The following is a 121,245-nucleotide window of genomic DNA, read 5'->3' on the forward strand; positions in this document are numbered from 1 at the left end:
AAGGTGACAAATATGGGTCTATTTTCATTCTTCTACATACAGACAGCCAGTTAGATTAGTACCATTTATTGAAGATGCTTTCATTTTTCCATTTTATACTTTTGGCATCTTTGTCAATGATCAAGTGTCTGTAAGTCTGTGGTTATATTTCTCGGTCTTCAATTCTATTCCATTGATCATTGTGTCTGTCTCTGTATGCTGGTATCTTCTTAATCACCACTAATTTCTTAGCTCCAGCTAACCAGCATCAATTGTCCCAGTAATCTCCTCCTCCTTTTGACTATAAAGCCAGAGGCACATGGCCAAAGCTGCTGAGTTCTGCTGCTTGAAGGAGCTGGAACATGGTCCCTTTGTTCTTTTACATTATCACCAGCTTCATTTTTTCCAACTCCTTTACTGCCTAAACTTGGCTGTCCTGGATCCTGCTCTGTAAAATGACCTTGAACTCAGAGATTTAATGTTTGTCTCCTGGGATTAAAGATGTGTACCACCATGTCTAGATTTAAGCTTTTCTTCACCTAGAATTTGCTTTGTGTCAGGCTGGCCTTGAACTCAGAGATCTGCTTGGATTTATCTCCTGGGATTAAGGTGTGCACCACCATTCCTGGATCTAAATTTAGCTGGGTAGGATCTTTCCCCAAGGTCACCATTCCCTTAATACAATTTAATATCCTTGAACAGAGGATTCAGCTCCATTTCACTTCCTGGTACCCCTTTGTCTTAGCCAGGGTTTCTATTCCTGCACAAACATCATGACCAAGAAGCAAGTTGGGGAGGAAAGGGTTTATTCAGCTTACATTTTCCACATTGCTGTTCATCACCAAAGGAGGTCAGGACTGGAACTCAAGCAGGTCAGGAGGCAGGAGCTGATGCAGAGGCTATGGAGGGATGTTACTTACTGGCTTGCTTCCCCTGGCTTGCTCAGCCTGCTCTCTTATAGAACCCAAGACTACCAGCCCAGGGATGGTCCCACCCACAAGGGGACCTGCCCCTTGATCACTAATTGAGAAAATGCCCCACAGTGGATCTCATGGAGGCACTTCCCCAACTGAAGCTCCTTTCTCTGTGATAACTCCAGCTTGTGTCAAGTTGACACACAAAACCAGCCAGTACACCCTTTAATATTCAAACTATATATTTTATATTTTTCCTTTCTAAGCTTGCTATGCTTATTCAAAGTGCTCTTCATGAGGTATAACCAGAGAAAGTCTATGATGGGTGTTTCACTTCATCAGTGAAATTTTCTGAGTCTCTTCACTTTAGCCTCAGGCAGACTCTTCAGACAAGGGCAAAAAGCAGCCATGTTCTTCACCAAAATGCTACAAAAACAGTATCTGGGCCATATACTGAAGTTCTTCTCCACTGAAACCTTTTGGGCCATGTCTGCACAGTTCAACTCATTCACAGCAACAAAGTCTTCCATATTCCTACTAGGATGGCTCATTAAACCTCATTAAAGCATTCTACTGCTTTCCAAATCCAAAGTCCCAAAATCCACATTCTTCTAAACAAAAGCATGGTCAGGCCTATCACAGCAGTACCCCACTTCTGATACCAACTTCTGTCTTAGTTAGGGTTTACTGCTGTGGACAGACATCACAACCAAGGCAACTCTCATAAGGACAACATATAATTGGGGCCTGGAAGCCAGTGAGCTTCCCTTTGCAAAGAAGAATGGAAATGTAGTGTCTTAAAATGTATTATTGTTTGCATTTCTTTTTTGTTGTTTGTTTATTTGTTTGTTTTTCAAGACAGGGTTTCTCTGTATATCCTGGAACTCACTAACTCAGAAATCCACCTGCCTCTGCCTCCCGAGTGCTGGGATTAAAGGTGTGGGCCACCACGGCCCGCTGCATTTCTTTTAAAATTCAAATTGAGGGCTGTGGATATAGCTCAGTTGATAGTGATTACCCAGTAATCACAAAGCTCTGGACTCAGTTCCCAGAGCCGCACAAATCCAACATGGTATACACACACCTGTAATCCCATCCCTTCAGAGGTACAGGCAGGAGGATCTAGAGTCTAAGGTTATTGTCAGATATGTAATGAATTTGAGGCCAATCTAAGCTACATGACACCTGTGATGATTTGTATATTCTTGGACCAGGGAGTGGCACCATTTGGAGGTGTGGCCTTGTTGGAATAGTTGTGACCTTGTTGGAGTAGATGTGTCACTGTGGGTGTGGGCATAAGATCCTCACCCTAAACCGGGCGTGGTGGCGCACGCCTTTAATCCCAGCACTCAGGAGGCAGAGGCAGGCGAATTTCTGAGTTCGAGGCCAGCCTGGTCTACAAAGTGAGTTCCAGGACAGCCAGGGCTATACAGAGAAACCCTGTCTCGAAAAACCAAAAAAAAAAAAAAAAAAAGATCCTCACCCTAGTTGCCTTGAAGTCAGTCTTCCCCTAGCAGCCTTTGGATGAAGATGTAGAACTCTCAGCTCTGCCATGCCTGCCTGGATTCTGCCATGCTCCCACCTTGAGGGTAATGGACTGAACCTCTGAACCTGTAAGCCAGCCCCAATTAAATATTGTTTTTTATAAGACTTGCAGTGGTCATGGTGTCTGTTCACAGCAGTAAAACTCTAACTAAGACAACACCCCATAAAATTGACTCTAAGGAATGGGGCAACCTCCCACTCCACACCAACCCCACACAATTTGCTGAGTCAGCAGATCTCATTGAGTTTCAGACACAAGGTTGATACAACTGTCTAAACTGTAGAGACAGGAAATGTGGTTATGTTCCCAGCACTGCATAAACTGAATGTGCTAGTAGTGTACACCTGTAATCCCAGCAGACAGGACATGGGGGCCCGAGGATCAGAAGTTCAAAGTCATTGTTGGCTACATAATAGAGTTCAAGGACAATTTGAGCTCAGCCTGGGCTAAGTAAGACTTCACTGTAGGCTGGGAGATAAGATGCACATTTAATAAGAAACATCTCCACAGCTCTCTTTCTTCTCTCCCTCACTTTTTCTTTTAATGACAAGGTGTTTTTGAATCCAGGCTGGCTCTGAATTTGCCATCCTCCTGCCTCTGTCTCCTGAGATCCTGATTGCAGTGTTTTCTCTTGTTGGTTCATACACAGTGGCATAGCTTTCAAATGAGGGCATCTTGGAGCCACTGGACTGTGTGGTGCAAGCATGGGCAGCTACAGGGCATCCTGTGTTACTTACATTCCTCATTGTTGAGACAAAATTCCTGGCAAAAGCAATCAGTGGAAGGAATAAAGACAAAAGAGAAGAGGAAAGAAGGAAGAAAGGGAAGGAGGGAGAGAAGAAGGGGAGATGGGAGGAAGGGAAGGTGGAAGAAAGGAAGGAAGGAAGCAAGGAAGGAAGGAAGAAAGGAAGGAAGAAGGAAAATGGAAGAAGCAAGGAAGAGATGGAGGGAAAGAGGGAGGCCCACAGTTTGAGGTCACACAGTCCACCATAATGGGGAAGGCATGGTGGCAGGAACTTGAGATCTCTCATGGACATTGTGTTCATCAGGAAATCAGAAAGCAGAGATTGGCAAATGCTGGTGCTCAGCTCATTTTCACCAAGGCACTGACTGGCCCATGGAACAGCACCACCCACAGCTAGGGAACACCTTTCCACTTCAGCTAAACCAACCTAGAAACTCCCTCACACATGTGCCAGTGATTTGTGTCCTAGGTGATTCTAGATCCTGTCAAGTTCAGCAGCAATATTTACCATCATATCAGGTACTCACTATAATACTTCTGAACAATATGTGTGAGAACTGGACCCTGACCCTGTAGACATATGATGCTGGGAGCTAGAGCCCTGGGTGGGTAAGGGTATTTTGTTCTTATGGGATCCAAAGTCACAGTAGACAGGGAAGAGGCTATTCAATGGGCCAAGATTAATTTTCCAAAACTCACAAAGAACAGAGGAGAACTGTGGTTCCCTGGAAGACCAAGGGTCCTCAGCTTACCTGTGACTCAAAACATACGAGAGATGTCTGGAGAGATGGCTCACCATTAAGAACTCTTGCTGCTCTTGCAGTGGACTTGAGTTCAATTCCCAGCACCCACATAAGGTAGCTCACAAACAACATAACTCAAGCTCCAGGGGATCTGATGTCCTCGTCTGGCCTCTGCACTTACATGCTATAACCATACAGGCACACACGTACACATAATTGAAAATAAGACTGTCAGTGAGAAGTGCCTTGTCTTGGTCCTTGAACCCCATTGCCAACATCTTCCAGCTTCTTTCTAGTTTCTCTTTTCATCTGGGAGCAACAGACAGGGCCTAGCTTCTCTAGGCAGACTTCAGCAGCCCAGGTATGGCTGCACTGCCCTCAAGCCTTACAGGACTGAACAAGCTGTTAAGCCTGAGCTTGTGATCTCTCACCCATGATGTGGGACAGTGATACTCCACCCCCCAGGTGTGTGAGCACACACAAGGGAAGCTCATGCCTTCCCTCCTGCCTCCTGTGACCTGCGGAGGGAGTTACTACAGTCTCCTCAGACATCCCTCCCACTGTTCCCTGCCCCTGAGGAAGAGATGCTACATGTGGTCTGTCTCAGAGGTTGGCACTTGCAACTAGGGACATTTGCAAAAGGAGGGGTAGAACTGATAACAGGCTTCTTGTTTGGCCCTGGCAGGAAAGCACTGTGCCAAAGTGCAAGTGGCCAACTCCACCCAGAACTATTTGTTCAAGGGGGGCATGGCTGCCCTGTAAGGATGAGGGACTCTGGGGCTGCTGATGCTGGTATAGTACCAATCTAGTATGCACGAAACCCATATAAACCTAGTGGTGGCAGCTGTGTGATCCAGTGGCAGGTAGAAGCAGGAGGGTCAAAAGTTCTAGATGATCCTCGGCTACTTAAGCCCAGGTTACATGAGACCCTGTTTCCAAAAGCAATTATCTCTTATTTGATTAGTATGTGAGTCATTAACAGGTTATGGCACAGATTTTTGTTTTGATTTTTTTTTTTTTTTGGTCAGACTGGGGATGGACTCGGGGCCTTGTGCATTCTAAACTCATACTATACAATTGAACTATAGCCTTGCCTATTCACACAAGTCTTGGAAACTAGTGTGTACGTCACACTCCTAGAATGTCTCAGTTCAGATGAGTAATATTTCAGGTGGTCAGTGGCCCTTTGTGCAGAGGGTACTACGGGATGCAGTTTTGACCATTGATTTCTAAAACTTGATGCAGGGATACCTTTCTTGGTCATTTAAACTGTTTTTCTTTTCTCTTTCTTTCTTTCTTTCTTTCTTTCTTTCTTTCTTTCTTTCTTTCTTTCTTTCTTTCTTCCTTTCTTTCTCTCTCTCTCTCTCTCTCTCTCTCTCTCTCTCTCTCTCTTTCTTTCTTTCTTTTTTTTCTAGGTAATGTCTCTTGTGTTTCAGGATAGCCTCAAACTCTCTGAGGATGTCCTTGAACTTTTGATGCTCCCGCCTTCATCTCCAGAGTACTGTGATGATAGCCATGCCTCACTGTGGCTCGTTTTACAGAGTTCTTGAAGGCTTTGTGTAAGCTCAGCAAGGACCCTACCAACTGTGCTTGGTCCCTTACACTTATTTATGGTTTGTTTTTTATTACATTTTATTATGTGTTGTGAGTTTGTGTATATATGTGCGGGTGCACTATTGACATGATGTGTATGTGCCAGTCAGAGGATACATTGCATGAGTCAGTTTCCTCTTTCTACCATGTGGGTCCCACAGATAGAACCATCTTGCCTGCCTGCCCTTACTTTGGGTTTCTGTTCCTTGCAACAGAAATTAATTGTAGTCAGCTCATGAGGAGCTACCCAGCTGCTACAACTGCTAAAGTAACTGGACAAGGGATTAGAGGTACACAGCCAAGAGGAGTCCCTGGCGAAGCTTGCTCTGCTTCACACATGCATCTTTACAAAGATCTACGACAGTTCCAAAAGGCTCCATCAACTTGGCTGTAAGTGATGCTCTTTTTGAGTTCAGAGAGCATGGCAGGTGCTAACATGCCCAGCTGATGTGTCTGGTCCTGGATAGGGCACTTGGTGCTCTGCTGCTATCTGGTTTCTGGAGTCCCCCAAGGCATCCACTGAGAGGCATTATAGCTTAACTGGACCCCTGCCCATTGCTTCCTCTACTCCCCTACAGCTGCTGGCCCCTGAGTTCATGATAATTCCCTAAAAATGCTTACACATTCTATCTCCAGCCAAATCCCAGCTCCTCTCTCCAGGCCACTATGACCTCCTGTTTGCCCATTCAAATCATATTCTCAAGAGTGCAGGCTTCAGCCGGGCGTGGTGGCGCACGCCTTTAATCCCAGCACTCGGGAGGCAGAGGCAGGCGGATTTCTGAGTTCGAGGCCAGCCTGGTCTACAAAGTGAGTGCCAGGACAGCCAGGGCTACACAGAGAAACCCTGTCTCGAAAAACCAAAAAAAAAAAAAAAAAAAAAAAAAAAAAAAAAAAAGAGTGCAGGCTTCAAAGTCATGGGGACCTCCAAGAAAAACTGGGAGTCCCTCATGGAACTGATAAAATGGGGGGCTCCTAGGGACTCCGCAGGAATGGGAGGCTTATTTTTGTTCTTGAGGGACCCTCAGGTTGATTCTCGGGGCAGACATACAGGTTGATCAAGTTTTTTGTTTTTTTGTTTTTTTCCCAGTACTAAGTGAAGAAAAGAACTCTGGGACTGTGGTTATCAAAAGACAGGGACCTGGGTGTATAGGCTAGACCCAAGTCACACCTGTGGTGACCACCTCCTGAACCCAAGGCTCTTAGGTGGGAGAATGTGTCAAGAAGATTCCAGCTGCCAGGCACTTGGGAGGCAGAGGCAAGTGGATTTCTGAGTTCGAGGCCAGCCTGGTCTACAGAGTGAGTTCCAGGGAAACCCTGTCTTGAAATCTCCCTCCCCAACCCTCCACCCCACCCCACGCTCCACCCCCCAAAAAAAGAAAAAAAACAGAAGGAGAAGGAGGAGCAGGAGGTGGTTCCAGCCATTGGGCGCACAGCTGATGAGATGGCTCAGTAGGTCAGAGTACATGTCTCCAAGGCTGACGATCCCTGCTAGATCCCTGGGACTCACTTGCTAGAGGGAGCGAATTGAGTCCAATTGAGACAAGTTGTTCTCTGAAAGCTATGCCCCCTGCTGCAAATAAAATTGTTTTTAAAAGTCGATATTCCCGTCTATGCAAATCATATACATTTACAAAATAGAGACCAAAAAGAGGTGGTTCATCTGCATATCTGTCCTCTCTATTCTAGACTAATTGTTTTTCCAAAGACTGAGAAGTCAAAAGCTCAAATTCATCCTTATTCTCCCAGCAGGAATCAAAAGGCTGCCCTTGCCCTCCGGAGAGAGAAGTTTTGTGGTCACCTGCCACACACTTGGACAAAAGAATCCACATTCCTCTTCCCCCAAAGCTAGTAACAACCCAGAAAGTAAATCTTTTTATTCCTAGTTTCAGGTTCTTAGGGCCAGGATCCTCGGCTTGGAAGGAGTTTCCACTGAAGTTTGTCTTTGCTGGAACCCTGAGGGCTGGGATACCAGAAAGCAGTTCCTCTCCAACAGATTTATTTTAGGGCTTGGATAAAGAGGGAGTCTTCTTGGTACCCTATGAATCTGGCTGATTCTTGTCTAGCATTATGTCTGTGATAAGCCCACTTGGAAGGGAAGGGGTGAGGACCAATACAGACACTTGGTACAAATACCCTGGGGTCAATTAACCCCCACACAGGTTACAGCTGACAGCTCAGCAGTGAAGGCAGAGCCCTTGGAACGTGCTTGGGTTTGTGGATTCCCTTTCTCCAAGCCTTAGCACTTGATGTGTGCCTGAGGGCATTCCTACATTCACCTCTGCTAGGCTTTAGCTTCGCTGCCACCCACACCCTGGAGAGTTTCAAATTCAGTCCCGGGTCTCACCACCACACATACATGGTTCCCATAATAGTGACACTCCTTCTGTCATCTTCTGCTTGTCCACTGGCCTGGCTAGAATGATCGGAGCCTCTGGAAGGGCTGGCTTCTTGGCATTATCCTAGGGTGCTCTCCTTTTGAAAGCATGTCCCCGTTCTGGTCCCTGATGGAGAACTTAGTGCTCAGGATGTTGGTTACAGAATTCTTTAGTATCGGTGTCTGGGAGAGCTGGGAAGGGAGGAGGTGATCACTTTCCAGTTTCTCCCATGGGAGCTCTAGGACTAAAATGGCCTTTGCATCGTCACACATCCACAGAGTTGGGTGTGATAGCTACAGGAATGTTGCCCAACCCCTGAGACATGTGATCTCCAGGAGCATCCAGAGCCAGAGCAGCAGAGGTGGTCCCTGGAGAGGCAGACAGGGAGTACCCCAAGGGTTTCTCACAGAGCAGCAGCCTGTGGCTGGAGACAGTGCAGAGACAGCAAAGGAAGGGGGACTTGGGTGCCTATGCTTGCAGGCCCAGGAAGTCTCTACAGACTCATTCAATTAAGCAGAACATATGCCTAACGGAGGTCCTGAGACATCACCCTGTGGGTTCACCTCTAGGAACTGTGTACCTTTCTGCCTGCCCATCTACCCATGGCCTACTACTGTTCACACTCAGGCAGACTCGCCTTTCCAAAAGCCAATTATAAAGAACATCCAAAATCTTTTTTTTTTTTTTTTTTTTTTTTTGGTTTTTCGAGACAGGGTTTCTCTGTGTAGCCCTGGCTGTCCTGGCACTCACTTTGTAGACCAGGCTGGCCTCGAACTCAGAAATCCGCCTGCCTCTGCCTCCCGAGTGCTGGGATTAAAGGCGTGCGCCACCATGCCCGGCTACATCCAAAATCTTAAAGGAGCAGAAAGGTGGCAGGCACAGCAGCACAGGTCCTTGCTGAGTTGCATACCCAGACTCCCATTGTAGAAGAAAAAGAAATGACTCTTGCAAGTTGTTTACACTCCACACACACCAAGGCACGTGTCCCCAACACACACACACACACACACACACACAGACTTAAAAACAACCCTATTAAAGGAAGTGGAAAGAGAATCTTGCCTCCCGTTGCCTCCCATGTTTCTGACACCTGGACACTTCATCCCATCTCCTAAACTCTTCTGTACGTCACACAAGCCTAGTTTGTCAAAGAAGGACTGTCACAAACCTGTCCGAAACTTTCTTTTCTGATGCTTCCTAGGCTCATCCGGACTCAGACTAAGGACTGATTCTGGGCTCTGAGTAAGAGGCCCAGGCATCTCTTTTAAGTTTATGTTATTTTTATTATTTTATTTTATATACGGTGCAGCGGAAGATGACCTTGAATTTCAGATCTTCCTGCCTCTACCAGTGCTGGGATTAGAGACCTGTTCTACCACACCTGGGCTTAGAGCTTTGTGTAAGCTAGGTGACTTCATGTATGATATGCTCGGTGAGCTAGTCATGGAGTTAAAGACAAGTAAAAGCAACAGATAAAAAAGAAAAAAGGCTATAAGGTTCAGAGTGAGGAAAAACAAAAACGTTAAGGGGAGTGTTTAGGTGCTCCTGACCACAATCCCGCCCTGAGCAACTGCCTTGGGCTCAGCGTGGAAGCTCAGAGGCCAGTAAGCCACTGTGTCCCCAGGGTCAGTGGCTAAGCAAGTGCCAGCTCCCAGAAAGGCACAGCTCAGGCAGGTGCGGCTCAGCGCCGCCCTCCCGCCATGCTAGCCGTAGGGGTGGCCCTGCATTAACCACGCCCCCCGCGCCACGCCCACCTGACGGCCTATAAAGGGCGCCGGCCGCAGCCCACTCGGGTTCGAGTGAGTGCTGCTTAAAGGTGGACGGCGGCCAGGGTCGCCGCGTCCAGCTCGGTGCCACGCCCCGGCCGGTGCTGCGGAAGCCTCAGCCATGCTGTTCTGGCACACGCAGCCCGAACACTACAACCAGCACAACTCTGGCAGCTACTTGCGGTAAGAGGTGGCAACACCTGCCTACGATCGGAGTCCGAGCGCTGACTGACCTCAGGCCTCCAGGGAAGGGCCCTCCGGGAGGCCCCTAGGGAATGATCGGGGAAAGCGGCGCACTGATGCCCGCGGGGTGCTTCTCCGAGGTTTCCCTGCCACTCCCCAGTCGGGTTTCGTCGCCTTCCCTCTCCCTTCCTCACTCCAGTAGGAGAAATAAACTTGCCTCATCCATCAGGAGCTGGAGTGTCCCGGGAAGCCAGGCCCCGCCCGCTCTTTGCTCTTCTCCGCCCTTGGGCCCACAGGTGGATAGCGGGAGCAGGTCTGCGCTGCAGCCCTGAGGGCTCGGGCTTCAGGGGGTGTCTGCCCTTGCTGGGGGTCAACATGGTATGGCCCCTAGGCCGGGGCTTAACCGAAATCTCCTCTTCTGTGAGGATTTCGCTAGCGTACTTTAAGGGAAGAGGGTCCCGCGGGATTTCGCAAAGTTCTCTGAACTCCCTCTTTTAGGAAATAGAACTTCCTCACCTCCCCACTTTGCTTTGGTGACTCCGGGATTCTTTGATTTTATCCCCCTCGCTATGGTGCAGCTGGCTGCAGGGCTAATAGGCAGGCATTTCTTTTTCTGAACTCGCCAGAACCAGCTTCAACCTGTCTTTATTTCCATCCTAGTCACAGTTTATTATATGTGCCATACTTAACCCAAAGTGTGTTTGATGTGGGCTCAAGAAGGCATCCCAGGGGCTGTCAGCCCTAACTACAGACCCTTAAGTGCTTCTTTGGATCCCCCAAGTCTCCTCTTTTGGATTTTTTTTGTTATTTGTACTTCCTGGCTTCTGATTCATGTATGTTCAGAACTCCTCTAGGAAGGCATGACCCTTCTTAGAAAGCTGAGGATTGGCCAGGTTTCATTGGTGCATCTTCAGGTTGTTTTTTGGTTTTGTTTCTCTTAAAAAATAACTCCAAACGATTGAAAATGGCAATCAAACTAGGGACATGAGACTGCAGATCCCGGTGGTGGTGTTGAGGTAATGCAAAGCCCACAGATAAAATTGCTATAGAATAAATATATGCTAACTGTATAACACTCTATAGGGTTACCTGTGGTTTCTTTTGGATTGTTGTGAGTAGCCATTAGGTATTTAATCTCATCCTATCTTAAAAATGAAGTTGAAGGTGACCTTGAGCAGAAGTATTTGAAATCTAGTTGCATAAAACATCCTTGTTTGAGGCGTGGTATGGTTTATGTATCTGTGCCTGAGATGGAAGTTTGTGAGCCAACCCAGATACTTTTAAGATTTTGACTTAGCATGAAAGGAGGAAGGCAAACATTGAGGTTGAGAGCCTGAGAGCCACTACAAATCAGCACTGTTTCTTTGGGTGCTTTGAGGAAGCAATGGGTAAAGACCGTCCATACTCCCCACTGGAAGCTGGTGTTGTTTTTGTTTTTTACCTTCAAGTGGTTTGACTTCCTTGCACCCTGTGTTCTGTGTTAGTGTAAGAATATTTTTCTTTGCTTTCCTTGTTTTTCTTTTTCAGAATTTTAAATTTTAATTTTATATTATTTATTTATTTATTTATTTATTTTTTGTAGTGCTGGGATGAACCTTGGGCCTTATGCTTGTTCTTCCATTTTGATAACTTCTGGCCCTCCTTTTTTTTATTATTATCAGTTTTTGTTCTGCTAGAAATTCTACAAGCCATCTGATTTCAATGAATAGTGGGTGGCCTTTAAGCCCTCCCTCTCCTTTCTGTTTGATGTTCTGGTGACTTTTATTCCTTGGCAAATAAGAACACCAGGCCAGAAACAAGTTACTGTTGAATGATGGCTCTTAACTCTCTCTCTCTCTCTCTAATTTAAAAGTAACTGTGCCTGGGTTATTAACTTACATGGTCTGGGCAAACATGAAATTATGCAATTCTCAGGGCAGCAGGATGGTACTTCTTTCTGTGTTCCTTAATAACTGCCCAGGCTGGAAAGGGGAAAGATTTGCTTCTGGTGGAGGTGAAACTGGCCAGCCCTGATAGTACTACTCTGGGCAACAGACAGGAATAGCAGGAAAAAAACAAAAAACCAAAAAACCCCACACACAGGGAATGTCTCCCAGGTGTGCCCAAAGGCAAGCTTTCTGAGAACCTGGTAGGTACTGTTGGGGTGTGTGCTGGGTTATATTTCATGGACACTCATTTATGATGCTGTACAGGGAACACATCGTACTGGTGACGTACTGGTGCAGTGAAGCGGGGTCAGCTGATCTGATTCATGGCAATGGGAGGAGGGTCATCAAGATCGGGTGGGGCATCTTTTGGTAGTTGTTTCTGTGGCAACATAGTTTAGAATCTTTAAGGAAGTCTCACCTGCCTGTAGGTCATTCTGCTCCTCAGGGATTTTATTGTTCCTTGCAAGGACACCCATCTGAAGTCACAGCAATTCAGCAGGTGGGACAGCTCCGTGAGTCTGGGCGTTCAAAGCTAGCCTGGGCAATGTACTGATTGAAGAAGTTTAAAAACAAGTTCCTCTGTCACAGGGTGATTGGAGGCTGAGGTGTACGTGTATGTATGTATGTATGTATGATGTGTGTGTGAGCAGTGTGTGTGTGTGTGTGTGTGTGTGTGTGTGTGTGTTTCCCAGACAGGGTCTCACTATGTAGCTCTAGCTGTCCTGGGACTCACTCAGCTTGGCCTGGAACTCACAGAGATCCACCTGCTCATAAAGACTAGTCTTTAATAATGTTCCTCAGCGCTGGGCGTGGTGGCGCACGTCTTTAATCCCAGCACTCAGGAGGCAGAGGCAGGCGGATTTCTGAGTTCGAGGCCAGCCTGGTTTACAAAGTGAGTTCCAGGACAGCCAGGGCTATTACAGAGAAACCCTGTCTCGAAAAACCAAAAATAAATAAATAAATAAATAAATAAATAATGTTCCTCAGTTAGCACGCACTGTGTTTTGAGGTTGGAGCTCCTACTGGTCTAGAACTTGATAAAGCAGATTAATTGCCTAGCCAGTGAGCCTTGGTGGGGGGGGGGGTGTCATCCTGTCACATCTCCCCAGCACTGGGAGATGTGTAGTTAGCACACACTAACCACACTCAGCTTTTGCAGGCCGTGCTCTCTGGGATTGAAACTAGGTCCTCACTGTAAAGCAAGTGCTTTACAGGCTGTCTCCCCAGTCCAGGGCTAATGTTTTGGTGTAGGGAGCATTATTTAGAGGTGAGGGAAACAGCTTTTTGAATACTTTAAGATTTGCCACTTGGGTAAGAAAACTGAAATCAAGGTTTTCTATCTTCATAGTATTTTGGAGAGTTCATCATGAGCTTTAAAAGGGGGAGCTATGGGCCTGCAGTATGGCTCAGCATGTAAAAGGTGCTTGCTGTGAAGCCTAAAGACCCTAATCCAATCCTAGGAATCCACATGGTAGCAGGAGAGAACCAGCTTCCAAAAGTTGTCCCTTGATATTGATGTGTGTGCACATGCCGAGTGTGCACTTGTTCATATGCACATGTGCCTGGGCACACAAATAACTAAATAAATACATACATGTTAAAAATCCCTGTTTTGGAAGCCGGGCGTGGTGGCACACACCTTTAATCCCAGCACTTGGGAGGCAGAGGCAGGCGGATTTCTGAGTTCGAGGCCAGCCTGGTCTACAGAGTGAGTTCCAGGACAGCCAAGACTACACAGAGAAACCCTGTCTCGAAAAACCAAAAAAAAAAAAAAAAAAAAAAAAAATCCCTGTTTTGGAAGAGATGAAGGTGTGCATCCATCTGGGTGAGGAAGCTAACAGCTCTTCAGTTGTGAGTTTACAGTTATGGAGTACTGCCAACTGTTGATACATAGAAGGGTTGATTCAAGAATAAAAGTAGAGGCTGGGTAGGTATGTAAAGGTGCCAAATTTGATGACCTAGGTTCAGCCTCTGGCACCCACATACCAGGGCAGAACTGAATTTTGCAAGTTGTTCTGTGACCTCTACATATACGCACACCCACTCGCCCACTAGATAGATAGATAGATAGATAGATAGATAGATAGATAGATAGATAGATAGATAATGTAAGAAAGGAATAACATAGTTCAGATGTTTGTCCTGGAAGATGTTTTGTGTGAGTGCTTACGGACAGAAATGAGGTGCCCATGGCTAGGGATATAGCTCAGTGGTAATGCACTTGTCTGGCATGGACACAGTTCTGGTTCAGTCCCTGAGCACTGTATCCTTCCCCCAGAAAGAAAGGAGGGAACAAAAGGAAAGGAAGAAAGAATAATGTCACTTAGGTTTGGGGAGGTAGGAGACAACTTTACACTTCCACATTTCCAGGCCTTGGGTGAACAGATCTCATGAGAGCCAGTGGATGAAGCTAGGATCATACAGTAATGGTGGTGTCTGGGATTTGGGCCATGTGGATGAGGAGCTAGGCCAGCCAGCAAGTCGTGCTGGACTCTAAAGTTGTCTTTGCTGCCATGGCCTGCATCTATTCTGCCCAATATTGTTCTATGTTCCTGACCACTGATTCCTGTGTTTTGCAGTGATGTGCTGGCTCTGCCCATCTTCAAGCAGGAAGAGCCACAGCTATCTCCTGAGAATGGGGCCCGCTTGCCGCCCCTACAGTATGTGTTGTGTGCTGCCACCTCTCCAGCGGTGAAGCTACATGAAGAGACCTTAACATACCTCAATCAAGGTAGAGGCCTCCATAGAGTTGTAACCTGGGTGTGGGGGACAAGTGGGATAGTTAGCAGATGATGTGCAAGACCCTGTTGGGCCTCTTTACCTGTAACTTGGGACTAGGAGTTGGCCGCAGGGTCAGATTCTGTGGCTTAGCTTGTGTGGCTTCCCAGGACCTACATGACTTCACTGGGTAAATGGAAATATTGAAAACTGAACCAGGAGTGGTGATGTGAGCCTGGATTCCTACTTCATACACTAAGGCAGCCTGGACTACAGAATAAGACTCGAGAAGGGGGAAGAGAAGAAGGGAGGAAAAGCCAGGGGTGGGTCACCTCGGAACAGTCCTCATGTGCCTCCGGAACTCAGTGGTCCTCAGGTTGTTGCTGTTACTGTTTGGTGCTTTTGGGACCTGGTCTGCTGTCCTTTATGGAGTAACAGCTGGTCCACATCCTCCCTAGCTCAGAGTCGGCTTCCACCTGCTGGAGAGCAGCTGCCCTTGGTGGCTCTAGCACAGTGACCTGCCATTATTCTCGGGGCCTCGGGGATTTCTTGTGTAAAAGGAGAAAGTCTGATTTTTGGGGGGTGTTTAAAGAGGTGAAGGTAAGTGACCTGCATGGCATGATGACAGTTGCGCAACCATCAGTCCTTCCAGTCTTTGTTGTGTTTTGAGTTGGAGTCTTGCTATGTAGCCCAGGTTAGCATGGAACTCAAGATCCTTCTGCTTCAACTTCCTAAGTGCTGAGACTCTGTCTTGTACTCTGTCTAGCTTTTAATACTTCGTTTAAAGTCTTTTTATTATGTTTATGTATGTATGTATATATGGATGTACACGTGTGATTACATTATGTATACGTATAAGTGTATGTGTGTGTGATTACACTTATATATATAGTGTGTGTGTGTGTTTGTACATGTGCACTTGAAGTCAGAGGAACTTGTTCTCTTTCTTTCACTATGTAGAATTCAGGTCACTGACTTGGTTGGCAGCAGGTGTCTCTGCCCAGCCAACCATCTCACCACCCCATGTTCCCCTTTTTGAATGTTTCATTTGTCAGACACCCCAGCAGTACCCTGGTGGATAGAGCTTTGTTGGTGTCTGTCCTGATGATGGGACCGTAGTTAGCACTGTCTCCTGGATTGCCTCATAATCCAGTTAGCACACTGGTTGCTCTGCTAGGGGTTGGAATCTGGGAAGGGCAGCCCAGCCCTTGTAACCTCCGTTATGTATAATTGCCTCTTGGATTTGACCTTGCCCATGTCCAGAACTCATGACAAATGGAAGTGGCTGGTCTACCTCTGTGTTGAATCCGTCCTTGCTAGCCTGTCCCTAAGGAAGGCACTGCTTACCTCTGTGGGCTGCACACTTACTACTCCTGTAGTAGCTTGGTGGCCATTGATGGCAGCAGATGACAAGCCAACTGGAAGCAGTCCCTTGTGTTTGCACAGTGGCTTCTTCTTGTGCTTTCTTACTTGTTGAAGTCTCTCTCCTTGCCGGTCCCCTCATCATTCCATCACTCTTCCCCAGCCCCTTCCTGATTCTTGCTTAATATCGAGAGGGGAGAAATGAGACCACTGAACTGATGTGGGTCTTGTTTGGGGCCATGTTCCACGTGAGCGCTGTGAGGTGTTGTTGCTGAACAGGGACACTGTGTCTGTCCCCTTCCCCATCTTAAGGCTTTCTTTGGTTGTGTTCGCCATGCCCCTCCGCTGTTATTTAGCCAGTGTTAGAAGGTGTTTACTGGCATATGAGGTCTTACTAACACGTTTAAAAGAACATCCTCTTCTCCATCATAAATGTTAAAAGAGAGAAAAGGGCCCACTCTGGGGTTCCATCCATCTGCTTGTGTTAACTTAGTATATTCCCTTTGGATATTTATGGATTTATTATTTTACAATAGAAATCGAACCCTTGCTCAGAGAAGCCTTGCAAAATAGGCTAGTGGTCTATCACAGAACTACACTCCCTCCATCCCTAGATACTTTTGGTTATGCATTCTTGTTTTTTGATATTTTGAGACAAAGTATCTCTGATTCCAGGGATCTTGTGGACACCCCAGATTGTTTCTTAGGAGGTTTTGCAAATGGCTGACTAGTCTTGACTGACTAGTAAAGTGATAGATGTTTATTACAGAAGATATAGATTGCTTTGACATTGTTTAGAAGGCTGGGAATAGGTCAGTTTTCAGAGTACGTATGTAGCATGCAGAAGCCCTGGGTGATTTGATTGATAGTACCTTATAAACCAAGGGTGGTGGGACACACTTGTAATCCCAGCTCTCTGAGAGGCAGGAGGGTTAAGAGTTCAAGGTTATCCTCAGCTACATAGAGAGTGAGGAGCCTGAGATGCTTGAGTCCCCTGTCTTTGGGGAGGGAAGGAGGGAGGGAGAGAGGGAGGGAGGGAGGGAGGAAGGAAGGAAGGAAGGAAGGAAGGAAGGAAGGAAGGAAGGAAGGAAGGAAGGAAGAGAGTCTTTTAAGCTGGATGGTGCACATCTTTAATCCCAGCACTTGGGAGGTAGACACAGGCAGATCTCTATGAGTTTGAGGCTAACCTTGTCTATAGAGTGAGTTCCAGGACAGCCAGGGTTATACAGAGAAATCCTGTCTCAAAAAACTGAAGGGCTGTGAAGAAAGAAAGAAAGAGAGAGAGAGAGAGAGAGAGAGAGAGAGAGAGAGAGAGAGAGAGAAAGGAAAGAAAGGAAAGAAAGAAAGAAAGAAAGAAAGAAAGAGAAAGAAAGAAAGAAAGAAAGAAAGAAAGAAAGAAAGAAAGAAAGAAAGAAAGAAAAAGAAAGAAAGCAAGCTAGCTAGCTATCAGGATTATTATGTGTTATTTAGCCATTCACCTTTAATCCCAGCACTCAGGAAACAGAGACAGGGGTATTTCTATGAGTTTGAGATTGGGTCTACATTGTGAATTCTACATTGTGACAGCCATAGTTACATAAAAACCCTGTCTTTAAAAAAGTTACTACTTACATTCAATGCTTTCCTCTCTGTGGTAACTACTGTGTGACTGTAGCCAGTCAATATGCTAAATATATTAATTGTTGCTAATTTGCATGTTTCTGCCAATTTTTAAAAAAAAATCCAATTGAAACTCAAGAAAGCTTAAAACAAGCTGGGTGTGGTGGTGCACACCTCTAATCCCAGCACTCGGGAGGCAGAGGCAGGCAGATTTCTGAGTTCCAAGCCAGCCTGGTCTACAAAGTGAGTTCCAGGACAGCCAGGGCTACACAGAGAAACCCTGTCTCGAAAAAACAAAAACAAAAAACAAACAAACATACAAAAAACAAAAAAAAGAAAGAAAGCTTAAAATAGAAGAGCAAAAGGCAGAAAATTAAAAGAAAAATCAAATTTAAATTCCCTCTAATATCACGTGTGTGTGTGTGTGTGTGTGTGTGTGTGTGTGTGTGTGTGTGTAATTTCATTCATTTAGTGTTGTGGTAACTCTTGCTGTGACACACATGCAAAGGTCAGAGGATCACATGGGTCCTGGCAGTGGGAGTTGTCAGGCTTGGCAGCAAGTGCCTTTACCAGTAGTCATCTTGCCAGCCTAGCCACTGACTGTCTACATATGCATGTTTTAAAATTGGGATCATATAGTACCATACCATAAACTCTGTTACTCCAGTGTTTTATATTGTGGGCAGTCATTTTTTGTTAGAAATTACACATTAAAGGTCAACGAGATGACTCAACAGGGAAGCCTGATAACCTGCCTTCAATTCCTAGGATCCACCTGGTGAAAGGAGAGAACTGATTTCCAAAAGCTGACCTCTGACCTCTGCATATGTGCCATGGCTTGGGCATGTGCACACACATACAAAGAAATGTAATTTTAAAAAAATTAAACTTGGAGGACTAGGAATATAATAATAATAGCTCAGTGTCTGTCTAGAAATTAAACCCTGACAAGCATTCTTCCATGTAGCGCTTGATTGTTTTTTAGTTATATACCTAACATAGAACTACAGTGTTGAAATGTTACATATTATCTTCTTGGCAGAGTGTCTCATGCCAACCAGCCCTGTGCATCTCAGGGTCTCTCTTAAAGTCAGGTGTTCTCAGTTTTCACGATTAGCAAAACATGAGACTTGATTTATTTTTTTATAATAATAAAAATCTTTGGTGTAGTATCTTAGACACTATCCTATTGCTGGGAAGAGACACCATTACCAAAACAACTCTTATGAAAGAATGCATTTAGTTGTGGACGGCCTACAGTTTCAGAGGTCTGGTGGAAAGCATGGTAGTGATGGCGCTGGAGAAGCAGTTGAGAGCTACATCCTGATCTGCAGGCAGAGAGGTAAAGAGGCAGTATGCTTGGCTTTTGAAACCCAAAGCTCACCCCAGTGATGCACTTCCTCTAACAAGGCCTTGCATGCCTTCTAATCCTTCTAATTCTTTCAGATGGTGACTAAGCATTCAAATGTGTGAACTATGGGGGTCATTTTTATTCAAACCATCACATGTACGCATACACATATAGATACATGTCAGATGACAACACTGGGTGTCTGACTTCACCATCGTCCTTGCTTGAGATGGAGTCTTAGTTATTTGTCATAAGCTTGTAGGATTCTCCTGTCTCTATTTACCATTGCACCATAGGAGAATTGTTATAGATGCTACTGATGGCTAGCTAGCTTTATGTGGGTTATGACGATCCAAACCCAGGTCCTTCTGCTTGCATTACTCACTGAGACATCTTCTCAACGCTGGAATTTGCTTTTTTGAAAAGATTTTTTTTTTAAAAAAAAAATCACTTTTAACCACTTTTAATCTACTTTTTTATGATGTGTGGAGTCAGGTTGTAAGAGCAAGTACAGTACCCATGGAGGTCGGATGCATCTGGTATCCAGGAGGTGATGGTGTCGTTGGTGGCTGAGAGCTGCCTGACATGCGTGGGTGCTGGGAACTGAATGTGGGGCCTCTGCAAGAGTGTGTGTGTTCTTTACCTCTAAGCTGCTTTGTCTTCAGTCCTCAAAACTTGATTTGTTTTTTCTTTTTGTTTTTTTTAAGGTGTGGTCCCAAGCTTTATGGAGCCTAGTGTGGCCTCAAACTTGTGAACCTCCTGTGTCAGCCTTCCAGAGTGCAGGATTATAGGTGACCATTAACTTGGTTAAACCGTCTGTGCTCCATAATGATGACTAACGTGATGAAATACCAAAAATGTCGCTTGGTCTTTTAGAATGTCTTTGTAATTTTATTACTATGTCTGCTGTATATTTCTCTTTGAGATATTTGTCCCACCCACTGGAAGCGACATGATTTATGAACCATCTAGTGGCCATATATTGTACTATCTTTCCTCTGTCACACATTTTAGCTATATTTCATGGTATTTATATATTCATGGCGTATAGCATGTAAAGTCTGAGAGCCCTGAGCATGCTAGCCATACATGCTACCACTGGGCCTACACTCTCAGACCCATGATTACATTTTATTATTACATTTATTTATTTGTGTGAATGTGTACAAGCAATGCATATGTAAGAGATTGGAGGAGAACTTGGGAGAGTTCTGTCCTTCAACTCTATGGGTTCTGGGATCCCAGGGTCAGGTCAGCTCGTCAGGCTACGTCTTCCCTGCCTGTGCCTTTGTTTTTCCTTTTGACCTTGCACTTTAAGCATTATGTTGGGTGCCTTATGGCATGTGAGCAGTAATTACTTGGAAAATGTTATATCTTTTTTCCTTCACCTTTATTAATGATACTCTACCAGGTGTCTTCTCAGCCTACCTCTACCCAACCACTAACCAGGATCTACCTTTATTAACTTTTGAGATCAGATAATATTGGGTGCCTTCAGGGTGGTATGGCTGCAGAATTAATATCCTTCAAGTCATATTATAGATTTTGATCTAATTTTTGCATCTGTGATCTCAGCACTGAGCCAAGGCAGAAGGATTATGAGTTGGAGGCTAGCCTGGGCTATATATTAAGATCACAGTTTTAAAAATTAACAACATCCCATTCAAGACCCTTTTAACTTTTTTTTTTTTTTTTTTTTGGTTTTTCGAGACAGGGTTTCTCTTTATAGCTCTGGCTGTCCTGGAGCTCACTTTGTAGACCAGGCTGGCCTCGAACTCAGAAATCCGCCTGCCTCTGCCTCCCGAGTGCTGGGATTAAAGGCGTGCGCCACCATGCCCGGCTCCCTTTTAACTTATTGAAAGATTTTTATCTTAAGTTATTTATATTTATTATGTTGATCCTTATCTATAAATCAAATTCTCTTACTGAACCCCTGGACCACCATTTCCTGGGCAGTGTCCAAAGAGTGTCTCAGCAGCAGGAAGACTCAGGTAAAAAGTGTCACAGGTATGTCATGCCACACAGGGCTGTCCTGGTCACCAAACCTGGTGGCTGGTTTTAGAAGTGGGAAAAATGGTTTGAAAAGCCAATATATCTTCTGAGAAAAGTCTTCTAAAGAAAACAGCTGTAGCCGGGCGTGGTGGCGCACGCCTTTAATCCCAGCACTCGGGAGGCAGAGGCAGGCGGATTTCTGAGTTCGAGGCCAGCCTGGTCTACATTGTGAGTTCCAGGACAGCCAGGTTTATCCAGAGAAACCCTGTCTCAAAAAGAAAAAAAAAAAAGAAAACAGCTGTAGACCAGAATGAAGGCTTGCAAGTTCCCCGCTGGGGTCAAAGGTCCTGGTGGACCCAGCTTTCCTGACATTGGAGCCTAAGGGAAGGGAGGAGGTAGAGAGAAGCCCAGGCGCTTCTTTCTGCCTTGGAAATGGGAAGCTTTCCTGAGTGCTCGCCTAGGAGAAAGCAAGCTTTGCTGGTCTCCACACACACAGCTTAACTTTTCTTTATTATAGCTATTTATTTATTTGAGTGCTTCTAAGATTAAACAAGATAGGGTACACTAGTTGTGTGTGTGTGCACGCGTGTGTGCGTGCGTGTGTGTGTGTGCCTGACTGATGTGAGACTTCAGCACTTTAGAATTAGTTTTTGTTCTTTCTTTCTTTCTTTCTTTCTTTCTTTCTTTCTTTCTTTCTTTCTTTCTTTCTTTCTTTCTTCCTTCCTTCCTTCCTTCCTTTTTTCTTTTCTTTTCTTTTCTTTTCTTTTCCTTTCTTTTCTTTCTTTTTCTTTCCTTTTGGAGACATTCTTACAAACCCCACGCTGGCCTCAGACTCTTTGTGTAGCTGGGAATGATTGTACACTTCTGATTCTCCAAAGAGCTTGGATTGCCTGAACGGGTTTATATAGTGCTGGGCTGGTGGTCTATCCCTAGTTTTGGGCACATAGCAAGCAAGCACTCCACCATATCCCCAGTCCCTAAGAGCATTTATAATCAATCACTGTGGTAAGCACATGCCCTCTAGGTCCATCAGAAAAGCGCTTTCTAATCCCTCTTCCCTATACCTGACTGAGGATCAGGCTCAGAGCCTGAGCTAACCCTGAGTCTTATTCCTGCCCTGATAGTCTTTCCTAGGTAAACCTTAAAATACATTGTCCTCATTTTTTCAGGTGACAGCCTGACAGGTGTCTTAATTCTCTATTCTCCTCACCTGATCAGACAGGGGTCTGGAGAATGATGGGGCTATAGAGGGTCCTGCAGGAAGGGAAGAAGACATTGGCAAACTAGGTTTTTGTTTTTAGTAGATCTAGGCCCTGCACTTTCTATAGTCTTTGAGGAACTGTGGGGGAAATACCTTCAGGGAAAGAAGAGAGAAACACTTCAGGGAGGGAGATTAGAGCATGGTCTGCGCAGGGCTGTGCAGGTCCTGTCTCCCGGTAGTTCAGATGTTTTCCAGCCTCTGGTCCAGGGCAGTCCTTGAATCTCTGGGTTCCTGGCTGTTCTCACCAGGACAGCCTCCCATTGGGGCTGTTGCCTGGAGAATTAAGTGGTCCACGAATGTCTGGTTACATTTTTCCTTCTTCCAGGTTTCTAAGTGACTGAATTTAAAGAAAGGGGTGGGATTAACCTCTCTGCTCTCTTTCTTCCACAGCTAAGTTTTCTTTTTCAGTTTAATTTTTAGCCTCATGTTTGGATATATAAACTACAGAAGACAAGTGACCTTGGTGCACATTACCTAAAAACAAACAAAAAATGCTTTCTCTCTCTTTATTCTGAAAGGCGTTTACTGAGCAGGGAGACATGCCCACTCTAGAAATAATGTCCCACAGTCTCTTGTCTTCTTCTCTTGTCTTGGTCACACTAGCATGGGCATATGTGTATGTGTCTGTTTGCTTTTCTTTTTGTGGCAGAGTCCTAATATGTAGCCTTGGCTGGTCTGGAACTCACTCTGTAGACCAGGCTGGCCTCAGACTCTCAGATCTGCCTGCCTCTGCCTTCAGAGTGCTGGCATTAAAGGTGTGCGCCACATTGCCCAGCTAGGTGCTGGAGAGCAAACCTAGTGCAATGAGCATGCTAAGCACAGAACACACTGAGCTTCATCCCCAGGCCCCTCCACATGCTTTTAAGTTTTTGGGTTTTTTTGTTTGTTTTGAGACAGGGTTTCTCTGTGTAGCCCTGGCTCTCCTGGCACTCACTCTGTAGACCAGGCTGGCCTCGAACTCAGAAATCCACCTGCCTCTGCCTCCCGAGTGCTGGGATTAAAGGCGTGCGCCACCAACGCCCGGCATGCTTTTAAGTTTTAAAGATGTATTTGTGTATCTGTGTAGGTGGGTACATACAAGTGTAAGTGCCCATGGAGGCCATGAAAGAGGGAGTCACATGCCCTGGAGGTGGAGTTACAGGTGGTAGTGAGCCACGGGACGTAGGTACTGGGAACTTCTGGAAGAGTAGCAAGTGCTCTTAACTACTGAGTTATCTGTCCAGTCCCAGCCCCTCTACATATCCTAGCATAAGAAAGACCTTGGGATAACCTGAAGGCTCCTGCTTCCAACTCCATCTAATTGATGAGAAAACTGAGGCCTGGAGAGGGGAATAACACTTCTCAGCATACATAGTGGGGTCTTAGCCATCTCTGTGCATACAGCCCTGACTCCTCTGGGCTCCAGGAGAGTGTACTTCCCTTTGTGTGTGAGCCTCAGATCAGAAGGCTAGGGCATCTGTTTTCACTGTGCAGGCTAGAATGGAGCAGAGAAGCTGGGACTGCTCTCTCCCTTGAAGAGGACTCTGCCTTGCTAGCTGAAGGCTGCTCAGTGCTCAGTGCTCTCTATGCCTGAGAGAACCTTGGATGTTCTTGACCTCTACCATTCCCAAGCACATTACCATGGACCCTGTAGCTCCAGAATGGAAGGGAGAGGCCAGGCGATCTAGGAATCCAGAGGGCAGAAATTAGAACCCCCATCCCCATCCCAAGCACAGGTGACATGTATACTACCTCACTTTCAACATGTCTGCATCAGCATCCCTACAGAAATGCAGAGGCCTCTGGGTGTCTGCCACCAGGACAACTGATCAGAACCTGCAGATTACTGGTGATTGTAAATGTATTCAGATTACAGGAGCTTGGGCTCGCCTTTGTTCCTCAGCCTTTCATAGGTGGGTAAACCGAGGCTTAGACAGGTTGTATGAATTGCCCCAGAACATGCAGTGGTAGCCCTCCTTTCCTTCCTTCCCTTCCTCCAGGCCCTCTCTCCCGTCCTCCGGGGTCTCATATAGCTGAGGAATGGCCTTGAACTACTGATCTTCCCAAGTGCTGGGGTTACAGCATGCAGGCCACTTGCACTCTGATGAGCTTCTGGAGATTAGAGGCATATGCCACTACCTGGCTTTTGTTTGTCTTTTTTTTAAGATTTATTTTTATTCATAAGCATGCTTAGGAATGCTTTCCCCATGTCTTAGTCATGGTTCTATTGCTCTGAAGACATACTATGACCAAGACAACTCTTATAAAAGATTCACAGGCAGAGAGAGAGACAGACAGACAGACAGACAGACAGACAGAGACAGACTAGGCTTTTAAAACTTCAAAGCCCATCTCCAGTGACACACCTCCTCCAACAAGGCTACACTTCCCAATCCTTCCAAAAGTTCCACTAACTGGGGACTAAGCATTCAAATATGTGAGCCTATGAGGCCATTCTCATATAAAACCATCACACCCTGCATGTATGTATGTATGTATGTATGTATGTATGTATATATGCAAGTATGTATACCATTGCATGTGCCTTGGACAGGTGGAGATCAGAAGAAGACATCAAATCCACTGCAACTAGAGTTACAGCTTGGCTGTGAGCTGCCTCATGGGTGAAACTGAATTCAGTTCTCTGTAAGAACAGCATGAGGATCTGAACTCAATCCTTAGAACCCTTGTGGAGGAGCAGGAGCCGGATGTGGTAGTATACCTTTAATTCCAACACTGAAAGTAGAGGTAGGAGGGTCCCTAGGGGCTTGCTAGCAAGTGAGTTCCAGGTTCAGTGAAAGATCTCTGACTAAGAGGGAGGGAGGGAGGGACAAGAAGAGAAAGATGCGATGCACACACATGGACATGGACACATACAGTTTGCCTATTAATGATGTCCTGGAAATGTTGGCCATTTGAGACTGTCTTCTTTAACTCAGCACAGTGTCTCCGCAGCTTAGCTTACCTTCATATAATAAATGACCTCAACTCCTTGAAATCACAGAACCACCTTCTATACGTGGGTAATGTGTCCATATCCTGTTTAGTCCTTCTTTAGTTGGTGAACTGTTGTTCTGGCTCTGTATGTGTGGGTGTGTGGGTAGGAGAACTGGGGGTCTTGTTCATAGTAAATAACTGCTCTGTCACATGTGTGTGTGTCTGTGGAGGCCAAAGGACAATCTTAGGTATCAATGTTCCTTGGATGCTAAATACCTTAAAATATTTTTTAAAAAAGATTTATTTATTTATTTATTACATGTAAGTACACTGTAGCCGTCTTCAGACACGCCAGAAGAGAGCATCAGATCTCATTACTGATGGTTGTGAGCCACCATGTGGTTGCTGGGATTTGAACTCAGGACCTCTGAAAGAGCAGTCAGTGCTCTTAACTGCTGAGCCATCTCTCCAGCCCTTAAAAAATATTTTAAGATGACATTTATATGATTATGTCTATTTACATGTATGCACATGCCATGGCATTTGTTCATGTGGAGGTCAGAGGACACTGGGCATCGAGCCTGTTCCTCCACGGTGTGGGTTTCAGAGACCCTTCCTTCCACCCCATCACCTCTGCCTCCTGAGTGCTGGGATTAAAGACATGCACCATCATGCCCAATTGCAGTCTTTAATTTTTAAAATAGTATATGTTTGTGGTGTTGTGTGTATGTAGGTCATAATGATCACATCAGGTGATAAACATATCCATCTCTGAATATTAATCAGTGTTATTGTTGTTTTTGGTGGTGGTGGTGTGTGTGTGTGTCTGTTGTGTTGGGAACCTTTGAACTCCCTCCTTATTCTTTTGTCATTTTATTTTCTTGGGATAGGATCTCTCTATGTAGCCTAGGCTGGCCTCAAACCTTTGCGAATCCTGCCTCAGCCTCCTGATTGCTGGATTGTGCGCATCCAATAAGAAGCTCTAAACCACAGTTATCCTGCAGTGCTGTGGAACACTGGAACCTGCTCTTCCTTTCCAACTTGTTTTGGTACCCAGTGTCCAACCTTACAACCTCCCTCCTCCCTCTGATGTACTTCTTGTGGGGAATGATACTGTTAGGGATTCCACCTAGTGCTTTGAGCATATTATTATGCACATCTACCTCTGATCCCGCAGCATCCTCTAAGGTCTTCTAAGTATATTTGTGGAGTTTATTTTTTTAAAGATTTATTTATTTAATATATATAAGTACACTGTAGCTGTCTTCAAACATACCAGAAGAGGGCATCAGGTTTCATTATGGATGGTTGTGAGCCACCATGTGGTTGCTGGGAATTGAACTCAGGACCTCTGGAAGAGCAGTCAGTACTCTTAACTGATGAGCCATCTCTCTAGCCCGTTCTATGTATATTTGTATGTGTGTATCTGTATGTGTAGGCCAGAGAATACCTGTGATGTCCTTTCCCAAGCACCTTCCATTTGCCTTCTGACTTAGGGTCTAAAACTGGCCTAGAACTCACACGTTCAGCTAGGCTGGCTAGGCAGCAAGCACCAGGGACTCCATGTCTCATTTTGTTATGGATTTCTAGTCCCTTCATGTAGTCCTGGCTCTTGGAACTCACAGAGGGCTGCCTGCCTCTAGGTCCTTACTGCTGGCTTTAAAGGTGTACTAACTACCAGGCCTGGCCAGCATGGCTTTATTTATTTGTTTATTTTTAACAACAACAACAACAAAAAGCGCTGGTTCTAGGCATGGAACTCTGGCCTTTGTACTTGCACACCAGGTACTTCACTCTCTGAGCTGGCTCCTGAGCCCCTCTCAGAAGTTTTGTATTTGACATGCAGATTCTGCATCTCTTGGTCTGAGTGCTGCTGAAGTAAAAGGCTCCTTGGCAGGGTGTCCCACTGGGAATCATGATGAGTTTCTTTTTTTTTTTTTTTTTTTAGGTTTTTCGAGACAGGGTTTCTCTGTATAGCCCTGGCTGTCCTGGCACTCACTTTGTAGACCAGGCTGGCCTCGAACTCAGAAATCCGCCTGCCTCTGCCTCCCGAGTGCTGGGATTAAAGGCATGCGCCACCACGCCCGGCTCATGATGAGTTTCTTAGTGCTAGTGATGTTAGCCTAAAGACTGAATTAAGACCGCCAATGGTCATTGTGTGTCTCTGTCGGGCTTCTGTGGTGGATTTACAAGTGTCCCTGTGCAGCTAATGAAGTCTTTTAGCAGAGGGGTCACTTAGGCTGTGCTGATAGCTTGACCCCCTTTCTGTAATTGCCTAATAGTGACTTCCTATTTGTTTTCCTTTTCCTACACATGTATTAGAAATGTATCTGTAAGTTTTCTCTAGCTGGGGAGATAAAATAGCTCAGGCAGTGAAAAGCTTGTCAAGCAAGCCCGAGGACTCAAGTTTGGTGGTCCCCAACACCCACAGGAATAAAAAAAAAAAAAATCCAGGTGTGGTAGTGCATGCTTTCAACCCCAGTGTTGGGAAGATAAAGACAAGTGAATCCCTCCAGCTCACTGGCTAGCCAGGATCACTGAATCAGTGAGTTCCAGGGTCAGTGAGAGACTCTGCCTCAAAAAATAATGTGGAGAGGGATAGAGGAGGAGCCCTGACATTGACCTCTGGCCTCCACACATCATCATCATCATCATCATCAAGAGGTAAAGATTTTCTGTGTTGGTGAAATGGCTCAACTGGTGAAGATGCTTGCCTTCAAGTCTGACCTGAATTCAGTCCCTGGGACCCACATAGTTAGAGGAGAGAGCAGACTCCCTGTAGTTGTCCTGTAGCTCACATGTGTATGCATTCCTTTGCCCCATAAATACACACATTTAAAGAATCTTAAAAGAAAGAATTTACTTTCCCATTATTTTCCTGATCTTCCTGCCCTGGCATTTACAGGTTAACACTGAATTCTTTGGTACCCATTCCTTTGCTCGTGTTGTCTTGCTGATGCTGTAAGGGAGTGCCTCTGCCTGGCTCCCCTGTCACTTTGTGCCTTGAGCATTTCCTCACTGTTTGCACCACAAGGTGTTTCCTGTTCTTCTGCTGCCCTGAGGCAGTCCTGGCAGCAGCCCCTTCTAAGTGCCCAGGCCATGGTTTTCTTCTTCAGGAGTACCCACAGATAACTGTCTTGCCTATTCTGACTATAGTATACCAGGCTTGATAACCTCATTCATGACATTCATAGCAGAAAGGAGGTTAAGGCCTTCTTAGACATAGGTCATGACCTTCAGGGAAAAGGCTCAGGCCCCTGGACAGAAAGGCTTTGTCCCTGTGGTGTGCTGTCTCCCTGACTGAGTGCACTCTGTCACAGTCATGGGTACTTGAATAGTACCATAAGTTGAGGTGACGAGACAAATTGCCCGTGCTGGGCTGCATGGCCACTGCACCGTGCTTTCCTCCTCTGCCATTCTTCTAGTGCTTTTGGCACGCTGCCCTCCTTTCTCTGGGGTGAGGATGGCCTCTTATTATATTTTACGTGGCATTCATTACCTAAACCAGCAACTGTTGGAAAGTAAACAACCTGTAAATCTTGGCTGGCCCTGGCAATTGCCTCCTGTTCTTGGGAACACAGTGATCTGGGCAGAAGGCCGTGCTCTGGGTTCTGCCCACTGGGCAGAACTACTCTGGCTTGTCTGCCCTTCTTGCAAAGGCACCTGGTGGCCTCTGCCCATTGGAGATCAGCTGGGATAGGCTGCTCTGGGCAGCACTGTGGACACAGGCGCTGCCTTCTGGAAGACTGGACTGCCTGAGAGAGAATGTGCTGCATGCATATGTACAGGGGATCTTGAGTCCAAGTCCCAGGGATGGGTTTCTGCTATATTGCCTCCTGGCTAAGTGACCTTAAGTACTGGGTTACTTGGGGTATTGGGTGGTGTGGCTGCAGGAGAGTTTATTTGTATAGTTTAGAGTGGCCAGCAAAGGGGTGGGGCGGGTCAAGAAAGTGCTGTCCTTACCTTGCTGTTAGGATGTGGTCATGAAGAGTGCTCACAAGAGGCACTCCAGACAGCATTTTGTAGGTATTGAGAAAGAGACACAGGCAAGTTGAAAACTTGTCTCTGGAAGCTGGGGAGATGGCCATACTGGGCCAGCATGAGGTCCAGAGTTCAGGTCTCTAGCACACAAAACAATGGGCATGACTACACCTGTACCAACAACCCCAGTGCTGTGGCTGGCAGAGACATGAGGATAATTGGGTTTGCTGGCTGCCAGCCTAGCTCCTTATTCCCTGTCTCAAGGGAATAAGACAGAATGACAGGACAGGACATTCAGTGTTCTTTGTGGCCTCTGTGTAATGCCCAGGAACCCCAGTACACAAACATACATATGCATGCAGCATTTTCTCTCTCTCTCTCTCCCCCCGGCCCCCCCTTCCCTGCCTTCCTCCCTCCCTCACACTGACCTTCCCAGTAACCTATACACATATGCATATGCAGCACACAACTAACTCTTATAACTTCACAACTTGCCCATGACACAAGTTGAACAACAACTTGTGCAGCCCAGCGGCAGAGTGCTTACCTAACATGCATGGTTCTATCACAGCAAAAAAGCAAACCACCAAACAAAGAAATTGCTTGGTCATACAGACCAGACCTTGGAGGGTCTAGACTCAGGGTGCCCTGACCCTAGCTCCCTTTTCCTTTTTCCTTTCCTTTCCTTTCCTTTCCTTTCCTTTCCTTTCCTTTCCTTTCCTTTCCTTTCCTTTCCTTTCCTTTCCTTTCTTTTCTTTTTTTGGTTTTTCGAGACAGGGTTTCTCTGTTTAGCCCTGGCTGTCCTGGCCCTTTTCCTTTCTTGTTTAGGTCTAGGCGGCAGACGGCCGAGCCTTTGCTACTGATCTGGGGCATATTAACATCCCCCTGGAGCCCCTTTCCTCATCTTGAAGTGGCATAGTTACATTGCACTGTGGAGTCTTTGATTTTTTTTTTTTTTTTCAAGACAGGGTTTCATGGAACCCAGGCTGACTCAGTGCTATATAGTCTAAGATGATCTTTTTTTTTTTTTTTAAAGAAAAGATTTATTTATTATGTACACAGTGTTCTGCCTGTACATCTGTGTACATAATGGACATGTATGCCTGCAGGCCAGAAGAGGACACCAGATCCCATTACAGATGGTTGAGAGCCACTATATGGGTGCTGGGAATTAAACTCAGGACCTCTGGAAGAGCAGACAGTGCTCTTAACCTCTGAGCCATCTCTCCAGCCCCTAAGATGATATTAAACTTCGGATTATCTTACCTCTCCTGAGTTCTGGAATTACAAGTGTGCACCACTATGCTCTGTTTTTGTAGTGCTAGATAGCAAACCCAGGGCCTCATACATACTACATAATAGGCGAGTGCTCTACCAACATCTACATCTCCAGCTCCTGCACCATGGATTCTTAGTTCCTTGGGCTAGAACCTCCTGTCTGCTTGATGTGGTTTTGTGACTCTTAATTGGTTCCCCTTCCTCAAATGCCTACCTGGCTGATTGGCCGTGTGTGTGTGTGTGTGTGTGTGTGTGTGTGTGTGCGCGCGTGCGTGCGCGCGCGCGCGCACGTTCATACAACAGACAGACAGACAACCTGTGGGAGTTGGTTCTAGCCTTCTACCATATGGGTCCCAAGATTGAACTTAGGTGTTCAGGCTTAGTGGCAGGCATCTTTACCAGCGAAGCCATCTTGGTGTCTTCAAGCACATTATTTTATATACCCAAACTGAGAAAATTTGGCACAGATAAAATAGCAGCACTTGTCATATACCTCAACAGTGCTGTTAAGGCCCTGGCATGGTATTGCATGCACACCTTTAACTGCAGCACTCAGTAGACAGAGACAGGTGGATCTTTGTGAGCTAGAGGCCTTTGTGGTGTATGTAGGGAGTTCCAGGACACCACAACTGCATAGTGCGATTCTGCAGCCATTGCCAGTCTGCCTACCTCCCATCCCCCACAGCAGGAATCAAACCTAGGGTCCTGAGCAGGCAAAGCAAGTGTTCTCTCACAGTGCCATGCCTGCAGCCCTTGGCAGCGTCCTTTGTAGCAGGGTGCTGGCCTGATTGAAGCTCCTTGGAGGATGAGGCTCAGTCTCCCCCATCAGCTGGTCAGCTGCACCTGTTCTGACCTCCCCCTGTCTACCATGATACTGAAGGGTGCAGGCAAGGTGGCTGTATACTGTGACTCTGTTTAGGTTTGTCTCTCCTGTGCCCACACGATGCTAACTTGGACCCCTAAGTAACAGCGTATACCTTGTTCTCCTCATCTGTGTTACAATTTCCTAGGAACGCAGTGGTAGAGTTTTTCAGTATGTTTCCAGGGTTTAACTATCAGTGCTGCTGTCTTTTTCTTTTATGTATGTTCATGTGCTTGCTTGCCTGTGTGTGTGTGTGTGTGTGTGTGTGTGTGTGTGTGTGTGTATGGATGTCCAAGATGTCAGCACCTTCCTCCACCATGCTGCTCCCTAAATATTGAAGTAGGATCTCTCTCTGAACCGTGAGTTTGAGGTTTGGCTTTTTTGGCTAGCCAGCTTAGCTTACTCCATGGTCTCCACCTCTCACAAGTTCACGTGACTTTTATGTGGACAAGCACTTTACCCTCTGAGCCATTTGCCCAACCCCTTGCACAAATATTCTAAAGCACCATTGTTCACCCTATGAGCTAGCACCCTGGAGGTGGGGTATCAAGACCATTAGCTACTTGTCTTGTTACTGTGACAAAATACTCAAAAGCAATGTCTGGAAAGAATGGGTTGTTTTGGTCACAGTTTGTAGGTACAGTTCACCACGGCAGGGAAGGCATGCAGCAGAACTGTGAAGCAGCTGGACATCCTCTATGATGCTGGTGCTCAGCTAGCTCACTTCCTCCTTTTCATTCACTCTTAGACCCCAGACCATGGACAGTGACACCCACATTAGGATGGGTCTTCCCACCTCAGTTAGACTAACCTAGAAGGTACTCTCTGGTGTCCCAGACTCTGTCTCCTAGGTGGTTCTAGATCTGTCAAGTTGACATTCAGTATTCACCGTCACACTGAGGGGTGTCAAAATGTCAGAGAGGATGCATGCACAGTAAGATAATGGCTGTTCCTCCTACCTGTGTCGTGTGGGAAATTAACAGTCTGCTGCGTTTGTTCACTTACTGCTAAGCTGATGTGAGTCAGACTCTTATTTTTACTCACCATTTTTAAATCATTTCCGGGGGATAAGGAAGATTCATGCTCTTCTCAGTTTGCCAGCTCCTTAGGGGGCTATGGTAGAATCGACTATGAGCAAGAAACTTGGGGAAGCTCTTCCGGGGAACAGGTAGGTGCTTTTCCTGGGACCTGTGGCTTTACTATTGATGTAGGAAGGACTTTCAGGGATACTGGCAAAATATCAAAGATTATGAAAATTCATATTTTGGGCCAGCAGGGTAGCTCAAAAGATTTAGGCGCTTGTGTTGTGTGCAGTTTTAAAAACACACTACAGCCTTTGCCCCAGAGCTGCGACCCTGTTACCAGCCCCTCTTGGCTCCTTTTTGTTTCTCCTGGCTTAGCTCTGGGATCCAGCTGCTAGCACTGACCTGGCTTCTCTTACCAGCCCACTCCTGAGACCCTTGCATCCATGGATAAAACACACACACACACACACACACACACACACTGCTCTGTTACCTTTAGAATTTGCCTCTAAAGGCACAATTGCTGGGCACAGATACCTCCTGCCTGAAAATTCATGCCAGTATCAATTTATTATCTCCATTTCTCCCTCTTAGTGGGTTACATCAGCTAGTCCCCCGCCAACATCGGCTCCTGCCCATAGTGGAGGCCACAGGCCCTAGCTGCCCTGAGACCTTACACGACTACTGCTTTCTTCTCATTCAAAGCATGTCAGAAAAGCCCACAACCCCTTTCCCTGCCTCTCCTTTTTCTCTGGGGACCTGGAAGTTCCAACTGTACTTTGTGTCCAGCAATTGCTCTAGCAATTGCCCACCCCACCCCCCCCCCCTTTTTTTTTTTTTTTTTTGTTTTTCGAGACAGGGTTTCTCTTGTATAGCCCTGGCTGTCCTGGCACTCACTTTGTAGACCAGGCTGGCCTCGAACTCAGAAATCCACCTGCCTCTGCCTCCCCAGTGCTGGGATTAAAGGCGTCACCACCACGCCCGGCTCCTCCACCCCCTTCTTTATTGACAAGACAAGAACCAATTGGAGAACTAGACCTTAGCAACAGAACCTCCCCTTACATGCTTGTCATCATGCCTGAGTTCAATCCCAGAACATACATGGTATAGGGAGAGAACCCTGTCCCACAGGTTACCCTCTGGCTGCCACCAGGAGCCAGTAAAATGTTTTGTTGAAACTCAGCTGTGCTCTTTCCTGCCTGCCTGGTACTGAGTTGCTTCCATATTCTAATGGCAGGGTCCTTGCCACTGGGACTTGTTACTGATTGTAGTTTCTACCTGAGCCTTCACGGGAACTTTGATACTGCCACAACCAATAGTGTGGGTTACTTTAAGGAAAAGAAGAAAAATGAGGTGTGTGTGTGTGTGTGTTTCACTACCCCTTCTGCCACTGTAAGATAAAGTAGCAGGCAAAGCCAATAGAACCTAGACATTTCTTTGCTCATTCTGGTGGTTCAGGTCCCTTTGGGCGGGCATGTTTCCAGCCATCCCATTGGATGGAGGTGTGGAATCAGGCTGAACTTAAATTCTTCCAGAGAGTCCCCTCTAAGTACTGTCTCCTTGGCGGGACAGTATATAGAGCCCTGGGATTGAAGAAGGAAGGGCTCAGCAGGGCTCAGCCACCCTTGTTTGAGAGGGTGGTGTGAGTCCTGACTCTGTTCTAGCCACTCCCAGGTCACCTTGGCTCCCTGGGCTGGGCTGGGAGCCACCAGCCTAGGGCTAGTTTACATCACAAAGTAACCTGGGGCTCTTTCCCGGCTATCCTTTGGCAGGCAGGCCTTTAACAATCTGAAGTAGAGGGCTGGGCCGGCGGCGAGTCTTCCCAGGGAATTTCCTTGAGGCTGTTTTCTGGTGTCACCTGACTGCCATTGCTTATCTACTTCCTCCTGCCAGGCTGGGATCCTCGGACCTCCCAGACTGCACCAAATTCCTTGCTAGGCACTCTGTCACCCCTCCAAGTCTCAGAGTGTCAGAGTTGCAAGAGACAAACCTGGGTGGGAGACCCCACAAAGACAATGGTTCCCCACTGTCTTTTTATGGTATATGATTATGATTTATGGTGTGAAGATGTGATGCATGCTTTAAAATATTGGTTCAGGTTTAAAAAGTGACTTGATTGGCTGAGACTGAGAGTGGCTACCAAGTTGGTTGGCAGAGTGTTCACCTACCGTGAACAAAGCCTGGGGTTTGACCTCAGTATCCCATAACCCCTTAAACTGAGGGTGGTGGTGTGTCTGTGACCTGAAATCAAATGCCCTGGAGCTGGAGCAGGAGGATCATTCATTCTCAAGGTCATTCTCAGGTCAGAAACAAAGCAACCCCAAGAACACTTTTGTTTCATAACTCTGAAATAAAAATTCTCATTTCCAGTAATGATTTTCCCCCTCTCCATTATCAAATAATTGCTTAGTTGAAAAGATCTTAATTTGACAGACATGTTGTAAGATTCTTGTGATAGCCTTAAGTACAAGCCTTCCCGATAGAAAAGGTGAAAAAGAAGCACACGTAACAGCCTGGCCCTTTCACCCTTTTTGTGCTTGAGTTTGTCTGGGGAACGAACCTGTGAGTCTCCACTTTAATCCAGTGGGGCTCCTGGTTTCTAGTTCTGCTGTTGGCTAGTTGAGAGACCTTGCTTGGCAAATCAATATCCCAGTAGTCTCCAGCACCACTGTGTTCCCATGAGTGAAGCTGCTCGTTAATGTTCTCCAGAGGTAATCCCCGGGCCTTGCTGCACTTTGCTTGGAGTTTCTGTCATGGTCACTCCTTCCTTCCCTTGACCACAGACACTCTATCTATTCTTCAGAGTTCTCTCCCATGCCACCTGCATGTGCCAGCCTGTTTCAGATGCCCTGTCCATTGTCAGAGTGAGTGGACCTAGCCTTCCCATCTCCTAGTCTATTAAGGAATTATTAATTATGCTTCATCCTGTCCCTCTTTTGCTGACTGATACTCTTTCAGAGGATCCAGCACCCATAAAAGCCACACAACAGCCTATAGCTCCAGTTCCAGTGATCCTAAGACCTCTATTGGCCTCTGCAGGCATGCGCACATGCACCCATAGATTTGAAATTTTTAAATTAAATCTAAAAGAAAAAAGAACTGACTCTGGTATTCCCAGTACAGAGAAGGTAAAGACTGGTAGGTCCCTGGGGTTTGCTGGCCTATCAGTCTAGCTGGATTGGTGAACTCCAATTTCATTGAGAGACTCTTATCTCAAAAAGTATGGTGGAAAACCAGGCATGATACAAACTCATTTAATCTCAGAAATTTGCGGATTCTGTGAGGGCTAGGGAGGTCAATCTGGACCTAGTATGTGTGAGCCTTGAGGCACACATGGGCAGGGCAGCTGATCTACAGGAACAGGATGACATGGGAGAGGCCGGGTGGCTGGAGATCATCCTAGGCATGTATGTTTGAGAGGAAGGTTCCATAGATTAGATTCCCATTCAGATGAAGAAGCTCACCATGTGATCCTGGCCCACAACCCAGGCAGTAAGTGTGAGGTGTCAGGGCTGTCTCTTGGGGCAGACTTAGAAACAATTCTTTATCTGGCAGGAGCTGCCTCTACTTGGCCTGAGTGGAGGTCAGCCTGCAGAACCTGGGGCCAGTGCTAATTGGCCCCCTGGAGTGCCTGTACACTCACATAATGACCACTTGGGCCTTGGACCTCTGCCAACACCATCTATATTCTTCAGCAAAGGCAAGGATACTGGAAGAACCAGTTAGGGTGTGGAAGGCCCTTAGTTTGTCCAGGCCTAAGGAGTGCTAGACTCTTGGTTCAGGGGACCAGCAACGGAGCTTAGGTGAGGGAGGTAAAAACAGATCACTGGGGCTCTCTGGCCAGCCAGTCTAGTAAACTTGGCAGCCCCAGGTCAGTTGGCTAGTGCTTGAGGAAGGGCAGCTGTTGGTTGTCCTCTGGCTGCCAAATTTATGTGTATATACTGCACTCCTGGACACACCCATACAACAGAGCTTCTGCACATATAAACAGACACGCCCACCTACATGCACACAGTGGTGAATAGAGAAAGGTGAATGACTCTGTACCACCATATCCGGTCTGGGCTGGGTCAGTAATCTCTGGTCCACATGCTGGCTGGGACTCTTCTACTGACTCTCAGGGCCCCAGGGTTTGCAGAGTGCTCTGCATGTGATTGCTGCTCAGCCACATGGTCCAAATGGTTCCATTTCTTTCTAGCTCTGCCCATTCCGGCGCCCTCACTCAGGCTTGTTTCTGCGGCAGCTCGTTCTCCCAGCTCTGAAGGCTGGGAGAGAAGGGTCACAGTGCTGGACTGTTTCTTGGGCACCCATGGAAGGTGCTGCTGTCGGCCACTAACCTTCTGGTGTCTCCAGGCAGTCTTTGGCTTGTGTCCACATCTTTTCTTTACCTCTGACATCCTGTCTTTTGTTGTCTGTCATCTCTGTGTGTCTCACTGTGCAAGTCGTTAGACTCAGGGCGGATTGTCTGAGACTATCTAGTCAAACATTCCCGGTTTCCAGGACTGGATTCCCCTTCAGCAGAAGGAGGGTGGAGGTATTTCTCTAACTGGTTGCTTCTTTTGTTTAATATGTTCAACACTCTGTGTGTGTATGTGTGTGTGTGTGTGTTTGGGGGCGGTTGACGGTTAGATGACAGTCTCTTCTCTCCCTACACCATTTCACCAGCTCTTTGCTTTGTTTTTTGAGACAGAGTCTCACCACATGACCTATGCTTGCCTTAAACTGCCAACTTCCCCTATACTGGGGTTCTAGGCTGCAACTCCATTCTCTGAAGCTCTGATAGCTGCGTGTAAAGCCATCCAGGAGTCGCTGTGACCGCTTTGTTTTGGGATTAGGCTCACATTTATATACATGTGACTTTAGAGCCATATCTCCTCTTTGTCTCTGACCCCAGATTGGGAAAGTTGGTCCATACTAAGCATCTCATAGCAGCTGTTCATGTTAAAATAAAGCTCTGAGAAACAGATTGTTTATTTATTCTGGGGCAAGGTCTCACTGGTAGCCCTGGTTGTCTTGCAACTTCCACTGCTTGCTGCTTCTTGGTCTTCAGTTTCTCCTCATGTTTGGTGAGCCGATGGTGGCTCATGACTCTAGTCTTCTTGGGTCGCAGGTCCAGGGGCTTGTGCTTCTTGCCCTTGTAGAATTTCCTGAGGTTTTCTTTTTGAGTCTGGCTAATGGAAGTGAGGACTTGTGTACGACTCACATCTTGGGGAGCTTAGACACAGCATCACTTGTCACTTTGGTGACGTGAAGCTGGGGCAATTCCACCTTCAGATCATCCAGTTATTTCAACAGCTCCTCTTCCTTGCTGCGCAGGTCCTGAGCTTTAACCTTGGCCATTTCTGTGTTGTTCACGGCTGAGGCCATCTGGTTTGAGAGAAATACTTGTTTTAATTTTTAAGAATTATGTGTATGTGTTCTGGTTTCCTGTACATCACACGTGTGCCTGGTGCCTTCAGAGGCCAGGAAGAGCTAGGAATTGAACTGGGGTCCTATTGAAGATTACTCAATGCTCCTAACTGTTAAGCTATCTCTCTGGCCCTGAGAAGTTAATTTTTTAAACCAATTTTTAGAAACCATTTTTACTCTGTGTAAAATGCTTACTGTGCGAGCATTTAGACCAGAGTTCTGAAGCCCAGAGCCCATGAATAAACTGAGTGTGGCTAGGAGGCATAAACCGGAGGGTCAGGGGTTCAAGGTCTACCTTAACTACATGAGATACACTCTCAGAATAAAATTACAGAAAGAAATGGAAAATGTATTGCCTTCCTCCCTCAGGTCAGTCCTATGAAATCCGGCTGCTGGAGAATCGGAAGCTAGGGGACTTCCAAGATCTGAACACGAAATATGTGAAGGTGAGTGAGCCTCAGGGCTGGCTCCTCACATGCTAGAGGGGCCTGTGGGGTCTGAATGCCTGGGGCTGGGGGTGGTGGGAAGGAATCCCTGAGCTAGTCCCATCCCAGTTTCTGGAGTGCACTGTCCCAGTGGAGATTAGATGGATAGGCAGTGGAGCAGGGTGGGGTGGCTTACATTGGTGAAGTATGTTCTGGGTTAGATAGATAGAAGCTGTGGCCTAATTTTGCCCTCAATTGAGCCTTTCTTACTTGCACATAACAGCATAGTAATCAGATATGTATATGAAGCTGTTCGGAATACTGGAGACCAGGGAAGGCATCCACCTTCTTACCATTGTCCGTGTTCTTGGGATTCTGAGGATAGACAGGAAGCCCTAGGAAAAGGGACTGGAGAGGGGTAGAAGGTTTTCCCTGGCTGGGGACAGGGATACATGCTCATCTTGTGGCCCTGCAGTCCCTACACAGAGCTGTCTCCAACATTTGCCTTCCACAGAGCATCATCCGTGTCGTTTTCCATGACCGCCGGCTGCAGTACACAGAGTACCAACAGTTGGAGGGTTGGCGGTGGAGCCGGCCTGGGGACCGTATCCTGGACATTGGTGAGTCTCCTTAGCCAGCACCAACCCTGGACACTTGGGCCATATGGGACTTCTTTGTGAGTGCCACTTGGATTTATGTTCACAGGGAAGCCCAGCATGGTGGCACATACATGCAAGCCCAGTACTGGAGATGCACAGGCAGAAAGACGTTGAGGTTGAGGCCAGGATGGTTCATAAATATGAATGCAAATGTAAATATAAACATAAATATATATATATATATAGTTTCTTTTTCCAAAAGAAAGAGGACTGATGAGATAGCTTGGCTGGTAAGTGCAAGTATGAATTCAGTCCCTAAAACACACACACACACACACACACACAAGAATACCCCCATACACCTATATATGGAAAGAAGGAAGGAAGGAAGGAAGGAAGGAAGGAAGGAAAAGGAAAGAAAGAAAAGAAGGAAACATGAGAACTTTCAGTGATGACCCAAGCATATTGGGTCTTTCCCCTCAATATTTGGGAGAAGCTGACCATTTTACTTTTGTGTATGTGTGTGTGTGTGTGCACAGATATTCCACTGTCTGTTGGTATCTTGGACCCCAGGGCCAGCCCAACCCAACTGAATGCTGTGGAGTTTTTGTGGGACCCATCGAAGAGAGCATCTGCATTCATTCAGGTAAGCAAACATGAGAGCTTTGGAGGGCGGCCTGCCAGCTAACTAAGATGGTCTCCAGTTGGAGGGAAAGTAGCTAAGGGAGGACAGAAGACGGGAAGACTTTTGTTGTTGTTTTTGAGGTTTTTTGGAGGCAGTGTCTCTATGTAGCCCTGGGCTATCCTGGAACACTGCGTTTCAGTGGTTCTCAGCCTGTAGGCCAAGATATCCTGCATATCAGATATTTACATTATGATTCATAATAGTAGCAAAATTACAGTTATGAAATAGCAACAAAAATAATTTTATGGCTGGGGGTCACCACAACATGAAGAACTAAAGGGTCTCAGTGTTAGGAAGGTTGAGAACCATTGTTCTATGTAGGCCAGGCTGGCCTCAACCTTACAGAAGGTTTCTCTGCCTCCCAGGTGCCAGATAAAAGGCATGTGACACCATGCCTAGCAATAACAAAGTTTTTAAAGCCAGTATTTGCCAGATAATTGGAAAGGAACATTCTCCCACTCTATCTAGTTGTTGAGTTCATTTTTTTTGCACATGTATGGCTCCTACCTTGAATTATATACCATCTGGAGTTCAGATGGCCAAGGCCTGGTATGGTTCTTTACCAGCCTGGCCTTTTCATTGACTAGCTGTATGTTATTGTTTTATAAAATTTCTTCCCCATTTTTGTTTGTCTTTGAGACAGGCAGGGTCTTTCTATGGAGCCTCAAGCTGACCTTGAACATATCTGCCTCAATTTCCTGAGTGCTAGGATTATATTAGCCTATTAACAGTTAAGACATATGCCCGGTCCAAGAGAATGGCTCAAAAAACTAGAGACAGTAAAATGCTTGCTGTGTATACATGAGGATTTGAGTTCCATCCTCAGCTTGTAAAAACTGGTTGGTCACATCTGCATACACCTGACCCCAGTGCTAAAGGGGTGGAGACAACAGGATTCCTGGGGCTTATCTACCAGCGAGCCTAGCCAAATCTATGAGTTCAGTGAGAAACCCTGACTTAAAAAATTAAGTGGGTCTCGTCAGTCATGGTGGGCTTTTATCCCATGCCTTTAATCTCACCATTCAAGAGGCAGGTGGATCTCTGAGTTTAAGATCAGCCTAGTCTGCAGGGTGAGTCTCAGGACCCCCAGGGCTATCTATCACAACAACAGTAATAACAACAACAAATCAAAAAAATCTAACAAAACCAATAACTACAAAGCAACAACATTAACAAAAGTTGAGGCGGCGGTGGTGGTGAGGGGGACAACTGAAGAAGACATAAATGTCAAAATCTGTCTTCTAGGTACACATGTTCATGTATGCACACACACACAAGGAACACACTGATACAATCTTTAAAAGCAAATAATATTCTTGTTGCAAAATTTAGGTTTTTTTGTATTGCAGTAATACCGAATTTTATCACATTACAATATCAGAACAATACATAGGTATCTGGTACCTCCTATATAATATGCACTTAAAAATATGGAGATGAGTTTGGCATTCTGACCATGACTCCAGACTTGTTCAGTGACCAGGATGTCAGAGAACAACAGGGCTGTGCTCAGTTGCCCCACAAGTCTGGGATTTAGGAAGGGGATGGTTTCTGGGTGGGGAGGGGTGATGGTGTGATGAAGGGGAAGGTTTATGGATGGGGTGGTGGTGGCTACTGTGTCTAGTGGCCTGGAACAAAGGTGAGGATTTAGCTGATCAGACAGAGCTCCAGAGTTAAGGGACAGAGGCAGGATGATATGTATGTCCTCTGTTCTGTGGCTAAAGGACAAGAAGGCCTTGGCCTGATGGGGTAAGTGGAGAGTTAGGGGAAGCAGGCTTGGTTACCTCCTTGGGGAGAGGGAGACATTAGGGGCATCCAGAGTCCCCTCATCTACCCAATTTCAGGCCCCACATTCCCCTCGCAGGTGCACTGTATCAGCACGGAATTCACCCCCAGGAAGCATGGAGGTGAGAAGGGAGTGCCTTTTCGGGTGCAGATTGACACGTTTAAGCAGAATGAGAGTGGGGACTATTCAGAGCATCTACACTCTGCCAGCTGCCAGATCAAGGTGTTCAAGGTATGATGCACTTAACACAGCCACCCTGGTCAAACCTGGTCAAAGGACCCTTGGCTTAGATCACAGACCCAGCTGGGTGTGTGGCCTCGTATTAGCTCCTCTCTCTTGATTCTGGCTTGTGTCCCTGCCCAGCCTTCTCTTGTTACTCAAAATTGTTGGGGAGTCTCCCATGTCAGTACAAGACTCTGCTTTTGTAAGAGTGGAAGCCTGTCGCCAACAAAATAAGAACAAAAGAGAAGTATGCATGAGGTCAAGAGGGCCAGTCTTTGGTAGTCTCGCTCAATGCCATTTTTCTTTGCATTGGTTGGCTCTGTGTGTGTGTGTGTGTGTGTGTATGTGCTGAGGAATCTTGCCAGGTTTTCTCACTGAACCTGGAACTTTCCATTCAGTAAGACTGACTGAGCATTGAGCTCCAGGGATCCTCATGTCTCTGCCTCCTCAGGACCAGTATGGAAGGCATGTGTTGTCACACCTGGCTCTTTAAGTGGAGGTTGTTTCCAAACTCAGGCCTCTTTTTTGCATGGCAGGCAGGCACTCTACAGGAGCTCTGCTATTGAGAAATGTTCCCCACCCCAGTCTAGCTTTCTCTTGAGAAGCACTGTGGCTCAGTGATAGGGAATTGGCTCTAACATTCAAGGACATCCTGAGTTCTGTCACATGTCATCTTCAAGAAAGGAACATCTTCAGAAGTCTATCCAGCCTCCTCTTGCCCTGAGTCACCCTGCAGTCTCTCATTACTGGTTCCTAACTCCTCATCTGGATTGATTATTTCCTGAAGGTGGGAGCCAGCTTCTTACCATCCCTAATGCCCTTAGGGAAAAGGAAGGTGGAACAGGCCTGTGCCATTCTTACAGCATGAGGCTAGCCCACAACCAGCAGGTTTAACATGTTTCTGTCCACTTGAGAGCCCCCTCCTATCAGGGGTCACTTTGTGTGACCAGACTTAATACCCTTCTTCACACCTAGATGAATTTGGAACCTGTTGGAAACAGATCAGTTTCAGATAGGGCTGTGTTAGAGAGACAGCAAGAGTCGTTGATCTTCCTAAGCAGTGATTGACAGGAACTAAATATTCACAGGTATAACCGCAGACCTAGAGGCTGAGCAGTTGAGGCTGCCCCCCAACTGGCTTGATGTCCCTGAAAGCAAGTCTACCTTCACTCTTTGCGGCCTGCCATTTTGAGTCTATGGCAGGCATGTTACCTACAAACTATTTTTCCCTCTCTGTATGTATGGGGTTTTATATTTGTGTGTGTGTGGGGGGTGAGTGCACATGTGTAGCATGTGGAGGTCAGAGGTCAATCTTAGGTTCTTCATGAGTCATTTGCCTTATTTTTGAGATAGGTCCTCTCACTGCTCCTAGAACTAGCCCATTAGGCTAAAGGATTAGGTATGAGGTCAAGAGGGCCAGTCTTTGGTAGTCTCACTGGTTGGCTTCCTCATCTCTGGAATTCCCAGTGTTTGTCACCAGACCCTGGCCTTTTTACATGGTTTCAGGGGCATCAAATTTGGGTTCTTGATGGATTTCTGAAAGACAAAGCCATCCTGTTCTGACCAGCTCTTTGAAGGGTTTGAGGTGGAGGGCTTTACTCCACATTCATGCTAACCCATGAGCTGGCTGTACTTACCTCACCTATGGCTTCTGAGGCAAGGAAGAGAGGCTTCCAGTGAGCATAGGTCTTTAGTGCAGGGGGCTAGGTGTGGCTGTCTGCCCTGCTCCCCTGACAAGTCCTTTGTGCTCACATAGAATTTCATGCCTGCTGTTAGTGTCCCTGTGTGGCTTACTACAAGCTTATCTTTACCTAGGGCTGGGTCACCCCAAGGGAGGTTTCCCTAAAAGCCCTTGATCTGGGAACCAAAAGGCATCTCTTGAGGAAGACGCACACTGGGATGCAAGCCCTGTGCGGCCGGCCGGCCACTAGACCTGAACTAAGTGTTCCTATCTGCACATCAAGGGCTCTGGGGCTTGTACCTGTGCTTGCCAAGCAGGATAGGATGGGAGCCATGAGAGACACAATGAAGGTGACACAGGAGTGAGTGAGGGAGTGACTGTACCCTCAGGTCTCTCCTGCCAACAAACCCTGAGCCTCTAGTTTGTGAAGAAGAGAGATGATGGTGGCTCTGAGGCTGGCACTCACTGGCACTATCTGTGACTAGAAATAGATTCTGCAGCCTGTTGCACCATCATTTAGCCACAGCAGAGACGGATGGACGGATGCCTTTGGGGCTGCCATGTTCCGAGGCTGGGTGTGCTGGGCCTGAGCAGAGTTGAACAAGGCACAGTGTGGGTCAGAATCCACTCTCCTACCTTTCTGTGGTCTCCATCAGTCACCCCAGCACTGTGATATGTCCTGTTTTGGTTCTCCATGGCTCCTTCCAGAAGCAAGTGGCCACTAGTGGCAATCGTCCTAAGTACTTCCTGCTCAAAGATCACAGGGGTGGAAAGAAAACATGCCGCTAGTCCTGCCTGTTCTTCGGGCACCGGGTTGAAGTGCAGGCCTTGGCCTTCTTTCCCAGCCAATGGCCTATTTCTGGCCTAAATGGACCCTGTGTTCTATGCTTGCAGCCTAAGGGAGCTGATCGGAAACAGAAGACCGACCGGGAAAAGATGGAAAAAAGGACGGCTCAAGAGAAGGAGAAATACCAGCCATCCTATGAAACTACCATCCTTACCGAGGTGAGCGAGCCAGGGCTGAAGCTGAGAGTGGGCCTGCAGCAGGCCGTGGGCAAGGTGCACAGAGTAGTGGGAGATCAGCCATCAGGGAAGGTAGGTGGGAGCATTGTTGAGAGAGAGCCCAGTGCACACATCCCGTGAGGCTGCTGGTGGGTTATTCTGACATCACTTTGAGCTCCCTGCCGCCTTTGAATGTTGGTGCTTTTGAAAATGTGAATGAACAGGTGATACATTCAGTCAAAATGTAAAACAGAGCAACCACTGACCTATCCATGCCTTGGCTCTCCTCCACTCTCTCTCTAGGCATGCCTGTGTCTGCATATCAACAATGCACGCTCGCTCTTTTGCACTGGCTGTGTCTTTTACATCTAGTGGCTCATTTTGCACATGACTCCTGTCTTCTCACATCAACAGCTTTCTAGTTCCTTGTTTAGCTGTGCAGTGTTCTGATGGAGGCCTCTTGTAGACTGAACACAGCAGGACTATGCACAGGGCTTCACTCTGCATAAGGTCACTGGCCAGTACTGTAAGATCTGGCTTTTGTTTTGTGTTTGTTTTGTTGAGATAGGGACCTCTATGTATCCCTGGCTGTCCTGGAATTTTTCCTGTAGACCAGACCAGGCTGGCGTCCAACTCACAGAGATCCACCTGTCTCTGCTTCTTGAGTGCTGTGATTAAAAGCGTCCACTAGCATGGATTTTTAATAAGAGACGGCTTGGCGGGTAAAAGTGCTTGCTGCATAAGCCTGGCAACTGAGTTTGATCCCCAGCTCCAAAGTAGAAGGAAAGAACTACTTCTGAGTGTTATCCTCTGACCTCCATACACAAGCCATTTCACATGCACATTAGAACGCGCATGTGAAAACACACACACACACAAACACACACCGTATATACTCATATAATAAAATAAACTCGTAAACATATAATCAAATAATACAAGTAAATTTAAGATTCTGTGTCAGATCTGGAACCCAGGAACCCACTGAGTTTGCCCCTACTCCCAGCGCTGAGTAGGTCTTCTTTGGACAGATACAGAAATACACTTCCTGTTAAGCCTGACTCCAAAGAGGCAGGTTCAGGAAACTCCTCAAATGCTATTAGCAGCTCTCCTGCTTCCTGTCACTGGCCATCTGGGTGTCTTTCCTTTTGTTGGCCTGTTCTCTCTCCCTCCCTCCCTCTGACCTCCCTTCCTCCCTTCCTCCCTTCCTCCCTTCCTTCCTTCCTTCCTTCCTTCCTTCCTTCCTTCCTTCCTTCCTTCCTACCTACCTACCTACATGGGGTTTCTCTGTGCAGCCCTGGCTGTCCTCAAACTCACAGAGATCTGCTGCCTCTACCTTCCAAGTGCTGGGATTAAAGGCTTGTGCCACAACTGCCCAGCCCTGGGTTTTTGTTGTTTGTTGTTGTTTTTGGTAGCTATTCCTCATTATGTTGGCGATTTTGACTAATTGGATTTACTCTAACAGATATATGTATGAGAGAGAGAGATGGATATGTAGATATATGGATATATGGATATATAGATATGAATGAATGACCCAGGGTGGTCATGCAAGGTTGGGCTGTGTTAATAGTGAGACTTGGGTACAGAAATCCAACACGGGTAGCCAGGTCCCAGCTGTGGGTATGCCTGTATAGTATGAGCTAAGCCACTCGTGAAGGAGCATTTGCATAAGACAGGGTAAAAAAAAGCTAATGTGGCACTTTATGTTTTCTAAGGGTGATCGTGTGCAGGGAGCCCGGTACAGGAAAACCTCTGCTTGCTCTCTGCCACAGAGAAACACAAGGACTGCTTTTCATGTAGTTTCATCCCATGCCTGGCCCATGTCTGACTGATGACACTGCCAGGAGAACCCCCATCTAGTGCTGGGTTTCTGATCCTGGCTGAGCCCCAGCTTCTCTGTTCCAATCTGACTCCCCTGAAAGAAGAGAGGGTGCTGTGGCTGTGCAGGCAGGCCCTCAGCACGGTCTCTCTATCAGCATGGCTGATATGAAGAATCCAGACTATGACCTTGGGAGATGCCAGTGCACCCCTTCTATCGGCTCATCAGATTTCCTTCCTTGGTAGGATTTAGCATCAACAAATTCCAGCCCACACTCACAATGGTTAAATATTTACCAGCCTGGCATTTGGTGGGGGGTAGTCAGTCTTTAGGAATGCTTCAGACCAGCCCTCTCCAAGCAGAGTCACTGCCTTAGAGGGAGGGAAGAAAGGCAGGCATGGGTGCTCCCTTTCCCTGGAAGTCATGTTCTCTCTCCAACACCCCTAACTGGGCCTCTTCATTTTTGCTTGTGCATTGGAATGTCCAGCAGAGGAAGGCTCACATCATGCGTGTTTCTGTCTTTTGGAGCCCAGATGGGTACTAAAATGGAGTAACTGATTAAGTTGTCTGGGAGGATCTAGTCTTGGAAGAGTTCCAGGAGTCCTCCTGCCTGTTCCCGGCCCTTCCTGCCTGCAGTTTCCTCACCCAATGGCATGGGTTTTAGCCCTGCATTTTACTATTTTCTCTTTCTTTAGAGGTCATCTATCCTATGTGTGATGCATATTTAAGCATAATTGACCAGTCAGTTTGTGGGCTTTCGTATTACATGATGCTTCTTTTCCTTTGGGTTGACTGTCAGGCAGCTCAAAGGGGTGCATTGGTATATTTCATGGTTTGCCTGATCCAGGATGGCTTCCTGAGTTCTAGGTCTTTTCTGCAACGGTATGTCTGATTGGCCATGGCTCCTCCTGAGCACTTAGTCGCTGTAGACTCTATGCTGACACAACAGGGTCTTAGGCATCAGAGCTCATGAATGCTTGCTTCTGCAGAAGGGCCCGAAGACCGTGGATTGTCCTTTCAGGTTATTCCAAGATCATTGTTGTGTGACACTGCCTGTGTTGTGTTTCTTCCCATAGTGTTCTCCATGGCCTGATGTCCCCTACCAGGCGAACAGCACCCCATCCCCAAGCTACAATGGCTCTCCCAACAGCTTTGGCCTCCGTGAAGGGTACGTCTAACCTTCCTCTCCTTGGGGTTCCTGGCATGCAGTGGGCTAGTCCTTTTTTGGTCTTCTTTCATGCCATGGCCTGGCATCTGCTTGGGTTTTAGTGTGGCTAACTGATATAGCAGTCACAGCCATGTTTATTTCTCTCTAGCTCCCCATGCTGAGGGTGGAATCCAGGGCCTGGTGCATGCTAGGCAAGAACTCTACCACTGAGCTACATCCTCAACTCTTATATTTAACTTTAGGGTTTGTTGGGTTTTGTTTTGTTTTGATTTTGTTTTGAGAGAGGGTTTCTCTGTAACCTTGACTGTCCTTGAACTCTGTAGACCAGGCTAGCCTCAAATTCAGAGATCTGCCTGCTTTTGCCTTCCTGAGTTCTGGGATTAAAGGCAAATGCCACCACGGCCCAGATATCTTTGAGTTTTTTAAGGCAGGGATGTATATAGCCCAGACTGACCTTGAACTTGGTTACCTCAGGCTGGCCTTGAACTTGCAATCCTACTTTTTCAACCTCTTGAGTGCTGGGGTTATAGGTCTATGCTATCACACCTGATATCTGTGTGTGTGTGTGTCACGTGCTCTTTTCTATATACTTCCATAAGTAGCAACAGGTTTGTAATTTACCTTGAAGACCAGTGTTCAGCTGAGGTGGGTGCTGTGCTGCATAGCTGAAGCATCTGGAAGGCCCTCCTTGGTTTGCTGTCTACCTCTTGTGTACCCTTCCTGAAGGGACTGTCCAGGTAGGAGCCTCCACCCTGGGTTTCAGTGTTGTAGCACCAAAGCTAGTCTTGCTGAATCTTGGCTGACTCTTCAGATAGGTGTTGTGGCCCCAAGGACACAGGGATAGGACAGTGCTGACATCATAGGCAGATCCTAACCGGCAGACTGTGTGTGCAGACTGAGGCTTTTGATATCTCTGTGGTGGCTCTGCAGTAACATCCTGGTCCTGGTAGTGAATAGAGGAGAACTCCAGCCAGCCAGTGCAGGACCTCTGTTTTGAGGTCCATACTCTACTCTGTAGTCAGTCCATAATAAGAAATCAGTTGAGTGATAGTAGAGGAAACGCTGAGTTTGACCTTCAGCACCTGGTGTGGTGGTGCCTGTAATTCTAGCATTCTAAAGGTAGAGGAAGAGGATCTGCAGTTCAAGGTTATATAGCAAGTTCAAGGTCAGCTCAAGTCAAAGATTTTACCATTGTGAAATGTCTTCTCATGAGTATAGAATTAAAAAAGGGTCATTTAGATCAGGCAGAGCTGCACTTTAGGGAAACAACTTCCTTAACTTCCCTAAGCCCTGCTTTGCCCGATGCAGAAGGGGCTTGGGGGTTCAACAAAGGGCATGAGGAAGGATGTGCCTGTGCTGCAGTAGAAGGCTGCTGTTAACAATGGACAGCTGGGATGAGGGTCATCTCTGCGAGCGTCTAGTATGTGTGTGTGTATGTGTGTGTATAAAAATGTATGGGTGGGCATGCATATACACCTGGAAGCCAGGAGTTGATGTCAGGCATCTCTGTCACTCTCTACCTTACTCTCTGAGACAGGGTCTCTCACTGGAGCTCACTGATTTGGTGAGGCTGGCTGGCTAGTGCTCTCTAGTGAAGCTCACATCCCAGTACTAGGATTAGAGGCATGTCCTGCAGCACCAGTTTTTTTGTTTTTTGTTGTTGTTGTTGTTGTTTTTAATGTGGGTGTTAGGTATCAAACATTCTCACAAGGCAAGCATCCCTGTCCATTCCTATCAGGAAAACCCAGGCCAACCTGTGGATTCACCGCAGTGGCCCTTACATGCCTATCTGGCTAGGACTTGGTTGATGCTTTTGGTTCAGCTGCAGCTTCCTAGGTGCTGAATTACTGGAAGAAGTGAGGCCTGTGCTCTGGTCAGCTTGTCCTTTCCTTAGGCTGGAACTTGGTGGGTATTTTTAGTCATTTTCTTTCACTGGACCAAAAATACTTCACAAGAAATAACTTAAGGAAGGACTTATTTCAGCTCTCAATTAAAGGAGATAGTCTGTCACTGTGAAGAAGCCATGGTGGATGGAGCTTGAAGCAGCTGCTCGAGTTGTATCTGTAGTTAGGAAGCAGAGAGTTGGATGCTGGTGCTCAGCTCACTGTCTCCTTTTTTTTTTTATTCAGTGTAGGACCCCAGCCTATGTATGGGACGGTGCTGCCCACAGTTAGGGTGGGTCTTCCCACCTTAATTAATTTGATGTAGAAACTCCCTCCCAGACATGCTCAGAGGTTTGTTTCCATGGTGACTCTAAGTCTAGTCAAAGTGGACCATCACAAGGGTGAGGCTCCATTGTGCAGCACAGGATCCAGATGAAACAGACAAGCCCTTGGTTGTTGCTAAAGACGACATAGATAGAGGTGTCGATGTTGCTTGGTACAGTGTGGCCCATCTAAACTCCTGTGAAGTTGCACAATGACGAAGACATTCATCATGAGAGACTGGGTCTAACTAATTGTAACTGATTCAGGAAGTCTTGCAGAATTTATTTAAAGCAAGTCACACACCTGCTGGAATGAATGTAGGTACCACTTAGGTTCTAGAACCTTCTTTGTGTCCCTGGAATCCCTCATGCTCATCAACTGTCCCTTTTCCATTACAGTAACAGCTCACCTAATCACCCAGTGGAGCCCTTACCCCTGGGCAGTGATGTAAGTATGCATGAGTGTTGATGGGCTGGTGGTCCCTCTGGCTCTGTGGCCATTTTGAACCCTCCCTTTCTCTCAATTGCAGCACCTGCTCCCATCAGCCTCTATCCAGGATGCACAGCAGTGGCTGCATCGCAACCGCTTCTCACAATTCTGCTGGCTCTTTGCCAGCTTCTCAGGTGAGTGAGTATTGTAGATTCCTGGCTTGCTCATGATCTCATGGGCCTACGGCTGTGTCCAGGGGAACCCTCAGTGAGGTGGGTGTCACAGAATGACTAGGGGCAGTGATCTGGATTCTGGCAGGGACATAGAAGGATATTGGCCATACCAACCATTCTGGATTAAAGCTGTAGCTCAGTTAGTAGACTGCATGCTTAGCATCTAGGAGACCCCTGTTCTATTTCCCAGCACCGCATAAACTGGGTATAGTGCACTTAGGTAGAAGAGTGAGAAGTTCTAGGTTACCTTGGCTGTATAGTTTAAGACCACCCTGGGTTACATGAAACCATGTCTCAAAGAAAAGAAAAAGTGGGGATTGGATTTGGAGAGCCATTGTGTCTGCAGCTACTTCTGACAAGTCATGGGGGGAGGGAGGGGGGGAGAGAGAGAGAGAGAGAGAGAGAGAGAGAGAGAGAGAGAGAGAGAGAGAGAGAAGGAAGAAGAAGAAGAAGAAGAAGAAGAAGAAGAAGAAGAAGAAGAAGAAGGAGGAGGAGGAGGAGGAAGAGGAGGAGGAGAGTCGAGCCCCTTGTAGAGGGGTTTTGGAGCACTAGAATCTGGGGGACTCGATCTTTAAAGATTTCACACTGGGGGCCTCCCTCTGCCCCTTCAAATGGGGTGGTAGGTCTGTCCATGGCTGTCTCTTGAGAGACTGATGTTTTGCCTCTTAGTTTGTTCTGGTTGGTTCCCAGGGTGTGTTTGTATTGTCAACTTTCAGTGATCTGTGTGCTTCTGCACAGACATACACATGTTGGTGGTGGCAGCATGCTGATAAAATCTGTGCAGATAGAACATTGCTGATGAAAAGGACGGGGTGGGGGAGGGGTGGGCAGTCAGGCGGGAGTAGACTTTATCTTCTCTAGCTCTTAGCTTCCGACATTGTGTGGCTGTGATCTGCTAGGATTGTTTATCTTCATGCCATTTCTCTCTGTGGAGGGTCTGGTGCCCACTGAGGGTGAGCACCCAATAGGCTGCCTGTGTATAGCAAGAAGTCACACCATAGCCTCTAACTGTGAGTCCTCTTTGTCCCCTAGCCCAGCTGTGGGATTGGCAGGTATTTGCTTGTAATGAGTGGTGCATGTCTCTGCTTAGGTGCTGACCTCCTGAAGATGTCCAGAGATGATTTGGTCCAGGTCTGTGGCCCTGCAGATGGGATTCGGCTCTTCAATGCCATCAAAGGCAGGTAGGTGCCAACCAAAGACTGTGGCCAGTAGGCTGCCTGTGTATAGCAGGAAGTCACACCATAGCCTCTTTAACTGTGAGTAGCCTGCTGGTGGGACTAGGTGATGGAAAGAATCCTTCTTTCAACATGGAGGTAAATACTGGAGGAGGTGCCAGGAGGGTGGGATGGTGAATGAGTGCCATGTGGAGACCACCTCAGTATCCGACTGCAGTAGCCCTTGCTTGAAATATCTTAGCATTAGTTATTTTTCTCATCACTATGACAAAATGCCCAAGTCAGATTATGAAAGAAAGCTCATTGGGCTTCATTCAAACCGAAGGTACAATGTCACACACATCCTGACATCTCAAGGGATGGACCAGACTGGGACTCCCTAGGGAATGAAGAAAAGACAGACACATGTACAGGAGAGCTGGGTTCAGAGAGAATGGGCTCTCTGATGGAGAAACCTCAGCATGCCAGGGGCTTGGTGTGTTTATTAGAGTTGTACAGGGAAGTGAGGTTATTGCGTGCAGCTGAACAAGGCTTAGTGCATACAGGTAAATAAGAAAGAGGGTTTACAGTATACAGCTGAACAAGGAGGCAGATTTAGCTAATCTCTGTAGGAACAGTCTTTAGGGCATAAATATCTCAGGTGGGTGGAGCCATGGTACACATTTTCAGAACCCACTATCATTAATCATGGACTCTGTCTTAGGGTTTCTATTCCTACACAAAACATCATGACCAAGAAGCAGTAGGGGAGGAAAGGGTTTATTTGACTTATACTTCCACATAGCTGTTCATCACCAAAGGAAGTCAGGACTGGAACTCAAGCAGGTCAGGATACAGGAGCTGATGCAGAGGCCATGGAGGAATGCTACTTACTGTCTTGCTTCCCCTGTCTTGCTCAGCTTTCTTCCTTATAGAACCCAAGACTACCAGCCCAGGGATGGCACCACCCACAAGGGTCCCTCCCACCATTGATCACTAATTGAGAAAATGTCTTACAGCTGGATCTCATGAAGGCATTTCCTCAAGGGAGGCTCCTTTCTCTGTGATAGCTCCAGCCTGTGGTCAAATTGAAATACAAAACCAGCCAGTATGGTACATACTCTGAGCCTCACTCCGGGGCAAGGCTTTGCCATTTCCCATAGGTTTGACACTAGGGCCCTTGACATAGCCAGGTCATATCCACCGCACACATGTCCCTCGGGGCTTCCTCCACTCTGCATACATAGTACGTCATTATGATAAGGAAGTCATGGCTGTAACAGTGGGAGGTGTCTGGTCTTGCTGTGTCTTTAAGTCAGCAAGCAGAAGGAATGCTGGGGATCTGGATTACCCCCTCCTCCATATGCAGTACAAACCCTAGTTCATGAGCTAGCACTGCCTGCATTTATGGTGGGCCTTTTCCCTCAGTGACCCCATCTAGAAACTCCCTTCCTCACAGAAGTTTGTCTCCTAGGTGATTCTAGATCATCAATTAATATTAACCATCACAACCTCCCTCTCCTCCATTGGGCCCAGAGCCTGTGGATCTTGGCCTTTAGTCACTAGCCCAGACTCTGGACACCTGCAGAGTCCAGGATGACAGCTCTGACTCCCCAGGGACTGGGCATGGCCTTGAAAACCACAGTGCAGTTTTCAGGGCTATGCTGTCTGATAGACTCTCCACCACCATGAAAATGAAATATTCTACAACAGTCAATCCAGAAATCTCTGGCCATGTGGGACCCTGTACTGAGGCACTGGAGGTAACATTACAGTCAGACTCAGTTTTGAAGTTTTGTACTTTTCAGTTTTTGTGATGCTGAGATTAGAACTCAGAGCCTTGTATCCCAAGCACATGCTTTGTCACTGAGCTGCTCCTGCGCCCCAAGGACACAGCACAGTCAGTCGTAGAGTGAGAGAACACAAAGCAGGATGAATCCCAGATTTGTCTCCTAGGAGCTGTGCAATGAGAAAGAAGCCATTGCCCCTCTGAACCTCAGTTTCCCTATATGTAGAATGGGGGAGATGAGCCTTGTGTGAAGAACTCTCTCTGTCCAGTTCTTTCTCTGTCTCTTTTCTCTCCCTTGATGGGAATGGAACCCAGGTCTGCACATATGATACACACATTATGCACATGTTCTACCACCAACCTATATCTCACACCACCTCTTGAAATCCAGATCTTGAGATTCGGTTCTACAGAAAAGCCTCAGATTGGCAGGTTGGGAAAAGTCATCTACCCCACCTCTTCTAGAGCATCCTCTGTGAAGCTATAAAGACCCATCAGGACTGGACTCTATCCCCGGAAGCCAGTCCATGAAAAGCATTCTGCATCCCTACCACTGCTTCTCCCCTAAATCCCTTTATACTGCAAGGTTACTCTAGAGTAACAGTCCATCATATTCACTAATTATTCTCTCTGTGTCTCTGTCTCTCTCTGCAAGGAATGTGAGGCCAAAGATGACCATCTATGTCTGTCAGGAGCTGGAGCAGAACCAGCTACCCCTGCCACAGAAGCAGGATGACAATGGGGATAACAGCCTGTGTGGTGAGTGGAATAGAACCTCAACCTGACTCCTGAGCCTGCTCAATTTCTGTTCTCATGTTTCAGTTACTTTTCTCATCGCTGTGACAAAATACCTGACACATGCGACAGCAACTTAGGAAGGAAGGTTTCTTACTACTCATAGTCTGGTGGTAGTTCATGGAGGGAGGACAGGCATGGCAGCAGGAGTTCCAGGCAGCTGCTCACCGAATCCAACATGAGGAAGCAGAGAGCAATGAATACTGGTGCAATTGTCTGTAAATACCTTTCTGCTACCAGCAGAAAGGTGACTTGGCGCTTCCCCCTCCCACCAGCTGCATACCAGGCACCACAGATGAATCAGGGCTCCTCAGGGTCCTCCTCTTTCCCTAGCTGGGTGCCTGTTTGGGCCCAGGAGTCAACATATGTGACGAAGAGAGAGGAAAACAGCTAACCTGTGTTTACCTGTCAGTATGCTTTACCAGTCTTCTTAGCTTGACAGGCATCCATGGCTTGGGGCATGAGAATCCTTACATGTAAGCTGTTGGCTTCTCAGGATGGGGTAGAAACACATTGCCAGGTTCTTGTTAATTTAATGGCCACTTAAAAGAAGGCACTTGCTCCTCTCCCTGCAGTATACCATGCTATCTTCCTGGAAGAGCTGACTACCCTGGAGCTGACTGAGAAGATTGCCAGCCTGTACAGCATCCCCCCACAGCATATCCACCGGGTCTATCGACAGGGTCCCGCCGGCATCCATGTGGTGGTAAGCAATGAGGTGAGCTGACCTGGCCCTCCGGAAGAGCCCCAGATACACTCAGGAGCATCCTCCACCGGATCAGGGGGTCTCTGTTTTCTATGCATGTTGCCTGCATGAAGCTGAAACCCTACTGGCTGCCTATGATATCAGCAAGGGGAAGTTCTTACCACTGCTGAGTCGATGTTGTATGCCTTTTCCTGGGAAAATAGGAACAAGTGTCTTCTTAGGGTGTCAACAAAAGTCTTAAGTAAGAATTTCAAACTGATTCATTTATTGGGCTTAGGAGCAAAGATGACCCCAAAACAGCTTTATTACCGAAAGTCTGTCCCCATAGCTACATAGATGGAGTTTCTCAGTTTACCTTCCAAACTAGTCACTTAAACTTGGAGGGAAGGTGTGCAGAATCAGCTAGAGTCCCATGTGAGGGGCCGAGAACCCTCCTCATGCTCTCTGCCCTCTATAAGGAACTAGCAACAAGCCCTACAATAACAGACATTTTAATACATTTATTTATTCATTTATTTAGTGGGGTGGTAAGGAGGTGAATGGGTACAAGGGGACTAATGCACATACAGAGATTAGAGGATAGATTGAAGGACTCAGTCCTGTCCTTCCTCCATGTGGGACTAAGGAGTCAGACTTGGGGCAAGCACCTTCACTCATCTCTGTGGCCCCACAGGCTCTATTGTGAGGGTCTCTTGTGAGTAATCCTAGCTGCTGTGACTAAGATGCTAATGGCTGTTATACTTAGAGGACAGCCTTCTTCAGTTGTCCTTGGCTGAGTGCTCTTGGGGCAACTGCAGTCTGAAGAATGGGCTACCCATCAAGTAGGAATCATGTCCTGAGAGTTCAGTAGTTAAAGATGGGCTGCTGTGGCCCATGGGAGACACTAGCAAGGCCTCCCTGAGTGATGAAGGTGTGTGCCACTGAGTTTGTGCTCAACACAATCTTGTGGAAGGTGGAAATAGTGGCTAGCAAATATCCAGAAAGTGACAGAGCCTTGCCAGAGCCTTGGTCCAGTCCTGTGAGGAGTGATGTGTTGAGCAGACTTGCCTGCTAAATTGAGCATCCCTTGCCCATGATGGAACAGATGATCCTAAGCTTGTCTGTCCTGGATCTTCCTTCCACTGACATTTCCAACTAACAGCAATGTGTGTTTGGTGTTGTATTGGTCAGTGTTCTTGCACTGTAAGGAATACCTGAGATCATGAACTTAAGAAGAAAGGTTCAGTCTGGGGAGAGGCTCACCTTGAAAGTATGAACACCTGAGTTCAGTGGCCTGAGCCCGTGTCAAAAGCTGGGCATAGTGGTAAACCACAGTACAACCCCAGTGATGGAGATATAGAAACTATCATGGTAGGAGAGCGGCTAAGCAAATTGTTCTCACTATGGCCAAGAAGCAAGGGAGTAGGTATGGGGTACTAAGGTCCCGGTATCCCCTTCACTACTAACCTTGGTGACCTAACTTTTTTGCTGGGCCCAACCTCTTAAAAGTTCCATATCTCAGTAGCACAGAGGCAGTCAGTACAGAGGCCTTTGAGAGACACTCCATATCCAAATCATAGTCACATGGCCACTATGTCCTGGCTGCTACTCCTACTTACATATATATGTATATAGTTCACATGTATCATGTATTAAGTAATATGTACATGATATTCATATATATATGTATATACATGTACATACACACACACACACACACACACACATCTAGCATCTGCTAGCATCCCATGTCATACATAGGAAACTGAGGCACAGAGATACTGAGTAGTTGCCCAAAGATGCTACAGCTGATATGGAGTGAAGTTAAGGTAGAAACCCAGATGAACCAATTGTTGGAGAGCTGAACCAGTAAGAGATCCAACCTCTTGAGAAATGGGAGCTATGGTTTTGTTTGTTTGTTTGTTGATTTTGTGATAATCTCGAGATGAGACCTGAAACTCCTTATGTAGTCCAGGCTGGCCTTGACCTTGCTACAATCCTCTGCTTGCCTCTGTCTCCTGAGCGCCAGGATTAGAGAAGTATGCAACAAGCCCAGCTCAATGAAGTTGTACTTCCTTGTTCTGTTCTGGTTTGTTTTGTGGCAGTGCTTCAGTGTAAAACCCAGACTGGCCCAGAATTCACTATGTAGACCAGGCTAGCCTTAATCATGTTATAGTCATCCTGTTACTGCCTTGTAAGCACTGGAACTATAGGCATGTACCACCAGGTCTAGCTTAAAGTAGCTACTATTTGCTCCTGTTTCACAGAAAATGATCCTGAGACCAGCAGTGCCTGCCTCTAGGGCTAAGAGAAGCTAGGAGGGTGAAAGGGCCCAAGTGGTAGACGACCACACTAATGAACTGGAAGGCATGTCACTTTGCACCTCAAGGAAGATCTGTAGCCCAGAATTTATTGTGTAGCCAAGGATAACCCTGACTTTCTGATCTGCCCTGCCCCCATTTTGGGATTACAGTGCTGGGATTACAGCCCTGCACTGTACCATACCTTCTCTATGCTGTGCTGGAGACAGACTCCAGAGCTTGGTACAGACTAACTAAGCAAGCCCTGGAGCCACATCCTCAGACCCTCAGCCATTTCTGTTTAAGAAGACAAAAACCATGACTGTTGCTTGCACCTTCCCAGGTCCCTGAGGAAGTCCCTCCCCCACTTGCCCTGTGCCCTCAACAGCAGGCAGTTAAGCAAGTGAAGCAGGGAACAGACCTCAAACGCCACCCTGGCTAAGTAGGCCATTCTCATTCCCCAAGTCTCCTTCCCACTCAACCCGAATCAATTTGGAAACCTTCAGCTCTGAATTACTCAGAGTGCTGGAGGCAGCCTGGCCAGCAAGGAGCCAGCCCCTGGGGTGCAAGGGCACTCAATTAAACAAGGGAGTTACTGATTAAGCCCTTGTGGGCCCTGCTTAGGGCTTTTCATGCCCAAGTGGCTGGGCGGCCAAGAGTCCGAACTGGAGCAGGCTGAGGTATAGAATAAATGTACTTCATGCACCATTAGGCCCTGCGGGGAGGGTCAGGGTCGACAGGTGGATGCATTTGTAAGATTTGAGGCAGTAGTCCAGAGCAGGCAATAAAATGTGGGTTCCTGGTTTTTTTTTTTTTCTTTTTAATAGAAAGGAGATTTGCTACTCTGTTGGTTTTGGCATGCATGTTTACATATATTTTTTAACTGCTTCTGAATGTATATTGTGAAATATAGCTTACACATGCAAAGATCCTGTAAAACTAATGTACATTTTGTTTTTAAAACTTATTTTACCTGTATGTGTGCCTGTATATGTGTGTGTGCATACAAAGTGTATGTGTGGAAATCATAGGACACTGTGTGTGAGTGGGTTTTGTGAATGAAATTTGGGCCTACAGGGCTCGCATGACAAGTGCTTTTGCTGGCTGAGCCACCTCACTGCCCTGACTTGCAATTTTAATAAGTATTTAAGGCCTTGCACCCAGGTCACTAGACTGTGATGGTTATAGGCCCCTTTGTAGTATCCTGTTTGGCCCTTGCTTGTCCATGTATATTTTACACTAATCATTTCCTCTTCCCTCCCTAGCGTGCTTAGGGGTGGGGCAGTACACATGTTTGTGTGCTTGTGGAGGCTATAGCATAGCCTTGACCGTTGTTCCTCATGTTCCTCGGGTACTACCCACCATGGCTTTTAACACAGGTCTCTTCCTGTCCTAGCGCTGACCATGTAGACTGTGATGGCTGGTCAGAGAGCCTCAGCAATCCTCTTGTCTGTCTCTACGTGCCCAGCAACTGGGGTTACAAGCCACAGTATCAGGCCTATTTTGTTTGTTTGTTTTTTAACCTGAGTTCTGAGGATCAAACTTGGCTCTTCATGCCTGCAAAGCGCATGTTTCCAACTTGCCATCTCCTCAGCCCAGTGTGGACTGGGCATGCGTTCTCTCCGTGTTCCTCTTTTCCCTCCACCATATGTTCTGATTCACAAATATGTGAGTATGTGCAGCTGAGGGTCACTGTACCTCTGAGTGGTTAGATCCCAGTTGACTCACACTCCTGCTACTGAGAATGCCAAAGATGCACGTGTGAAGGCGTTTGTCTAGGGCATATGAGCAGGAGAGCTTGAGGGGTGACCTCCATCCAGAACATGATGTTTTCTAGAGATTTATCACCTGCAGAGGTGCTAGTTCCCATTGTACACCCTGCTTACGTTGTTATCATCAGGATGCTCTATTTTACAGATGAGGCCGTGGAGCCAGAAACAGAAAGCTTTTCTGTGGTCAGTGTTTGCAAATCATAGTGAGAGCTTAGGAGACATGGCTATGAGTTGTCTTTCCTGATCATGTGGGAGTATTAACCCCTTTCTGTTTGGTCCCTGTAAAGCCACGGACACACACATCTATTAATTATGGTGGTTAGTTAATTCTTGTTCCCATAGCAGAAGACCTGCTGAGAAGCACAGGGAGGAAGGGTTATTGGGATCCATCAGTGTGAGGGAAGTATAGCAGCAGGAGCTGGGGAGGCCACTGGGCCATCAGGAAGCAGAGCGTCTAGCTATAAGTGCTCAAGACACACCCATTGACACCTGTCCTCTAGCAAAGCTCCATCTCATAAGGGCTCCACAACTTTGCCAATGGTACCACTGGCTCTGGCTCTGGTTCAAAGACATTGGTCCAGGGAGCACATTTGCATTGCATTCAGGCGCAATTGCTTTAGAAACAGGTTAGCTAAGTGAGGACATCACTATGGAAGCACCCTAGCTTATAGGCACTCAACCCCGGATGGCACAGTCACTGCGCATAGCATCAATGCACTCGAGGGGACTGCTGTGTGAGGGGACACTCTAAAATAGTAGCACAAAAGATAATGTGTCAAATGTGTAAATCAGCAGTGGAGTAATTTAGGGTCACTACCAAGTGTGTGTACTGAGGGTCATCTGTACCATACTGGCCACATAGTAGGGTGCTTACAACTTTACCACAGACATGAATAGGATGTGTTACCAGGATGACAGTGCCACTAAGCAATGAGAAAATTTCAGCTCCACCAATTGTATTTGTGTTTTGTTGTTGACCAAAATGGGATTGACTGTGCTTAAATTTGTTATTTGTTTCTGAGTCAAGGGTCTCATGATGTAATAACCCTAGCAGGTCTAGAATTAGCTCTATGGGCCAGGTTGGCCTTGGACTGACTCACAGAGATATGTCTGTCTCTGCTTCCGGCGTGTTAGGATTAAGAGTATATACTACCATGCCTGGTTTTGTGTTCAATTTTTTTAAATATATTTTTTGTTGTAGCATAAACTTTCCTTTAATGAGTCCAGTAAAGACCTAGATGACCCAACATATAATAAACAAATAGATGTTTTATCTTTTACATTTTTGGAGACAGAGTTTCTCTGTGTGACAGAGCATTGGCTGTCCTGGAACTCACTTTATATACCAGGCTGGTCTTGAACTCACAGAGATCCACCTGCCTACTTCCTGAGCAATGGGATTAAAGGCATGTGCCACCACTGCCTGCCTATTATCTTTCACTAACTTTTTTTTTTCCCCGAGACAGAGTTTCTCTGTGTAGCCCTGGCTGACCTGGAACTCACTCTGTAGACCAGGCTGGCCTTGAATACAGAAATCCACCTGCCTCTGCCTCCCAAATACTGGGATTAAAGGCGTGCGCCACCTGGCTCTTTCACTAACTTTTATTTTGTGCATGTGGGCATGTAGAGGTCAAAAGAGACCCTGAATGGTGTCCTTCTGGTGCCTCCTGTCTGCTCACACAGCAACCTCTTTATTGATGGGGCTGTCTCTCCAACCCCCCGTTAAACCTTTGTGATGTCATTGTGAAGAACATGTCTTGCCTTTGCCTTTCAGATGGTTCAGAATTTCCAAGATGAGTCTTGTTTTATCCTCAGCACATTAAAAGGTAAGCCTCTCTCTGCCTTCCTGATGATTGAAGAGTGTTTCTGTGTCCCTTGGTGTCATAGGTGATGGGTGGCAGGTGGGATCTGCCAGTCTAGGGTCCTCCAGAAGATGCTGAACTTAGAGCAGCCTTTGAGAGCAAGGAAAACCAAGTCTTCTCATACCTAGTCCTAGCCAAACCAGAATGGACATCTCCAGGGGCATGGTGGCACACACCTTTAATCCCAGCTCTTGGGAGGCAGAGGCAGGCGGATTTCTGAGTTCTACAAAGTGAGTTCCAGGACAGCCAGAGCTATACAGAGAAACCCTGTCTCGAAAAACCAAAAAAAAAAAAAAAAAAAAAAAGAAAAAAAGATCAGGAGACTGGGTTCACTGAGACCACCTCCCACCCTGTTCTGGGGTCCTAGGCTGTGTGTGTTAGCTTTTTGTTACTGTGACAATGTGTGAGGTTGGTTATTTGGGCTCAGTTTGGGAGGTTTCAGCCATGGCCAGTTAGCCCTGTTGTATTTGGCCCTGTGGCAAGGCAGCACATGAAAGTGTGAGTGTGGTGAGCTGCTCTGTTCCCTTCAAGACAGCTGGAAAGTGAAGGGAGAGGAGGGCTAAGGCTCAGTGTTCCCTCCAAGGGCTGATGTCATTTTCTCCCACTTGGCTCCACCCCTTAAAGCTCCCATCATCATTCGCTAGCATAAGCTGGTGACTAAACCTTTCACAACATGGGCCTTAAGATCCTAATTAGCACAAACAATTGCAGAAAGCCATAGTTTGCCTAAAGCCTCCTCCTTGAGCCTAGGGCTGTCTATGGTGAAAAGGCTCTTTGTCCAAACCACAGTGCCTGGGAAGATCATTCAGTCAATATAGTGCTTGCCATGCAAGCAGGAAGCCTCTAGCTCAGTCTCCAGAACCCATGTTTTGTTATTGTTGTTTGGTTTTGTTTTAAAGCTGGGCATTGGTGGTGTGTGCTTGTGATCCATCCTAGCCTGGTGAGACAGGCTCACTGGTCAGCCAGCCTAGCTTACTTGGTGAGCTCTGGACCGATGAGAGACTGTCTCAAAACACAGGGTGGATAAACTCCTAAGGGATGATACCTTTTGACCTCTGCACAAGTATATGCACACACACACACAGTAATTGTGTAAACAGATGCCAAAACCTGTGTAGAAATTCCTGCTTCTGTAAACAGACTCTTCCTTATGAAGTCATTTGAGTGATTTTTGCCTCTGTCTTAACACATGCCTTTTGGGACACCCAAGTCACACTGTACCAACTCTGTACCTGTGACACATGCCCATGCTCAATGTTTCTCTTGCAGCAGAAAGCAATGACGGCTACCACATCATCCTGAAGTGTGGACTCTGAGCAGCAGCGCCTGCACCTGTCCCCTGCCCCATGGATCCCTGGCTGTAGAAGGTGCACCACTGTCAGCTGCTGTCTCACCTGACAAGCTCAGACTAGGAGGGACTCTACCCAGACCAGGAAAGCTACAGACAATCATGGACACAAAGTCTGGTGTACAGAAGAAAGCCAGCGGTTCCCTTTCCTCTTGGCTTTTAGGTTTTTAAGTTTCTTGTTCTGTTTCCTGGGCAGATAGTGGGGATGTGCATCTCTTAAACTCTGAGCCCTGCAGTTGGAGGGTCCTTTGATGTATTGGTCCTTCCTGTCTCCTCTCTTATGTCACCCTGATCCTGCTTCTTCTTGAGTCACTGGCTTCATGGCTAGCTCTGCCAACCTCACAAGGACACCACACACAGTTCTCCTCCTAATACTGACTTCCTTTCTCAGGACCCTGGTAGCCATGTCTCTCCTGTTCTTGGATGACTTTATAAGACTGGAGCTATTTATTTTGTGCCTTCCATTTCTTTCTCAGTCGCCTTGTCTCTAAGGATCTGCTACATTCAAGCCCAGAGTCTCTGCATTGACATGGTAGATGGCACAGTGTACCTATGTGACCTCTCACAGCCATTGTGTATTAGTTCCTTTTCTGTTGCTGTGATAAGATTCTCTGAAAAAGGCAACTTGATGAAGAAAGGGCTTGTTTTGGCTTAGATTATGGTGGATATTATGGTGAGGAAGGCGCTGAACAGAAAGCTAGCTGATCTCATTTTCATACACGTAGGAAGCACAGAGAGAGAGAGCAAGAGCAGGAAATGGTACAAGCCTTCAAGGACCACCAACCCCAGTGACATACTTCCTCCAGCAAGACTGCATCCTCTAAAAGCCCCATAACCTCAGCAGACTACATCACCAACTGGGACCAGGTGTTCAAATACATAAGCCCATGGGATACATTTCTCATTCAAGCCACTCATTTTGCCCATGTGACCTCCCTCAGTTTCTAGTTAGAGATGCTATGGACTAGGAGATGACATGTGACTTCCTCACCAGGGGAGAGAGGTGAGGACAGAATGATTCCTTGTGGACCACTACTGTGTAGTCTCATTTCTGTTGAGTAAAGAGTACTAAGAGGTGAAGATTCTGTTATCCAGTGGCCTTGACCATCCGTTCTAGACATTGGGTTGGGGTATGTCTCGGATCCCTCCCTGGCAAGTATGAGGCCCTGGGCACCATCCCAGTACTACAGCAGGAGGTGCTTACTGAATTCTCTTTTTCAGACAACCTCAGCTAACCACTGCTGTTTGCCAAGTGGCCCGGGGGTAGTATGGTGTTTTTTTCATTGCTCATTTAAGATTCTATGTTTTCCTAACTGTAGGTATATAGATAGGGTGCTTTGTCTTTGTTGGCATGGTTGAATTGTTCACTTTTTTTTGTTTTGTTTTGTTTTGTTTTTTTTCGAGACAGGGTTTCTCCGTATAGCCCTGGCTGTCCTGGAACTCACTCTGTAGACCAAGCTGGCCTCGAAATCCACCTGCCTTGGTCTCCCAAGTGCTGGCATTAAAGGAATGTGCCACCACTGCCTGGCTTGTTCACTTTTCTTAACCCTGGGGGAATTTGAGGATCAGTAGCTATGGTAGACTTAATTCATCGTTATTACGCCTACCCAATGCTTCAACCACTCTTTTCTAATCCTCGAGCCATAGTGAGTTACTTCTAAGCTCAAAGATTTGCCAAAGGTTTTGGCAAATATTATTTTACAGGCAGAAAAACTACTCTCACAGGAAAGATGAGCTCTCAGTTCCTTGTCTTTTGAGACATGTGGGTGGGGTTGACAGCTTTATTGAGATGTTGGTGCTGTGAATATATTGGCACAGGCTTTCTGTGGACAGGGTTTCATTTTGGGAATGTGCCTGGTAGAATGGACAGCTCATAAGGTAACTTTTCACCGGTTTGAGGAACTGCCCAGTGTTTCCCACGCAGCTACACCTGTTTGTATTACCACCAGCAATGGAGGATGGCTCTAGTTTCTCCACCTCCTCATCAACATTTGCTGTGATTTCTCATTCTTGCCCGCCTGTCCTCTCTCCCTCCCTCCTCTTCTTCCGTGTAGTCCAGCCTGGCCTCAAAGTCACTAAGTAGAAGAGGATAATTGAACGTCTGATCCTCCTGACTCTGCTTCCTAAATGCTAACAACATAGAAAAGTACCTCCACACCTAATGTATGCGGTGCTGGGACAGAACCCAGGGCTTTGTGCTTGCTAGGCAAGAGCTCTCTCTACCAGCTGAGCCACCTCCCTAGTGGTGACCTGTCTTTTATTACAATATCCTGCTGGTGTCATGCATGTCTCTGGCTAATGATGTTCAATGTCTCTTCACATTGATTGGCCATTTGTATATCTTTGGGAAAATGTCTGGTTATGTCTTGCCTGTTTTTAAATTGGGCTCTCTTCATTGAATTGTACGAGTTGTTGATGAAAATCCTTCATCAGTTTTTCTCCATTCTGCTCCATTCTGTAGGCTGTCTTCACCCTCTTAATGGTTGATGCTCCTTGGGGTGTACATGTTTCTAAATTGGTTGTGCTTATTAGTATGAACCAGCACTCCCAGTACTCAGCTGAGGCTCCCGAGGCCAGCCCAACCTACATAGTAAGACCCAGTCTCAGAAACAATTGTCATCATTATTTTAATGTGTGTCATGCCTGAGTTACCTTCTGCTGTTTGTAGTTTTGATGTGGATACTAAGAAACCATGACCTAATGCAAACTCAGGAAAATCTGTGTTTTCTCCTTAGAATTAAAAAAGCTGTTTATTTTTATTTTATGTGCATTGGTATTTTGCACATTGGTATAGTATGTGTGTTTGTGTGTATGTGTGTGTGTGTATATATAGATGTATATACACACATACACATAGATCCTTGTAAGAGTGTTAGATCTTCTGGAACTGGAGTTGCAAGCAGGTGTGAGCTGCCATGTGGGTGCTGGGAATTGAAGCTTGGTCCTTTGGAAGAGAAGCCAATGCTCCTAACCACTGAACCATCTCTCCTGGTCCCTCTTAGGAACATGATTAAAGTTTAGTTGTTCCAATGAGTTCTGCTCCAATCTGAGTTAGTTTTACATATATCATATGTAGTGGGAGAGTCTAGTTTCATCCTTTTACATGTGAGCATCTACTTATTTTACCCCTAATTACTGAAAGGACTGGAGCTTCTGTAGTCTGGAGACCTCTGATTCCTGGATCTCTGTGAGCACGGTGGGACCATTGCTGATCTCTTGTTCCTTTTACCTTCTTGGTCTGCATTTGGGTCTACTGCTCTTATGGTCACCTCCCTCCTCTCCTCTTGTGTTCTCTCTCCTCCTGTCAGCAGGACTGGGTGGTACCCCTCTGTTCTGTCATTTTTCCTGGCACTAACACTTCCTAGTTCTAGAGGAAGGTAATGACCAAATGTTTCCCAAACGTTTCCATGCTTGGATAGAGAGGCAACCGAGTCACTTAGAATAATATGCTCAAGGCGAGACACTGGGAGAAACAGGACTAATTGGGCCTCTGACTTTCAGCCCATCGGGCTATCTGTGGCCCCTGTTCCCAAGTGATAGCTCTACATGGGCTAAAGGAAGAGAGACTAAACTGATACCTTTTTTTTTTTCTCATACCAAAGTGGGTCTAAACTGGAGAGCCAAAGATGGCACACTGTAAAAAGAGCAGATGGCATGGGACCTTCCAAGTCTTGTCTTGGGGTCTGTATTAGTTATTTTTCTCATTGTTGTGAAAAACATCTGACCAAGGATGTGACCAAGGAGTGAGGGTTTCTTTCTGGCTCACAGTTTGAAGGTCCAGTTTGTCCTGGCTGAGAAGTCTTGGCAGCCAGAGCATGGGACAGATGGAAGCAGAGGCAAATGAATACAATGTTTATCTTACCATCTCTTTTTTTCTTAGTCAGGGTTTCTATTCCTATACAAAACATCATGACCAAGAAGCAACTTGGGGAAGAAAGGGTGTATTTAGCTTACACTTGCACATTGCTGTTCATCACCAAAGGAAGTCAGGACAGGAACTCAAACAGGTCAGGAAGCAGGAGCTGATGCAGAGGCCGTGGAGGGATGTTATTTACTGGCTTGTTTCCTTATAGAACACAGGACTACCAGCCCAGGGATGGTACCACCCACAATGGGCCCTCCCGCCCTTGATCACTAATTGAGAAAATGCTGGATCCATGAGGAGGCATTTCCTCAAGGGAGGCTCCTTTCCCTGTGATAACTACAGCTTGTGTCAAGCTGACACACAAAACTGCTACTACACCTTTTTACTCTGCAAAACTTCAGCCATGAAATGCTAGGGTAGGTTTTCCCACCTCAGATAACTAATCTAGAAGACTCCTCATACACTTGCTTGGCAGGGGAGAGACCATGATCAAAGAGATGGTCTTTCCTGGGTAATGTTTATTATTTGGATGTGCTTGACTGAGTAATTTTTGGTAGTGGGGGAATGTATTCTTGCTCCTGATGAGTGAATTAAAGGAATAGAAAAGAAACTCACTGGCAGACATAGTCAGAGGTTTGTTTCCATGGTGATACTAAGTCCCATCACGTTGACAATCAAGATTAGCCATTGTGGGGGTCTAGAAAAAGGTCAGACATTGCCCTAGTGACCTCTTACCCAGTCTGCCTGGAGCCCCTTGAGAGCTATTAACCAGGAAAAGGCTAGAGCCCATAAGCACGTTACCAGTTCCTAAGTCCAGTGTTGCTTCAGGGGCTGGCCCAAGTAGCTGGAGTTCTGAAAATTATTAACACATCAGTGGAAGAAATAGAAAGACTCTTTAGCTGTTGTCAGTGGAAAGTTGAGGTTGTTGGGGGCAAGGAGAATTGAATATGGTCACTGCCTTAGGTACACTGGAGGGACAGGACCAAAAGTCAAGGGTCCCAGGCTCCCTTTAATACAAGGTGAACAGTAGAACCCATTAGTAGAGTGTTTGTCCCTGTGTTTGAATGACAGAACTGCCCCCTAAAACAAGAAGCATTGACCTGGAGACCTGAGAACCTGGGAACTAGTCAGTAGGTGAATCTGAGCTGCGGGAAAACTTTACCATTGTTTCCCATTCATCAAAGTCATGTGGTGGACAGGTGACCTTTGCTTGTCCTCAGTATTCAGTGCCACCAGTGCTGCTGCAGCTGCAGGTAAACCCGAGTGGATGAATGTCTGCTCACCAAGTCCCAGGCTTTCCCTGACTGCAGCTAGGTGAGTGTAGGTGTGTAGGTGTGAGTGATGTGCTGCTATCTGCTGTCATCCGAGCCAGTCTACTTGGCCAGTGTAGAGTGTTCTTTTCTCTTCCCTCTTCCAATCTCTTTGTCCTTTGAAGATAGGACTACTGGGCCCATAGAGCAGTGAGACTCTGGGAAGTACCCAGACTCCTTTCCCAAGGCCAGCTCTCCTTAGCTGCTTCTCAGCCTCACTAGGAGTCTCTGACCCCTGCAGGCACTGCTGTAAAGGGTCTCTAGCCTGGGCCATCAGGCTGTTCTAAGGACTGGAGTGAAGAGGTCTGTGTTCCCTTCCTTCCAAAGAGTGCCCTCCCTTTATATTTGTAAACAGGAACTAAACTCAGTGCTGTCCACTGGTTTTGCCATCATTTAGTTACTAGAGAGCATTATCTTCAAACCTAGTTCAGGGAATGATAGCCTTGCCATCAAAAATTACACTAAATTACTGTATTTTGGATTGCTTGTGTTAAATTATGCAGGACTGTGGTGTGGCTCAATGGCAGAGCGCTTGCCAACTGTGAGCAAGGTTCTGAGTTCTATCCCTAGTACCATAAAACCAATAACATTGTGGAGAGCTGGGTATGGTGGCAAAGCTGTAATCCCAGTACTCAGGGCAATGCTGTGGCCAGGGAGTAAATGTAGGGTGACTGAGTCTGAGGCTAGTCTGGACTATTAAAAAATTGTTTTCTCTTGTGCCAACATACTTAATTTTACCTCTTTGTCCTTAAATACTGATATATTTACTCCCCAACTCCTTTTTTTTACATTTTAATGTATTGTCTTATTTGTCAGTGGTAGGGAACAAACGCAGAATCCAGGGCCTCACACATGTGAGGCAGGTGTTCTACCACTGAGCTAGCCCCTAACCTCAGTAGCCTTCTCTCTCCTTAGGATTACTTAGGGCACTCTCAAGCATTAAGGGCTGTCTTAACAATGCATTTTGCATAAACTTAGGAGAAGTAGAAGGTGCATTCAGAGAAGTCTGGAGAGTTCCTTGCCTTCTGTGTATCTCACTTCTGGAAAGTTCTGCTCCTCACTTGGCTCCCAGGGACTATGCTCAGCCTTTGCATGAGAGAGAGTACAGAGGTCTCTTCCTCAAATGCTCCTGTTACCTGGAACCCTGCTCGGCCTTTGTCCTGGTCCTCTGGTCAGGGTTTGATAGAAGAAAGGACTTTTGTGCTGTATTTATGGGTTGCGGAGCTGTAGGGGGTAGCAGTGGCCTGAGTCGCCTACTAGAACCTGCCCTGGAAAGGACAGACTGATTTCAGCAGGTGTCTTGAAGACTAAACCCCTGTTAGCTTAGCATCCCTGGAGCCTACAGACCCCTCCCCATATATGCTAGACCCTTCCCGTGCGGTTGTGATTTCTAGGCAGCTTCCTGTCTTCCCTAGACCCAGATTTCTACAGTACTTGTGGGGCAGAGTGTGGTGTTCCCTAGGGATGTTCATCTTTTATGGCTTGTCTATCTGTAGACCTCCCCCCTCCATGTCTTCTGCATCCCCTTGAATCCTTCAGCCACTCCAAACCTGCCTATCCTATATTCCTCATTGACCTGCTTCTCATTGAGTTTTTATCTCAAGCCCTCTGCCCAGATTTCTAGCTGGGGAAACCATTGAAAAATGAGAGACAGACTGGGTCCTTAAACTACAGGAAGTTACACATTCTGTTTTCCCCAGAATTCTATACCTGACTGCATGGAATGGATCACATTCAAAACATGGATATGCTACAAACAAAATTACCCTTGGGTCATGTGTACAGCATATGCGGAAACACAAGTGGATCTTGTGTTTCGATGTAAATCCCATCCCCAAGATAACTGTATTACATTTGTATGTATTGGTAGTTCAAGATCTCAACCCGCCCAGGTAGAGGCTTGTTTATCTAGGATATGCAACCTTCCGTGGACTGAGCCAGGTCCTACGAAGGCCACATCTGTGAAGTACATGGACAAGCTTCTTCCCACATGGCTGCCCTGAGGCTTTGTCACTGGGCTGACGGAACAGCGGGAGAGAGCTTTGTGGGGCTAGTATTAGAGACAAGCAAAGGGGGACCGTTTCAAGCACTGACCTATCTCTTCCTGCTGGGTAAAGTCTTGGTTACTTACCATGTTCTTTCATGCTTTGAAGTGATTCTTTCTTGAGGTTTTCTCATCTACCCTCTTCTTCCTCCAGGTGGGGTGATTCTTTTCTAAAGGTGGTAGGGTTTTTTAGGTGTGGTAGTCCAGACTGGTCAAATGTGTGGAAAGGGGGTCATGGAAACCCATGTTGTCATAATGCCATGTTGTTTTTGTACCTGAAATAAAGCATATTTTGCACTTGTAAATGAGAAATCTGTATGTGGGCTCTGTGCTGGGTCAGAATGCAAATAAAACCATTTGTACTAAACCCATGTGGCTGGAACCTCAACTCGCTTTGTTTATTGAACTGTAGCAAATGAATTTACTACTGTAGAGTATTGGGAGACACAGCTCAGTGGCATTAGGAACACACACACGCTGCCCCTATGCTCCATCTGTGGTGTTCTTTCCATCTTGCAGAACTGAAACCCTGCTGCCTTATTGAACATGGCTCTGCAGTCCCTTCCCCCAGCCCTTTGCAGCTACCACCTACTTTGTGTCAATCTGAAAATGAGGGGCTTCACTTAAGTGACATTCAGTATCTGTCTGTTGTAGGAGATTAGGTTACAGTATGTGTTAGGATCTCCTCTGGTTTAAAGCTTAGGGATACTCTCAGCTGGGTGGCTGGGCCATGCATGTGTTCACTCTCATTGATCACAGACCTCCCCCCCCCACCCCCCATCTGTGACCATCAGCTCTGCAGATGGGCTCTGCAGATTCCAAAGGCCCTAGTTTTGATTCCTATAATTTCAGCAGTGAGGAGTAGAGGCAGGAGGGTGAGAAGTTCAAGGTCATCCCTGGCTATATACCAAGACTGAGGCCAGGCTTCCTTAAATGATACACTGTCTCAAAAACCAAAAAGTGACACCTTGGGTCCCTGCAGAGTCACCTCTTTGGACCCTACAGACCTCTGATGTCCAAGGTTTGACCTCAGCACCCCACTCCCCTGGTACCTCCTGGACCTGGACCTATACTGACCTTGCTGATGGCCCCTGTTGGTGACTGGGAAGGCCTGTGATGTCCTGCTACCCTGTGTCCCTGACACAGGGATCTTTTCCCTCCCAGAGAAGTGTGGAACTTGCAGACCTAGGTTAGAAAGGTCTAGCTTAGACACCATGACATGTCTTCCTGTCTTATTAAATCTTACGTCTGCTATTTTATTATAATTATAAATTTCTGCTTCAGATTGTCTGATGAAGATGTATTTTTAGCTCTGGCACTTTCCCCCTGGGGTTCCCAATCTGACTATGGTTATTCTCTAGAAAACCTCTCTTCCTAGGGCTTACGACATAGATCAGCAATAGAGTACTTGCCTTTTGAGCATCAGAACCTGAACGTTAAATTTAAAAATTTTTAAATACATGTTTTTTAAAAGCCAGCCCTGAGGAAGTAGAGACAGGCAGGTACCTAGAGTACTGGCTAGTTCAATTAGTGAACTCCGGATTTGGTGAGGGATCCTGTTTAAGTTAGGCAAGCTGAGCATGGGGGGCATATGCCTTTAACCTCAGCACTTGAGATAGAAAGCCAGAGAGGCAGGAGGATCTCTGTGAGTCTGAGGCCAGGCTGGTCTACATACCTAGTGAGTTCCAGGACAGCCAGGGCTACACAGAACTCTGTCCCAAACAACAACAAATTAGGCAAATAATGATAGAGTAGGACCCTCAGCATTGACCTCTGACCTTTACAAATACACACACACACACACACACACACTACTGTACACATGAACATGTACAAATGCCCACGCATATGCATATGCATGTGTGAGAATGGACTGGGGAAGAAAGAAAACAAGAAAAATGCCAGTGTTGCCCACACCGGTTCTGCCTGGCTGTATTCTGAGTCCAGTACCAAGGTCTCTAGCACCCCTATTGAGGCTCAGCCCTTCTTTATAAAAGGAGGCCAGGTGGTAGAGTACTTGCTTAGCCTACTGGAAGTCATCCTCAGCATAAGCAGGGCATGGTGATACATTCCTATGATCCCAGAATTTGGACGGTAAAGGCAAGAGAATCAGGCATTAGTGTTCATTGTTGGCTACATGGAGATTTCAAGGCCAACCTGGGTTACCTGAGACTCTGTTTAAAGCAACAAAAAAGCCAAGGCAACTCTTCTTGAGGAGCCCATACCTGGTGCTTCAGGGCAGCAGGGGTGGGGTGCTTAGGGGTGGTGAGAAGAAAGTTGATCTTTAGGACCTATTTGTTTATAATTCATTCATGTTCTTTTCCAACCAGTTGTCCTCTTGAGCCCACAGTGTGCAGTACCAGGCACTACAATGCCGACAGGAATAGAGAGAGGGTGACTGTCTTCTACTTCTTGCAGGATCTTTCCAAGGCCCCTACTTGTGTGGCTAACTCAAGCATATGCTGTCAACTTTAAGAAAAAAAGTGCATTGTTTGTGGAAAGACAGAGTGAGCCTGAACCTTCCAAAGCCCCAAGGGCCATGTTTGTATACCAAACAGTGACGGGCAGTGTGGGGCCGCCATGGCTGGGCACACAGAGGCCCACTGTCAGGCAGGGCTGAAGGTCGAAGCTCCTGCGTGACACAGCTGTGGCACTGGCCTGCTGGCCTCCAGGGGCATGCCATAGGAAGCAGGAAATTGTGTAGACTTATCCTCCCAACCCCTCGTTTAGGAGAGAGCAGCTCAGGGCTACTCTGGAAGGCAGAGTGTTGTGTGCTCTGAGGCCCCCAGAAAAACCTCAGGACTGTGTGAGGACTCGGAGCTAGTTTAATCTCTGTGGTTCCTGCTGCTGCTGGGGAAGCTGAGGCCCACTGAAAGGAAGCAAAGAAGTCAGGTGCCCACACCATAAGCTGTGTAGGCTGAGCCACCTTCTCTTTGTAGCTCAGGCTAACCTCGAACACTATTTGATCTTGAACCTGTGCTCCCAACTCCACCCCGAGGGCATACTATGCTCAGTTTGTGGTACTAGGGGTGGGGTGGGGGTGTGCATGCTTAAATCATTTTCTCTACACCACATACAATGCACCAATGAGTGCTGCATTGCTCTGGCCACCAGTGGGGTGTCCAACAAATCATCACCATGTGGCAGATAGAGATGTGAAGACGCTCATCAAGATTATCCTGAAGCCAGTTAGAAAAGCACCAGAAGCCCTTCTCAGCTGAGCTGGGCTTCATACACCAGTAAGTGGGAGGAAAGCCCGCCATACTCAAATATGGACCAGGTGCATGCTATGTAAATCAGCTATAAAAAGGTCCTGAGTCTCCTGCACACAGCTTTTCTTCAGCTACCCTTATTGGCTGTTTGTTTGATGTGTGAGGATGTGCACACATGTGCTACATTACATGTGTGGAAGTCAGAGGGAAATTCATGGCAGCAGTTCTTGCCTTCCAGCATTTTGGTTCTGGGAATCGAACTCAGGACTTCAAGTTTGGACAAAAGTGGCTTTATCTGGGGAGCTATGTTGGAGCTAAGTTTTAAAAAAAACTTGCTTTAAATTATTATTTTTAGTAGCAACAGTAATCTTACTATTATTATTGTTGTGTATGAAAGATATGGATGTGTGGTCCTATGTCTATGATGAGGCCAGAGGAGGTTGTCATTGGCTGTCCTCTGTCACTCTCTACACACAGCAGAAGGCCCACAAAGTGGATACCAAGGAGTCAATGGTGACACCAGGTATATGGACACGGTCCTACTATCCCAAAGTCACAAGGCTGGCTTTCTCTGGAAGGGAGAGGCCATGGTGCCTGGTGGGAACACAAAGGTGTCTATTTATGGACTGTGGCTTTGTGCAAAGTCACCGAGCTGTGCTGTTTTGTACTTTTCTGCGTGTGAATTCCATTGCACAATGAGGAGCTGACAGGAGAGGAGGGGACTGCGATAAACTAAATGTGCCATTCAGCTGAAGGACCTGCCCTCGGGGTGTGTCCAGCTGGAGAGCAGTTCCCGAGAGCTAGAGTAGTTCTGGCTTCCCTTGCATCAGCTTCCTGGTACAGGCGTGAACGGGATGCTAGGTACCCTCCCTCTGGGCCTCACCCACCTTTGCCATACTTCCAGGCCAAGGGGGTGTAGTTTCTCTACTGTCCTTATTTAAGGGGACTAAGAATTCTAGCAGCTGGGGCCTCACCTGGGTGTGGAAAGAGATGGCCTTTTAAGGTCTTATCACATTCCATTCATTTTTCCCCCCACTCTCTCTCTCTCCCTTTCCCCCTCCCCCTCTGTCTGTGTGTATGTGTGTGTGTGTGTGTGTGTGTGTGTGTGTGAGCGCGCGCGTGCATATGACTTCCTCACTTGAGGCCACCTGTGCGTCTCTGTTTTTAGACACACCCAAGTTTGATGTCTCCCTCTCTCTGGCTTTCCAAGTTCAGTGGAACCCTTACTTGGCTCACTCCTGACCTCCTGACCTGGCAGGCCCAGACACCATCCTTTGCTTTCACGACCCCATAAGGAATCCCTGGATTACATATTTCCACCCCCCACTGGTTACCTGATCCCAGGGTCTCTTGCATCTGCTTAGAGTCTGGACTTTAGGGAAGGTCTGTCTGTTTGTCATCTTCAGTAAAAATAACCCTAGGAGAGCTGGAGAGGTGGCTCAGTGGTTAAGAGCACTGACTGCTCTTCCAAAGGTCCTGAGTTCAATTCCCAGCAACCATATGGTGGCTCACAACCATCTGCAATGTGATCTGACGCCCTCTTCTGGTGTGTCTGAAGACAGCTACAGTGTACTCATATACATAAAATAAATAAATAAATAAATCTTTAAAAAAAAAAAAACCCTAGGAAGCCATGTGTGATTCAAGCCTGTAGTCATAGCAACGAGGCAGGAGGATTATGAGTTTCCAGGTCAACCTGGGCCACACAGTATGTTCACATATGTGTGTGCAGGTATGCGTGCCAATATATACACATGTGGAGGGCAACCAAAGCCTGACCATGGCTCTCTTCCTCTAATGCTTCCTGTCTGAAAGAGGGTCTCTCAGAGAACCTGGAGTCAGCAGGGCTGGCCCCTTGCTGGCCACTGAGCCCCATAGATCTCCTGATTTCACCTTCCCAGCACTGGGACTATACCTGGGTGCTGCCTGGCATGGGTGCTTGGGATTTGAGTCCAGGCTCTCAGGCTTGAGCAGCAAGTACTTTCTCTCTGAGTGAATCCCGCAGCCCACAGCATGAATGAATGGCTTCCAGGAACCTAGTGATCAAAGAAGGCCTCTCTATAGCTTCATGTCGCAGTCCCGCGCCATCTCTTATGCCCTGTCGGTCCTCTGAATCTGCTTCATAATGCCACAGAGGGCTGTGTCTGTCACTCGCCCATGGATTAGGATGCCATCCAATGGGATGTAAGCTTTTCTTTCTTACCCTCTGTGAGGCAGCCGCCTAGAGCAGAGCCAGACAAGAAGATGTTCGGTAAAGACAAGAGGGAGCAAGCTGGGGAGATGGCTCAGTAAGAGCGCTTATTGTGGAAACACAAGGACCTGTGTTTAAATCCCTAGGTCACACATGCCTAGGTGTGACTGTGAGCACATGCCTGTAACTCTAGAGCTAGAGGAGGGGGAGGGCAGAGACAAGAGGGTTGCTGGTTTTTTGGCTTCCAGCCTGGCTCTAGGTTTGAGAAGGGATGCTGTCTCCAAGGAACCAGCTGGACATCAACAGAGTAGGTCACCTGAAGTCCTCCTCCCACCTCTGTATATGGGCCCACTTGGGTGCACCAACATTCATTTGTGATCATGCACACCCCTATTCCCAACTTACACATAGTGACCAGATGGGGCTTCTCCTCGTGTCTCACACGTTTGTACTTTCCACTCACCTGTGTTACACCTGCTGTGACTATTGATGGCTGGCACTGATCCCTCACCTCTGTCCCTGCTCTGGCTGCCTGGTTCTCCCCTCAGAACCCCAGAAGAACACTGGGCTCTCCCAGAGCCCGGCCCCAACTCACAGGAGCTGATTGCTTCCAGTCAGGTGAAAGAAAAGGCACATCGTCAAGGCTCAAGAAAGTGGGCCTTAGGTGCTACACTCTAAGGGGCTTACCGGGCCTGCGACTCAATGTCATTTCCTTCCCTCTTTTCCCTGTCACCTGTGGGTGTCAGGCACCAGCATCATCTCACTTGGTGGAGCCCAAAGTGCAGAGTAAAGTTCCCATACCATGAGGCCCAGATCTGATTTAGACCTTACCCATCCCACAGGACCTAGGGCATGAAGTGAGGGGTCTTATTGGGAATGTGGGAGGAGGTGCCTGGAAAAAACCCCACATCCCCACAGACCAGATTTGAAGGTTTGGGTGTTTTCTGGACATCATGTTTGAGATGAATGTGTTTACTTATGATCTCTCTCTCTCTCTCTCTCTCTCTCTGTGTGTGTGTGTGTGTGTGGCCACAAACTAGAAAAAGACTTTGGATCCCTTGGAACTGGAAGCATAGGCAGGTGTGAGCCACCTAACATGGGTGCTGGAAATTGAACCTTGGGTTCTCTTGAAGAGTAAAAAATACTTACCAGTTGAGCCATCTCTCCAGCCCCATGTTCTTATATTCATGCATGCCCACCTCCGTGTGTACGTGTAGGTACAATGATCTGTGATCTGTGCATGCATGTGTGAAGGCCAGAGGTCAGCACTGGGTTTCTTTCTCAATTGCTCCTCATCTTATACTTTGAGACAAGCAAGGCCTCTCACTGAACCTGGAGCTCACTATTTGGGCAAGAGTGTCTGACCAATGAGCTCAGAGGTCTACCTATATCCACATCCCTCTTCCCCTTAGCACTGGGGTTATATGGGTGCTGGAGATTGGAGTTCAGGTCTTAGGAGGTGTGGCAAGTACTTTACCCACTGAAGCATCTCTCCAGTGTCCTGTTTATTTCAGAGTCTCGTGTAGCCCAGGTTTACCCTCAATTCATGACATCAAAAGGATGACCTTGAACTCTAACCCTCTTGCTTCTACCTCTGTAGTGTGACTACAGGCATGCACCACCATGCCCCTTTAGGCAGTGCTGGGGACTGAACCCAGGATTTTGTGTCTGTCAGGAAAGCACTCTACCAACTGATCCACATCCCCAGCTAAGGATTTTTAAACATGACCTTAGCACCAGGACCCACACCGGGCAGTATTGGGGCACGAGGAATTGATTTGAGTTGTTTTGAGACTCTAAGGATATTGACAGGAGAAGTGGACTGGTGGATGAGTGAGGCTGTGAGATGGCCAGCAGGGGTGGGAAGGAGACTTCGGAGCTGGTAGCACTCCTCACAGAGGTCTGAGATGAAGCCTGAGGGTGAACCTATCTAGAATGGAGTAGGAAGCCCAGGACTCACAAGCGGGATCAGGAGTGTCCTGCAGCCCTGGGTCCAGGATCCTACCCACAGCCAGGCTTCACGCTGGGCTGACAACCCTGGTCAGCCAAAGACCCTGGATCCGCAGGCAGAGAATTGAGTGGCCATGTTCAGTGAGAACAGAATGTCCTCAAGCAGGGAACAAGGAGTGGAGGGCAGGAAGGAACAGAAAAATCAAGTCAGGGAAAACAACTGGCAGGAGCCAGGTCTGCTTTGTAACCACCTGGTGAGTCACCCTTTCTCTCAGGGCCTTCATCTTCTGTGTCACAAGCCGCATAATTCTATCCCTTCCTATCCCCCATAATAGTGGTGCCCCTGGGCCTGGGTTACTCAGAACTAGATTTAACCCCTCTTGGGCTGATGTGTGAGCTTGAAGAAAGATGCTTTGAGTCCATCGTGGGCCTCATGATGTGGTGGGAGATCCGGGCAGATGACAGGTGGCTTGCTCAAAGCAGCCTTGGGCAGGCCTGTATCTGTCACTTGTTAGCCCCAAAGTGTCCTGGTGGGTAAGATGTCTATTCTTCTGTCTACCACAGATCCCTCACATGCAAATGCAAGTGTATATGTGTGTGTGTGTGTGTGTGTGTGTGACTGTCTTTGCACTTCTCTAAGGAGGGCACAGGATACTCCTGCCATTGTTCCCTAGGTGCCATCTACTCTCCCTCTTTTCTGTTTCTGTTTGTTTTGTTTTGTTTTTGAGATTACTAGTTTGAATCTCACTTGGCTTACCAGCAAACTGTCTCTGCCTCCCCAATATGAGGGTTAAGTGTACACCACCGTGGGTTCTCAGGATTGAGCAGAAGTCCATATGCTTGCAAGGCAAGCACTTTATTCACTTAGCCATACCTTCTGACCAGGACATTCTTGCCAGGCTTCACAGCACACAGAAGGGACCCATGCCTTTTCTATATCAACGTTTGCCAAGGTTTCAGTGATAAAGCATATGCCTCACACATGACAGACCCTTGGGAAGCATTGTGTCTCCTTCAAGGCCTTTAGGCCAGAAGTATGCCCCACAGAACCTGCTCAGAGGCAAGAAATCTCATGATGAGCCCTCATGTTGTAGTTGGTAGGCAGGGCAAAGTGACCTTAACTGTGCTGAGAGATACCTGCACCCCTGAGGAGAGAGGTGGAGCAGCAGCAACCAGAGTGTGCATGTCGGGTAAGGAAAGAGGTCATAGCCGAAGCTTCAGAGGCTACATGGGAAAAGGGGGTGCACCAATGAGATGGGGGTGCAGACAACACAGCCTTGCTCCTGTACCTCACCTGCCTCCCCTAGCTGCTCCAATTGCAGTTTGAAGGTTTTGCCAACTGCTCAGGGATGTTCTGGGACCAAACTATGTCCCTGGCCTACTGCCACCACCACAGGGCTTGGTGCCAGCTGCATTGTCTCTGGAAGACAAACTGCCTTTAAGGCCTTGGAGCCTTGAGGTTGTCAGCATCTTCACAGGGTTGGCACCGGGAGGAGCAGGCTAGGGTTCAGGAAGATTCAGGTGCTCCTGGGCCGGGCTCTGAAGCCAGCCAGCCTGGTGCCTCTTACTCGATGGGTGACAGTGGATAGCTGACTGAACCTTTAAGGGCCTCGGCTAACTCATCTATGAAACAGGGCTGTGATTGCCTGCCAGTGGTGCTGCGTTAGGTTTATTGAGCTCGTCTGAAAAACTGCTCAGAGTAGCCTGGCCTGGTGTGCACATCACAGTAACAGAATACATAACATATAACCACCCTTATAACAAGGATGCTGAGGGTGACTAGGTCTACCTTCCCCTTGCTTGATCCTGTAGTCCTGTGTGATTTGACCCCTGTCCAATGGCTGGTCACATGTGTCACCATTCAAACCTGCCTTCAGCACCTAGCCTAAGCCTTCAACCACCACTAGGTTCTCTCAGCCTTGAGTAGTGCTCCACACTGGGCAGGGCCAGCATCCATTCCTTAGCTTAAGTATCTCCCCCGCCAGGAAACTGATGGTGTCACAGGATTGAAGAAGCTGGATCCTTGGCTGCCCAGAGCTTGGTTATAGACATAGAGGTCTGAGACTGGATTCCAAGATGGCTGCTGTCTCCTGTCCACATGCTGCTTCTCGTAGTTAAGGTTTTGGAGGGATGCTGAAGTAAGTGACCCTGGTCCATCTTAGTTCCCAGCTGCTGGGACTAAGCATTGTCATGGCTAAGATCCCCTTGGCTTCTTTCCTGGCAGAGGATGAACACCATGTCTTTTGCATGGTGACCTTGAGTGATGACTCTGTGGAGGTATAAGGATATAGCCTCAGGCTCCTGCTTGAGATAGCTCTGCAGCGTCATCTCCAATGCCACAGCTGCCTGTGAGGTAGGGAGTAGACTGCCTCAACCCCATGCCCAGGAGATACCACTCAGCAATAGCCTCTCCTTTGCTTCCTCTCCCCTTCCCTGCCCTGCCATGTCAAGGCCAGAGCAAGTGCTCACTGAGTCTTCCAAGATATTCCTACTCAGTAATCAGAACTCCAGGAAGCCCACAGATCCTGCTAATCTAAGTCCTGCTGGGTGGCATCAGAAAACCTCTGTATCCCCTGGGAATAGGACCAGGTCAGAGCAGTGTAGTCAGAAGCCACTGGGCACCAGGGTGATGCAGGCCCATGCTCCCCAGAGTTCCGGATGGCTTAAGCAGAGTCCCACTCCTGTCTCCAGATGATGAATGACATGCGGCATGTAGTGCCTACCTCTCATTGGTGGAATCAAGGAATGAGGGGGCTGGACTGATCCTGGAATAAAGGGGAAGGGAATCTGGGGGCTTGGATTAGTGAAAGGTACTTCAAGTCTTCTCTGCAATACCCCAGACCTTTAGTGACATCTCTGGACTGGGACCATAGTCACTGTACAGCTAATGTGCACTGAGCTAGTGATAACAGACACCTTTAAAAGTATGTGTGTATATGCATGCAGAGGCCAGAGAACAAACTCAGTTGTCAGATTAGAGGAGTTGGCAGTAAGCCCCAAGGACCTGGCTATTTCCACACCTGACTTTTTTGTGGGCATTCTGGGGATCAAACCCAGGTCCTTGTGTTTGTAGGGCTGAAGCTATCTCTTAATGGACTCTAGCTATCTTTCCAGAGCCTTGAAGCTGCTCTTTAAAACTCCTCTGCCTTTACCAGTGTCTTCTCTTCAGGGTTTCAGAGTTGTGCAGGCTTCTTTCTGACATTTCTTGAGCCCCCTTGTATGGGCAAAGTGTGGAGTCCTAGGATGGGACTTCATACAGGCTGGAACAGTTCAGAGCTAGTCATAGGTTAAGGTTGGGATTTCTCCATCAGTCAAATGCTTGCCTGACAAACACTAGGAACTGAGTTCTATCCCCGGAACTCATGTAAAATAGCTAAGTGTGGTAGCATGTATTGTGGACAGGTGGATCCCTGGATCTCAATGTCCAGCCAGCCTAGCCTACTCAGTGAGCTACAGGCTAGTGAGAGACTGTCTTAGGATTTCATTACTCTGAGAGACACCATGGCCAAGGCAACTCTTATAAGGGAAAAACATTTAATTGGGGCTGGCTTACAGTTTCAGATGCTCAGTCCATTATCATCATGGCAGAAAGCATGACAGCGTCCAGGCAGACATGGTGCTGGAGAAAGAGCTGAGAGTTCCACATCTTGATCCTAAGGTCACCAGGAGAAGACTCTCTTCTGCAGGCAGCCAGGAGGAGCGTCTCTCTTCCACAGTGGGCAGAGCTTGAGCATAGGACCTCAGGGTGACAAACTTCCCCCACAGTGACGAACTTCCTCCAAGGCCACACCTATTCCAACAAGGCCACCTGATAGTGCCACTTCCCATGAGCCAAGAATATTCAAACCACCACAAAGACCATCTCTCAAGGGAAAAATACAGGTAGCAACTGAGCAACTAAACCTGAGGCACAAGCACACACACACAACTGCACATCTGAAGCACCTGAACACACACATACTCACACAGAAAAGTCCAACTGGTCAAGGTCAGAGGCCAGGGCTGTGAGGATAGCTTATAGATGAGGTCATGTTCATACATGGGATGAGAGCATTGAGTTGGAGAAGATTTCAAGTCCTAAAGGGGGAGTGCCCAGCACAGAGCAGCTTGGGGGCTTCCTCATTGCTCCAACCACCCTGGTCAGTGGGGAATCTGCTGGATCTCAGCATTTCTTATACACTAGGCTGGGTGGTGGTGCTGGCTTCTTGCAGACAAAGCCATGGTCTTTCATTGCTGGGCTTTCTGCCTTCTTTGGGCCCATGTTGGCTCTGGCAGTAAATGCTAACTATATGAATAAGGCAGGTGTCTATGGGGGATCCCTTCCTCTAAGGGGCTTTGCAATTCAAATTCATCTTATTATTTAAAGTTTTTATTGACTGTGGAAGATAAGAGGAAATCCTGAAGTCCTCGATACTCACAGGTACCTATCTATTAGTTTGTCTGTCCTCTCCGTGGTCTACCCATCTATCTACCCATCCCATAAACACCTGGGTTTTGTTGTTGTTGTTGTTGTTTATCTCTGTGTTGTACTGAGACTTTGCTGAGCCCCCAGGGACTTTAGGAGGACATGCAGTCTATCATCAGAGAACTCTGTCAGTAGGTGAGATCACACAAGCATACCATAGGCACAATAGGACAGAAAAAGGCTCCAGTTCTAAGGGGGTCCCCAGGAGACACCCACTTGGCCTGGGGGATTTTTCATCTAGGAAGTTTCTTGGTATGACTCAGAGATGAAATGCTTCCCAAAGCCTCCTGTGTTTGCACACTTGGTCCTCCACTGGCAGTACTCTCTCAGGAGGCCATGTGGGACCTGTATGAAGTGGGTTTTCCTGGGAGAAAGAAAGGCCTTCTGCGTTAGAATCTGGCCCTAGTCCCAGACACTCCTGCTTCCTGACTCACTGGGATATGAGTGAACAGCCTCCTCCCACTGCCACGAGGGTCCGTACTTTCAAAGCACGAGTCAAAAGGAAGCCTTCTTCCCTTAAGTCCTTGTCAGGTATTTGGTCACATTGTGGAGAAAAGCAACACATTTCCCTAAGATTTGCAAGTTAAAATAGGTGGCCATTTGTCAGAGGAGAAGCAAGCATCCTGATGGACGGGAGCACAATGCACCACAGCTCACGGTGACACAGTGTGGCACACGTTATTCACATGATATTTTATCATATTACATGTTCTTAAACATTAGTTATTTTCCCCATCCCTGTGACAATATCCATGACAAGAAGCAGCTTGAAGGACGAAGAGTTTGTTTGACTCACAGTTAGAGGAGCTACAGTCCATCACTGTGGGGAAGGCACAGCAGCAAGAGGCTGGCTGGCCACATCCCACAGTCAGGGCCACAGTGAAAAGTCAGGAAGTAGGGCCTGGCTATCAGATCTCAAGGCTCACCCCTCTTTCTCCAGCAGTGTTCAAGAACCTTCCCATTCACTGCCACCATTGGGACACCAAGAATTCTGACCCTTAAGATTATAGGGGATATAATTATATACATATATGTGTATATATATGTATGTGTATATATATATCCCATATAATATATAGAGTTATATATTATATATAAACTATATATAATATATAATTAGATTCACATTTAAACCAGAACAGGAGGCAAGATGGCTGGTGAGGTGGGGCCACTGGGTGAGCAGAGGTATCATGAGACTTTTTCTCATAATGGCCTTGAAAGGACAAGGACCCCAGAACTGGTTTGGTGTGTGAGACTCATGGAGTTTGGCAAACTCAGCTCAGCATTCGGAGGGTGGCCAAAGAAGTGTGGCTCTGAGGATGTAAGCCACATGGCCCTGACTCCAAAGTCCCAACGAGTCCTGTGGCTTGTGGGTGCTAGGAGGCCAGGGATGGGGAGGGCCTGGGCAGGAGAAGCCTCCCTGGGGAGATGCATGTGGAAACTGACGAGGGATTGTAGCTGACTCAGGGATCTTCATGGGTCAATAGCTCTAAGAGGGTTGTGTCGGGCAACCTGCAACTTCCAGAGGGCTGAGGGCAATGTCAGGGCATAGCAGCCTGGCCACAAATAGCTTGCCTCATTCATGCCAGCCTTTCATTCTCCTGGGCCTCTGGGGACACCCCCCCCACTCCCGCAGCCAGAGGCAAAAGGCAGTTGCCATCACTGACCCTGTGGGAACAAACACCTTGGGATGGGTGTTACCCAGGGCTGGCCATTGGCACTGCAGATTGTAGATACAGGTTCCTTCAGGCTGAATGGAATCTGTTGTTCATCTATGTGGACAGGCAGAGGCCATAGAGGGGAAAACTGAGGACAAGGGGCAAGGACAGGGCAGAGTGTTTGAGAGGTACCAGGGCTGGGTTGCTGGGTTCTGTGGCTTCTCCCCCTTTCTGGGAAGAGGGAACATGTTGTTCAAGCGTGACCTCAAGCAGGAAACCCGAGGCTTGTTGATCTTGAATGCTTGCCGGGATCTTGGCCCTGATTCTGGGCTTGAGACCCAGGGCATACATCATTTAGCCTAGGGCATACATCATTTAGCCTAGGGCATACATCATTTAGACTGTGGACACGGAATCCTGGGGTCTATGGAGGGGAAATGAGGCTCAGTTTTATGGGGGATTCTGGGTGCAGTGGTTCCCTTGAATTGCTTCTAGAGGAGCAGATATTTGGGGGCTCTACTTGTCATCACTGCCCTTGGCACCCCATGCAAACTTCACATGGTAATTGTTTTTGTTTAAAGCAATCCTATAGGGTGCAAGATCTGCCACAGAGGATACTATTGTTACTATTTTATTGGCTCCAGGAGCTCAGCTTCATGTCATGGAGGGAGATATTCAATGAGCAAGCGGGGTCACACATCATGTGATGTGAATGACTCAGATCTGGTCTAGTGTTTCCTAAAGAACACACTCTGTGTCACAGATGGAAGCCTGGGGCATCCCCAGATCTATTGTTCTCTGAGATGCAGAGCTGACTGTCCCCCACTCCTCCTCCTCCTCCTGCTGCTGCTGTTTTTTTTTTTTTTTTTTTTTTAGCCCAGGCTGGCCTTGAACTTGCTGTGTAGCTGAGGATGACCCTTCAGTCCTGATCTGCCCACCTTCCAAGTTCTAGGGTTACAGATGTGCAGCCATATAGTCACTTTATGTGGCACCATGGGTCAAACTCAGAGCCTCATGAATGCTTCCACAGGTGAGGTATATATCCCAGCCCAGAGCTTACAACCTCCCAGTGGGGTCTTGTAAGGGAGCATGACTTTGAGGGAGAGAAGTCAGGGCACTGCTGTGAGAAAGAAAAGAGGGGTGCCAGAGAGTGCAGAGGCAGAGCCTAGGCCTTAGTTCTGAAATGTTGACTAGAATCCGCCCCCTGCTCTTGACTATGACCCAACAGGAGTGCTTTATGGGCATAAACAGGGTGCTATCCCACAGGGAAAAAGGGGTATCCAGAGTAGGCCACCAGTGACATGCAGAGGCCTGGGGTTTGATGTAGCTGGTTTCTTGTCTTATAGAGAGAGACACTGCCATCCTGGAAGGCATTGGAAGGTCATGCATCCCTGGCAAAATCAGGACTCACAGAAGGTCACCTGCCTTCTAGTCCCCTGTGGTAACTATGGTAGAAAAGGAGGAAGTAACTTTTCCTTGCTGTAACAAAATACCTAACCAAAGATACTTAAGAAGGGAGACTTGATTTTGGCTCCCAGTTTGAGGGTACAGACCACCATGACCAGGAAAGCACAGCAGCGGGATCGTGGAGGCTGCTGGTCACACTGTACCCACAGTCAGGAAGCCGGCAGAGATGGGTGTAGGGGCTCAGCTCACTGTCTCCTTACTCAGTCCAGGACCCCAGCCCGTGGAGCCCCTCCTCTCACGCTCCTTTCTCAGTTAAGCCTGTCTGGAAACATGCCCGTAATTATACCCAGAGGTGCCGTCCCAGGGTGATTTACACTCCTGTCAAGATGACAACCAGAAGATGGTGAACAGCCACACTCTCCATACTGTCACCTATGCTGAGTGGTCATTTACAAATGACTGCTGTCACTTGCTCAGCATGCCCGATGTCACGCATTACAGTTTCCTCAGTGTCTTACGTCATTCAACAGCTGTAAAACCCTAAACCCTCTGAGGGTTTGCTATTATCAAGCCAACTATATGAAATGTAATCCAGTGGTTAAGGGCCTGCTCAGATGTACACAACATAGAGCACCGTGATGTTCCACGTCATTGCTATGTGCTGCTTTGGTAGATAGCACGTTGCCAAAATCTGAAGGAAAATGATGACATGTGAGTTGTCCCCAAATGTCAAGGAAGGCTTCCTGGAGGAGATGGTATCTGAACTAAGTATTTTAAATATCACTCTTTGGCCTGGGAAGGTAGCTCAGACAATAAAGTGCTTGTCAGGCAAGCATCAGGACATGAGTTTGATTCTGAGGACCCATATGACAAGACTGGGTGCATCCGTGTGGTCCTGTGTCCCCAGCACTAGAGAAACAGAGATGAGAGGATCCCGGGGACTTGCTGCTCAGCCAGTTGAGCAGAATTAGTGAGATCCAGGTTCAATGAGAGATGCTGCTTCAAAAACTAGTAAGTTGGAGGGTAATTAAGGAAGATGTCTGTCATCAACCTCTGACCTCTAGTCACACACACACACACACACACACACACACACACACGAAAGTGCATGTGTATAGGCATGCATACAAACATGGCTTTTAAATAATAGATATGTCCAAGCATGCACAAAAGTAATGACAATATGAACTGAATCTTGAAGGAATGAGGCAGAGGAAGTGACTACTGGAGCCTGGGATTGTCAATCTCACAGGTAGGCGGGCCCTGTAAATCATGAGCAGCAGCACAGGGCAGGGTGAGAAGTAGGAGAGACCCCTTGGAGTGATCTTTTGCAGTGGAGGATTCCTTGTCTCTGCACTGCTACCCCTGCAGCATCTACACGTGGCTTGCTGTTTAGGGCGTCAGCAGCGGTAGGGGAGTAACTTCTTATCATCTGGCTCAGATAGATTCTTAATGAGGACTTCAATATTCCAGCACTGATAGTTTTAGAATGGGCATGGGCACCTAAGTCACCAGAGACCCGTGGGTAACACCGTCAGGGGACCGCAGAGGGGCCAGAGCAGGCAACAACTGACTCGTGGTCAGGGTTGAGGTCATGTTTGTTTACACAACAATCATGGTTGTCGCTTGGACTGGAAAGTTTTATAGTTGGTGATAATTTTTGATATTGAAAGTGGGGTTGGAGACATGGCTCAGCGAGGACAGTGCTTGCTGCACAAGCATGAAGATCTAAGTTTGAATTCCTAGGCCCCATGAAAAGCCAGACACATCAGTGCCCTTCTGTAACCCCAGTGCCTATTTAGAGAGCTGGGAGCCAGACACATCTAGCCTGGTGTGTGTGGCAGTGACATGTGTTTTGACACGTGTGCTATGGCATGCATGTCTACACACACACACACACACACACACACACGCACACGCACACGCACACACACACACACACACTTACAAGAAATGTCCCCAGGTGTCATAGAGCAAGCAGTTAAAACAACAGTCCCAGAGATGCCTCTGGCGTAGGAGGTTGTCACAGCCAGGGTCACCATGGATGTAATCTGTCAATAACTCTGCAGTGTCTGGCCCAGGTGAACCCCGCCCATTCATCCACATATCTGTTTGCTCTACCCCCTTCTATATCACACATGACTCTTCCCTTTCCTGGTGACCCTCATGCTCTGACCTCCTTTCATGTCACCTGGATGAAGAGAGGAATGAAGTTCTCAGTCAGCCTTTAATCAATTCTCTAATTTATTTATTTACTCTGTGTGTGTCTATGCAGGTATAAGAATACATACACATTTATGTTTGTGTGTGTGTGTGTCTACGCAGGTATACACATGCATACCTGAGGTAGTCTCCTTGATCACTCGATACTTTATGTCTTTGAGGCTCTCTCACTGAATCTGGAGCTCAAGGACTCAGTAGATCCCATTTCTAGAGATGATCTTAGATGGTTGCCATGGGACAAAATAAGATTGCAAATGAGTATGTTCACCTTGAGTCCTGCAGTTGCAGTGCAACTTGTACATGGGAGATACTCCGTTCTTACTGTCTGAGCTGAGATGTGGATAGTTCAAGTCAAGCAGAGCTAGGCTTGCTAGTCACTGAGTTCAGAGGACCCACATATCTCTGCCCACTGTGTCCAGCTTTGACATGGATGCTGAGGATCCAAATGCAGGCCTCATCCCATTGAGCCATCTCCACCATCCCTTCTCACATCCTTTCTTAATTTCCATCCTGCATCCATCTTTCTCAGGTCAGGCCTTACAGATGAGCAAGGAACAGCAACTAGCGAAGTATTCTGCAGCAGCCTTCCTAGGACATGTGGCAAGATCAGCCTCTGTATCCTCCATGTATCCTCTGTATCCATCATGAGGATGCAGGAGATGGAGGACAGCTGTCAGGTATGTGGATGCTGCCATTTTCCAGCTGTGTGTTCTTGGCAAATTACTTAATGTCTATAACCATCCACTCCCTCAGCTTAGACAGTAAGAATGGAGTATCTCCCATTGCAACTGCAGGACTCATGGTGAACATACTCATTTGCAATCATATTTTGCCCCATGGCAACCATCTAAGGTCATCCCTAGAGATGGGATCTACTGATTTCTCAGGAAATCACTGAGTTCCTTTCACGGAAAGGGACACTGAGGGATGCTGGATAGTCAGTCAAGAGCTTGCCTTGCATCTGAGCTCTTATCCCCCAGAAACCAGGGGGAGGGGTTAAAACTGGATAAGGGAGCATGCACTTGTAATCTCAACTCTGGGGAGATGGAGACAGGCAAATCCCTAGGAGTTGCTAGCCAGCCAACATAGAGTACTTGGTGAGCCCTAAGCTAATGAGAGACCCGCCTCATAAGACCAGGTATACAGTGCCTGAAGAATAATAACTGAGGGTGACCCAATATTTATTTCCAGTTCATAATTCAGCTACAGATATTTTGTTAGTCATTCACAAGTCAGAGTTAGTTGACTGTAAGCTAAAAGGGTGGAATGTGGCATCCAAGCACAGTGCTCACAAGACTGTGACTCCAGACCACATCAAAGTGGGAGAGTGTGTTGCCATAGGAGAGATGCCCTACTGACTCTTGTTGGGTCAGCCCTGGGGCAAGACAGGACTGCATATACACACCTGTGAACTGCATTCAGAAAAAAAGAGGGAACGTGGCACTGTATTCGTCAAGGAAGAAGCCACCAGGAAGAGTTACTGGGAAAAGGTACACTCACAAGTACTGTCACCTATAGATGCATACACATGAGGGAAGTAAACACTCTAGGCTTTGTTTCTGTGTAAGGACTTTTCTTCCTAGTGAAGAACAAATGAGATGCTTTTCTTTTCTTTTCTTTTCTTTCTTTTTCTTTTTTTGTTTTTGTTTTGTTTTGTTTTTCAAGACAGGGTTTCTCTGTACAGCTCTGGCTGTCCTGGAACTCACTTTGTAGACCACGCTGGCCTCGAACTCAGAAATTCGCCTGCTTCTGGCTCCCGAGTGCTGGGATTAAAGGCATGCGCCACCACACCCAGCTCTAGATGCTTTTCTTAACCTTATGTCAAAAAACCCCCGATGAAAGCAACTTAAGGAAGATGGGATTTTAGGTTCACAGTTTGAGGATTTGGTCAGTCTACTGTAATGGGAAAAACATGGCAATAGGCGGTTGCGTCAGCTGGTCAGTCCCATCATGTCCGTGGCTGGGAAGCAGAGAGGGATGAGTGCTGAGGCTCGGTTGACCATTGTATTTAGCTCATTGGATGCTGCTGCCCATATGTTTAGGGTGGGTCTTCCCACCTCAGTTATGTCAGTCTAGAAGCTCCCCCACAGACAGATCTTGGGATGGTCTCATAGGTGATTCTAGAGCCCATCAAATTAACAGTCAACATCAACCCTATCACACTCCAGTGGCCACACTCCGAGGATGTCCAGCAGCTGCTGATTAGACCACACCATCTGTAACAGCTGTTCACCTCCAGGACAGCCGGGGACTTGAAACTCTAAAGCCATGATCTCAGTGGTAGGGCACTTTCCTAATATATGCAAAGTTCAATCTTTGGTACTGCAAAAAGCAAAACCATTTTTAATATTTATTGTGTGTGTGTGTGTGTGTGTGTGTGTGTGTGCATGTGTGAGTGCAGATGCCTTAAGAGTTCAGGAAAGGGTGCCAGACCCTTGGAGCTAGAGTTACAGGCAGTTGTGAGCCCCGCAATGTGAGTGCTGGGAAGAAAATTTGAGTTCTTTACAAGAACACCACACATTCTTAACTGCTGAAACATCTCCACATGCCCCCAAAATCTTAATGCTTATTTCATTTTAGAGACATACCAGCATTGCACAAGACTTTGCTGAATACTAAGTTGTTGGCAGGATTATTAAAAACCAAGAGAAGACTTTACTCAGTTGATCAGTTCTGACCAATGTGTTTGTGGAACTAGAAGCAAGCAGTAGCCGAGTATAGTAGCATATTCCTCTAATCCTAGTACTCAGGAGGCTAAAGCAGGAGGAGCACCATGAGTTCGAGGCCAGCCTGGGCTATACAGTGAGACCAAAACTGGAAAAAGAGAGTGGGTGAAAATATATCTCAGTTAGTAGAGTATTTGTCTAGAATCTCTGGCACTGCATAAACTGGGTGTTATTGCCCATGTCTGCAATTCCAGCACTGGAGAGGTGGAGGCAGGAGGATAAGAGTTCAAGGTCTTGTGGATGCCAACAAGTGCTTGCTGACAGGAGCCTGATATAGCTGTCTCCTGAGAGGCTCTGCCAGTGCCTGACAAATACAGAAGTGGATGCTCACAGCCATCCATTGGACTGAGCACAGGGTCCCCAATGGAGGAGCTAGAGAAAGGACCCAAGGAGCTGAAGGGGTTTGCAGCCCCATAGGAGGAGCAACAATATGAACTAACCAGTGCCTCCAGAGCTCCCTGGGACTAAACCACCAACCAAAGAGTATACATGGTGGGACTCATGACTCCAGCTGTATATGTAGCAGAGGATGGCTTGGTTGGTCATCAATGAGGGGAGAGGTCCTGTGAAAGCTCTATGCCCCAATGTAGGGGAATGCCAGGAAGCTGGAGTGGGTGAGTTGGTGAGCGGGGGGGGAGGGTGTTTTTTTTGGAGGGGAAACCAGGAAAGGGGATAACATTTGAAATGTAAATAAAGAAAATATCTAATAATAATAATAATAATAAAATAAGAGTTCAGGGTCGGGGCTGGAGAGATGACTCAGTGGTTAAGAACACCAACTACTCTTCCAGAGGTCCTGAGTTCAATTTCCAGCGACCACATGGTGGCTCACAACCATCTGTAATGGGATCTGATACACTCTCTGGTGTGTGGCTGAAGACAACTTCAGTGTACTCATATAAATAAAATAAATAAATAAATCTTGAAAAAAAAGGGGGGGTTCAAGGTCATCCTTTGTTACTTATCAAGTTTGAGGCTAACCTGGCCTATAGGGTCCTGTCTCTAAAAAGGGGGTTGGTGGTTAAAGGGGACAGTGAATGCTATCAAAATATAGTAAATATATTTGTGAAGTTGTCAAGTAATTTTTAATGCAGTAAGCAGCAGATTTCATGAGTGTTGCACTCATGTACCACGAGGCAGATCTTGGAAGCTTGGTAGACAGTGTCACTGGCATGTAGACAGTTAAGATTTGTATGTTGCGGGGGATTGAACTAAGATCCTTGTGTACACTAGACAAATGATCTACCACTGAACAACACCTCGAGCTCATGGATTTAGAGTTGAAAAAGTTCATTGTGTAGCCCAGGCTGGCCCTCAGCTTTTCAGCAAGTGCTGTTGTTATTTCTACATGATACACCAGGCTGTGCAAGGAGAGCCAAACTGCCCAAGGCCACCTAACTACCAGGAAGTAGAACTTGGATTCAAGTAAAACTCTATTTGTCTATAAACATGTGAACTTGAATATTTCTCCAGGAGAAGTGGAAGATCTTTGAAAATCTGGTAACCAGTGACTTTATGGGTGATCTGAGGAAAGGGTTGAAGGCTCCCTTCATGTTAAATGTCATGACAAGGTCAACTGACTTCACCCGGAGAAGGCAATAAAAACATGTGTCATTAGCCCAAGGAGTTGGGGAGAACTAGCCAGGTGGCAAGGACTACAGACACCATTTTTACAAAGAATTTAAACATTGTTTTGTTCTTTTCTAAAGCTTGTGTGTATGTGCATGTTTATATGTGTGCAGATACATGTGCATGTGTGTAGTCATGAATATGGAGGCTGGAGGGTAACCATTAAGTGTCATGCTTAGGAATATTGTTCACATTCTTGATGCAGGGTCTCTCACTGGCCCACAGCTGCCTAGGTAACAGCGAACCCGGAGGATAATCTGTCTCAGGCTCTCTGGTGCTGGATTACAGTGACCACCTCTATGTCTGGCATTTTCCCATGGGTTCTGGAAATTAAACTTGGATCCTTCTGCTTGTAAAGCAAGCACTTTACTAACTGACTACTCCCTGGGCTTATTGTTTTCTTATTGTTTATTGTTTCTCTCTGTTTTCTTATTGTTGAGATCGGATCTTGTAGCAAGAAGCCCTTGTGTCCTGTATGGACATATCACCTGTCAATGAAAAGCTGATGGCTTATTAGCTGAAGCAGGAAATAGAAGATGGAAGTTCTGGTAGGAAGAGAGGAACTCTGGGATGGAGTCAGGTGTGGGAAGAGATCTGCCCTGAACTCTGAGGACGCAGATGCATGGAACTGAGGAGAGGTAACCAGCCACAAATGTGGCACTCATAGGATAGAATAAGCGGGTTAATTAAGTTGTGGGAAATAGGTCCAAGCTATGGCCTAGGCATTCATTCATAAATAATAACCATCAGAGTTATTATTTCAGGAACCGACATGCAGATAGAAAAGCCCAAAATTACAGGATCTCATATAGCACATGCTGGTCTCAAATTTACCATGTAACTTAAGATGACCTTGTTCTCCTGATTTTCTGCCTCTACCCTCAAAGTGCAGGGGTTACAGGCACACACACACACACACACACACACAGATGGCAGCAGCAGCTCAAATAATGTTAATCAGGAATAAAGTTGTCAGTAAGTAACTAAAGAGGCACAAGAATATCACATTCTGGTGGAGGTAATAACTCCTCAAAGTGCCCCCCACCCCAGGAGAGGACACTATTGAAGAGGCTAGAGTTTACTACAACACAAGGACATGGAGCAGGCTCCATAGACGCTATTCTGGAGACAGACACCAAGAGCCTTGTCTCTTGTGCTGCTAGTTTTATGCCAGCTTGACACAAGCTAGAGTCACTAGAGAGGAGGGAGCCTCAGTTGAGAGAATGCCCCCATATCATGGAGCTGTAATGAGCTTGGAGGGCATTTTCTTAATTGGTGACTGATGTGGGAGGGCCCAGCCTATTCTGGGTGGGGCCACGCCCTGGTGGGTGGTCCTGGTAATGGCTGGTGGATCACACACACCTGGCTTCTATAAGAAAGTAGACTGAGCAACCCACAGGGCGTCATCCAGTAAGCAGTATCCTTCCATGGCCTCTGCATCACTTTCTTGCCTCCAGGTTCCTGCCCTGTTTGAGTTCCTGCCCCGACTACCTTCGATGATGAACAGTGATATGGAAGTGTAAGCCAAATAAGCCCTTTTCTCTCCAACTTGCTTTTTGGTCATGGTGTCTCATCATAGCAATAGAAACCCTAAGTAAGACACCACCACCACCACCACCACCACCACCACCACCACCGCCACCACCCACATACACACACACTGCCACACACACATGCACATATGAAATCCAGGGTGAGAAGCTGAAGCTGGCTTAGGTGTCAGAGCTGGTGGACCATACACACCTGCCCTGCTGCCCAGCTGCAAAACAGAAAACTTTTTTTAATGACCTCTGTTCAAGGGAGGAGGGGGTGCTGTACCAGGTTGACCCAGTCTCCTGGAACTTCTCTGCCCTTGGCAGCAGCTCTCACCTCTGTGGGAAGCACAACTCACTTTTGACAACCTGCAGTTCAGGCATGCTCTAAGGATTCTGTTCCTCTCTTGGAATCTCCTGAGACATTCTCTAGCCTTGCTCTGTCCCCCTGTTCTGGCAGGCCCAACCTGACAGTGAGAGATGCCAAAACCTCACTCTCCTGCCTCAAAGCTACAAACAAAGAAGCAACTTAGCCTGAGCAGCCACCTGCCTCTCAGAGGCCGCAGGCACGTTGGTTGGGATGAGCCCAGGGACAACTTCCCAGAAAATAGGTCTAGAGGAAGGGAGTGGTGTTCAGGTGTGTCTGGCTCATGTTCTGAGGAAGATAGGTCCCGAGGAAAAGGAGCCTCTCTCCCTGGTGTGCTGGTGGGGGTGTGGCTCACTTCAGTATACCTGTCCCAGGAAGCCAAACTCAGAGTATATTCATTTTGTTCATGCAGACTTTCATTTTACTGTTTTTTTTCTTCCCTTTCTTCCACCCATCTTTTTCTGTCCTCCCTTCTCTTCCTCTCCCTCCTCTCTTTCTGTCTTCCCTTCTCTTCCTCTTCCTCCTCCCTCTGTTCCCCTGTCTTCCTGCCCCTTCTCCCCTCCCTCCCTTTGTCTCTTTCTTCTTCTTCTTTCTTCCCCCTCCTTCCTTTATTCTTTCTCTTTCTTTGAGACAGGCTCTCACTATGTATGCAAGGCTCCTCTTAAGCTTTTGGTAATCCTCCTGCCACACCCACCTAGGAGATGGGACTATTGGCATATACAACTATAAACAGACTTGTTTTATTTCTTCCTGAGTTGTTTTTTCTTTCCTTTTCCATGAGAAGTCTATGAAGTGTTGGAGATCGAACTTGGAACTCAGTTTCCTTGTGTGTGTGTGTGTGTTTTGAAAGAGGCTTTCCCTATACACCCATGTTGTCCGCAAACTTGTCTCCTGAGACTGGGATTACAGGAGTACACCACCACACCTAGTCTTTTCCTGTTGTTGTTATATCTCAGATAGCCTAGGCTTACCTTGAACACACGACACAGGTAAGTCTGGCCTTGAACTTCTGGTCCTCCTGCCTCTACCTCCCAAGTACTTGGATTACAGCTGTGGACCACCATGAGAAGTCTATGAAGTGTTGGAGATCGAACTTGGAACTCAGTTCATGCCAGGCAAGCACTCTACCAACTATGCCACACTCTCCTTCCTATTCATTTCTCTGATACTATTTACTCAGTGCATGTTGTGGGGCAGGAGTGGTGCTCTGTGTGTGTGTGTGCACATGCAAGTGTGTGCATGCCGCAGTGCAGGTGTGTGCATGCCACAGTGCATGTGTAGAGGTTACAGGACAACTTCAGGTGTTCATCTCCATTTTACACCATATTTCAGACAAGGGCTCTCTGTTGTCCAATGTTGCCTAACCTGGCTAGCTGGCCCCAAAGCATCTGGAGATGCTCCTGTCTCTGCCTCCCGTCTCTCTGTAAGAATCCTGTGTTACAGATGTGCACCCTTAAGCCTGACATTACACAGGTTCTGGGGATCCCCATACTTGCATTGCAAGCACTTTACTCACTGACCACCCCCTCTGCCTGAAGCATCAAGCACTTTGCTCCACTTGTTGTGGGTCTGTCTCCTCAGCATGTGCATAGAGAGGCACATGCGCACACTGCCACCCATGTCCCCACCCAGTAGTCTCCTCTGTCTCCTCACTCCTAAAAGAAAGCCTCTCACTCAGGACTCCAGCAGGGGGACATTAGGGACCTCCTATGAGAGCCAGCTGCATGGTTATGCAGGAGCCAGGATTCAACATCTCTTCCTTCCTTCCTTTCTTCCTTCCTTCCTTCATCTCCCTCCCTCCCTCCCTCCCTCTCTCCCTCTCTCCCACTGTTTTTGTGTGTGATTATGCCTGCTTGCTTGTATATGAGTGTACATGTTGTGCAAGTGTGTGTGTGTGTGTGTGTGTGTGTGTGTGTGTGTGTACATGTGCTATGTGCATTCCTGTGACGATCAGAGATCATCCATCCATCTTGCCTTTTGGTACAAGGTCTCTTGCACTCACCAAGTGGCCTAGACTGGCAGGCTAGAGAGACACAGGGACCTACCTGTCTCCACCTCCTTGGCACTGGGGTTATACTCAGTTTCTTACATGGATTCTGGTGATTGAACTCAGCTCCCCATCCTTGTGGCAAAGATACTCAGCCAGCTAAGCCATCTCTAGCCCACCATCATCTAAATCCTTTTTCTCACTTTAGTAAGTACGCCGTTATACCCTCTTGTTGAAAACAAAGTTCAGAGACATCAAAGGAAGCATCTCTCAGTATAGTAGGAACTCTGTCAGATTCCAAATTTTTCTCCCCATGGTCATGTATCCATCCATCTGTCTTAACATAGAAACTGCTGTCCCAGAGGGGACACAGAAGTCATAGGGTTTTGGGCTGCTCCCAACATAGTGAATATGTGTGTTCTTATGGCTTTGGCTCAGCTCAGGGAGAGTGACAGCATAGAATGATACCTCCCCAGGTGTTTGGTGGCCTGGTGGAACAGGGTATGCTAGGGACTTGGCTCTTAACCAAGACACCGGAGCCACTGTAGACGGAAGGGACTCAAGCGTGTGGTTTTCCTGGTGCATGAGCAGGCAAGGCTGAGTGCTGGCGAGGGAACAGGGTTTGCTGTCTGTCACCTGAACCTCGGGGAAAGGGTGGCAGCTCTCCTCCCCCACCTGCCAGACTGTGCCCACCGTACATGGCAGAGTCCAGATGCCCGAGTTACCTCTGGGTTGCAGACTTTCTTCTGCAGATGGGAGAAAACTGGGATAGAAATCCAGGGCACAGTGTCTCTCGGGTCTGGTATTTAGAAATGTCTAAGCTCAGCACATGAAACTCCATGAAGAATGTCAACAAGGGACTGGGAGATGGCTCAGCTGGTCCTGTGCTTGTTGTGCCAACAGGAGAAGTTGAGTTCAGTTCTCCACATGAAAAAGCTAGGGAGAATATTGCATGGTCACTGGTGTTTCTGTTTGCCTATGAATGTTATACCATGGGGCTGAAGGTGCACCTTCGTTGGCAGAGCTCTTACCTAATACATGCAAAGCTCTAGGTTTCCTTCCCAGTTCTGGGCATGGAGCTACCCACATGCCATCTCAGCACTCAGGGCATGGCAGTCAGAGGAGCAGGAGCCCAAGGTCATCCTTGACTTCGGAGAGAGTTAGAGAGTAGCCTGAGAGATAGGAGACCCTGGAGAGAGAGAGAGAGAGAGAGACAGAGAGACAGAGAGACAGAGAGACAGAGAGACAGAGAGACAGAGACAGACAGAGAGACAGAGACAGAGACAGAAGGGAAAAAGGGAGGGGAGGAAGGGAGACAGAAGGGGAGGAAAAGGGAAGGAAGGAGGAAGACTGAACTAAGAGGAACCAAGTTAGCCAATCACCTGAACAAATCCGATAAGGTGTTTGAAGCAACAGTTTGTAGCACAATGACAATTGACAATGAGGCAATATTCCCAAGAAATAGAAACAGACAGAACATGCTTTACTCCTATCCAGCACATGAGTTCACAGGCAACAAAGCAGAGAAGAAGGGTGGTGGGCTGGAATCCCTGACTTGAGATGGGGCTGATGGTCTGGGAGGAACAAGGGAGCCAGAGTTCACAGGACAATTGGGCCTGGGGGACTATAGAAAGCACACAGCACAGAACTGGCAGGGCCCGAGCCACTCAGAGAGCTGACCTGTCCCATGACACATTACCTTTGCTCTTTTGGAAACCCACTTTGTCTCAACCTTTTACTTTCTTGTAATATTTATAAAGCTCACATCTGCTTTGCCTACAACCACTAGAGTCCATGTCTGAGTCTGCACTGGTTTAAAAACAGGACCTCAGACCCATTGTTGGAGGCCGACTTTTGGGGAACATTGGATGTCTGTACCCTTAGGACCCTGGGTCAAGCACAAGGAGAAAGGTCCTCCTGTGCCAGAGAACCCTGCATTGCCTTCAAGTTGGCAATCAAGATTAACTGTCACACCCATGGAGGCTGGGGAAGGAGGGAGAAGTGGTGGCCCCAGCAAGCACCAGAGTGAGCCAACAAGTCTCCTTCAACCCAACTCACTTCGAGCGTATTTGAGAGTAGTAAAACGCTTGTGGACACCATCATCCAGACCGTGCGAAAAGAAGCTCCTATAGAAAAGGAAAAGGTTAGCTATTGGATGGATCACAGGGCCCCCAATGGAGGAGCTAGAGAAAGTATCCAAGGAGCTAAAGGGATCTGCAACCCTATTGTTGGAACAACATGATGTACTAACCAGAACCCCGGAGCTCTTGTCTCTAGCTGCATATGTATCGAAAGATGGCCTAGTCGGCCATCAATGGAAAGAGAGGCCCATTGGACTTGTAAACTTTATATGCCCCAGTACAGGGGAACGCCAGGGCCAAAAAGGGGGAGTGGGTGGGTAGGGGAGTGGGGGGGTGGGTATGGGGGACTTTTGGGATAGCATTGGAAATGTAAATGAGGAAAATACCTAATAAAAATTAAAAAAAAAAAAAAAAAAAAAGAAAAGGAAAAGGGCCTGCCTGGGGAGATTGATCAGTGGGTAAAGTGCTTACCTCCTGAGCAGGAGGATCTGAGTTCAGTCCCAGCATTCCTGTGACAAAACAGGAGTGGTGGGATGTGCTTGGAACCACAGCACTGGAGGAGCTGACAGGCAGACCCTAGGGCTCATGGCCAGCCTGCCTAGCCAAATCAGTAAGTTCCACGGCCAGTGAGACCTTTTACTTAAAGACTAAGGTGGACGGTCCCTTGAGGGATGACTTCTGACGTAGTGTGCTTCCTGGTGCTGTGATAAATGCCAAAAGCAAAGGTAACTGTGTGTCACTGAGGGAGGTCAGGGCAGGTATCTGAAGACAGAAGCCAATGCAGAGGCCATGGAGGGGTGCTGCTTACTGCCTTGCTCTCCAGAACTTTCTAAGCCTGCTTTATTATAGAACCCAGGACCACCTACCCAGGGATAGCACTGCCCGCCTCAATAATTAACTAAGACGGAGGCAGGTGAATTTCTGAGTTCGAGGCCAGCCTGGTCTACAGAGTGAGTTCCAGGACAGCCAGGGCTACACAGAGAAACCCTGTTTCAGAAAAAAAAAAAAAAAAATTAACTAAGAAAACATCCCACAGATGTGCTCACTGATCAATCTGATGGAGGCAATTCCTCATCTGAAGTTCTCTTTCCACAGGTGACTCTAGCTTTTGTCAAGAAAACAAAAAATAACTAGCACAGCAGCTAAGGTTAACATCTGGCCTACACACACACACACACACACACACGCACGCACACACACATGAACACACACTTACTGGCACACACTTGCACATACATGCACATACCACACACATGCACATTCACATACATACATACATGCATACATACATACATACATACTGCACACATGCAAACAAAACAGAACAAAACAAAACAAAAAGAACAAAAGGTGTCAGGCGTGGTGGCACACGCCTTTAATCCCAGCACTTGGGAGGCAGAGGCAGGCAGACTTCTGAGTTCGAGGCCAGCCTGGTCTACAAAGTGAGTTCCAGGACAGCCAGGGCTATACAGAGAAACCCTGTCTCGAAAAACCAAAACCAACCAACCAAACAAACAAACAAAAACCCCGAAAGGAGTGGGGAAGAAAAGAGTGAAGTGGAAACTTAGGATTTCTTTGGAAAGTCAGTATGTCACAATGATGTTTTACTGGGACACATAGGTGAAAGGATGTTTTGCTAAAGCAGACATGTGAAAGGACTCATGATGTTTAGAAGGAATATAGCTATGACCCCACAGAGAGTGAGGGCTCCAGCATTGGTTCACTTTACTGTGCCTCGCTATCTTTGCTGACCACACATGTGTATTTGTTCTCCTTACATTGCATTACTGAGCTTTGCTTGTGGTGACTTCAGAGAGAAACTCTGCAAAGAACTTCTCATGAGGTTCCCGTGGCTTTCTGCCGCTTCTGAGGACCCGGGCTGGTTGGCAAGTCTTGGGGTTTCTTCTAAATTGAACTGCAGTTGCTGATTTGTGTGTGGTGTCTTCTGAGTGGACTGGACTGCAGCTTTGATTCCTGTGTGGTGTCTGCTGAGTGGACTGGTTTGTAGCTTCTGACAATGATGATTGAAATAGCCCCCAACAACAATTTCTAAACAGGTCAACTTCCCCCATATCCATAACTTTTCTCTTCTACAACCACTGATGGGTGGTGGGCTGCAGGGGATGTTGTAAGCTTATTCAAGTAGGCTGAGGACTTTTTATGCCTACAGGGGGAAAGGAGGGGACAAGAAGAAATAGTACTAACTCACAAACCTCTGAGAACCTAAAGACAGCACATCCCTCTCAGCTTCTTGAGTAGCATCACTGTCTCTTATGTGGCCACTCCCCCAGGACTGACTTGTGAAGCCAACAGAGCTCCAGTTCCACTGATTCTTGTTGGCCTTTTCATAGTCAAGTAAAGCTGCTGTGAAAACTTATATGGAAATGCTGGGACCTTTGAATAGCCAAACTAACCTAGAAAAAGAAGACTTGGAAGCTGAGGGCTAGAGCTCAGTGAACACTTGCCTGGCATGTGAGAGGACATAGGGTCAACCCCCAGGACTGCCAGAAAACAAACATGGTCAAACATCAAGATATATCAGGCTATAGTAGTCATGACCAGGGATAGAGTAATTTTTCCATGTTCTTTTGTCTGTGTACACATGTGTCTGTTTGTGTGTGAGTGAGTGGGTATGAGAGTATATACACGCATGTGGACATCAGAGTTATTCTGCAGGTGCTAGCTACCATTTTAAAAGATTATTTATTTATTTGTGTGTGTGTGTGTGTGAATGTCTATTATGCATATGTGTGTGGACTGACTTTAAGTTGTATAGTCTGGCCCCACTTTTTGTTCCCTCTCTGCTTTCTGAGTGCACATGCACTGTGACCAGCCAGCCATCTTCTCCTGCTGCCATGCTTTCTCTGCCATGATGGATTGTATCACTACAAACTATGAGCCAAAATCAATCCCTTTCCCCTTATGTTGAAACAACGTAAGTCAAAGAGAGGAGGTAGTGGGGTCCTACTCTGCCCTTCAAGGTCACATGGTCAGAGACCTGCCATGTTTGTTATTTAGAAATCAGGATTGAACTATCTGAGTTCCATGGGCTCAGGTAGCCACACCCCTCAAGCTTTGCCACCAGAAGTGCATATAGTCTCTCTATTGGTCTAGATCCATTCCACACTTGCATCTTTCCACAGAGGACACTTCATGGCCCTAATATCTCCAATAAACTGGAGTCTCTACTGTCATTTGGGTCTCCTCTTTAAGCTTCATGCAATGGCACCTAAGGGTCTCCTTGCAGGAACTCTGACCCTGTTATACGTTGCTTGGCCCCAGAGCTTTTCTGGAACCATAGACTTGATCTATTTTTCATTTCTGCAAAATCAGTACCACGTGGACAATACTGTTAGCTCCTGATGGGGCCTGGCTGGTCTCTCTCTGCTTTCCAGTTAGGGAAACACTTTCCTCAGTGGTTGTTTTCCCTCTGAGGAAACCTCCAACTGTGCTCTCTCTCCTTTCAAACAACTTGGTATTTTTGTGAGTTGGAGCCTTCCGGTGCTCAGCCATTAGCTCTGAAGGCACTTTTCTGTTGCCTTGGTGCAGAGGTTGAGGTTTCTCTGTACCAATAATAGCCTTTTTCAGTACCCACCCTTAGTGGCCAGGCCTCCACTGCCCTTTCCCCTCAACTGCCTTGTCTTCTAAGCTCACATCAGAATGTCCCATTAAGGTCTGCATACACTGTGGGAAGGCTTTCCTAGCCCAGCACTAAAAGTGGAAATGGGAGGATTGCTGGGGCTTGCTGCTGCCAGTGCAGCTGAAAAAATGTGAGCTCTGGGCTCAGTGAAAGACCCTGTCTCAAGGCATCTATATGCATACACATACATACACCACACACACACACACACACACACACACACACACACACACACCCCACATACCACCAAACACCCCATACAAAGAGTACTTGAGGTATGAAGGGGATACAGACAACATGCACAGAAAGAGAAGGTCAAATTGTCCATTATACACAGGTAATGGTGAGTATGTTATTTCATTGAGCTCTGCTATATTTCTCTCTCTCTCTCTCTCTCTCTCTCTCTCTCTCTCTCTCTCTCTCTCTCTCTCCTGGTTCCTTGATGCTTATGATAGGAAAAAAAAAAAAGAAAGAAAAAGAAGGGAGCTGGAGAGATGGCTCAGTGGTTAAGAGTCCTTGGTGCTCTTACAGAGGACCCAAGTTCATTTATCAGAGTTCAGTTCCCAGCACCCATGTTGAGTGGTCCACAGCTACCTGTAAATCCAGCTCCAGGGAACATGATACCCTCTTCCAAAATTACTGCAAGCATGTACACATACAAACGTGTGAATAAGAATAGAATAAATTCTAAACAAATAAGTAAGTAAATGCATGCTCCAGGCATAGTGGCACATGCCACCTGGTCTACATGGTGAGTCCCAGACCCATGAGAACTACATGGTAAAATCATGTCTCAAAAAGAAGGTGGAGGAGGAAGAGGAAGAACAAGAGGAGAAACAGGAGGAGGAGGAGGAGGACAACGACGACAATGACGATGATGACAGGAAGGAAGAATATGTTATAGAAACAGTATTAAGCTCGTAGAGCCTAAAGTATTTACTTTTTTAAAAACAAATTTCAATTAATTAATTAGTTAATTAATCGGTGGGGGGAGCATACATTGTCATAACATGTGTGTGGAGGTTAGAGGACAACTTTCAGGAGTTGAATTTCTTCTGCCACCGGGATTAAACTCAAGTTATCAGCCTTGGTGGCAGCATCCTTACTTCCTGAGCCACCTTGCTGGCCCTGTGTTTGTCTTTTATACAAAAAGTTGGCAACCCATACTCTGCTGTATGAAGACATAGCAAATAGCGCCACAGTCCTCCTCCATGTCACTGCATACACGTGAAGGTCAGAAGACAGCTTGCAGTGGTTGCTCTTCTCTTCCCAGTCTCTGGGGTTCTGGGGATTGAGCCTTGGTCAGAAAGCTTGGCAGAAGCTCTTTTACCCACCAAGCTGTCTCACTTGTCCTAGGGGAATGGAGAATTCAGGCCATTACACATAGATGTAATTTAAAGAGAAAAATATAGAGATAGAAAAGGCGATATTAATGTGGACACAAGAATGAAGTAGCCTTTTGCTTACATACCAGTGTCTTCTCATTTCCTGGTTCGTGATTGGCTGAGCATGTTAAGCCACGCACCATTAACTTGAAGTCCTTTCCACATGTCCCCGTGGCTCACAGGCTGGTGGTGACCTGAGAGCCGAGAGTGTTCCTTTGGCACAGGAAACTTGAAGTATCTTAAACACGTAATGTGGAAAATGTAAGAACAATGGAACCTTGTTGCTGAGCCATCTGGCCCCAAGTTTCATGGTGAAGGGTGGGGCCAAGCTCTGGCTGAGGGAACCCTGGGGCCCGCTCACTTGCACTTGGCAGTGGTCTATGAGATGTGCTTCAGCACCCGCCCCACTGAAAAACACAACCATCCACACACACTCAATCACACACACCTCAGAACATCTATGGTATTTACATTGGACCCACTTTGTTTATGCTGGACACCTTTCACCTCAGTAACAATAGCAAGCACACATCAGGTGCTGGTGTTTCTATTGCCTACAACAATCCTTTGAGTTAGTTTCCGTCATTTCAATCTTCAGAGGTCATAGAGAACAAGACCCTTCCAGCTTCAGGGCTAGTAAACATTTCTGTGGGGGCTTCTGTCTAAGACAGTCTGGTCAAAGTTAGCGTTCTCCTCTTTGTACTGGTGTGTGAGTCCTTTTCTGGGGAGACATGAACAAGTTCCTACTCACCCCATTTATGGAACTGATTCCAGATCTAAGCTACTACAGTTCTACTAAGGTCCAGATGGCCAAACAAATACATACTGGGGGAGGGTTACTTATAGGAGCGTCACCAAAAAAGCCCACCCCAGCATGGGTACCCCTAGCTCAGGGAAATCCGGTAGCCAACACCTCTGCTTCCAGAGATGGGGAGGCCTCGAGGGAGTGGAGCTGTCTTCTCCCAGAGCTGAAGGCCAGAGATGAGTCCTAAAGGGACTTGGAGAGCACTGGGAAGCATCCAAATCTTAGTGCGAGAGTACTGGGGGTCCCACTGAGGATGACTTAGGCATCCAGAGCACGGGTTTTAGTGTCTTAGCTTTGGCTCTGGAATTAAGAATGAAGGTCTCAGAAGTAGGGTGGCAGTAGTTGGGGTGGGCTCAATGTAGATCGCTACTATAGGTTCTCCTCTCTCTCTGTATCTCTGCTTCTGTCTCTGTCTCTCTATCTCTGTCTCTCTGTTTCTTTCTTTCTCTGTCTCTCTGTCTCTCTGTCTCTCTGTCTCTCTCTCTTCTCTCTCTCTCTCTCTCTTGTCTCTCTGTCTCTCTGTCTCTCTGTCTCTCTGTCTCTGTCTCTGTCTCTCTCTCTCTCTCTCTTTCCCTCTCCTGACAAAGTTTCATGTATGCAAGGGTAGCCTTGAACTTGCCATGTGGCCAAGGGTGAACCTTTTTTTTTTTTAATTTCCTTTTTATTTATTTTTACTAGTATTTTGCTTACATGTATATCTATATATCATATATGTTCTGGAACTGGGGTTATAGACAGTTGTAAACTTCTGTGTAAATGCTTGGAATTGAACCCTTGGTCCTCTGCAAAAACAAAACAAAACAAAAAAAAACAAAACAAAAAAAAACCAACCAACCAACTGAAAAACCAAAACCAAAACAAACAAACAAAAAACCCCAAGTACTCTAACTGCTGAGCATCTCTCCATCTTCTGGTTTTGAACTTTTAAACCTCCTGCCCCACATCTCCATGCTGGGATTAAGGACTAAGTGCCCACAACTGGCGTAGGCAGTGGTAGGGATGGAGTCCGAGGCTTTATGCATGCTAAGCAAGCACTCTACCAACTGACCCATATCCCCAGTCCCACGAGTACTTTTGTAATACCTGTCACAGACAAATGTGTCGATGCCTGGCTGGCAGTCTAGAACTGGCACACTGGCTTAGTGTCAGGAGTTCCCCTCCCTGGGTGCCCTATCCCTGCTAGGGTGAGGTCAGAGGGCTACAGACTGGCCTGCTCAGGGCTGAACCTGTAGGAGATGGGAAATGGTAAAAGGGAAGTGTTTTGTTAAGCGGGGCCTGGGTGTGCTGGATCTGTAAAGGGTCCAGAGAAGAACTCCAAGAAGCTGTCCACAACCTTCAGCCCCTCCAGTCACCAAGACAAGCTTCATGCCTGGTTGGTGGGCTAGAGTTGGTAGACAGGGATCCGGAGGGTTAAGGAGTAGAGAGAACAAAAGGGGCTGTGTGGGATCTGCTGGGGTTGAAGCAGACATGAGAGGAGGGCAGGGCCGCTCCCTGGCAGTGACTGACTATTGCCTCCGAGAGTTTTTAGGATGGGGCAGCTGTTACTCTGGTTCAGGGTGCCTGAGAATGGACTTGTCTGAGGGTAGTCACTGAGATGAACACCATGGCTCTGCAAGATCCAGTAGGGGTTGCTTCCCAGGTGGCACAGGGGAGGGGGGCCTACTGGAAACAGAGAGCTTGGGAAAGCCCTCAGAATGCTAAGCACAGTAGAGTGCATAAACTGGAGATAGTGGCTCTCATCTGTAATCCCAGAACTAGGGAGGCAGAGGCAGGAGGGTTCAAGTTCAAGGCCATCATTAGCTACAGAGTGAGCCAGCCTGGGCTACATGAAGTTCTGTCTTTTTTTAAGGAAAAAAATAAAGTTGCTCTAAGCAGTCGTAATGTCGTTGGGGTCAAAGCAGATGTTTCCCCCACAGTTACAATGGTAACCATGAGGAAGGAGGCTGGTTGTAAATCTTCAGACGCCTGTACCTTCCAGGCTATCCTGCATTCAGGCTTCAAAAGCTTTTAGGGAGTCTTCTAATAGCTCACTCATTTCTGAAGTGTTTGTTGACTGCCCGCTGATGTCGGTCATGAGTGTCAGCACAGAGACTGCAGCTGAGATGGGAGCGGATGGAGAGCTCTGTCTTAGAGTCTCACAGTCCAGCATGAGAGGGAACAAAGGCCTGCAGATGGGGCTCAGCGGGGAGGGTTTGCCTGGAAACAGGAAGCTGCGTTCCATCCCCTGTATGGTATAAACTTGCTCCAGTAGCTCACATCTGTAATCCCAGCACTGCATTAAAGGCTACATTAGCTCTGTCATTAGCTACAGAGAAAGTTTGAAATCAGTCTGGGCTGCATAAAATTGTCTCAAAAACTCTCCCTCCCCAAACAAAAAATATACCACAAAAAGAGAAATTTCTCTCAGCAATGCTTCTTCCAAAAAGCCTCCAAGTCTACAGCCACACAACCCTGAACACACACCCTCTTGTTTGCTCTTAAAAGCTAAGTGGGGTCCAACCTGGTGGCTACTTGGATGCGAGAAAACCTCTCAGTGGCTGCTGTGATGACATCTATCCCTTTATGTCTCTCATCCCTTGGATGTCTCCTGAGACCAGTCTCACCCTCCTTGAGCGCCTTGGTCTGGGGCTGTACCAGGAACAGCTTAAGGAAGGAAAGAGAGTTCACATGGATCCCCAGCAAGTGAGTGGCAAGAAATCTAAGGCGGCCTGACTTAGTTAGACCAATGATGGACATTCCCCTGGAAAGAGGAAGATAAGCTGGAAGAGGTGACAGGTGACATCACAGGAGACGGGAGGTATCACAGACAATGGCATCAAAGGCCAAATCTACCAATATGCTGGGGAGATTTTTGGTTATTGTTGTTACATTTTATTTATTTGTTTGTTTATTGTGTGTATATGTGTTGAACAAATGCCATGGCATTTATTTAGTGTGTGTGTGTTTGAAAACATGCCATGCATGTGTGTTCTAGTCAGAGACAACTCGCAGAAATCCATTCTCTCTCTCTTCATCATACGGCTTCCGGGATGGAACTCAAGTTGCCAGGGTTACTGGCAGAAGATGCCTTTCCTGTAAGATCCCTCCCGCTTATGCTGGTTAGTTTTAATTCTCAGTCTGCCATGGTCTGGAGTCACCTGAGACTATTTCACATGAAAAATTGTCTAGATCAAGTGGGTCTGTGAGCATGCTTGTGGGAAAATTTTTTTTTTTCTGAATTTGATTAATTGGTGTGGAAAGACCCAGCCCACCGTAAGTGGTACCATTCCCTAGGTTTCAGTCCTGGATTGTATAAGAGTAGACAAAGCAAACCCAGTACTAGGCATGTGTGCCTTTGTGTTCTTTCTGCTCCTTACTATGGATGGGATGTGACTGGCTGCTTCAAGTTCCTGCCACCCACTTCCCTGCAGTGGTGGACTGCAACCTGGAACTGTGAGCACAAATAAGCCCTTTTTCCCCTGAATTGCTTTTTTGCTGGAATCTTTTAACATAGCAACAGGAAGAAAACAAGGATAGCCACACACTTTGGGCAAGTGATTTGATCTCCCCAGGCCTCCGTTTGTAAAATGGGGAGGCAGCACCTGCCTCACAGGGTTGCTAGGTGGGATGGTGTGTGAAGAACGGTGTGGTACAGACCAAGACCTTACCACACCTTGCCATTCATCACAGATGTCCTGTGAGGGCCAGCTACTCATGGCTTCCGCCTCTGCAGGTTCAGCCAGCTGTGGCTGGAAAACATTCAAAACAAAGTTGTGTTTGCACTGACCCACATTTTTCTCCGTGTCATTATTTCCTAAACAATATATCTATTTCCATAGCATTCCCATTGTGTTCAGGCTTATGAGTAATCTAGGGACAATTTAAAGTATATGAGAAGACATGTAGAGACTCTATGCAAACACCAGCCATTAAAAAATATGTATGTGTGTGTGACTGTGGAGGGCAGAGGGAAGCCTCAGGTGTGATACCATAGGGTGCTATTTATCTTGGGGTTTGAAATGAAGTTACTCATGAGCTTGGAAATCACCAGGCTAGGTAGGCTGGCTGGTCAGTGAACCCCAGAGATCCTCATTGGGCTTATAAACACACCGCACCAGCTTTTTAGTTGGGTTATGTGTCTTGAACTCAGGTCCCAGGCTTGCAAAGCAAGACTTTACTGACTGATCCACAGATCAAGATTGTTCACAATCAGCAGACTGTGGTATCCTGGGCGTTGACTCTGGAACCAACCAGTGCAGGGACTACTATCCTTTGCTTCCTTCCTTCTCTTTATTTTTCTTCTATCCCTTCGTTTTTTTGCTTGTTTGTTTGTTTAGTTTTTCAAGACATGGTTTCTCTGTCTAGCCCTGGATGTCCTGGAACTTTGTAAACAAGGCTGGCCTAGAACACAGAGATCTGACTGTCTCTGCCACCTGAGTCTTGGGATTAAAAATGTGTGCCACCACGGCCTGACTTTCTTTTCCATTTTTAAAAAGTGTTTTGACTGTGCCAGGACTTAGCCTGGGACATCAGACCTGCTGGGAAAGTGCCTTATCTACCTGAGTGTCAGCCCCATCCTGACAAGTGTATATGCTCTTGCATGCATTTCTGTCTCACCTCTGTTCTCACCTCTCTGAGTCTCACACATGTGGCAAGAGAGAAAAATCTGTTTCAAAGACACAGTTAAAGACAGGTAGCTCGGCAATAATTGACTGCTGACAGATTCTTAACGAAGGTTAAGGTAGTGAGAGGCAAGGCCTTGTGTGTGGCCTGCGAGCTGGAACAGAGTTCTGGGAGCCTGGCAACTAGCAACCTTGGGGTGGCCATAAGCAGCTTGAAGATGATAATTGCAGGAGGGTTCAGGGCAAAGACAGGTTTGTGAGCCCCCACCTCTCCAATCCCTTAGGCTCCCAGAACACCTTGCGTACCTCCAGGAACAGTTGACAGATTCTGGTCCAGCAGACTGGTGCCCTCTGGATGCACTGGGCAAGATTAGGTGTGTGCTTGTAGTTTCCAGCTGTAGCCAAACAGAGAATCAATCTCTCTCTCTCTCTCTCTCTCTCTCTCTCTCTCTCTCTCTCTCTCTCTCTCTCTTTCTCTCTCTCTCTCTGTCTGTCTCAATCTCTCTCTGACAAAGTTCAATGTAGGCTAGGCTGACCTCAAACTCACTATGTAGTAGAGGATGACCTCTGATCCACGTGCCTTTATTCCTCCAGTGTTAGAACTACAGGCATTCACCACCACACCTGGTTTCATGCGGTGCTGGGGATTAAGATCTAGGCTTGGCAGCAAACGCTTGCAACCCCAGTACTGGCAAGGCAGAGACAGGTAGATCCCTTGGACTTGATGGCTATCCAATCCACATAGCCTGTTTTCTTGAAGTCCTGGTCTGTCTCAAAAACCAAGGGCTGTATTGGTTGCTTTTATGTTGCTGTGATAAAACACTGCGACCAAAAAAGAAACTTTTTTTATTATATATATATTTTCTCCTTTTTTTAATTAGGTATTTTCCTCATTTACATTTCCAATGCTATCCCAAAAGTCCCCCATACCCTCCCCCCCCCAATCCCCTACCCACCTGTCCCGAGCTTGTGCCTCGCCAGCAAGAACACACTTGGACAACCGGATTCTTCTGCAGCAAAGCTTTATTGCTTCATTAGGAGGAAGACCCCGACCCCCCGGGAAATGGTGCTGCTTATAAACACCTTGGAGTGGCGTGTCAGCACCTGATTTGTTGCTTGCCCATCGCCTCATTGCTACGCCCCGGGATGGGCAGTGACTTGGCATGAATTCACTCTTGCTCCTGCACACATTGCTTGTTTACCAGTTAGGCACAGCGGAAGCCGGCGCCATCTTGTAATGGCGATTGCTCACGGCTCTCCACTCCCACTTTTTGGCCCTGGCGTTCCCCTGTACTGGGGCATATAAAGTTTGCAAGTCCAATGGGCCTCTGTTTCCAGTGATGGCCGACTAGGCCATCTTTTGATACATATGCAGCTAGAGTCAAGAGCTCTGGGGTACTGGTTAGTTCATAATGTTGTTCCACCTATAGGGTTGCAGATCCCTTTAGCTCCTTGGGTATTTTCTCTAGCTCCTCCATTGGGGGCCCTGTGATACATCCAATAGCTGACTGAGAGCATCCACTTATGTGTTTGCTAGGCCCCGGCGTAGTCTCACAAGAGACAGCTATATCAGGGTCCTTTCAGCAAAATCTTGCTAGTGATGCAATGGTGTCAACGTTTGGAGGCTGATTGTGGGATGGATCCCTGGATATGGCAGTCTCTAGATGGTCCATCCTTTTGTCTCAGCTTCAAACTTTGTCTCTGTAACTCCTTCCATGGGTGTTTTGTTCCCAATTCTAAGATGGGGCAAAGTGTCCACACTTTGGTCTTCGTTTTTCTTGAGTTTCATGTGTTTTGCAAATTGTAACTTATATCTTGGGTATTCTAAGTTTCTGGGCTAATATCCATTTATCAGTGAGTACATATCATTTGAGTTCTTTTGTGATTGGGTTACCTCACTCAGGATAATACCCTCCAGGTCCAAACATTTGCCTAGGAATTTCATAAATTCATTCTTTTTAAACTTTTTTTAAAGAAGAAAAGATTTATATAGCTCACAGTTCCAGAGGGATTGAGCCCACCAAGGTGAGGAGGCATCGGAAAAGCTTAACCACAGGAGCTTGATGGCATTTGCATCCACACATTGGAAGCCAAGAGTGAGCAGGAAGTGGGGCAAGGATAGGAGCCCTCAAGACCACAGTGACATACTTCCTCCAGCAAGGCTCCCCCTCCTAACGGTTTCTTACCCCCACCCCAAGCCACCTACTGGGTAGCAAGTTTTCAAAAATGAGGTCATGGGAGCTATTTCTTGTTCGAAATACCATAACGGCATTCCCAAGGACTACTAGCTGAGGTTTCCTCTGGCCTCCATATGCACTTACTTTTATCTGCGCACGTGCGCGCGCACACACACACACACACACAGACCATCACACATATATATACACACACACAAATACACATGCACACAGATCATTTTACACACACATACACACACACAGATCATTATACATATATATACACACACACAAATACACATGCACACAGATCATTTTACACACACACACACATGCACACACAGATCATGGGAAGTCTACTTCCTTCTGGACTGAGAGGGTCTCAGAGAGAAGCACTGACTGATGTTGATGGAGTGCCTTGTCCCAGGGTGGGCTGTTTACTGCCCACCACTCTATCTGCCCTTTCCTGAAGACATGTTGGCTGACAACTTTCCCAGGAACAGAGGCTTCTACAGCTCCAAAGAGTGGCCAGCATACACCTCTACTCCCATGCCTAGTCTCAGAACCTGTGTTCTGGCTCCCTGGTGTTGAGCTAGGGTCCTTCTCCAGGGCCACTCAGTACCTTGGAAGACAGTGCAGTAAGCCTATCCCTGAGGGGTCCATCAGTGCTATCCCAGGTAGCCCCATCTCTCTCCATGCCTCAGTGCTACTGGATTGTACTAGAGCTCCAGAAGAGATTCAACAGAGAACTGACCTCTGCCCACAATGACTGCCTGGGAAGAGGCATTATACTCCCAGGCCCCTGGTTCATCTTCCATCCCAAGGTTCACAGGGCCATCCTGTCTGTGGGAAATGTTAAACATTCCCACACTCATTCTTGATTTGTGCATCAACCACTCACCTTTGATCATCTGTGGAGCTAAGTGCCTGTCTCTGAGAATGCCCTTAGTTATTCTACCAGGTTACACGTGTATTCAGAAGCTCGTGTCATTCTCCACTGTGTCTCACGCATGTCTCTGCTCTCTGAGGACATCTGTTGGATGGCATCCCGTGAAATCAGCCAAGCCCTTCTCCAGGACCACACTGCTTTATACTGCCAACTAGAATCACCCAGGAAAGCAGTCGCTGAGTGCCAGCATCCATCCATCTCTCCTGCTTCATGACGGGATGCCAGGTGACCAGCTGCCTCATGCTGCTGCTGCTGTGCCTTTTTCACCTCATAGGCTGTACCTTCAAACTATGAATCAGGACAAACCTTTCCAGTAAGACTGGGGCTCAGTAAGTTGGGGCTCAATGTGTGAGATCTGTCCTCAGCAAGTGCACCACCAAGACACTACCATCTTTAAATCCTTCTCTATGGCTTTTGTTTTTAAGTACTCAAGATTATTTTTCATGTATGTGTGTTGGTGTACCATGCACATGCTCCATGCCCACAGAGGCCAGCAAGAAGGTATCAGATCTCCAAACCACTCCCCAAACCACTGTGGAGTCACAGACCACTGGGAAGCTGCATGTATGTTCTGGGAATCTAACCTGGGTCCTCTTGAAGAGCACTCAGTGCTCTTAACCACTGAGCCATCCTTCCCTGTGGGCTTTTAATCAACACTTTTATTTTTATTTTTATTTAAATAAGAGCTGTTTTGGCTTGAGACTGAAATGTACAATACAGGTTCATGTCTCCACTGGGTGGTCCCCATGTCTTCAGTGGCTTGTTCCCAATGTGTGGCTCTACTTTGAAGGCTCCTAGGCTTTTAAAGGTAGCACCTGGCTGGTGGAGGTAGGTCATTAATGATGGGCCTTTGCTGTTATACTTGCAGGCTGTCCTTGCCTCTTGTCTGGTACTACAGGCGCAAGCCCCTTGCACAAGCTTCACTGCTGACATCTGTGCTGTTCACCTTCATGGGCCTGGTGGATAGCCATGGGCAGAACCAACCTCTCTTCTTTTACATTATTGCTGTCTGGCTTTTTGTCACAGGGATGATGAGAAAAGCGATTAATGAAAGCAGCTTTGTCGTGAGGCAGGGAATAGCTCAAAGGCTCGTGCTGGGAACTACAAGCTGACAGTGAATGTGAGAACAAGATCAGGACTATTTGATTGACACTGTGTGAGATACCTGTAAGGTCATCGACTGGCAGGCTGGTAGCCAGCAGACAACCAAGGTCAACAATGAACAAAGCAGACCCAAAGCCAGACAGGTGTGTTTCAACAACCTCCTGACTGGGCGAACGGTATGTGAACGGGTGTGATCATCACCTGGCTGGGCAGGAAGACCATGCATAGAGTGTGGCCTCACCAGTTAGCTCTCCCCAGGGTAAGCCCGGAGAACTAAGAGATTTTAGTAGGAATGTGTCCATTTTCTGCTATCAGTGCCATGAGAAGTCCCTCAGTGAGCAGCTCATTAGACCTCCCTGTCTTTCGGGATACCTCCTATCACTCGTGCTTTCCCTTACTCTTCCTTACCATTCCTTTTCCTCTACCTCCCAATGCTATGATTACAAAAATGGACCACTACAAACTGATCTAATCAGGGCTGGGATGGAACCCAAACAAGCATCAGATGAGCTGGGATGTGATCTTACTGTTGGAAGTCTCTGCCCTGACTGTGCGGTCAGTCACTGTGTCACCGCACACAGCACCCCTGCCATGTCATGCCGAGCATGTGGTTCAGGCTCTAGAAGCTCTCCTTGCAGATGCTAGGGACAGATAGAGGTCTGGCTCTTTCCAGCCAAGCCATCTGCTCTAGATTTCTGTTCTGTGGAGGAACTGCACTTGGCAGAGTGTCACCTGGTCTCAGTTCTCCTGGTGGGGGAAGGCCAGGCAACGGCAGCACCTCTGGCTGTTTGGGCTACCTTTCTGTGGGGGACACACAGAGTACACAGACACAGATGGACAGACAGACATCCACATCATGCACGTACACTTCACATACTCACACAAACCATACACACATATCATACACACACATGTAGCATACACACACACATATATATCAGTCTCTCATACACATAAACTATACATACCCACTCAGACACACTCTCACACATCCTCATGATGCTTACATACACCCTCTCACACTCTCACATGTACTCACATCCTACGGACTTGACTTCCCACACACTCACACCCCACATGTCACACTCTTACATGTGTGCTCACAAACACAGATACCAACCACCACATCCACTCATATACTCACACACACACACACACACACACACACACACACACACACACACACACTTGTATCTCGCTGTAGGAACTCACAGTGCAGAGGTGGCCTTGGGTCTCCATGTGCCTTCCCTGCACCAGGCTGGGCACCATGCTCAGCACTTACAGCCATGCTATAGCTGGGTGGCTGAGGGAGAAACAGGTGCCTATGAGGACAGAAGTAATGGCCACTCATCCCTCAGACCAGCCTGAGACTACTGAGCACCCACCACAGGTCCCTCCGATCTGGGCTCTTGCTGTGGGTCAGTGGGTGGGTGATAGCAGTGAGTCTGCTCAGCAATGGAGAAAAGGTGATTCTATCCTGCCCCATCCTCTGGGGCACAACAGGGGACATCCCAGGTGGGTGGTTACACCTCCTTCTCTCCCCCTCCCTCTTCTTTCCTTCATTCTTCATCTTCCTTCCTTCCTTCCTTCCTTCCTTCCTTCCTTCCTTCCTTCCTTCCTTCCTTCCTTCCTTCCTTCCTTTCTTTCTTTCTTTCTTTCTTTCTTTCTTTCTTTCTTTCTTTCTTTCTTTCTTTCTTTCTTTCTTTCTTTCTTTCTTCTTCCTTTCTCTCATGTGTCTGTGTGTATGGTATACATGTCTGTGTATATTTGTGTGGGATGTGTGTGTGCATATGTACACATGTATGTGTGTGTGCATGTGTGTCTGAGCACACATGTGTGTGGAGGTCTGAGGCTGATTTCCCCTTCTTCACTGAGGTAGCTTCTCTCAGTTAACTCCAGAGCTCACAATATAAGTAATCTACCCCAAAGTGCCCCAAAAGTCCTTTGTTGCTATCCAAGTGCTCGGATCCCAGGGGAGACCCTGTACCTGCCCAGCTTTTACACCAATGCTGAGGATCTAAACTTCAGATTTCAGGCTTGCAGAACCAGTCCCTTGCCTGCTCAGCCAGTCCACCCCAGCCCCTGCTCTACCTTTTTTAGTCTTGAGTTCAGGGCTGACCTCAGATGCGGCAGTGAGCTGGCCCTGCCTCTGTATGATCCTGTTCAGGATTCTGATTTGTCTCAGAGGTCTACCCTCCCTAAAACATTGATAATTCTCAGTGGCCTGAGCGTCCTGGAGCCCAGATACTGCCCCAGGAGCTCCTATCTGAGCCATGGCCAGGGTGGTGTTATAAGGCAACCAGATAAAGTAGCAGACAAGGATGAAGGATGCTGTCTGTTGTGTGTCAAGGCTGAACTCTGGCTGGTATTGTTGAAAGATGGCAAGCTACTTGAGTTTGCTTACACAGAAAGTAAGCAGCAAGCTGGAAGGCCAATCTACTGCCAAACTGATCTTTTGCCATCTGCAAAATGTGAATACCAGGACTGGGGATTTGGATCAGTGTGATGGAGTGCTTGCCTAGCATTCAAAAGCCTTAGGATCCATTTCAGCACCACCTGAACTGGACATGGTGGTACATACCTGGAATGCCAGCCCGTGGGAGCAGTAAGTGGGAGGATCAGAAGTTCAAAGTCATTCTCAGCTAAATAATTCAAGGCCAGCCTGGGCTAAATGTGGAGCTGAAAAACTGTTATCAGAATAAAGATGGCTAGAAGGGTCCAGGTTTCCCACCCTCTCTCATTTCTAGTAAAAAAACAATTTGGGGTGGGGGGATGATCTCATGTAGTGCTATCCTTATACACAAGGAATACAGACACTCTACTACACCAAACTCATGCATTTTCATGGGATGAAACACAGCTCTCTGGGGAAGGATGATGAACTTTGAGAGCAATCCACCTGAGGGGCGTGTGATGAGGTGGGTCAGAGGGTTTGGGGGAAGACATTCACTAGCTGTGGTATAGCAGTGTCCACTCCAGAGCAGGGTCAGGTGCCTAAAGGTGCCTGAAATGGTGGTCCAAGTGATTTAACCCAGCCTGTGCTCACAACAGGCAATAAGAAGGAACCAATATGTTATCAGACCATGGGAGCATGAAGAGCCAAGATCCAATGGTTCCTCATCCTTGGTCACAGTGAACAAAGCCAAGTCAAACCAGACTGACAACCCAAGTGACATTCAATTTCTGGACTTGTGCAGCTGAAAAGGCCACCCAGGCAGTGGAAAGGCCTGGTCATCCTTCTCCTTGCACAGAGGCCACCAGGCACCTCCTGCTCTGACCTTGCCTCCTCCCTCCTCTACACCCAAGACCCAAGGGAACAAACTGGAAAGCTCAGGTCCTGCACTGAAAGTCAAGTTGTCAAAACAAACTCCCTTTGTCTCTTCGACTTTTTCCGTGTTTAAGTAATAACCATTCAAAAATGCAGTCATTGTGTATCTGCCATGTTCCCAGCTTGCCTGGCTGGCACTGTGGCCCGTGTGACAGCTTTGTTTCAAGGGCCACAGTTGCATGACCCACCATTATCAACCTTTCCTCATCAAAATACAGCCACGTCTCTCTTTATTATTGTGTTCATGTGTTTTGGGGGTTACAGAGGTCAAAGCAACTTGTGGGAATCAGGGGATTGAATCAGGCCTTGTGACAGGCACCATAACCTGCTGAGCTGCCTCAATGGCCCCATGTCTCATTCTTTTTTGAGTACATTTCTCTGCCAATCAAATGTATCAGCTATTTCCATGAATGGCCAGCTGTTGGTCAGCCCCACCTACAAAGACAGTGGCTTTATATAGAGAGGGTGCTGTCTGGAGACAGAACTCTCCATGCTGAAGGTAAGGATGCCTTTAAGGAGCGAAGTTGCAGCTCTGGGTAGCTAATGAGGAAGGATTGTATGCATTTGTGCATGCCTGAGTGTGTTGCAGGGGATATTGGGGGGTGGTTAATCTCATGTAACCCAGGCTGGCCTCAGACTCTGAGAATAATCTTAAAATTCTGAGTCCCCTTTTCTCCACTTCCTGAGATTACAGGAGTGCCATCACTCCTGGTTTACTCACTGATGGGGAATCAAATCTAAGGCTTTGTGTGTGTTAGGCAAGCATTCCACCAACTGAGCTGCCTTTGCAGCCTGAGACTGTTTTCTTAATTGGATTAAGTTTAATTTCACTTGAAGTAGCTATACAGGGTAGTGACTGCTACATGGGGGCGGATAGGAAGGTGGGACAGAGAACCCCTAATGTTCTTCATTGAGCAAAGTATAGTAGAAAGCCACATTTTAATAGCTGGGACTTGGTCATGCCCATAAAAGCCCACCACACAGCAGCTGCTATAAGCAAGAGAGCCCAGATCCTTGTTGGGCTGGAAGCCTGGCCTGTAGGTGGACTTCAATGTCCTCTTCTGCATGGTCATTGGAGCTGGTGTTGACAGCACAACTGTGACCTTTGGAAGTAAGCATGCAACCAGCAATTCAGCTCTAGGCAAAGACATCCAGGGCTGAATAGCACAAGGTTCCAGAGCTGCAGTCCCCAGATGACCAAAAGCCACAACCTCCCATCTCTAAGTGGGGAGGACCAAGAAGACAGTGCTTGGGACAGTGAGCATGAGCCATCTACAGGACTTTGGGACCAGGAAGGGGGCATTTTCCCCCAGCTCGCTCGCTCCCTCCCTCCCTCCCTCCCTCCCTCCCTCCCTTCCTTCCTTCTTTCCTTCCTTCTTTTCTTTATTCTTCTTCCTTCCTTCTTTCCTCCCTCCCTCTCTCCTTCCCTCCTTCCCTCCCTCCCTCCCTTCCTCCCTCCCTCCCTCCCTCCCTTCCTTCCTTCCTTCCTTCCTTCCTTCCTTCCTTCCTTCCTTCCTTCCTTCCTTCCTTCCTTCTTTTTAACAGGATGACACCAATGGGATGCCACTAACAGGATGACACTGCTCCCAGTGGTCTCTGCCAGCATTGCCTTTATGACTTTCTTGAAGCAAGATGGGAAAGGATGGGAAGATAAGGGGCCCTGGGCCCAGAGCCAGATGGGAGCCTCTCAGAGTACACCAAACCCAGCACACCAAACAACATCTGTTGCAGGCCTTCTTCCTCTCAGCTGAAAGTTTGACATTTTCTAGAAATCCCCCCAGAAACCTCTGTCACAGGGACAGGGCATGTCTTAAGCTCCTTATGCAACCCCAGTGGCCTCTGTCTTGTATCAGGTTGTAGTTCCTCTGAGCTTTCTACAGAGCCATCCACTGATCTCATTTATTGAAAAGAGAGATGGAATAAAAATGTTTCTTAGCAGTCCTTTGAGCTATCATTTCAGAGCCCAGAGCATCATCTAGATGGCTGACATTTTTGAAAAAAAAAATTTAATTGTATTTGTAACTCATTTTTTACACTCCATATTCCATTCCCTACCCCTCCCCATCCACCCTCCAACTGTTCCACATCCCACACCTCCTCCCTATCCCACCCCATCTCCATGTGAGTGCTCCCACCCCCACCCCACCTGACCTCTAAACTCCCTGGGGCCTCCAGTCTCTTGAGGGTTAGGCGCATCATCTCTGAATGAACACAGACCTGGAAGTCCTCTGCTGTATGTGTGTTAGGGGCCTCATATCAGCTGGTATATGCTTCTGTTTGGTGGTCCAGTGTTTGAAAGATCTCGGGAGTCCAGATTAATTGAGACTGTTGGTCCTACTACAGGATTGCCCTTCACCTCAGCTTATTTCAGCCTTCCCTAATTCAACAACAGGGGTCAGCTGCTCTGTCCATTGGTTGGGTGCAAATATCTGCATCTGACCCTTTCAGCTGCTTGTTGGGTCTTTTGGAGGGCAGTCATGATAGATCCCTTCTTGTGAGCACTCCATAGTCTCAGTAATAGTGTCAGACCTTGGGATCTGACCTTGAACTGGATCCCACTTTGAGCCTGGTGCTGGACCCTCTTTTTCTCAGGCTTCTCTCCATTTCCATCCCTCTAATTCTTTCAGACAGAAACGATTATGGGCCAGAGGTGTGACTGTGGGATGGCAACCCCATCTCTCACTTGATGTCCTGTCTTCCTGATGGAGGTGGGCTCTATAAGTTCCCTCTCCCTACTATCAGGCGTTTCATTAAAGGTCCCTCCCTATGACTCCTGGGAGTCTCTTACTTCCCAGGTCTCTAGTACATTCTGGGGGGTCCCCCCAAGCTCCAATTTCTTAAGGTTGCCTGTTTGCATTCTTTCTGCTGGCCCTCAGGGATTCAGTCCTTTTCCCTCACCAAATACCAGATCAGGTTCCCCTCTACCTCCCACTGCCCTCCCACCCCATCTGCTTCTTTGTCACTGTCCTTTGAGAAGCTCATATCCATATCTGAATGTCCTACTTTCCCCAAGTATTTTTCTTTCTCTAAAGTCCTAAGATTAAAATCTGTGTTTAAAATGTTGTTAAATAAGCGGAGACTCTTCTTTCAGCCACATCATGCTCTCGGTTATGTGTTCTTCTCCCCTGAGAGTCTGTCTACTTTTATACATATGAATCTTTTGCCTGAATGCTTATATATTACCATATACATGCCTGGTGCTCACACAGGCCAGGAGATGATACAAGATCCTCTGCAACTGGAGTTGCAGACGGTTATAAGCTGTCATATGGGTGCTGGGAACTGAACCAGGGTCTCTGCAAGAACAGCAGGTGCTCTTAACCACTGAGCCATTTTTCCAGCCCTGCCTTTCTATTTGTAATAATCCCTACCTATGCTGCAGAGGTTTGAATGAGAAATGTCCCCCAAGGGCTCACATATTAGATCACTTGGTCCTTAATTGGGGGTATTGTTGGGGGTGGGTTATAGACCTTTTAGGAGGTGAATGAAGCCTTGCTGGAGGAAACACATCATTGGGAGGGGGTTGAGAGTTTAAAGCAACTAAGGATGTGGTTTCTCAGTTTATTGCTCTGACTGCCTGCTGCTATGCCTTCCTTGTCTTCACAGACCCCCCTCTGAAAACCCATAAGCACAAATAAACCCTCTCTTCCTCAAGTTGCCTTTGGCCATGGTGTCTTATAACAGCAACAGAAAGTAACTAACACACTAGCTCTGCAATTATTTTCAAAGCCAAGGATCTGGCTTTACTTGAGCCTAGGTCATGGCAGAGGGCAATGGTATGGAACTGTGCCTTTGTCCCTGGCATTCTGAACTTACCTCCTCCACACCTTATTGGTGACAAACCAGCACTGGCCTGCCTGACCCCACCCTAGAGACAGGAACCTATTGAATTCCACTTTGTCATGTTGTCAGCCGCGTGCTTTGACTATGCCATTCAAAAAGGACCTTCAAAGCTTTGGTTTGTGGCTCACACCTATTATCCCAGCACTCAAGAGGCCGCGGGAAGAAGGTTACTACCACTTCAAGGCAAGCCTGGGCCAGTTTGTCTAAAAAAAAACCAACAACAACAACAAAGTACCAAAAAGGAAGGAAGAATGGATGAAATGAAGATTTAAAAAGAAAGAAGAAGCTGCAGAAACTCAACACGAGGAGAGGTTGTGAGGACAGGGCGTCCTCATTCCCATGATGCCATAGTTTCTGGAGCTAAAAGAGAAGTCACATTGAGGCATCAAGCTCACAGCAGCTTGTGTACAAGGCTGACCATCCTCTTGGCCCTGGCCAATAGCAACCTCATACATACATTGGCCCTGTTTCCAGCTGACTTGGTGACATTCAGATGTAGTGTGAGGACTGTCAGAGTTTGTGAAATTTCTCAGCAGGTAAAAGTACTCATTGCCTGCCAATCCTGACAACCTGAGTTCAATCCCATGAACCCATCAAGTCGAAGAAGAGACCTGACCCTAAGGTCAGCTACCCTGGCTGACCAGTGAGCCCTAGACAGCTTCTTGTCTCCTCTTCCCTAGTTTTTCTTGTGTGTTCTTGGAATCAACCTCAGGACCTCTGACCTCTATATGTGTCTCATGGTATGAATGTATTCATACATGCACACATGTACAAACATATCTATGACCCATGTATGTATGTATGTATGTATGTATGCATGTATTATCTATCTATCTATCTATCTATCTATCTATCTATCTATCTATCTATCTATCTGTTTATGTGTCATCATCACCATTATCATTTACCTAGCTAACTAAATGAATGAATGAATTAATGAACAAACAAATAAGTTTTTAAAAGAATAATGTAGAGAAAGCTCAAAGCATTCCTCTAGTCTCTGGGGACTGCCATCTCAGTCCTGCAGGGTCTCTCTAACTATTCATACTCCCAGTTGGTCTTTGGTGGTTGGGGTCTGGGTACAATCCACACCAGAAGGGAGATGGCATCTCTAGGATGAAGCACGTGAGGTTGTTTTTGTTGTTGTTGTTGTTGTTGTTTAAATGTATATGAGTACACTGTCGCTGTCTTCAGACACATCAGAAGAGGGCATCGGATCCCATTACAGATGGTTGTGAGCCACCATGTGGTTGATGGGAATTGAACTCAGGACCTCTGGAAGAGCAGCCAATGCTTTTATCCACTGAGCCATCTCTCCAGCCCCCAAGATTTTAAAAAATGAAACTGTAGTATCTTAGAGCTGTGAAAAAGACCCTATAGAATAGAAGGTAGAGAAACTATGACTTAGAAGCATTCCGTAGCTGAGGAAAGAGCAGTCACTTTTTTTCTTTTACAAGATAGCTTTCCTTTGGATCTGCTAATTGTAGATGTTGACCTAAAGTGACATCTTAGAAAAGGAAAGCTGTTTCAAGAAGACATCAAGGCATGGAAGGAGTTACAGAGACAAAGCTTGGAGCTGAGACGAAAAGATGGACCATCTAGAAACTGCCATATCTGGGGATCCATCCCATAATTAGCTTCCAAACGCTGACACCATTGCATACACTAGCAAGATTTTGCTGAAAGGACCCAGATATGGCTGTCTCTTGTGAGACTATGCCGGGGCCTGGCAAACACAGAAGTGGATGCTCACAGTCAGCTATTGGATGGATCACAGGGCCCCCAGTGGAGGAGCTAGTGAAAATACTCAAGGAGCTGAAGGGATCTGCAATCCTATAGGTGGGACAACAACATGAACTAACCAATTACCCCCCCCCCCCAGAGCTCATGTCTCTAGCTGCATATGAATCAGAAGATGGCCTAGTCGGCCATCAGTGGAAAGAGAGGCCCATTGGTCGTGCAAACTTTATATGCCTCAGTACAGGGCCAAGAAGTGGGAATGGGTGGGTAGGGGAGTGGGTGAGGGAGCATGTGGGGGACTTTTGGGATAGTATTGGAAATGTAATTGAAATAAATACCCAATAAAAAATATGGAAAAAAAAAGACATCAAGGTTGAGGCCATGGACTGTGGCTGTAGCAGCAGCAGAAGGGGAAAATGTCTCTCAAGATAACTGTTTAAAAACAATGAGCAATTTGGGATATTTCACACAGGTTGTTTGTTGGTTTTTAATAAACATAAATGTGAGGGAAAATCATAAGGTGAAGAACAATTGAAGAAGATATCCAAAGCAGTCTGCTGGCCTTCTGTACACTGCTCTCACACATGTACACATGTGCATGAGCAAGTGCACATACACACACGCACGCACACACAAACACTCACCCACACACTTACACACACTCACACACTCTTATTCACACTCTCACACACTCATATACTCGCACACACATACACACTCACACATAATCACTTACACACTCACACACACAGTCTCAAACACTCACACACTCACTTATACACATACACACTTTCACACACTCACACACACTCATACAACTCTCTCTCTCTGTCACACACACACACACACACACACACACATGAATACAATTAGAAGATCACTGGGAGATCTTATGAAGTTCTCCCAGGTACAGAACAGAAAGGCACGTGTGTTTTGTGTATGTTCATGTCCATGTGTGTGTGGGTATGTGTGGGTACAGGTGTGCAGGCACATGAGTGTGCATGTGGAGGCTAGAGGACAGCCTCAAGTGAGTGATGTTCCTTAGAGCTGCCCACCTTGGTTGGTTGGTTGGTTGGTTGGTTGGTTGGTTTTTAAGGCAGGGTCTCACTATGTAGCCTTGGCTGGCCTGGAACTTACAGAGATCCACCTGCCTATGCTAGAATTAAAAGCATGCAACACTATGTGAAACCACCTTGTTTTGGAAGACAGGGTCTCTCATTGGCCTGGGACTTGACAGTTAGGTTGGGTTGGTTAGGTCTGCTCCGGGGGTCCACTTGTCTCCACCACCCACGAGTTGAGACTATTGGCATATGCCATAGCTTGGACTTTTACAGGTTCTGGGGTCCAGAAAGAAGGGAAATTTGTAATGTGAGAGGCTATAGCTTCAGAGTTTCCTAGACCTGCAGACGTTATTATTCAACTGACCAGACTGAGTTCAAACCTTAAACACTTCCCAAGGTTTGGGGAAGGAATCTCTTGCTTAAGTTACTCTCAACCTTGCTATGTAGCTGGGGATGGCCTTGAACTCTGATCCTT

The 121,245-nt window shown here is 47.0% G+C and overlaps 1 protein-coding gene across 1 annotated transcript; it reads left to right on the top strand.

Moving 5' to 3' along the window:
• The first annotated feature begins 9,699 nt into the window (after positions 1 to 9,699).
• Tfcp2l1 (transcription factor CP2 like 1) lies at positions 9,700 to 69,080 on the top strand. Its single transcript, XM_021159286.3, has 15 exons — positions 9,700 to 9,844; positions 14,352 to 14,503; positions 37,896 to 37,972; positions 38,466 to 38,571; positions 39,090 to 39,196; positions 41,100 to 41,252; positions 43,819 to 43,929; positions 46,825 to 46,916; positions 49,522 to 49,570; positions 49,653 to 49,746; positions 50,876 to 50,966; positions 53,384 to 53,487; positions 54,099 to 54,241; positions 60,055 to 60,106; positions 61,412 to 69,080. The coding sequence occupies exons 1-15, from the start codon at positions 9,783 to 9,785 to the stop codon at positions 61,456 to 61,458; spliced, it is 1,440 nt and encodes a 479-aa protein (XP_021014945.1). The 5' UTR covers positions 9,700 to 9,782; the 3' UTR covers positions 61,459 to 69,080.
• Positions 69,081 to 121,245: the final 52,165 nt, after the last annotated feature.

The sequence above is a fragment of the Mus caroli genome, unplaced genomic scaffold (assembly GCF_978045245.1).
Source record: "Mus caroli unplaced genomic scaffold, Mus_caroli_1 scaffold_1, whole genome shotgun sequence".
Lineage (NCBI taxonomy): Eukaryota > Metazoa > Chordata > Mammalia > Rodentia > Muridae > Mus > Mus caroli.

Coding starts and splice junctions, on each gene's coding strand:
- Tfcp2l1 (XM_021159286.3), top strand. CDS start 9,783: ATGCTGTTCTGGCACACGCAGCCCGAACACTACAACCAGCACAACTCT. Junction 39,197..41,099: donor GAGCATCTGCATTCATTCAG/GTAAGCAAACAT, acceptor TTCCCCTCGCAG/GTGCACTGTATCAGCACGGA. Junction 49,747..50,875: donor GCTCTTTGCCAGCTTCTCAG/GTGAGTGAGTAT, acceptor GTCTCTGCTTAG/GTGCTGACCTCCTGAAGATG.